The 134,442-nt window shown below is 26.9% G+C and overlaps 3 protein-coding genes and 1 long non-coding RNA gene across 8 annotated transcripts; 3 read left to right on the forward strand and 1 right to left on the reverse strand.

Annotated features, from left to right (window-relative positions):
- Positions 1 to 3,518: 3,518 nt before the first annotated feature.
- Positions 3,519 to 50,443, reverse strand: LOC135928574 (uncharacterized). The gene is made up of 6 exons (XM_065465030.1): positions 50,394 to 50,443; positions 27,623 to 27,792; positions 24,833 to 26,477; positions 8,298 to 8,467; positions 6,310 to 7,957; positions 3,519 to 3,992 (listed from the first exon to the last, which is right to left on the reverse strand). Exons 3-6 carry the CDS (start codon positions 26,456 to 26,458, stop codon positions 3,519 to 3,521), a joined length of 3,918 nt encoding a protein of 1,305 aa, XP_065321102.1. The 5' UTR covers positions 26,459 to 26,477; positions 27,623 to 27,792; positions 50,394 to 50,443.
- Positions 50,444 to 50,782: 339 nt separating this feature from the next.
- On the forward strand, positions 50,783 to 80,490 carry LOC135927988 (uncharacterized). 4 transcript variants are annotated; one of them, XR_010572217.1, is made up of 5 exons: positions 50,783 to 51,038; positions 51,230 to 51,343; positions 54,586 to 54,656; positions 78,534 to 78,633; positions 79,974 to 80,490. It is a non-coding gene; the product is annotated as an uncharacterized LOC135927988 (long non-coding RNA). The 4 variants fall into 4 exon arrangements; XR_010572218.1 differs by lacking the exon at positions 51,230 to 51,343; XR_010572219.1 differs by lacking the exons at positions 51,230 to 51,343; positions 54,586 to 54,656.
- A 7,846-nt stretch (positions 80,491 to 88,336) lies between these two features.
- Positions 88,337 to 102,329, forward strand: LOC135929041 (kinesin-II 95 kDa subunit-like). Its single transcript, XM_065465532.1, has 22 exons — positions 88,337 to 88,504; positions 88,544 to 88,645; positions 88,690 to 88,814; positions 88,913 to 89,238; positions 89,447 to 89,526; positions 91,428 to 91,497; positions 93,522 to 93,614; positions 93,710 to 93,842; positions 94,028 to 94,115; positions 94,578 to 94,673; positions 95,543 to 95,601; positions 96,858 to 97,003; positions 97,821 to 97,913; positions 98,091 to 98,198; positions 98,762 to 98,881; positions 99,581 to 99,699; positions 99,780 to 99,992; positions 100,165 to 100,318; positions 100,449 to 100,542; positions 100,989 to 101,102; positions 101,778 to 101,865; positions 101,943 to 102,329. Exons 1-22 carry the CDS (start codon positions 88,425 to 88,427, stop codon positions 102,001 to 102,003), a joined length of 2,562 nt encoding a protein of 853 aa, XP_065321604.1. The 5' UTR covers positions 88,337 to 88,424; the 3' UTR covers positions 102,004 to 102,329.
- Positions 102,330 to 107,302: 4,973 nt separating this feature from the next.
- On the forward strand, positions 107,303 to 112,105 carry LOC135928248 (ELMO domain-containing protein 1-like). Of its 2 annotated transcripts, none has more exons than XM_065464652.1 (6): positions 107,303 to 107,427; positions 107,476 to 107,738; positions 107,778 to 107,920; positions 108,070 to 108,141; positions 110,939 to 111,192; positions 111,607 to 112,105. In XM_065464652.1, the coding sequence occupies exons 1-6, from the start codon at positions 107,304 to 107,306 to the stop codon at positions 111,744 to 111,746; spliced, it is 996 nt and encodes a 331-aa protein (XP_065320724.1). In that variant the 5' UTR covers position 107,303; the 3' UTR covers positions 111,747 to 112,105. The 2 variants fall into 2 exon arrangements, with proteins under 2 accessions (XP_065320724.1, XP_065320725.1); XM_065464653.1 differs by lacking the exon at positions 107,303 to 107,427 and having other exon boundaries at positions 107,568 to 107,631; positions 107,670 to 107,738; positions 111,607 to 112,100.
- Positions 112,106 to 134,442: the final 22,337 nt, after the last annotated feature.

Genomic DNA, 134,442 nt, shown 5'->3' on the forward strand with positions numbered 1-134,442 from the left:
GAACATTTTGTGGCGTAGTGCCCACCAGATAAGTTTTTCGGGATTCTATCGAAGGCCTTTTCTAGATCGAGAAATTTTTTGCAGCTTTCTCAACTTATTTTGGCCAGATAAATTATTCTGTTTTACCCAAGCATCCATCCTTTAATCTGATTCACCGACCTGGATTTTATTTGATTTCAATGAATTAAGAACAAGAAATGTTGGCTATATTATTTCTACAATAAATCAATGTATAAAAATGTAATATAATGAATTAATCAAAACTTAGCTTTCACTCTACTCAAACGGAAGCGTTTTTATTTCATTTGAAAAAAAGCAAAGAAAAAAACGAGGTAATGATGTATAGCGTCAAGCCACGTTACTGGTATTTTATGCATTAAATTATAGTAAACGACATGACAATTGTCAAGGAATGTGATATTCAAATCATAGAGATATCATTAAAAATAAATAAATAGTAAATAATGTGAACATAATAATATATTTTTTTTCTAATCGGCCTCTTTTTTGATATTTTCCTCTGATCGGCCTCAAAAATCGACATTTAACGCGGCCTCATGGGCAAAATGCCCACCTGGTCTTATGGCCAGTCCGCCCCTGCGTTGATTCTTTACAAAACCATTTTCCAGTTGACCACTTCACGGTACTAATTATCGAATTCTTCGCGCGTTTAAAGAAACCATTGACAAGAGCGCATAGATCAATGATAGCGAGAGGATTATATATCATTACTCCGAATAAATTACCGAGGAGCCCCGAAATAAAAATAAGTATGCAGAAAATTTTAGTAAATGAGTTTATGTTAAAATTACTAAAATGTATTATAGAAAATTGGAACAAAGTTGCTCTTCTTCCATATATGAATTGATTAAAATAAGATTTAGCGAGCGTATAATTTAACTAATTATTTTGGCCCGCCCCTATGAATTTCTTTAAAAAAAATCCAATAAATAATTCAATACATTACTTCCGCGTATTTATATGTCTCAATTTATTTTATATTTTTAAGTTTTATAATATAATTATATATTATGATGATATATATCTCTCAATTATAGATAAATTTTATATTGTATTTTGTTTTAAAATATCGATAATATAAAGCTCCGTCTAGAATTAATAACAAATTACACAATTTTTTAATTGAAATGCACAGTCTTTTTTTTTTTGAAAAATTATTTGCACACTTATAATAAAATCCTTCTATATTTTTAAATAATAAAATCGTTCTCTATACATTTAAATAGTATAATAATAAATTATAATAATATTTTACTTGCCCAATTTGAAAAGTTAATATCCTGAGTGTTGTTAAACGGCCCCGATTTGGGGTCGATTTTAAAAACGGCCGATTAAGACTTTAGCCAATTAATATTATGTAAGCCGTGAGATTTGGTAAAATAAAGATCCAAGTCTTTCTGCCATCTAAGAACAAAATCTCTAAGATATAATAATATTTTGGTTTAAATCCTATTTTGGCCATTTTAAAAAATCGATCCAAATCGAATCATCTATAACCAAATTGAATATTAATAAATCAAAATAATATCATCCCTTGTGGGGTTGCCATATATATATAATAGGATTAAATCACTAAAATATATTAATTACATAAATTACAGTTAATAGGGCTTTCAAAAATTTGGTGGACTTTACAATTGATAAGTAAAATAATTGTCTCAATTTGGTTTATTTCGGTTTCTTTTTATGTGATAAGAATTAACAAATACGAATCAGGCAATTATCACACGATAATTATCTCAATATTTTTCTTTCTGATATGCTGACAATTTAAAAAAAATTTCTTTTTATGTTACTAAAACATACATAAAATATAAATGGGATAGTTGTTTCCTCTCCATTTAGGCAAATTTGCAAATTTTTGAAAATATCACTTAAAGATACAAGAATTTATATTTCTACACACCTTATACCCTTCTTTTCAAAAAATAAAGAATGCAATATATCAGTATTTAGCAATCAAATTTATTATAAAAAATATATAAGCTGACATAAAGACATCTAGTAAAAGTTCTGGAGGAACATATTAATCTCATCCTCTAAAATACTGTTTGGCGCTTGTGCGTCAGATATTACGTAACATAAATAATTCATCAAAAAGAAGGTTATAAGAACATAACTAACGAGTTTAATCTACTAAATAAATTAAGGAATTAAATTCGCTGTTTATGACAATCATAGAATAAATATAATTTTCGATCTATATTTGAATTTAATTAATATTTGATTAAACATAATACTCATTAATTATTCAAAAGACAATTAATGAGTTTTAAACTTAAGGTGATTTATAAAAATCAGCATCTACATGAGAGTGATAGGGTGGTAGGTACAGTTTGGTTCCAATTTTTTTAAGGGGGATATGGAGTAGACATTTAAAGGTGATAGGCTAGAGGTAGTATAAATTTATTGGGGGGGGGGGGGTATTTATTATATTTTTAGATAAAATAAGGCAAAATATATTACTGTAAAAAATTATTTACTATTTTTATTATAGACCAATTATAATAATACAACAATATTGCTAAACGTTGACCAGATTTGTATATTGCAAACGATCATAATCATTATTTTTCAAGTAAAACTTATTTCTGGATGATATCTTTTTGAATGTTAAGATTAGCCATTCTATCAGCAAACTTATATTCATGCAAAACAATATACTATAATAATGCATTACATTCATTGTAAATGAAGAATCTTTTAATTATTCATGTTCTAAATAAGAACTCTTTTACATTCATTTTTTTTTATAGTTGATTTGATAATAGAGTATTGATAATTTTAAAATATATGTAAGGAGTACCATTATAATTAAAAACGTGTAGTTCGTTATGTGGAAATATTGGCATACGGCTAATTTTTTTAGGGGGAGGTAAATATTTAAGGGTGGTTTGTTTCCAGTTAATATCCTGTCATGTAGACGGTGGTTTGCTTATAATTCACTTTTAGAAAATTTCCAGTATCTATTTAGTACATCCGGAAAGTCTCCTCTTTCCACATGCAAAACATAAGAGTTAAACTTACAAAAAATATTAGTTAATGAATCTGATATCATTCTATCATACAATTTTAAAATATATTATATATGAAAATATGATATGGTCGAGTTTTATAAAATGCACCGCCCGGCCCGGATTTATCTAAAAAAAATTTGCAGCGCCTGATCTTTGGTCTGGCCAGCAGGTCTCTAATTTTAATAAAGAAATAAGGAAATCTGACCACCAAAATTATCCCAACTTCCTACCCTCTCCTAAAATTTAAAATAATTACTCAATAAAATGGGAATAGTTTTATTAATTTTGGTATAATTTCTTTTTATAATAGGTATTATTCAATAAAAAATAAGTTACAATGGAATCAAAATATTTAATTTATTATGTAATTATTACTTATATTTATCCAAATATTATTTATACATATATCTAATTATTTTTATTTATTTAAAAAAAGTTTATTTAAACTTAAAATTTAATCATTATAGTTTTTCGAACCCTTTATGAGTGAATTTGAAAATTAGTAACAGGCGTTTGAACTTTTTCAAAAAGAGCAATTTTGATTTTTATAACACTTTGCAGTATCTCCGTTAACAAAAGTTGAAGGACAAGTGATAATAAATATAACAATACTCCCAACAGGGAATTTAAGCTAAAATACGCCATTAATCCAATTCCGAATATGCTCAGGTTTATGTATACGTTAATAATATTTGGGCGGTACATTTTGTATTCATCCTTAGGGAAACGTCTCAATTTTAATGTGAGCCAAAGAGATAGGGTAGCAGTAAAAACATGATAGAATATTTGAATGAAAAAAAAATGTAAATTGGCTGGGTAAATAGCACAACTGATTTCAACTATCCCATAATCATTGATATCCGAGCTTTTAATGGATTGGCTTATATTTGTCAAGATCTCTTTTTGATATGGTGTGAAGGCTCCGTATATTAGGAAGATTATATTCAATGTTATCTAATATATAATATAAAAATATAAGCTATTTTTAAAATATAAATTATTTATTAAATAAAAGTATTAACAATATACTCTAAAAATATTGTCATAATTTCGGAAATTCGCGCAATTATTTCTTTTTTAAGTAGGCTTATTCATGTTAACGTCAGTATACCAGTTTATTTTTTGAATTTAGAATCATTTTTTGGAGCCCGCTTTTAATTTTCACTGGAATTTATTCAAGTGTAAAATTTCTATCAAATTTCAAACAAAATTAAAAAATGTAATAAGAAAAACGAATATAGATTATAAGTAGTTAAAAATTTAATCCAAAAATTTACGCAGTAAGTATGCAACAGATGTTTAAATAGATTTCCTGTAAAATTGGAATTTTTTTTTAATTTAAAAAAAGCGTCGAAGAAAGAATTAAATTTTGCCAGAACACATTAGTGCTAACATATTATGTTATATATTTGGCGGTGATATAAAAATGTTAGTGTTTAAAAAACAATTAAATATAAAGAAAATGTCAGAATCCCAGTTCCGTTTCCGTTCTATATATCAAGTCGCGTTCCCGGAATGTCTGGAACATTCGGTTCCGTGCCCTTGGCTTAAATCCTATATTGGTTTTTAATTTTTTTACGAAGTGTTTAACCGTAATTATCTTGCAAAGCGTATAATATTTTAATTATTTGCCTTTAAATGCCAAGTAAAATACTAGTTTTAATTTTTAATAGTATATTTTAATTTCTGATTACTATTATTCATAAGAATTAAAAAAATATTTTCGAGTATATGTTCATTCTAATATTTCAAAATTCTTAGCATCATATAATTTTTTTTATAATGGTAATGAATGAGATAAAAGTAGAGTATCGAACCTTTTGATAAATATGTTCGGGTTCAGATTCCAGGAAGAATGAATGAGACAGATTAAGGAATTATTCAAAACCCTTTAATGAAGGCTCAGGTAAAATAACAAATTTTTATATCCCATATATAGGTCAATATATTTTTTATCTTATTTTATGATAAATATATAAAATAAAACTTCGTTTTAAGGACGTCTGCCGCATAATCAGGAAAAATTTTGGGAAGCCTCGTGAAGGCTTTTTCTTAGGTAGTGGATCGCAATAGCCATTCTTAAAGCGAATTTTGTTTGGGTTATTAAATCAAGTTATCCTGATGAATAAGGGGTTATTTTTGGAATAATGTATTACGGGTTTATATAATAAAACAATATTATATTCGCTCTTATTTTTCCATTATATTTTTATTTGTGTTCGAAATTGTCATTTTGTTTATATAATTGGTTCTAACCACTATTATATATTATATAACTCAAATATAATCAAGAACATGTTGAAAATAATAAAATATTTATTGTTTAAATTTGATTCAAGTTTTCAATTTTTATATAAAACTATGAGTATAATTAGAATATCACCGAATATATCTTTGTCCAATTTTGTTTTCTGTGATAATAGAATATATTTCAACCTTTAAGAATGATCCTTAGAAAGTTTTGTAGCTGGGATATGCATGGCTATTGAATCTTCTTCTTTCGCAATATTCAAGAACTTCTGTGTTTTACTATTTGATCTTGTTTTATATTGCGCGATATATTTCGACGTTTATTATTTTCTTTTATTAACAATAAGGATAAAAAATTGTCCTCGAGATTAGATTAATTATTTTACTAATAATTATGGCACGGAATTATTTAATTGCATTCCCCAATTACATATCAGGTTTGTTTAAGATGCTGGGGATTAAGCTATAGACATTCATATAAATCATTTTTATTTAATATCCCTTGATTTTATGGAAAAAAATTAGCAAAACGTCAAACTTTATATTAATTTTTTTAAATTACAATCGTGATTAGGAGATAAGGATAGTAATCACATATGTTTTATTTTAAAAATAAGTGCCCAAACCTCCTAGAAACCCGTCCATTTTGACTTTATTTCAATACTTATTTTATCATTTTTTAAAGATTTTTTGGCAAAAATATTTTTACAAATTAATGGTGATCATGGATCTTCCTTTAAAACAATTCTAATTGCCGTGTTACGAGGAAATTAAGGTTTTATATATTTTTTTAAAAAAAGGTTTAGTTTATATTCGATAAATATTAAGTTATATAGGTTCGATTTTAGAATTTTGGTTTGACACTCTAGATAAAAGTCTTTAAAATTATTCATTCAAATTAATATTCATTTGAACAAACGAATAATGAATGATTATTCAATTACAAATTATTTATTCGAATAATTCAAATTATACTTGTGATCTGACAACGTGTATATATTAGTATAATTTATTAAATTACTTGAATTGCTGCGAGAATGAGTGGTGTTTGGATATAAAAGCAATTGCTAGGAACTTTAATTTCTTCCGAAGTCTGTAATTTTATTATCCTTTTTCTTATCATAACTATTATAATGTGCATTTTGGTAGATAGTGAACAAAAATGCATGGTCAAAGATAGAAGCAACAAAAATTGTGCTGCCGCGCATAAATAATAGCTGGGTTTAATTAAAATGTATAAATATATAGACAAGAGGCCCATAATAATTCCTAGGCATTGAAAAGCAATAAGAGGCTTTATATCTGATTTGAAAGCACGGACATTTTTATGATAAATGTAAAACACAATATATAGTACAAAGTAAAGGAAAGAAATCGATATAAATACACTTAAGAGATCTCGCCATATTTTGAGATAGGAATATATATATCTGGCTGGTAAATTAATACATTTGAATCGGTTTTTAGGGTCGGGCCAGGTAAAGGCGGGACAATTGTAGCAGGGTATGCTTATGTTTTTGCTATAAACCTCCCTTTCTAAGCACTCCACGCACTTCCAACAACATATCACATCCGAAGGTATTTTAACTTGATTATCGGTGCAAGGCAAACTACAACTAGAGAGTGGGGCATTTTCCTCATTTTCAAAACTATAGTTTTTCCAAATTAAAGGAATGAATATTGTGAGTTGATTTTTGAAGGGATTGTAAGTGCCAACTGTTTTATATTCATAAGTACGGTAGAAAATTTCATCCGAATTGATAAAATTACTCTTAATATCTGTCCTTTGTATCATTTGAGCAATTTTTATTACCTTAATATTAGATTTAAATTTGTTGAACTTAATATTTCCCGTTCTCCCTACAAAAGAAACATTTTGAATATAAGGAATAAGTGATGCGTTATTAACACATTCTATTAAGCTATTATTAAACATTCTATCCTTTTTCTCAGAGCAAATTGTTTTTAACATATTTTTTATGGCATATCCCAATGTATCAACAGTGTCAAAAATGATGGAAAAACGTTTATCATATATCTTTTTTGTGGGAACACTTGAATTAAACTCCGAAAAGCTAGTTTTATTTCCGAGGTGAGAAAGTGAAGAAGTATTATAATTTGTGCCTAAAGCCATCATTTCTATCCACGCTAACTTGTTAACTGCTTTAAAGGCCTCCATCCACTTAGAAAAATCTTCAATTTCTCTGCTAAACTCGAATATCGTTATAGTTCCAAGGGCTGTTTTAGCCACACCTTCTTCAACTATTTCATGAATATCGGGCCAATTGTCGAGAGCCAGTAATATCAGGTCGTGGTTTGGAGCTAACTGTTTTATCAATTTTAACACCAAGATATATTGCTCCTTAGGGAGAAATAATAAAACTAGCCTTGATTTCTTTGAATTCTCTATCAACTGTATAAAGGATTGTCTGTATAAGTTCATAAAAGCCGATGAGTTACCAAAATCTTGTGGGGATAAACTCAATTGTAAATTAACGCAAGCTTTTAGCTTTTCCAAATTTTCCAAAATCATGTTTTTATAATGCGTAAAATATTTATTTTCATAATACACGATGGAAAAAAGATTCCAGTCCATGAGTTGCAACAATTTTACTATGGCCTGAATATAATATATTTGATCAGTTGCCATAGTAAAAAGTGATTTCAATCTTGATAATTATTTTAATGAATTTTAAATAAGAAAATATATATATTTTTTTTAAAAAATATTTAAATTACAAAGCCTTAATTCTTCTCGTTAAGATTACATTCTAACCCTGCTTCAAAAATATGTAAAGTTTTACAACTTTAAAAAAACCTACTAATATTTGTAATTTTCATGTATATTTTGTCCATATTTATATTTCTCAATTTCTAAAAAAGCTTATTTTCCAATTTTCAATAAAGTTTTGAAAGTTTTAAAATAGAATATTTTAACATTTTAGACACAGCCTGAAGAAAAATATTTTAAATTTGAAAAATAAAATAATAGTTAATTCATTTTTATACTTTTTATCAGCTCTCAAAGAGTCGGCATTAGCACCTGGACTGATTTGAGCTATTTCAAATTTTGACAAATAATTAGCGACTAAAGATGTTTCCGAACTGGAGAAAGGACCGAGTATGGCTACGATTGGGTGCAAAGTTTTACTCAGTTTTATTAATTTGATAGCTTGAATCTGTGGATAAAGATAAAATAAAAAAAACTTTTTGATAATTCAGAAGTTATGGATTATGGTACTATTTACAATTTGTTATTGATTTATCTTAAAGAATTTATCATTTCCTCCCCACTAAGGATACAAAAAATATAAATACAATATAGCCTATATAAAAGAACCAAGCTTGCAGCTTGCCCAACCGGCACCTCGAGAATCGTATTCGCCTTTTATTTATAGTGTAGTAGATTTGATTTCTGGATGAATAGAGACCGGGGGAGGGAATGTTTTAGGAATACCCGTCCCAATAATTTATTAGTAATAAATAGATTCATCAACATGGGGGAAAAAAAGTTGTTTACAATGAGTAGACGGATGCAAAGGTCCAGTACCAACTTAAACCGGTTCAACGCCATAATTATCGGTATAAAATTAGGCATTTAAATAACCTAGACGAGTTTAGCGTTTAGCATGTTACCGACATATTTAAAGAAAACGGGTACGGGAAATCTTTTATTTCTATTTCCATAGTCCTGGTTAACATGTCAGATGATAACAATCGTTGGCTCGGCTAGAAGTATGACTTTTTGGTCCGAACCATCAAATATCTCTAGATCAATTTAGCGCTTATTGATTCTTTTAAGACATAGCATCCAAAAAGTAAATTTATTATCACAACTCTTAATGTCAGTTAAGTGTTGCAAATATAAACTTAGTCTGTAGACATTATTCCTGTATCTTTCTTGAGTTATTTATCGAAAGAAAGAAACACCCATTGATATAAGCCCAATCAAATTGGAATTTGGTTTTTGTCCAGCCAAATTATTTGGTCGAGCCCGTTTCCAATTTTTTACTAAGGTTTCTCAGCCCTGCCCAGTTTTTTTACATGTCCTAACCTGAAAATATGTAGTTAAGCTATTTACATTATTTGGGAATAATTAACTTAAAAACACTACACTTTATGGATTATCACTTTTATAAATATCAGAAATCATTAATCCAACCCAATAATATTTATACTACCCGGCCTGTTTATTTATTTTTTGACCCGGCTTAAATAAAAATTTTTTAATGCGCTGGGCATTGCATAACTTTAATATCAATATCTGGTTTTGTATTTATAATCCTTTTAGGAATTTAGTTTTAACTTAAAATATTTATTACTCCCGGGTTCGGACTTTAAAGGCGTTTTTTCTCGCTTTCTGATGCAGCTGTAAGAATATCCGACACGAAGCCTGACCCCATAAATAAATATTAAGACCAAAAATATCCTCAATAATCATTTCATAAAAATGTCGATCAAAAAAACACGTCATTTTTCATCTAACAACTATATATTTTTTAAAGCTAACTAGGTTGTTCCTTCCTTGGGGGATGATATATAGTAGATTGGACTATACCATATGTTCCGTTTTATATTAAAAAATAAACGGGTCTTATATTTTGATAAATTTTGGTCGTTGTTTAGCAAGTGGACTAACGTCATATATCATATTACCCTAACTTTTTTTAAATTGAATAAAGTTTATATATATATATACAAAGTAAAAAAAAATGCAATTTTATATGAATATTGATTAAATTATGGGGTTTAAATTTTATTTATGGTGGTAATATATGAATAAATACACATGATTTTTGTTTCTTAGATATTTAAACTTAAATTGTAAAAAAAAAATTGATCAGGGTTAGGTCGGGTTGGGCCTAAAAATGCTCGGGTTTAAATTGGGGAAAAAAATTTTACATTCGGGCTCGGGTGTAAAATCACTTTTCTAGGCTCTATCTGGCTAACTTTTAACCTAACCTCACCCAAGAGGTGGTTTCAAAAAAACCGATCTTGCCAAGGGATGATAATATCCAATTTAACTCAAAATATTCTGGATATATTGAGCCTAAATATTTTATAAAAATACGTTTTTTATTCTATATTAGCCCTATCTGATAACTGGCTAAGCTTTTAGTCATAACTCTAATCTCGTCAATGAAGTTGATTTCAGGATATATATAAATATAATACTAAATAGGGATATAGAATTCCGGGGAAACTATAAGAAAAATATCTTATAAAATTTGGAATGATAACGGGAAACAACGGGAAATTTTATTTAAAAAATTATTTTACAGGTGTATACTGATTTTTTCAGTTTTATTAATAATGTACAGACCATTAATATATTATTTAAACAGGCAAGATATAATTTAAATATTTAATTTGTTATCTTCGTTTAAAGATGAAAACGATTCCAGATCTCTCACTTCCAATACCTATATTTGTGTAGAAATTACTTTATAAAATTGTATAGCTGTGCGAGATCATTTAAAAAACGTAATTATCAAGAAGATTAAGTCCTTATCTCTATAAAAATATTTTTTGGCAGACTAATTAATTATTATATACTGTCCAAATCCTATTTTTATTTTTAAGTAGTTGTTTTTCCATAAATTTGTAAAAGAATGTTGGATTATACATATTTTATAATACTTTGGGCTTTTGCTGCTAAAATTTAAATTGGCAATATTCTATTTGCTAGATCCTTTAAAGCAAATTAAGTCCATGAGATGCAGACATCTCACAAGTGTCCATACTTTCTTCATTACTAGCATTACCCTTTATTATGATGTTAATTTTTGTATTTCCTATTTCGTCAAATACTTTAATAAATTCAGTGGATAATATTTCCCGTAATTGGTCCCTGTTTCAATTAATTATTAGAAAATGGGACTTGAATTTTCTATAATAAAATATATCATACATTCCACTCTTATATTTGTATACCCATTATTAATAAGGAAATTTTTAATCTTATCTTTCAGTTACTATATTTTAATCCCTACATATTCATTGTTTAACATCGCCGGGATGGCGTAGTGGTGTATGATGTATGCTTGGAAATCGAAAGTCCAAGGTTAAATCCTGGTAAGGAACTAAAAATTTTCAGGTGGTGATGGACATAGGCATATGATAAGATAAATTTATGAGTTGAGAAATGCCACACCGGTCACCGACAGGCTTGAACAGCAGGGTGTTAGGATACTTGTCCAATAAACCAAATAAGATGGCTTGGCTGAACTTGAGGGTCATTCAAAAATGATAACGATCTCTTGGCCAGTGCTAGGTTAATGATGATCTCGGGGGCCGTTCTAGCACAATGTATACCAAGCCACATGGACTTGATAACGATACTCCGGTGATAAATCCATCGGGATTGATACTCCGATGGGAGATCAAGCTTATGGAATCGATAAGAACGGTGGGATATCTGTAATACTTCGGTAGGAATACTCGGTGGGATATCTGTCGATATTGATACTTAGGTGTAATCAAGATACAATGACCTCGATAGCGATACTCCGGTGGGAGAACCAAATGGAATCGATAAGAATACAGAAATATAGATAAAAATAGATAGCATGATTAATAAATTGAGATAGATATTGAAGGAGCTTACCACCAGAAAAGGTGAAAGCTAAACAAAAAAAAATATTCACAGTTTAACAAATTTTTATTTAAATATCTAATAACAATTTTATTTTCAAATCCAATATTAAAAAAGATTACATTAAGATAAAATTTTGATTATAAGTTTTAACTTACCATTTACCATATTTTAGTTAAAAAAATATATATCTTGAAAGTAATTTAAATGCTATTTTTAAAGATTGTCTTTCAAATACACGTTGTATTGTGGAAAATGGACAATTTTCCATAAAAATGGCTGTTGCATAATTATCAATATATTTCATTAAATTATTTTTTCAGATATTTATATTATTATTAGTTGAATTAAAATTAGAAGAGGAATTGAACTATCCAATGTTACTCCTTATCCTTATTTCAGTTGTTAGTAAAAAATTTAAATATATTGTCAAATAATTTCCTTCCGATGAAAATTACTAGATTTTGAGCTATTATTATATATCAAATATGGAAATACATACAAAAACAAACACAATTATGATATATGAACCAAGAAAAAAAATATTATAAAATATGATAAAAATCTGGATTATTTGATATAAATTACATAAAATAAAAATTAAGGAAATATAAGGGAAATTCTCTTATGTTACACTCCTATCCTAATCCCAACACCTTGGTTACGTGTTTAATTTTACTGATAGTCCGGTTATTTCACTTTTCTGGTGGTTTTCTTTCTGTTTTGGAAGATATAATGTTTTCAAAAATTGGTTAGTTTTTCCTATGTCTTCTTTGCTTTTTCCAGGAAGAGTTTTAATTTCGGTGATATTTTTTCCTATTCCTATTTTAGTTTTAGGGTATTTAACAATAGTTTCTTTTCAAGACTTTACATAATGTTAAAAAAATTTAAAGTTATAGAAAAATAAGATAACTTTTAAATGATCTGTATAATATGAATTGCAGTAAATTCATAAATAAATTCATAAACAATTGGGTTTGAAATGTTAAGTTTCAATATGTTATGGAGAAAATAGATACTTGAATGTAACATTAGTAGCAATAAAATTTGTGAAAATTTAAAAACTTTTAGAAAAAAAAAGATATACTTAGGATATAGCAAAAATTTAATAAATTTTTTACCAGTGCCAAAGAGGGATTGGTGCACGTAGGAAACATGTAATATCCTAAGGTAATATTGAAACCTTTTTTCAATCTTTCGTTTAACATTTCCATACTGAATTGGAAAGAAAAAGCCTTTTCGAGCAAATATTGATCTATCCGGGTTCCACAAATACCAGCATTTCCCAGTTCAGGTTCGTATATCTCGAATAAAGCACCCACGTAGATATCCCCTGGAGAATAAAAAAACATACCTGGAAGATTTTTGATAAAAGTTTTATTATCGTTCAAAGATTTAAATGTGAAACACAGTTGGAGGGACGTATTTACCAATGGTTGGCACTTGGTCAAGGAATCGGATAAATTATTAGCAAGAAGAAGATTTTTTCTTTTCTCCTGAAATTGATCGGGATTGTTGGAATATTTTCTAGGTGATAAATATTTTGATCAAGAAAATTTTTTAAAATAAATTTTTGAAGATTTAATTCTAATAATAAGGGAAATTGGAAAAAAAATGGATAAAGTGTGGTAGCAGTTAAAGGTCTAATCCGCCCTGGCCAGGTATTATATTAAATAATTATTTCCAGGCCGGGCAAAGTAACGACCCACCCACTTCTTGTTAGATATTGTATTTATAAAAAATTAAAAACCGGACCGGGCAGGGTAAAAATTAAATTCTCACCGACCGAATCCCATTTGTAGACTTCTAGTAGAAGTTACTAATTCTTTTTAAAAAAAGATTGTTTATTTTAAAGACCAATAGCATACTTTGAGATAGCCAATAAGATGAAGAGACAACTCAGCGATAAAAAGTAAATGATGTGCATGCTATTATAGACTATCCAGTTTTGAATAAAGTTTGATGGTTCCTTAGATGAGATAATTAAATTGTTGAATTTCTTTTAAAATTATATATTTTATCTGAAAGAAAAGGAAGAATTAAAAAAAAATGAGAAGAGGTGGAAAATATTTAGTAAGTAGTTGGTAAGTATCTTCAAATTTTATTAAATAATGATTATTATAATAATTATAAAACAGAATATGGCAAATTTAACAAATTAATTTTAAATTTATCTAAAATTTATATATTTTTTTTGAAAAAAATTTTAATTAAATAGATTATTATATAAATTATTTAGTGAAATGTATTGTAAAAAAAAAATTAATTATCCTAAAATATTTACCAATTCAATTTATTTTAAAGTTAACCACCAAATGTTATCCATAATTAAATATAGCAATAAAACATTTATTTTATCATAATTATAATAACATCCAATTTAAATTTATTAACAAATTATCAGTTTAAAAATATTTTCTTTATTTTATTCAAAATATAATTTTTTGTTTCATGGTTAATTAACTTCCTGGCATAAACCGAAACGAGTTGTTCTTGTTATAATAATTTATTTTTAATGGCCTAAATTAAAATATCGTGTAAGGCTCAGAATGTTTAGAATGTGAGCATCTTTTAGGATACGGCTTATTATTAGATTAATTGAGGTATAACGTTTGTGTGGCTTGACTATGTAAACAGTTAAGTCGATGCCTCCCCTTAAAAGTGATCTAAGTGTTGCGATCAGTACAATACTGTAATTGAATAATTGTCACATACTAGTTGTTAACCTAAGGTTACCCACAATTATTCATATAAGAGATAGGTTTTGATTGGGAAAGGCCTCCAATGACCCACTAGTATTTTGAAACATTTCGAGAACCCGATCTTATACCAATAAATATATATCTTTATTTAATTTAAAGGCATTAATAACTCTTAATACAAAGGTTCAAACAATTAGTGTGTTAGATAAGGAAAATAACAAAAAGTAGATATGGATGGAATAAAAAGGCATCATTTCAATGTAATACATAATAAACCATATAGTTAAAAATTAAGGCAAGCCATTAAGTCATACATTTAAAGGTTATAAAAGCTAAGCGGATATAAGAAGGAAGAAAAATAGCATGAATTTTACAATATTATGAGAAACAATATAATAAGAAAGGAGGGTTCAGGGGAGAATTTAAGCTGGTGGAGTAATATGTTGTTATAATAGGGAAAGATAGATTATTGAAAGAGTTTTCTTCTATGTATTGATGTAAAAATGGAAATGTTTGTAGGATGGTTTAAAAAATAAGAAAGATAAAATGTAGAAAGATTAGAGAATTGTCTGAATATTGATTTTAAAATAAAAAGTAAAACAATCTTAAAGAAAAAATAAATTTAAATCGAAAAGGATTAATAAGTGATATAGGAAGGATAAAAAGAAATGTTACGATGGTAATGAGAGAATCTAGATTTCTTAAGAGTTGACTATCTTTTTACTATTTGGTATAAAGTTTTAGTTACGGTTCAGAAAATTTTAGAAATTTGGTCCTGGGTCTAACAACATAAAACGACTGCTCTAAATGTTAATCGATATCAATTAATAAAATATTTATATTGAGGATGTTTCCTTTTGAATATTCCATGAATACTCCATCTTTATTCTAAGATTTTTCAGCAGTTATAAAGATATGGAAGTAAAGAAGAACACACCCTCCCCCGCCAAGAAATATTTTATTTTTAACTAAACAAATATCCATATTTAAAAAACATTATTCAATGTTTGACGCTACGTATTTAGTAATAGGCGCAATAGTGTAGTCAAAGGGGATTGGTTTGTAACTCTCTCTGGGAAAATGTAATAGGGATAAAGCATTAATAATTATAAATGGATAAAACCACATCTTTATTACTAACTGGCCTAATGGACACATTTACAATATCCAATTACTTAAAACACTTTCATTTTTATTTTCTTAAGCTGAAATTTTATTAATTTGGATAATTATTTTTTGACTCAACCCTCGGCTTTATAAAAAAATATCCATTGTAATCGTTTTTATTTTTACCATAACAAATCCATCTTATTTTGACTAAAGGTATAAATGGTTTACACCTAATATTGACAAAAATAATTTTTTATATATTACAAATTACAAAAATTATGATGAAAAATTGGTTTATATTGTATGTAAATTAGTATGATTATAAATAAATGAATTATCTCATATATTAATATAATTTGATATCTTTACTAATATTTGTCATTCTTATATATCTTGTCATACTCTTTAATTAAAATGATGTAACCTCAAAACTTAATAAAAACATGTAACTATTAATTTTGCCGTAGATGTTACTTAAAAGTAACGTTTTAAAAAAATTTTTCGTTACTATGCAAAAATAATAATTTCATTACGTTAACTTCTAAAGTTTTTAAAAAAGTTACCCCAAAACGGGTTATAAATAACGTTACTCGTTATTATGAAAAATAGATAATATTTATTCCATTTTATTTCAGCATTCGATATATTTATTAACAAACAAAAGACAATAACTAATATAATATAAATTTTTATATTTTAACCTTGAAAACACCTTCTAAAAATATGAAAGCATTAATATTTTAAGTTTGAACTATTACTCTTTGATGTTAAAGTCTATTTTCGTAGGTGTAAAGATTTGCTTTTCTTCTCTCTCTCTATTTTTTTAGAACCCGGAAATGCATGTCATATTCTGGAATTGACAAAATCAAGGGGGGGAGTAATACTCATCTCCTTAGCAAATTTAATAGTTTTCATAAGTGACATTTTAAGCTAAAAAATATGCCCTACTCTACCCACTTTTCTTTTAACCTCCCCCCCCCCCTCCTCCAATGGATATACATTTAAACTGTATAAATAATTTTTTTAAATCATGTTAATTATTATTTTTTTAAATGCAATCCGGCTAAAAGACTTCACAAAGTTAACCTAAAATATTGCAATAAAATTTAAGGTAAAAAAAACCTAGCAAAAATACGCCCCTCCTCTAGTGTTGTTAAACGGCTCGTTTTGAGCCGATTTCTAAAAACGGCTAACTAAATACTTCATTCAGAAAAATATTACCCTAACCCTAAAGATTTTGCTCATAGAAAAAGGTCTAGACATATATTATCGAAATCTCAAAACAAGCCGTTTAACAAGATTATCCTCCTCCCTCCCTTCCAAAAATCTTTGTTACGCTTATATACTCAGGCCTAAGTAATGATAATGGATATGCACACTTTAATGATTACTTTATATATTTTCAGAGTGGGTTAAATTTTTTTATAAAAAGGTATTTTTGACAAAAGTATCAAATGAAGGCAAATACCTTTTTTTCTATTTAATACAAAAATTAACATTTTATAACTTGGGTCTAGGTCAGGGGATAGGAGAAGGGGAGTTAAGAACTTTTTCTAAAAAATATCGACATGGACATCAAATGAAAGCGAATATAAAAAAAAATTGAATGTTATTTAGATAATTAATAATCATAGAACCTCGAGTCTAGGTCAAGGGGAGGGGGGTTAAAATCTATTTCTAATTATATTCCTATGGCTAATAAAAGATATATTGAATTCATTGTTCCCTTCACTCTAAGTCACACGGGTAATTATTGGTTGGCGGAGTGGGAATTGTGGGGGGTAGGGGGATATTTTTAACATAATATTTGGACATGTCAAATGAAGGCTAACAAAAGATCAGTTTAGAGTGTTACACATCTCTACGTTTTCAGATTATGTGGGAGAAGTATGATAAAATTCCAACATAATATCTCAACATGATTTTATGGGTTTTAAAATAAAAGGATCTGTTGACTGTTTTTGTCATCCGAATCACTGTAATAGCTTAGTGGGGAGGGGTGAGGGTCAGATTTAAAAAAATATTTTCAAACAAATGAGAAATTTTGATAATTATCAAAAATAACTCTAGAACTCGAAGCAGATCGGTCTGGGCATGGTAGCCAATGATGATCTTACCAGGAATTCTACCCTTCTCTCCTGAAATTTCTACCTCCTCTAAATTTACCCCAACACTATTAATTAAAAAATTAGCAAGAAGGACAAATAAAAACTACTCTTTTACCCCCCCCCCCCCAATATTTTATTCAATAACGTTAGCAACATAACTACCATCCTCAAATTTCAATGATGATCTTTCATCATAACCCACCCACTTCCCTTCTTGATAGAGGTTTCTAGATGAGGTACCAATATAATATCTTGACATGGAGTTTTGAATTGACGCTACTAATATATTTTTAAAATGTAGTTAAAAAAAATTGCCAATAAAAATAAACAAAAATTCTTGATTGAATTTATTTATCTTTTATATAAATGGGTTCATAATCATATAAATTGAAAAATTAATAACAAAATTGAAAAATAGGGGAAAGTTTTGTGGATTTAGTTTTATCATTTACATATTTTTTAAAGGTTGACACATTTTAAAAGATTTATATATTTCAAAAAATGTTTTTGGAGGAGCGCAATACCTCGAAAGTTTAAGTTGGTCCCAATTTCATCTAACTATTAACCATATTTATAAAAACAAAAATTCAGTTTTTAAAATAGTTCCTTATAACCAGTATTTTTTGCTTATGGGGAAACTGGAAGGTGCCAATAATATTTTTGAAAATTATAATAATATACATATTCATAAAATCAAGAATACTACTCATAAATACATATATCTATTTGAGCGACTTATTTTCCAATCTGAGCGTTTCAGATTTATATCTAAGCAATTTATAATTTTTTCCTTGAAAAAGCACTTCTTTTTTTTCTGACCATTAAGGAATAGTTCGTGCCCTGGTTAAGTAGTCTATTTATCTATCTATACAATTATTTCTAAACAGTTTAAAGAGGTTAGGTGTCTTTTAACTCTTTCAAACCAATATGTTTAATGTATAGAGAGGGAAATGGGGGTTTTCAGGCAATGTCTTATTTTTTTTAACTTTAAGTCAAATTTTGAGCCCGTTATTTAAATTTAAAAATCTGATTTTACCGGGAAGGTATTCCAACATGTTTAGAATGCCTATCTTATGAATTGTAGATAATTTTACCGCTAACTTTTGAGTCATTTATAATATATATATAAATAATCTATGGAAAAATAAATTATATTAAGTTCAAAAGTTTATGACATAATTATCTCAAATTCATAGGGTAGGTATTCCAAACATGATAAAATACATTTCCGGTAACGATTTTTAAATTTAAAGTAACGCGGTTCAAATTATGATTTAAAGTTGAAAAAAAAAATACACATTGCTGAAAAAAACACATTGCCACTAACAATTGTGGATTTCAAAAAAAACCAAAATAGGGTGCCCTAGTTTAAAATCTGTTTCCTGGACTAAACAGAAGCAAGTTTAAAAAATAAGGCGAACCAGGACATTGCTTCAGTATCCTTTATAAGGGTTAATTATTCATTCTGAGCGTTAGAAAATATTTTCTGATCATTTCAGGTTTAATTCTATTCATAGAAGCCATATTTTATTATCTTTATCAAATCGATTTTCTGTAAATAAAGATAAACCCATAATTTATCACTGAAAACATATTTACATATAATAATTTGGGTGAAGTCAAAAATGATAATAATATTACGAAATAAAATTTGATCACTTAACATTGGATTATTGAACATGTATTCTATAAAGATTCAAGAATTATTCAACAAAAAATTAGCTACCTTGTTCATTTATTATATGTTTGAATTATAGATAATAAATAATATTTATTCATAGAAACATCATATAAACGCAATCTATCTTCTAATTTAAAATGCTTAAATGTTGTTCATGCATGCCCGGATTCTATAATGTTTTAATTGACTAGCGATCTTTTTTAAACAAAACGATTTGGACATTATATAAACTTTGCAATATTATAGTTAACAAAAGTTGAAGGACGAGTGTTAACAAATATATAAATATTCCCAATAGAGAATTTAAAGTTAAATAAGCTATAAATCCAATTACGAATAAAGACAGGTTAATGTATACGTTAATAATATTATAGCGATAAACTTTGATTTTGTCCATAGAAAAACGTTTCAACCTTAAGGTGAACCAAAGGGATAAAATAGCAATAAAAATATGATAGAATATTTGAATTAAAAAAAAATATAAATAGGATGGGTATATGGCACAACTAATTTCAACTGTCCTGTAATCTTGGGTATCTGAGCATTTAGTGGATTTGCTTTTATCTGTCAAAATCTCTTTCCGAAACGGCTCGAAGCCTCCGTATGTTAGGAAAATGATATTCAATATTATCTCCGACGATATTTATCCTTATAAATACTCATTATAATGTGTTTAATATCATTATTGTTATTTTCTTGAATATATATTTCTGTAAAAATTTATTTTTCTCTTATATATTGCATCACCAAAAATTATGGTTATCACGCGGAATCAAGATCTCGCTGGGAGTGGTCAGCCCCCAGACAACCTCCTCACTCCCGATAACTCGTTATCTATCAACCCACCAGATAACACAGCTTCTCTCACGCAAGCTATATTGGCTATCTCGCAGCAAATGCAGAATATGTCAACGCGCATGCAAGCCATGGAACAGGCTCATCGTGAAAGATCGCCATCAAGGAGTAATATGACGTCAACACCGTACGTCCCTCCTAGGAGCAGACTTCCATCACCTGCACCAGCGCCACCTATCCTGCCGCCAAGACCACCGCCCATACCACTTACCATTGAAGAAAAAGTGGCTAAACTACAAAGAAATTGGGCTGGAGTTTGCACTGACCTCTTGGAGCCCCGCTGCAAGGCTAGCGAGCGAGATAGACACGAGCTTAAACATATTAAGGAAGTTGTTGACCAAATAACGATCAACACGGAGCCAGGAATTGTGGACTCAATGACAAAAAGAGTCAGGATTTTAGGCCTAGCCATCCATTGGGGCTGGGATACCGCCAGATTAAACGATATGTCATACCAAGAGAAATTTCTGGACTCAGAAGAAATCAAATTAGCCAGGGACCCCTTTCGAGCAAGGGCCCGTGCAGGGCCCTCAACCTCCTACCAACGGAGACCTGCCAGGAAAGAGACGACCGCCACCCGGGGTAAGAAAAGGAAATAAATACCCCTGCCATGATAAAAACACACTATTTCTCCCTTCTTCTTCTGCTACCCCCCCCCCCTAATACCAAAAGGCCCTTTTCAGGGCCACCCATTCATGATCTAACGGAAGTCACGAATCCGGACAACGGCCCTCCGGTCCGAAGAGCAGAAACAGTGCAATTCCCAGACTGGCTCAAAAGGGTAAATCTTTACCTAAGGGAATTGAGGCATCAACTGTTTTCTCCTGATGAAGGTATTAGTTCGGACGAAGAAAATAACAATAACAATAATAACATTCCGTCCATACCCGAACTAGTACCCGCCGGTCAACCAGCTGCAACGGAGTCCGACACTCCCTCCTTCCGTTCGGAAGACTCAGGTATTCCTGAGTGGTGGATTCCAAATGCATCTTCAGCATCCTGGAATTCTAGCAGCAGTGGAGCCTCCGAGGAAGCGTCCATCATTTCCGGCCTTGTCGATTCTATCTACAGTGACGGAGAAGATTCTGGTATGCCCCAGGTGGGGTCAACTACAGTGCCTAACCTTCCGGATATTCTCAATGGAATAGCCAACGTTGACACTCATGTGACTTTCACGGACGAACAACTCCGGGAGCGCCCACAACTCGATATCAGCACCGCCAGGCTCACACCCGGGCCGCTAATGTCGAATTTCACAAGACGTGTAGCAAACCGGGGTTTTAGACCTCGGTTGGACCCCCTCAAAATCGCCAATAACCTAGGACACTACTACACGCATAGACACAGCCATGCGATCTCCAGCCGATACAAAGACATCGTACAACAAATGCTGGCGGCTGACGTCATAACGGAAACCGATTCCACACAACTATGCTCACCTCTGTACGTAATACCTAAAGCTAATGGAAACCCCAGAGTAATCAGTGACTTTTCGGAGACATCCAAGAATTTCCTGCACTACCCGTTCAAACTAAAATCAATCCCTCTGATGTCTATTAACCTATACAAGGCCAAGTTCGCTTGCAAAATTGATATAAAATCAGCCTTCTTCTCGATTCCACTAGCTCATCAAGTTAGGAAATTTTTCGGTTTCAAAATTGATAACAAGTATTACGCATACAAAGTATTACCTATGGGAGCGTCCTTCAGCCCATACTGCCTACAGTCAATTATCCTCGACGCTTGTGCAAAGACTGTAAGGAGAGCATCTTACAATGTCTACCTAGATGACATCTTGATCTACGGGGAATCTGAATTCGTTGTCAAATGGTCCACGAGATCCCTCCGGTGCACTCTCGAAGGATGGGGCCTCGAAATATCAATGGAAAAATCAGTCCTAGACCCGACGCCGTATATCACCTATCTAGGAGTCCCCATTGATCTGCACAATAAAACCCTTAGCGCGGACAATACTAGACGCAGGCTAGAAAAATGCCTTAATATCTTTAGGCAACACGCCTACCAACACCTCGAAATAGGCAGACTTCTAGCAGCCAAAGTCCTCGGTGTGGTCAACCATTTCGCATATACCATCACGGGAATGTCAAGGCTCTTCTCACCCTTCTACACTACAATGATGAACAGCCAAATGACACCGCTAGTGGATACTTACCTAGCATTCAGGAAGGCTGAAATGATTATCGAAGCCCTGAAGCATCCTCTGCAGATCCGATACCCGGCATCCAACCCGGTCTACACAGATGCATCCGACAGCCACATCGGTATATCTTTCTGGGGATATCAGGATATGTCTATTTCCTACACCGAAGCAGCCTTACTACTCAACGTCCCCATGGACGCTATCCAGCATATTAATGGTAAGGAAATCCTTGCTGCCGGCGTAGGTGCCCTATTAGCACTAGACAAAGATGGTCAAATTCCCATTATCTTGACGGACTCCACGGTAACCTACTATACCCTTAGAAAAGGTGGGTCAAGATCGCCATCTCTCGAGATAGTAATAACTAGCATATTATCCAAACTTGGGCTGCCGCACTTTACTACCCTGTCTCAAAACATTCGCTGGATACCTACTGACGAAAACCCAGCGGACGAACCATCCAGATCGTGGGTCGGAAACAGAGACAGCCTCGCCCTCTTCGAAGGCGCCCCACTAACAGGACATATACTCCTCCAAGATGAGGAAATATCCTTATTCGGTGAAGAAACGGTCCCCTCAATCGGAACAACCCCCTCTTTGATATCCGGACTCTCTCTTCAATCCAGCACAATCACATACGAACTAGAACAAATCAGTATAACAAGCCACGACTTACTCTAAAGGCAAACAACAAAATCAAAATTTTTAAAACAATAATCAAACACTTAAGAACGATTCATCCGACGATATTTATCCTTATAAATACTCATTATAATGTGTTTAATATCATTATTGTTATTTTCTTGAATATATATTTCTGTAAAAATTTATTTTTCTCTTATATATTGCATCACCAAAAATTTGATTTTGTAAATAAAGCCTTAGGGATACTAAAGCCATAAAGGCCTAAGTATCCGACTATATCCACATTTTTCCTTAAAAAGGGAAAAATGTTAAAAGGATATAGTTGCGAAAGGGAGAAATAGTGTGTTTTTATCATGGCAGGGGTATTTATTTCCTTTTCTTACCCCGGGTGGCGGTCGTCTCTTTCCTGGCAGGTCTCCGTTGGTAGGAGGTTGAGGGCCCTGCACGGGCCCTTGCTCGAAAGGGGTCCCTGGCTAATTTGATTTCTTCTGAGTCCAGAAATTTCTCTTGGTATGACATATCGTTAAATCTGGCGGTATCCCAGCCCCAATGAATGGCTAGGCCTAAAATCCTGACTCTTTTTGTCATTGAGTCCACAATTCCTGGCTCCGTGTCGATCGTTATTTGGTCAACAACTTCCTTAATATGTTTAAGCTCGTGTCTATCTCGCTCGCTAGCCTTGCAGCGGGGCTCCAAGAGGTCAGTGCAAACTCCAGCCCAATTTCTTTGTAGTTTAGCCACTTTTTCTTCAATGGTAAGTGGTATGGGCGGTGGTCTTGGCGGCAGGATAGGTGGCGCTGGTGCAGGTGATGGAAGTCTGCTCCTAGGAGGGACGTACGGTGTTGACGTCATATTACTCCTTGATGGCGATCTTTCACGATGAGCCTGTTCCATGGCTTGCATGCGCGTTGACATATTCTGCATTTGCTGCGAGATAGCCAATATAGCTTGCGTGAGAGAAGCTGTGTTATCTGGTGGGTTGATAGATAACGAGTTATCGGGAGTGAGGAGGTTGTCTGGGGGCTGACCACTCCCAGCGAGATCTTGATTCCGCGTGATAACCATAATTTTTGGTGATGCAATATATAAGAGAAAAATAAATTTTTACAGAAATATATATTCAAGAAAATAACAATAACAATATATAAATATAGAAATTATAAAATATTTAAGAAATATTTATAACACTAATGATATTATAGTATTATTATTTTAATAATGCCCATATATTTTGTTTTATATATTTTCATATATTATGTTAAGTAATTAAGATATTGTATCTATATTATTTATTTAGCAAGGAAAGAGTAACTTTGTTATATACCAATTTACTTTCATATCAACAAGAAAACATATTAACTTTTTTATATTGATAATTGACTTTTTTATATCAATAATTGATTTACTTTTCAAATAAAAAGAAATCTTTTGATCCAAAATTATTTTACTTTCAATTTATTTTACTTAAATTTAAATAAAAGTTTGTTTATCGATATTAAATAGTTACATAATATTAGTGTGATACGGTAATTTATAGATTAATATTTTTAAGTTTGTAATATTTTATTAAGGATAATAAAATTTATCGTTATTGAAATATCTAAAAAATATATATTAGATGAATATCATATTTAACAATATGTAACATTTCAATTTAATGCATGAATTAAAATAATTTTAAAATAACTTGAATTGCAGTAAGGTTGAATGGCACTTGAGTAAAATGGAAATTGCTTGGAATTTTAATGTCTTCTGAAGTTTGCAGCTTTATTATTTCTTTTTCTATCACAACTCTTGCAATAAGCATTTTGGCTGACAGTAAGCAGAAGTTTATAGTTACAGATAGAAGCAACATAAATTGCGATGCCACACATAAATGATTGCTAGGTTTAATTAATATATACATATACGTAGAGAGGCCCAGAAGAATTCCTAGGCATTTAAGAGCTATTAAAGGTGTTATTTCTGATTTAAAAGTAGGAATATTGTGGTAAAACATGTGAAACACCATATCTAGTACAAAACAAAGGAGAACAAACGAGATTAATACACCCAAGAGATCTCGCATAAGTTTAAGCGAATAAAGATATTTTATTGGTAATCCAACACATTTAAATCGGTTAGAGTCGGGCCAGGTAAAAGTGGAACAATTAAAGCAGGGCATAGTAAGATTTAGACTATAAGCCTCCCTTTTGATGCACTTCGCGCACTTCCAACAGCATATTACATCCGAAGGTATTTTTATATGTTTACGAATGCAAGGCAAGCTGCAACTTGAGAGTGGGGCGGTTTCTCCATTTACGAAGCTATAATTTTTCCAAATTAAAGGATTGAATATCGTGAGTTGATTTTTGAAGGTATTGTAAGTTCCAACCATTTTATATATATAATTATGATAGAAGATTTCATCCGATTTAACATAATTACTCTTTATATCTATCCTACGTATCATTTGGGCTATTCTTAGTAACTTAACGATTGATTTAAATTTGTTAAACTTAATGTCTCCCGTTCTTCCTACAAAAGAAACGTCTTGGATATAAGGAATAATTGAATAGTTATTAACGCATTCTATTAAGTTTTTGTAAAACATTCTATGGTCACCTTCAGAACAAACAGTTTGTATCATATTTTCTATGGCATATCTCAATGTAGTAACGGTGTCAAGAATAACAGAAAAACGTTTATCATATAACTTTTTTACGGGAACACTTAAATTAGACCCCGGAAATTGAGTTTTATTTATAGGATGTGAGAGTAGTAACGAAGGAGGAAAATTATAATTTCTGCCTAAGACAATCATTTTCACCCAGGCCAACTTGTTGTCGACTTTGAAGGCTTCCATCCACTTGGAAAAATCAGTGACACTTCTACTAAATTCGGATATAGTAATGGTCCCAAGAGCTGTAGTGGCCAAACCTTCGTTAACTATTTCATCAAGATCGGGCCAATTGTCGATAGCTAATAATATTAAATTATGGTTTGGAGACAAAAGTTTTATTATTTTTAACACCATCATATTAAGTTTCTTGGGCAAAAACAACAAAACTAGCCTCGCTTTCTTTGAATTCTCTATCATCTCCACAAATGAGTGTTTATACAAATTCTCAAAAACCGTATCATTATAAATTGGTGGGGATAATCTTATTTGTAGATTTACGCAAGCTTTTAAACTTTTTAAATTTTCTAAAATCATGTTTTTGTAATGTGTAAAATATTTGTTTTCATAATAAACGATAGAGAAACGATTCCATTTCATAAGTTGCAACAGTTTTACTATGACGTGAACAAAGTATTTTTGATTGGTTGTCATGGTGAAAAGGGATTTAAATCTAAATGATTTTTTTTAAATGGATTTTATATAACAAAATATTTTTTAAATAAAATAATTTAAAATTTCAAGTTAGTATTAAGTTTGATTAAAACTTAAAGATGTTTGTTTGGCCATATAATATTAATTGCTATAAAGGGTTACATGAAGGGCACACCTGAATTTTAGTATTTTTGCAATTATGTCTGAAAGAACTTCTACTAGATAGTGGAGACAAGGTGGTCATTTGAATTGGAGGGGTCACTAGAACATACAGAAGAGTGATAGATGAATGTAAAGGGAGATTTTGATTTGATATGGCGATAGAGGAGGGTTAATATCTACATTAATATAGGAAGAGTTTAAAAGTGCCTGGGCGTCTGATATATTAATCTATAACCTTTATTATGTAAGATGACCTTTGCAATACATGCTTATACCCATTTACCAGCAACAATATGTGATGAAAACCAAAGGTCTATTCATTTTACTCTTTTATCATTTGAGTATATGCATATTTGAATAATTGATTTGACAAGCGTATGAATTTAGAAGACCCTCTAAATTTTTCTCTTTAAGGTATGTCACATACAGTAAGAAAAAAATATAAATATTATGTCAATTGCTCATATCTATTATTAACGAATTAAGGATATATAATAATGTTTTATTTCTTTTTCGATATGCATCCATATATTGAAATAGAAATAAATAAAGACACATTTGATCGGATTTGAATTTTGAATATTTAATTTTGTTATTTATTCGTCCTTTTTACCTTGATGAGAATTATTCAGATATCTATTTCAGGATTATCGCCCATTTTGATCCTTTTTACTTTATGAGATTCATTTATCAATATTGGATATTAAAGATATGCAATGCCTGGCCCGTTGCCCTGCTGGGCTGGGCAACATATGAAATTTTTAAATGGGCTGTAACGGCTAAAAAGTTTTCGTATTGGTTGAATTTTTTTAGAAAAAATATATTTAATGATATATATCATGAAATTTTCTATGTCCTGTCTTTGTTAACTCCATCAAAAATATTAAAAATATAGAGAGCCCTCCAATTTTACCGACGAATTATCTTTTATCAAATTATCATATATAAAAATCATAATAAAATAGGAATAATTTTAAAAAATCATTATTTCATTTTATCTACCTTTTGTTAGATCTCAGCCACACGGCATTGGCACCTGGACTGATTTGGGCTATATTGTATTTAGACAGATAATTAGCGACTAAATCTGTTTCAGGACTGGAGAATGGGCCGAGTATAGCTATTAATGGGTGTAAAGTTTTACTCACTTTTCGCAATATGATCGCTTGAATCTGTAAAATAAAAATAATTTTAAGACAATATATATAAGCTTTCTTGATAATTAACTGAACTGAATAGTGGTTTTGGGTTATATAGCAATCTCCTTATATGTTTTTATTAATAATAATATAATATTAAATTTTAAAAATAAAAAATTTATCCCCCCCCCCCCCCTTACACCTGCCTGACGAGCTCAGCCAAATATCACTTTTGGTGAAATGTATTGTTATAGTAAAAAAAAAATTATATAAAGATTTTCAATCATATGATTCGTCAATTTATCTTATTAAAAAAATATGTCAAAATAAAGATTTTAGCCAAAAAATGTTAACGTATTAAAGATTTTGCATATAGCTAGCAGAAAAATTTGACCCTTTTTGACCAAATCCGAGCTCAGCTATTTTTTAGCTAAAATCTTTATTTAACCTTTTTAAAAAAATTGATTAAATGATGGTATCATTGTGACCATCCACAATAGATAAAAGATAAAAAAAGAGTGAAGGTTTCTCTATAATCTCAAACTTAAATGTGAAAATGACTCAGACATTATTTGAGTTAAATGACGTGGCTAAATGCTTTCACATATTTGGACTGTCTTGTTAGAGATGACAAAGCTCCAGGTTTTTTCTTGACGATGTCTTAAAGAGGTTTTACCACCATGGAAAAACTAGGGCCTTCTAAATACAAAGTGCGCTTTATTGAAATCTCAAAGTTAGACTCTAGACTAGTGTTTGCAACTGGTCTCGTTCGGTACTTTTATCTAAAATGGGACCGATGGACTGTTAAGTCAAATGAGACCAGACCGTGGGACCATCGGTCCAGTTAGGTTCAGCCCCATCTAAAAAATGTTATTTTTTATTAAGCAAGTTTTATTCTGCATTAAATTTATTAAAAATGAAAAGTGTTAAATTATCAATATTTTAATTATATCATCAAATCATTTTTATTATATTATGCAATACAAATTACCCAACTAAATTAAATTACTTGACAAATGAATTGAATGAAACGGAATATAAAGTGTTAGGCATTAAATAATCAACATTTATGTGTTCATGTACATGTACATTAACTAAAAATCAATTCATAGTAAACTTTTATCTTTTTTAATATTTAAATAAATATATCCATTATTTAGTTATTAAAGATAATAGTAATCAGTGAGATAACTACGAGAAGAAAGGGCAGGGGAAGCCAGTAACATTTCAAATACCTAACCCCCCCCCCCCCTTTAAAAATATATTTTGTATTGCTCTAGTTTGAATTATTTTTTAGACTATTCTAAAATAGTATATATTTATACAACTGTAAAATGCAATTTAACACATATTTGGTTGTGTAATAGTAAATAAGTAATATAAATGAACTAAAAGCTAATTATTCAAATATTATTTTATGAAATTAATTATGAATTTTGTCTATAAATACTAAGTTTTTCGAGGGAGAGTAATTAAAACAAAATTTTCCTTTTTAAAATATTTTTGGATGAATATATTATATATATATTTTTATTTGAGTAATAAAAATTTATTTTAATTTTAAAAAAGGATATTCTCTAGTAGTGTTGTAGAAAGCCTAAATTTAGACAAACTGAAATAGGCTAAGCTTAGATTTTAGGCAAAAAAGGCCTGATTAGACTTTTCAATAAATCTCGCCTAAACATAATTAGCATTATCCAAAAAATATGCTTGTCCAATGGAGAGGGAAAATTATAAATTATAAGGATTTTGTAATTAAAGTGTTTTAAGCTTCTGTGAAAGGCGATCAATTTCCCGAAAGGTTAATGACAAATACCTGCTAAATCAACATATAGCAATTTCCTAAAAAGAGACATAATTTGCTAAACAACGACCAATTATATTTTAAAATGCAATAAAATCCATTTTTTAAAAAAATTATATTAAGAGTGATTGAATGTCGCTTTCGATCAACTATATATCATCCCCGATGTAACCACCAAGTTAGTTTCAGAAAAAGATATAGTTCTTACTTGATTCGAACCCAGAACTATCGGACTGGCAAGCCACTCTCTTATCGACTAAGCCACAGACGGCTTTACAAAAGGTACGATTTTTTAAATATATGATTATAACCAAATGTGGCAGTCATGATTCAAATAAAAAATAAATGAAATACCGATTGGTTCAATACTTCCTTTGACCTGACGAAATGGTGAATAAAAATTTTTTTTTTAAATTTATTAGATAGGAGTCAAATAAATAGATAGTAAAAAGTGCCCAAAGTTCTAAATGGTCATTTTTTTAAAGAATTTTTTTTTTGCGTATATAATGAAAATTTATAATTAATATTAATAAAAAATTTGTGTCCTAAATTTATGAAAAGAGTTGTTTCAGTTTTATAAATTTATTCTTATATCATAGAATAGATCTATATTAAAATAATATTATTATTTTTAATACCCTAAATTATATTTTATCTTTCTAGGAATAAATATTTTCAATATATTATAACCATCAAAAGAAACTAATTTTTCTTGCATTTTTATGTTAAAATCTTGAGCGTATACTCCAAATTTACGGCAAATTCTATTTCAGAATTTATGCATACTTTACATTGAGGCATCAAAATATTTGTAGATTTTTTATTGCTCGCTTATAGAATATTAAATTTTAACACAGCAAGCGTAAATATTTGCAAATAATTTTGCAAACTGTAAATGAGCTTTGGTCAGAAGGCCATCTAAATTCTTATTCCTAACATCTCCCATTAATCATAGAGTTTTGAGTTGATATCGAAATTATTAATTCGAATTCATGATATTTCACTGAGTATAACAAATTGTTTTCAACCTCAAGCCAAGAATTTACATAGAGAATTACATTTACCACTCTATGCGGAAAGGGAGGAGTGCTAAGTTATTGAATTAGGACCAAGGAATGAAAGAGCCTCTATGTTGCATTTTGCAGTTTTAAAAACCTAGGCTCATTGGATGAGAACCACCGGGTATGAGGATTTAAATTAAATATGATTTTTGGAACTCCGATATTCTTTCCAAGCATGTGAAATAAGTTTGCGAACTCGACCATCTCCCGTTTTGTCAAATAAAATAAAACTAATAATAAAATAATTAATAATCAAAATGTAATAAATAATTTTAGAGAAAAAAATGATCCAATTTTTAAATAAAATTCTTATTATAATATTTGTAAAACACAATAAGGATTCTCTTAGTTTTAAAACATATTTTATGACATTTTATTTTTCATTCCATATATATACTGATTTATTTATTTAAATTTTTTTATTGAACTGCTCCTTTTTTGCAACTTTTTAGGTCCCCCTTAGGTAATACATAACAAAGGTAAGTAAAGAAGAAAATGATTTTTGAAATTTTTAAGACAATAATTATACACATTGGATTTAAAATATAATTTAATAGAGTAGAAGACAAACCTTGGATCAAATATATTTTATAATATTCCCTTATTATTTCACAATATATTACGCCACATATTACCTGTTAGCTATAATAAATCTCGATTTTTTCAATTATTTTTTTTTGTTTTCTGTAGCTATAATTACGTGTAAAACATTAGACCAGTTTGACCATCTGCAGAGTCATAACCGACTGAATCCAATTGAACCCTAATTTCTAGCGCTAGAATATAATTTATGGCAAATAAATAAAGCGAATAAATATAAGGGTCAGAATTTATTTCTTTATTTGATATCATTTTCCCATTATTTATTTTTTTTTAAAAAAAACATTAAAAACAAAATAGAAATTATAGAAAGATGAATTAAATATAATTTGGTATTTGTGTGCGATTTGAATACAAAATATCAATAAATAAATAATATTGGGTACTACAAATTAAAATGAGAAAAAGAGAGATACATAAAAGTTGATGATATGATGGATTGTTTAGTGGTTAGGGTTAAGAAATGTATCAGATACAAAAAATCTATTAATACTAAAACTTATAAGTTGCATTGTTATATATATATGAAAAAGAATACTTTGAGGTTCTTATTATTTTTCAATTTTATTATTTTTTTATTCTGATAGTCCTTTCTGTTCTATTATCTTGAAAAGATTTTTTAGAATTTTTTAAGTTTCAAAAAAATCAGTTCTCCGCAAGATGACATAACCTTTTCACTATCCCCTATTTGACTGTCTTATATTAACTTTTCTACCCTATTTCTTTAAATTTTTCTTTTACAAAATTATAATCTAATCAAAACGACATACCCCTCAGCCTAACAATATTCACCTTTTCCAATCAGAGTTCTTTCAGGATGCTTTCTTTTCCTGTTTTTTTATTAAAAACAAAATTGTTATTAGTCCATAAATCAGTTATATTATCTTTCAATAGAATGATATATAAATAATTGTACAACGCATTTTCTATTCTATTTGTATATTATTTGTCTAACATCGAAGAGTCATCAAACCATGCAAAAATCTGAAAGATGACAAAATCAGGATAATCTTTGCATATAAAAAGCATCAAAACGATGTAAAAGGCATGAAACATGATTTAACAATCGATTTAGGCTTATAAATTTTTAAAATAAGCATCATTTTTAGTTTTATTAAAGATCTCATAAAATTTAAATTCTAATGACTTTTTTAAGTAATTTATTCAAATTTGGAACTACAATTCAGAGACCACATCCGAACACGTAAAAGGGTAATTGTGGTAAATAATCATAAATTAAATTCAAATATATACTTAAGATATTAGTGAGGAGTATTTAAGCATCTATTAAAAGTTGTGGAATTAGGTATCAAATAAAATTCGAGTTTAATATTAGTCTAAGTCATTCATTAAGTAAGAAAGATGTCAATATATTGTAATAAAAAGGTTTAAATTCCTCATTTCATAGCTGAACAAAAAGAATGAAATATTTATTTTTATGCCAGTTGGACGAGGTATGTTTGGGAACTCTTTTTTCAGGCAAGAAATTAATATACTAAAAAGAGTATTTATACTAATTCAATTTTATGTAATAAATTCTAAAAGAGCCGGCCAAAAGTTACAATAATCAACACCATTCAGCTTCAAATACAAAATTGACGGTAATACATTTGTTTTTTTCATATATATATATTAATATTATACCTAAGTAAATAGAAATATTTAAAAATTGCCTAATTTGTTTTGAATAATGGATGGTGAGGAAGTGTGATCATATTTTTATTTTGACTTACTTTGGCTTTCCTAAATAATTTGTATTTTAAATTTATATTACAAATTATTATTAGCATCCTTTGCCTTTGGTTCAATACCAAGTTGTTGGGAACCGTGTGTTCACAATTTATCCAAATACTTACTACATCCAGATGGATAAACAGACAATTGAGGGTATTTCATTATTATTTTAAATCTAATATATATTTAAATATAACATAGTAAATAGATATGTTGATGATATTATAGTGAGTATGAATTAATTTATATAGGGTAGGATCAGACATAGTTTAACAGCTTATAAGTTTTTAAAATCTTGTAATTGAAAATGGTTTTTCTTATTGATCTCAATATAATTTTTATTCGATAATAATAATATTCTAAGGATTTTGGATGATTTGTTAAATAGCATCGCATTCACTAAGAATTTGGTCAAATTAATTGAATTTTTATTGATTTAATTAAAATAAATAGCTTATTTATTGAGTGCTTCTTATTTTATATTTTTTAAGCAATTATTCATATTTGTATTATAATAGTTTAGTTTATATGTTATTTATATAAAATTATAATAATTATTTATAATTGTAATCAAAATAAATAAGTTATAATGAAAATACATTATAAATAAGTGATTAGATTAAATAATGTTATAAGTTAATATTAAAAAATTATGCTTCATCCCGAGTAGCCTGAATGATCTTGATCTTTTTCTATTTACCTACTTGTTTATATTTTTTTCTTTCTCAAATTAAGAATTATACGTACGTTTAAAAAAAAATTACTTTTCTCAAATACTAATTTCTGTATAAATCAAATTGTTTTCTCGTGAATTTTTTATTATTAACTTATAACATTATTTAATCTAATCACTTGTTTATAATGTATTTTTATTATAGCAACTTATTTATTTTGATTACAATTATAAATAATTATTATAATTTTATATAAATAAACATATAAACTAAACTATTATAATACAAATATAAATAATTGCTTAAAAAATATAAAATAGGAAGCACTCAATAAATAAGCTATTTATTTAAATCAATAAAAATTCAATTTATTTGACCAAATTCTTAGTGAACGCGATGCTATTTAACAAATCATCGAAAATCCTTAGATTAGAATATTATTATTATCGAAATTAAAAATAATATTAAGATCAATAAGAAAAACCATTTTCAATTACAAAATTTTATAAACTTATAAGCTGTTAAACTAAGTCTGATCCTACCCTATAATTCATACTCACTATAATATCATCAACATATCTATTTACTAGGTTATATTTAAATATATATATTAGATTTAAAATAATAATGAAATACTCTCAATGTCTGTTTATCCATCTGGATGTAGTAAGTATTTGGATAAATATGGAACACACGGTTCCCAACAACTTGGTATTGAACCAAAGGCAAAGGATGCTAATAATAATTTGTAATATAAATTTAAAATACAAATTATTTAGGAAAGCTAAAGTAAGTCAAAATAAAAATATGATCACACTTCCTCACCATCCACTATTCAAAACAAATTAGGCCCCTTTTAAATATTTCTATTTACTTAGGTATAATATTAATATATATGAAAAAAACAAATGTATTACCTTCAATTTTGTATTTGAAGCTGAATGGTGTTGATTATTGTAACTTTTGGCCGGTTCTTTTAGAATTTATTACATAAAATTGAATTAGTATAAATACTCTATATATATAAATGTCTTTTTAGTATATTTATTTCTTGCCTGAAAAAAGAGTTCCCAAGCATACCTCGTCCAACTGGCATAAAAATAAATATTTCATTCTTTTTGTTCAGCCATGAAATGAGGAATTTAAACCTTTTTATTACAATATATTGACATCTTTCTTATTTAATGAATGACTTATACTAATATTAAACGCGAATTTTATTTGATACCTAATTCCATAATTTTTAAAAGATGCTTAAATAACTCCTGACTAATATCTTAAGTGTATATTTGACTTTAATTTATGATTATTTACCACAATTACCTTTATCCGTGTTCGGATGTGGCCTCTGAACTGTAGTTCCTAATTTAAATAAATTACTTAAGAAAGTCATTGAAATTTAAATTTTATGAGATTTTAATAAAACTAAAAATGATGATTATTTTAAAATTTATAAGCCTAAATCGATTGTTAAATCATGTTTCATGCTTTTACGTCGTTTTGATGCTTTTTATATGCAAAGATTTTGTCATCTTTCAGATTTTTGCATGGTTTAATGACTCTCCTTCCTCTTTTACGGCCCATCACTTCCAAACTCTCAACCTTATTTCCTATGTAGTTTATGGGCCTTCTCATTGTGTGCCCATACCACCTAAGTCTGCTTACCATTAACTTAGTCTTAATGGGCACTATCTTTAAACTACTTAGTATTCTTGTACTGCGCACTTTATCCTTTCTTGTTACCCCAGCAATCATCCTCAGCATTCTCATCTCCATAGTTTGTAGACTTCTCTCGTCTGATTCTTTGGTTGGCCATGTTTCCGAACTATATAGAAGTTGGTTGTACTATGGAACTGTAAATTTTCCCTTTAATTTTTGTGGGATTCTTTTGTCAAATAGCACTCCAGATATCTTTACTTTAACCACCCGTGATTAATTTTACTCTTTATCTCTTTTTCTATTGTGCCATTTGTTTGTATAGTGGAGCCCAAATATTTGCAGCTTTCAATTGCCGATATCTGCCATTCATTTATATCAATACTATATTTCATCTCCTCTTATCACCATATACCGTCTTTTCTCTATATATTTGCTTTTCTAGGATATTTATCCAACTCACTTCTTTCATTTCATCCTTGGATTCGGCAAGTATCACAATATCATCAGCAAATATCATATTCCACGGGACTGTTTGAGGTATAGACTGTGCTAATACATCTATTACAGTAATGAAGAGAAGTGGGCTGAGAGCCGACCCTTGATGAACTCCTTCGGCTATTGTGAAGCCTGCTGAAGTACCTGTTGTGCTACGGACCATTGTTGTAGCTCATATACACAACCTGGATTATTCTTATATATTTTTCGGGACCTTTTTGTGGCGTAGCGCCCACCAGATATGTTTTCTTGGGATTCTATCGAAGGCCTTTTCTAGATCGAGAAAGACAATGTGTAGCATTTTGTTCTTTTCCTTGTATTTTTCACTCATTTCCCTAATTGTGTGGATAGCATCAGTTGTTGATCTTCCAGGCATAAAGCCAAACTGAGTCTCTCCTATTTCGATTATGTCTCTTAATCTTTTTTCTATTATTTTTTCGTATAGTTTTAGACTGTGTGACATTAGTTTTATGCCCCTGTAATTTTGACAATTGTGTGGATCCTCTTTATTTTTGAAGATAGGAACTAGATAGCTCTGCCTCCATTTTTGGGGAACCTCTTCATTTCCAAGTATTTTATTGTACAGATTTGTGAGGAGATATATTCCATCATCTCCTAGGGCTTTAAGGCTTTCTATTGGAATATCGTCTGGACCCCTAGCTTTGTTGTTTTTCATATGCTTGAGGCATGTGATTATTTTTTGTTCTGTTATAGGTTGTACAATGTTTTGACACGAGGAGTGTACGTCTAGATGTAGTATTTGAGGATTAAAGTTGAGAAGCTCCTGAGAAATATTCTTTCCATCTATTCATTACTTCTTTTTCTTTTATTATCAATTTCTTATCTTTATTTTTGATTATTTTCGGAGCTCCGTTTATATCCCTAGAGTTCTTTTCTCGCTGTTTGGCTAATCTGTATATTTTATTTTGCCCTTCTTTGGTATGTAGTTCTTCATACATGTCATCGTATGCCATAGATTTTGCCCTAGCCACCGCCTTTATAGCTATTCTCTTGTATTTTTTGTAATTTGTCTTGTCATCTGAGTTTTCGGATTTGAACCTTTTTTTTATAGGGCTTTTTTCTCCTTTATAGTGGTTTGTACCTCTTCATTCCATCACCATAGTTCTTTGTATGATTTGTTGTCTCCCCTTGTCAAGTCCAGTATCGATTTGGCAGTGTCTATTAATCTGGATGAAAGGTCTGTTCACATTTTTTCACTGACTTGTGAGGAATCTATTGTTTCAATGTTTACATTAATTGCAAAGGCATCTGTCATTGTTTTTAATGCCCCATTTGATGCATGGTTCCAGTTTAATCTTGTTTTGAGTGGATTTATTTGAGATGTGTAAATCCATGACTAGTAGCTTGTGTTGTGCGGCAATATCTTTTCCTAGGATGACTTTGCAGTCTATTACATCTTTTAATCTTCTGCGAGAGATTAGCATGTAATCTATCTGTGTTTTCCTTGTACCACTTTCGTATGTTATTAAATGACTTTCCTTTTTCCTATAGTAGGTGTAGGTTAAGGCAAGGTCGAAGGCTTGCGCAAATTTCAGTACGTGCTTTCCTTCATCATTTCTCCATATCCAAAACCACCATGATGCCTTTTGTAGCTATCTCTTGCTTTCCCCACATGCTCATTTAAGTCACCACCAATTATGACTAGGTCATCCTTAGGGATTTCCATTACAGCTTCATCAAGGATAGCTCTAAAGTCATCTTTCTCTTCTTCCTTGCAACCCATTTGAGGAGCATATACTGATAGGATGAGTAGTATTGATTGAACATGCTAAGTTTTATCTTCATTAGTCTATCAGAGATCCTGTTGACTTCTACTACTGAGGAGGTTAGATTTTGGCTGAGGATGATGCCGACACCGTTCCTATTGCTAACAATTCCATTATAGTACAATTTATACCCATCTCTAATAATTAAAGTCTTCTGACCTTTCAATTTCGTCTCTTGTATGCACGCTATAACAACTTTTCTCTTGTTCAACATTGATGCCAACTCTCTCGTTTTACCTTTAAGCGTCCCAATATTCAAACTTGCTAATCGTGTCTTCTTTGCTTTGACTTTTACTTTACTTTTCACAGGATGGAGGTCTCACCATGCGCGTCGCTTGATGGGAACGCCCTATCTTTCATATTCATATTTCTATTTGTTTCCTTCATTTTGTTTATTGGACAGGTATCCTTAACATCCGGCTGTCTAGGCCTGTCGGTGAGGGTCATCTCTAAGCTCCGAAATTTATCTTACCATATGTCTTTACACATTAGTCATCAAAGAAAAAGTCGAAAGTTTTTATGCTCCTTACCAGGATTTAATCTGCGTCCTTCTGTTTCCAAGCCTACATCTAACCCATTAGGCCACCCAGGCGTACAGATTAAATATTTAAAAAATATAACAGCATATATTTATAGATAGATGCTTTAGGTATCGATTACTATTTTATAAGATCTTATACGGTCATTATTATTGGAGCTATGATGATTTTGACAAAATTGCGCCGACTAGCCCTGTCTCCCCTAAATATAAAAATGTTATTTTCGTCAGACTGCATCTTGATATTGCAACTAATGTAATTTGTTTTTCGTGACAATGAATTCGCTTTTGGTAATAATGTATTAGCTTTTTGCGATTCTTCCGCTCTTCGTGATGTCTGCGCATTCGAGATGATATTACTTTTCGTGATAATGCCTTCGCTTTTGGTGATGATGCATTCGTAAATGCATTTGTTATAATTTATTCGTAGTAATATATTCGCGATAATACATCCACTCTATTGCATTCGCTAAAATATTTTCGATGTAATATATTCACGCAAATGCATAAGCTGTATTAATTTTGTGCTATTATATTTACGGTGATGCATTCGCTATAATAACTTTTCGCAGTATCGACATTTGTGAAATTCATTCGTGATATTATATTCTGCTCTAAAATTTTCGCACTATTTACATGTAACCATAAATAATATAATATATTAATCATGGGTTATTTTATTTCTATTATATTTGATACCTAATAATTAATAGGAATTTACAAGCAGGGCCATAGATTAAATATTTAATTAAATTTGTTCTTCGTTTTTAAATTTTTTTTTATGTCATAGTATAACAAAATTTAAATTATAATTTTTATTTCTATTTTTAATTTTTTAGAGAAAGTTGATGATGATTAGTTATTTGAAAAATTAAAAAAAATAACGGTAACAAAAAATAGATAATTATCATGGCTGTTGGTTTTTACCGACTCATGGCAGAGTGTCGGATCTACATTCTACTAGCAGTATTCTATTGAAAATAGCTATTTTTGCATTTTTATCTAATACCATTGATCCACTTTTTAAAAAATCTTTAGTATTTGCTGCCATTTTTAAAATGTACAGTTTCGCTATTTTTTAAGCTCCTTTATAAAAAAAATATTTGAATTACAAAGTTTTATATATAGTCATCAGGATTGTAGTTTTCAATATATATTTTTTCCCCAACATTTCAGGATATTAACATCTTTAATATTTTTATTAGTAAAAAAAGTAAAATTTATTTCTTGTTCTTAAGAAACTACTTTTATATTTTTTAAAAGTCAATGTGGAACAATAATGATATATTTATATACCAAAATTAATGAAGTTGTTCTATATCCTAACATCGAATCTAGAAAATAAATGTCCTGGAGATAAAGACACCGACAAAAACGGTTCAATATTAGTCAATGTTAAATATAACATGTGCGATATCGAACCAGCCAAAATTTGGTACTCATATTATATTAAAAATTAAAAAATAGTCATTTGTTTCGAATTCAATATAAACCATGTTTTATTTGAACCTAATAGGCGGTTCTATGCTGGGGTGTTGGGGGGGGGGGGGGTTATATTCAGAAGTAAAACGTATGATTCAGTCTCTTATATATATATAAAAAATAGATTTTATTGCATTTTATTCAAAAAAATAAGCACTATTTAGGTTAATAAGTTGCCCTATGTTGATTATGCGATATTTACTTAACCATAAAAAGACACCGGATAAAAATAGTCCTATTTTCGATAAAATTATAATTAAATAAACAGTGTATATGTATATATTAAATTTATTTGGTATGATAAAAAAAAATTACATTTGTTATTTGAATATATATGATAAGAATAATTGTTATAAAGATTTCAAAAAAAAAATAAAATTATTAATATCATTTTCCTAAACGTGGGGAAAATCGAATATATCTTCGAATGTTGATTCTATTAGCTAAATTTTTTGAGTATAAATTTTTTTCTATAGGAGCCTCCTTGTCTAATTCTGCATCAGTCTTCACTTATATATATAAATGTATAATGAGTTTAAATAATATCAACATCATAATAATATCTTAATCTTATTTGAGTCTTATATAAACATTATAATGTAATATGTTTTTCTGGAATAACGACCTACACAATTTTAAATCATATGGCTAAAAATTCCGAAATTTATAGGGTATTATTATACTCATGCTAAAATACATTTCCAATAAAATTAAAAATCCACATTTTCGAATTTTAAATATAATTCATTCCGAGAATTCATTAGTGTATTCCGAATATCGTTTCCAGAAAAACTTACAACTTACAAAAATCATGCTATTAAAATTATAATATTCATAAAATTAAATTTTCAACGCTATTTACTTTGGATGATGTAGGATAATAGAAAAAAAGACAAAAAAAATAGGTATTTTACGTATTTCATTTTTATATCTTATAATATGTTTAGCTTCTGTTCCTTATATAGCATTTATAATTTATTCTATATATAGAAAAAATAGTTAGTGGTAAACAATGTCTAATTTTTGTCCTTGGTATAATATAATCTATAGGTATTTTCAAGATAATGTTTAAAAAAAATTGGTTTGAGTAATGAATATTTAAAGGTATTCTATTAATAATATATTGTTCATAGCTTTAGGACATGTAAATTTGTTTTGCGTAAAATATATATATTAATTAATTTCTCTAATAATACAAAAAGAAAAATAATAAGTTAACCTCAAGTTAATCTATGCCACAGCGAATTAAATGGTGGTGTGAGGCTTTAAAAAAAGAATTCTGATCGATACTATTGAAACATTAAAAAATATCTAAGAATCTAAATTTATGAGTACCCTCAAACGAATTATTTTTTAATCATAATGAAAAATAATAGTAGGGGAGACTGAGATAATATTGTCCATAAAAAAATTGAAGAGCTATAAAAAAAATAGGAGAAGCGAATTTTCTTAAATGTTTAAAACTTAGTTTTATTCTTTATATATATTTACAGTAGAAATTAAATATTAAAAATCTTTTAGTTTTTAATTAATATAAAATTTAAGAATATTTTTAAAAAAAACAAGCAGGATACCTATTATTCTTTCGCGTTTTTTTATATAAAAATGTTAATTCTAAGTAAATAAATACGAAATAAATTGTCAAATATGTTAAATTTACTAGGTTAATTTATATTATATATATCTAGTAATGCGAAATCGTTCCATTTGAGTCTATTTTTAAAAACGGCTAATTCAATATTTTAGTTGGAAAAATTGCCAAAGCCTCGAGAATTAGCTAATAGCAAAGGCTTGCATAATATTTTTCTGGATATACTGAGTTAGCCGTTTTTAAAAATCGTCTCAAATGGAGCCATTTTGCATCACTATATATCACTCAAAAGAACTTGTTGTCACCTAAAACTGTCTACAATATACAAATAATCCGTCAATCTCATCATATTGTCATTCGGGGCTCTAGACAAACTATTGGCTTCAAATGTTCTTATAAATTTAGCTGGATTTTTTCAATTCAAATAGTCCCTACTTAAAAAGGTTAATAATACTTACCCCGTTAAAACCTGCCTTATGCCTTGACAATAAATTATCCAACAATTCGATGAATTTCATATTTTTTAATGTATCGAACCGAAAATCAATTTCATTGATTATATTATCTGTTATTTTAATTATCAAATTTTTATAAAATTCTTTTGTATTGGGCAATCCGGATCTATTATGTTTTTTTATCTAAATTGTCTTCAATATTTTCTTTTACATTTAAATTTCTCCTAAACACATCAAAGTTTTCTATGTTTGATTTAACCGAATTTCTGAAATCATTAATACTTTTAAGACAGTAAGATATATCGTTAATTTTAGTTTGAAGCATATAAAATAATAAATCAGATTCTGGAAAAATTTCTTGAAAAAAATATAATAAAATTAGAAAATTTTCATCATTTAATATATATAAATAGCCACGAGATGTTATTAGAACATTATTATCCCAAACAATATCAGATTCTCCTCTATGATACTTTCAAAAAAAAGTGGATCCTTCAAATAATTGAAAACTGTTTGAATCAGCCGACCATTGTATTCCTATCTGTGGTAACTTTTTGACATATTTATTAAATTCCGCTGTTGGCTTAGATGATGTACTAAAAAAATGTCTAAACCAGATAAAGTTGCAAAAAAACCTTACATTCTTTAATTTTGCTGCAAGATTTTGATAATATAAGATTAACTTATGGGCAAAGCAATGAATATAAAGTGCGGAAGGATTGACATCTCTGATTTTCGCTTGTAATTCATGTGAATCGCGTCCATGTGAATCGGCTGACATAACAGCTGTGCCATCGTAACTTTGATCTATTAATTTTTTTATCATTCAAGAATTAATGACAAATTTTGATAAAGAATTAACATCTCGATGCATAGAAACATCAAAGAATTCAATAAATCTTTCATACAATGTCCCGTTATTTAAAAAATATCGAAGAACTACACGAGTTGAGATTTATTATTGATATCTGTTGTTTCATCTAATATTATTGATATAAATTCCGTTTCTTCTAATTCATTTAATATTTTTTGGTGTAAGACATATGAAATGGAATTTAAATCATTTTGAATATCGCTTGATAGTCCAATAAAAATAACTATTTTCTAAATGATGTTTCAATAGTAAATTTTCTTCCACCAGCAAATAAATTAATTCTATATAATTTCCTCTATTTACTGAAAGATTCATGATCACTACGGAATGCGAGCTCCTGAATTCCAAAAAAACATATAGAGTTGATCAATATTTTCAATATTTATCTATTTGATTTGACTTTCTATGCTATTCAATTGATATTTTGCTATCGAATCTATCATATTTTCAATACGATTTTGGCCAAATGTTTTTAATTGAATCATAGACTTCAAATGAGCGGTTGATTCTTAATGCCGTTTAACTGCCTTTGAAAAATTATTCATATCCAAAATTCCTTTATCATTTAAAACATGTTTTTTCTATGGGAATAATAGGCATGACCAACAATATGGATAAGAAAATTCACATCGAGTGAGCCATTCATATTTTTCATATTTATCGATAGAAAAATTACGGATGCAAGATTTGATTTTTTTAAGTTTTGTAAAATTGGTTTTGGTCTTCCGTCTCCAATAATCAAGTATTTCGAACAAAATTTCTTGAGCTAAATGATAATGTTAATAAATTTCAATAATACAATTATAATTATTAAACATTAATTAAGGATTTTAAAAACGGAAAAGTTTTTTTTTAAAAAAAGTAAGAAAAAAAATAAAAAATTTCTTTTTCTTTTATTTATTAAAAAAAAATAGCATTTTTCCCTAATGCTTATTTTTTAATGGTAAAATTACACAATACCATAGCATGATTTTCTCTTTATTTATTAAAAAATAAGCAATATTTTCCCTCATGTATATTTTTTAACGTAGTAAAAATAATAGTAAATTTTTTAACTTAGTAAAAATAATAGTAAATTTTTTAACGTAGTAAGAATAATAGTAAATTTTTTAACGTCTCTCTCTTTCTTTAATATGCTTTTCTCCTAGAAGATGAATGGTTATGTATAGCATAATCACAAATCTACTTTATCATACATATGGTCCCACAATCGTGAGGTTTGTTTTGATAAGTTTCTTCCATCTTGATGGAGTAAGGGCCATGTCCGGATTTATCTTCTTAGTCATCATAACTTTGTCTACTTGACCTTTCCACGTAACACGAGGTCCTCTTCCTCCTTTCCCCGGCACCTCCATGTCCAATACTTTTCGATTTACATCATTCGTCTCCCTTCTTAATATATGACCATACCACCTTAACCGATTTTCGTTTATCAATTCCGCCATATATTGAATACCCATTTATGCTCTGAGATAGTCATTCGTCATATGGTCGAGTTTAGTATACCCCAAGCTCCACCGTATCATTCCCATCTCCGTGGTTTGTAATAACTTTTCTTCCGTAGCGTTTAATGCCCATGTTTCACTTCCATAGAGTAACACCGGTCTTATGATGGATTTGTAAGCTTTAATATTGGCATCTTCTTGTCGAACATTACACCGGATATACTTCCCCATTTAAGCCATCCTTTTTGAATCCGTGTATTGACTTCAAAAGAAGTCAATGCATGGATTCAATAGTATTACTTAATATAATATTAATTTTTAACGTTATAAATTATATTAATTTTTTTAACAAAGTCAGTTTAGCTTATTTAGCATAGTATAAAGATTATATTAAGTTTATTTAATTTTGTAAGAAAAATTTCATGGGAAGCAATGTTTCCCTTGCTTATTTTATTTAATATAGTATTTAAACAGAATGAATTAACTTGCGGATTAAATATTATATAAATATATTTTAAAATTATATTTAACATAATTATATTAAAAGATTTAAATCATCTATTAATTAATTAAATGAAATATAAATAATAATTTTGTTTTGATAGATGTGTAAGAAGAATATTGTTACAGACATACATCATAAGCAATATTTTATTAATAATATAATTATTTACAATAAACAAATTAAACTTTATAATACACTATAGGTGTTAAATAGTCTAGTTTATTCGACTCAGAATCGGTAGTCGTTAGTCGACAACTAACTTCATTCACAACTCAAACATTATCTTTAAAAATAATCATTAATTTTTATTTTCGAATTTGAAAATTAAAAAAATCAAAATTAAAAATGCGAGAAGCTGCCTAGCTAATATTTTTGTAAAACTCCTTATTATTGTAGTTTAATTCACCAATGAAATCGAATAAAAATATCTAGATAATTTAGCACCTTTATTTAACCAATCATCTTTGCTCAAATGTACAATTATTGTTTATTTTTACTATACTCTATATATATTGGAAGCAAACATATATATCCAAACTAATATAAAACGGCCAACTCACTATTTCAGCCAGAAAAATATTTCATAAGCCTCAAGATTTCTCTAATCATTATATTTTTCTGATTTTATGAGTCAGCTATTTGGCATTGATTCAACTGTCTAGCAACACTGAATTAATTATAAGTTATTATATTTAAAATAATTTCATTTTTATATGGAATAATAATTAATAACTCAAAATTACTTGTTTACGGCTTTTATCAGAAGAAACATTATAACTCTCTACTCATACTAATCATAATATATTACTATTATGGATTAAAATTATATATTATATTACATCTTAGACTTGCATAGTAATACGATTGAATATTAAGAATTGTTATATATAAAAATATTAATCGAATTCAACAAAAAAAAAATTTCTTAAATAGATAGCTCTTTTTTTTAGTTAGGTGTTAATCTTTTCTATAGAAAACGATTGGCTATAGAGAATTATAGTTCACGATAAGATTGGTTGGGGCTTACAAAATTTTTACCGGCTAATAATTTTCAGTAAAAAAGTTAGGATATAAGATTGACCGAAAAATTTAATGAAAATAAAAAAATAAGCCTTTTCTATAAAAAAAAATAAAGACATGTCAAAAAAAAAATTGTTTTAAATTAAAAAAATTATAATAAATTTATCAAAATTTTTGCCTAAATTTGTGAAAATTATTAAATTTTGTAAAATAAAAATTTGTTTATGGTTATAGGAAAGAGAAAATAGCTGCTATAAAATGTGCATGATAAGATTGTAGTTTTCAAAGATCACATCACTTTATCTAAAATTATTAAATTAAATTTATATTACAATTAAATAAAATTAATATATCCCTAGAAAAAAACAAATTTTATGGTTTTTTTTCTAAAAGTCCATCACGCTCAGACCACCGCTCGAAATTATAAATTCTTTTATTTTTCACGCATGACTCGTCATGACCCATCATCTTGTGGCGAGAATTTTCAAGGCCACGCCCACCTCTAAAAAAATATTATTAAGAAGCCAAACCAGAACTTTAAAATTATGAATTTAAACTATTAACCATAATAACAGGAACATAATTTCATTATAATTTAGCTAATATAAATGTGAAACATACATTGCTATTGATCGAATGTTAACGTTTTATTTTGATATTAAAGCGAGTACTTTTTAAAAAAAAGAATTTTAATGTTTATTTTAAATTTATTTGATATGATCAAAAAAAAAATATTTGTTATTTGAAAGAATAATTATTTTAAAGATTTTAAAATATTTATAATTTTTCCTAGACGTGGGGTAGGGGAGGGGATTACCCAAAGGGTTGATTCCATGATCTCCCTCTGAGTTTAGAATTATACCGAGAGGCCTCTTCTAGACATATTCAACAGCACTCTTAACTTATATTATATAATGAGTTATAATAATATCAGAACTAAAAATTTCCTTTTCTTACATTGTAATATCTCGTTTTTCTGGAATAACGATTTAATTTTCTCAATTTTAAATAATTTACTATGATATTTTAAACATCGAATTTTACTGGAATCAGCCTTGTAAATTCCAGTTAATTTTGCTGTGAACTTAAACTAATCTTAATTTATATATCCTATTTTTTCGTATAAATTTTAAAAAATATACAAAAATATATCGCGAGAAATTCTGAAATTCATATGGTATGCATTCTAATCGGCAAATAAATTTTTAAAAAATTAGAATTGACCATTAGAGATAATTCAAATTTAATAGATTCCTAAAGTTCACTTGAGTATTCAGGATATCATTAATCCAAAAAAACTTATGACATATACAAATGCTTTGAAAATCAAAACCATATATATTAAAATTATTATTCCTAAATTAATTTTTCAGCGCTAATTAAATTGAATAGAGTAATAGAATAAAGCGCATAAATATTAAAATTTTACTAATTCCATTTTAAATCCTATAAATTGCTTTAGCTTCAACTTTTAATTTATAATTTATTCTATACAAAAAAAATATCCTTTATTGTAAACAATTCATTTTTTATCCTTGAGACAATTTTAGTCTATAGATATTTTTAAGATGATCTTAGAATAAAATTCGCTTAAGTAATGATTATTTGGGATTTATGAAAAAATAGATTTATTAATATAATATTTAAGCATGGCTTTAAGATATGTAAATTATTTATGCATAAATTATATTATTTCATACATAATATAAACGGAATGAAATACATAGACTGCCAGGTGTATGAATTAGTGATGGCTTAAAAATTTTTAATCATTACTATTTATTGGCGTTTCATATGGGATGTATAATGTTGAACGTTTTTATCTGTTTTATTAAATATTAGATAGTATCCTTATATACAAGAAAATTTGTTTCTATTAGCGTCAATGAGTGTATGTGTAACTAAACTAATATTTTTGGGCTTGAATTAGGCAGGTATCAGAATTTTTTCATAAAGCCAACTAGGTATAAATCGGAGGCGATCACGTGATTCTGTTATAATATATTTAAAAATGGATCATATTTGCCTATTAGCAAAGTTTGGGTGTTATTTATCAAATTGCCATAAGGCAACTAAAGCTATATATCATTATCCTACATGATATATATTTATTCATAAATTTAAGACATAAAAATGAGAACATTAAATTTACTGAGTGTACCTAAAAAGAATTATTCATTGTTCATTTTTTTCGTATTATGAATAAAAAAAAATCTAAAGGTGAGTTCAGGGTCGGCTTAATTCTAACCAGCCCTATGTTAGCAGACTATTTAGTTTCATATAAACAACCTAATAAATAATAGGCTCTTTAAATTTTAATAATGCTGCTCGTTTAATTTGTACAATATCAATAGAGAAAACCTTGTATTTAATATATAAATATGATTAAAAATTTAAGAAATTGAGTTAGATAATAATTTTTATTAGAAAATTTATATATTCCTAAAAAAAAGACAATTTTTAAAAATAAATATTTATTGCAATATTTTTATTCATATCCAATCAAGCACGCTGATTTTTTGGAAAAGATTGTCATGTCAAATCACAGTTCAAAATTAGAAATTCTACATCTCACGTAGTGACTCATAAAGGCCCATTGGACTTTGTAATTAGATTTAAAACTTATGACCCTATAAACAGATTAGTTTAGGTTAAAATTTGCTGAATTGGTGTGGTTGTAGAATAACCCTTTATTGCTATATTTCAACATTAAAAAAAACCCTCTATCACCTATAAAAACTTAAATAAAATAATCACTGAGATTGTTTAAAATTTTATTTTTGATATTTATTGAAATTTTTAATAATATAAAATATTATAATTACAAAATAATTTATAACCGGGGGAGGGACATATTTTTAAATTATTTTTTGTTATGAAAAGAAAAAAACAATTTTATAAAGCAATAAAAAAATTTCGAAAACAAACTCCCTTTTTTGCTTAAAAATACAGGTAAAGCATTATAGGTAAACCGGAAGTTAAAGACTCAAATTGGCTCCAATTTTTATTTTATTTTGATAGTCCTTTAGAGAATTTTTTTTACCTACAATATGATATATTATATTATTTTTACTATAAATAGTTCTTGAGATATAAGCATTTTAAAAATTTTACAGATTCCAAATTGGCTCTTTTTTGTACCTATAAGCCCCTATATCTCAAGAACCAGGTGTGCTAGCGAGCTAAAATAAACGGCTTTCTCTTTTATTTCCTCTTCTAAATAATTCCAGAAATTTTTAGCAATTTTAAAAGGGGTCGGTCGAAAATGGGCCTTTTTTTGTTCGATTTGACATGGAATGACCCTTTAGCGTTAATACATAGCGAAACTGTACAAATAGAACATTGATCTCCTAATATATTTTCCCAAGTGATTCCGAATCACTAAAAAAAATTTTTATAGAAATATGATCCGATCTCCTTTTCCTTGTATCATCAGCGACATATTTTTTATGAAATTTTGACGGAGTCGATATTTTGGATTGCTTTGCAAGGTTGATGATTCACCTAAATCAAAAATCTTTTGAGAGATAAAAATTTTCGATAATTTTTAATCGAAATAGAGACCTCTTATATAATCACCAGAGCCGTAATCTGATATAAAACTAGGTAGGGGTATAGGTTTTGTAACTGCCCTCCAATTTAATTTAATTAGGTTGTCCTCGACTTCCTTTGAGTATATTTCAAAAGAAGAATCCGAATCAGTTGAACATATATATCAAACAAGAAAAATTTTTTTTTTAAATTTTATAAAGACATAATATCTTTAAAATATATATGTAAAATAAGCCTTATTGCACAGCGGGACATAAAATGACCGGATAATTATAATATTATTTTTTAAATGGGGAAAATTTACCATCTGTGTATTAAATTAAATAAAAAAAATCAAACTAGGTTATGTCCCACCGTGTATTAAAGGTACTTTTTTAGGTGGGACAAATTTCAAACGGCTGTGTAATAAAGGGATAATGTATTTAACACATTCTATTATTGTCATCAAGACATTAAAACTTTAAAACTAAAAAAAATACCATTGAAATAAAAAACTTAAAAAAATATATATATAACAAGTATATAATTTAGTTTAACTAATTTTAGCTTAGTGTATAATTGTAAAAGTTTTAAATTTTGATATAAACGAGAATATATAAAAAAAATTGATGATTAAAATCAAAAGTGTATAAATTTATAAATTTTAAATATATTTGGTATTTTAAAAAGAAATATAATTTTAATTTGAATATACATGATAAAGAATAAAAATGCTATAAAAATTTCAAAAAAAAATTATATTGTTAACATCATTTTCCAAGACGGGGTTTTCTTAGAGGGTTATTTGTATGATCTTGTGAGTTAAGCATTAGCTCTAAAAGTTTCTCCACATATAATTCAACATCGGTCTTCACTTATATAGAATATATATATAATGAGTTAAAATTATCTCAAAACTAAAAAATATTTTGTCTTAATTGAGTCTTATATAACATTAATATTTTTCTGGAATAACGATCTAATATTTCTCAATTTTAAATCATTTACATTTTTTTTTATCGAATTACCGGAAATGTACTTTAGTATGTGTATAATACAGATCTTGCAAATTCCAGCCAATTAAGATTAACACTAAATTTATATGCCCCATTTGTTTTATATAAATTAAAAAAGATCCACACACATATTTGGCAAAATTCCTAAATTTATAGTGTATAGTTAACTCATGTTACAATAAATTGCCAGTAAAGTAAAAAAAAAATTAATTAAAAATCGCCCTTGTAGACGATTTTTATTGTTTCCGAAAATTCATGCGAATATTCCAGTAATCGTTTCCAGAAAAACGTCAGATATTTACAAATATGCAAGTCATATATATTCTAAAATTTTAACATTCATAAAATTAAATTTTTAGTTACTTCGAATGTAGGATAAAAGAAAAAAACACCAAAAAATTAGGTATATTAAGAATCGCATTTTTATATATTATAATTTTTTTGGCTTCTGCTCCTTATTTATAATTTATTCTAAAAAAAAAAATACTTAATGGTAAACAATCTAATTTTATCCTTAAAACAGTTTTAATTTATAGGTATTTTCAAGATAATTTTAAGTTTGAGTAATGATAGAGTTGGCTAACGAAAAAGTAGTCTATTTATTGAATACTATGGCTAGGACAGGTAAATTTGTTTTGACTAAAATTTATTAAATAATTTCGTTAATAATACAAATTATCAAAATAATATGTTAACCTATGCATGGCGCATTAATTGATGATGTCTTTAAAAAATTATAATCTATACTATTAGAAACATTAACAAGAATCTTCATTTACTTAGTAACCTTTAAAAGAATTATTCTTTAATCAATTTTGAAATAACAAAATCATTTAATTCAAAATGCAAAAAAAAAAGATTTAATTTTTATTTAATATTTGGATTTAATCCCTACTACTGATCATTAAATATGATATTCTATTGATATATTTTAAAATAATGGTTTTTCTTCTGACGATCTGCAAAAATATGTAGTTCCATATTCTTGGATATCAGTGTCAACTGAATGTAATGATTTTCGAATTGGAATTTGTGTTCATAATTATTGATTTTCTTATAATTAAAAAATTTTTTTTTTAAATATAATTCACAAAATATAAATTTTTTATATAAAAAACACACTTATAATATATTTATTTATTCCTTCTTCAAATGCGATTGAACATTTGCACCAAACTTTTCTTATATTTTTCATTCAGTACATTAGGTAATTAAACATTTACAAATGGGATTGTAAGAAAAACGGGGAAGGAAAAAAAATCTTTCTCCTTCTGACGGCATTCAGTGAACCTGCCTTCACCATTTTAAGCCAAGTTTTATTACCATTTTTCATTTTTTACAATAACTAAAAATATTAACTATCAGGATTATCAATTTTATTAATTACTCTCAATTTAAATTACCATAATACCGATATCATGTATAAATGTTCTTACTTGAACATAATATAATTATAATTAATTTTTTTTTAAATTTATATAACCACATTATTATATTATTATGTAATAAATTAATGATCATTATCCCTAATTACGGTAACCCCATTTATTAGTAATATTTTTTCTAACTCGATTCCATACGAGTTAGTACTATGCTTTTAGCCCACTTATTCTCTTTGTTATCAAATAATCGTGCCCAAACTGTTTGACCCACAATAAATTTGACTTTTTGATTTACTAAAACTATATCAATATTTTTCCTTAATTTTAATAAATCAATTTGGTTCTCTGACCAAGAAACAACTTTGAACAAGTGATACCTTCTCTATTACGAGAATTGTGATAATACAATTGCGACATACAAACCTCATCTTTTCCTTTTCTAGCCTTTTGGAACCAATTTTTAACAATCGCCACAATCTTCTCAACTTGTCCATTAGAGTTAGGTTTATACGTAGGTGCTAAAATGTGTTTGGTCTGTGACTCTGCACAAAACTGTTCAAATCATCACTTATAATGGCTAGACCTCTATCGGGCAAAACAGTGTCAGTTAAACCCAACCTGACCCATAATTCCCTTAATTTTAATAACAATTTTTGTTGTATACCTGCTTTTTATATTCTATCCACTTTGAATACCAATTTACTACTAAAAAGTATGATCATTTATTTAAATCAAAGAAATCAACGTGGATACGCTCCCACGGTCTTTTTTATTTAAGCCAATTACTGACTACCTCTATATATGGGGCATAGCGGCCCACGAATTACATGTAAGACATTTCTTTGTAATTTTTTCAATATCATTACCCATACCAGGCCACCATACACAACAAGATTTTATTTTATCCCGCCTCTGATGCTCAGCATGTAATAAATTTACAATTTTACTGCTTAATTTAAAAGGAATTACGGCCTTATTTCCCCGCTTTATACAATCATCCACAACGGACAATTCATTTTCAATTGTTCAATAAATTTTACAATTATTTTTCCATGGGTTTATTCCCGTTAAAATATATTATTTGACTCAATTCCTTTTCTATTATAATATTGAATTTTAAATCCTCCCAGTTAGTAGGACCACCTTTTAACATATGAGAAAGAGAAAGAACCAATGCATTCTCACTATCAATGACTTTCTTCTTCCCGATCTCAACCTGGATAAAATATCTGGCAAGCAATTTCTTTACTTCGCCGATATCTCAATTCCACATTAAAACTTCCCACTTATAAAATAGTGTTGTTAAGTTTTGAGCCGATTTTTAAAAACGGCTAACTCAATATTTTAGCCAGGAATTTATTGCCTAAGCCTCGAGATTTCGCTAATAGATGTCCAAACCTTTATTCCTTCCGATAAACGTAATCTTCAGGCTTGCGTAATATTATTCTAGATAATTTAGCCATTTAAAAATCGCCTTAAAACAAGCCGTTTGACAACACTACAACCAACGTTGTAATCGTGGAAACAACATCAATTCTCGATTATCCTTTTGAATAAATGAATTAATGGTTTATGATCGGTATAAATTACAAATTTTTTCCTTATTCAATATTCCTGGAATTTGATTAAACTAAAAATTACCGCTAATGCTTCTTGTTTGATAACTGAATATCTTGTCTCCACTTATCGGAAAACTCTCGAAGAAAAAAAATAATTGGTCTTTCCAACCATTAATTGTAATAATGCACTTCCAACACCTTTGTTAGATGAATCAATAGCTAATATTATCTTTAAATCGTTGTTAAAACATACCTAAACTGGCTCTTCCCCAATTTTCTGTTTTAACATTCTAAATGAAATTTGTTTTTCACTGGCCCATTTAAAATGAACTCCTTTTTGGAATAATATATATAAAGGTACTGCAATCCTTGCAAAATCATCTAAAAATATATGATAATAAATTACCATGCCCAAAAACGATTGTCCGCTTTATTTATTGGCAACTTCATATTAGATATAATCTTCAAATTTTTATACAGATGTTTCATATTCATCCCATTAATTTGATGTTCAATAGATATTTGTTACCCCAGGAACACTTACTTCTTTTCTGGCCCTCAGACCTTTGTCACGAATACTTTTGAAAACTTCTAAACGTTGATTATGATGCTCCAGTATTATACCAGTTATCAACACATCATCCATATAATAGAAAACTCCTTCTAGACCTTGGACAACTGATACCATTTAACGCTGAAAAATGCTGGCAAATTAATCCAAAGGGTAACCTACAAAAGGCAAATAATCCTTTAGGAGTCTATCGTAAAAAATATATAAATCTCTTCTTTTAAAGGTAACTGTAAATATTCGCAGAAGGGAAATCAACTTTTGAAAAATATTTTATACTCTTTAAATTGACAAAAAAAATTTGAATTCTAGGTAATAGATATTTTACTTCCACACCCCCTGGATTTAAAGTAACAAGAAAATTAGATTTTTTAACTGGAACCAACAGTGTGGCCCATTCACTATATTCAATCAGAATAATAATTCCATAATTTACCCATTTGTCTAGTTCGTCTACTATTTCCTTTTTCCCTTCAAAAGGAACTCTTCAACATGCTAAAAAAATGGGTGAAAATTCTCTAAGTTTAATATCTGCTTGATAATCATTAAGATGTGTTAACGTTTCTTCAAAAATTATACCATATTTTTTAACTAAAAATATGTATAGTAGCATTATTAACTTTATTAAACTCATTCATTCAAAAATTTATAATTTGATCTTTATTAATTTCCATATTTATTCTAGATCTAAATGGCTCTATCACTATTTTTTTCGGATATACTAGAATATGATTATCAACGGAAGGAGTTTCCTTCGTTCAATAAATTGGCCATTTCTCTTTCTCGAATTCGGATGATATCCGCAATTATTTTTCTTTCGGTATTATCAGCGGCTAATTTGATATCTATGATAAAAAAATCCAAATAATTTTTATTAGAATTTTAGTAATCCAATCCCACCCCATAATTGTTTCTACATTTTTTTCCACCACCCATAAATTTTAACTTATGGGGTTGTATGGCATCAAATTGTTTAACACACATATTTTCTTCTTCAATAATACCATGTGGACAATATTTATAAAAATTTTCTTTAAACATTATAGAATTGCTAGCACCGATATCAAACAACATATCAATGTACATATGGTCATTCCTTAATTTAACCCGAGGACAAGTACACTGTTTATTCAATCATTCCGTCATTAACATTTTATTTATTTTAATCGGCTTTACATTTTTTATTCGAAATTTTAATATCATTAGAATCCAAATTCATACATGAATTCATCTCGGAATTTAGAGGCTTTTTAAAATCATTAATATGTTTTTTAACAATACCCATAGGATATTTTTCCCATTTAAAATAATTATAAAACGTTTTATTCGGACTGTAATGATATTTAACATTTATTTTATCACCATGATGATAAAAATTTCTACCAATCCCTCCTTTTATGAGAGTTAAATTTCTTTTTACAAATATCATAAATTTGACATTGGTTTCGTATATTTTTATTGTTATAATTCACAATTCACTGGTCTCTCGACCTTTATATGATTATAACCGCAATCATATAATCAGTTTACGTTATTCGAAATTTTGCACAATTCATAGTCACATGTTCGGATTTTATATTTAAAACATAAACCTGCAAATCAAATTATTCATGATAATACCTGAAATTTTTCTTATATTGGAATTTCCCTACTGACTTTCTTTAAGAAAAATCAGCATAAAAATTTTGTTCCTTTACTATGCAAGTTTCAGATTTATGCCTTTTATAACCACATCAAAATTTTTACCAAATCTTTTATCCTTTGAAAAACTATTTTTTTTGTTTTGCCACATATTTGACATTTAAATGAGTTATTATTCATATTAATCAATTTATACATCCTGATATATAACTTTAGTCAAATCTTTTAGCTCCTTTAATACTTTTAGGATAACAACCGATTTTTTTTTAAATTATGGTGATCTCAATATTTTTCTTTAACCACATTTGGTTCACCATTTTTGATTTCATTTAAAATTACCTAAAATTACTTTTCAAATCCATTATTTTATACAAATAATTATCCGATGCAACGGGTTCTTTGTCCAATTCTTTTGATATTTTTTCCAATACACATGTATTACTATTTTTCGCCTGTTCCTTCAGTTTATTAAACATCATAATCAAAACTAATATTGTTCTTTTAAACAACAGAAACAGTTTCAAATTTTTTTCTACATTTCTTTATCAAATGTTAAATATAATTAAATTTTTAGTTATATTGAATTCATTAAATTTCTTATAATAAAAATCTTAAGTAAAACTTTGTTATACACATTATGCCTATTAAAACCATCGCATAGTTTTCTTTTAAAATTACCTTTCCAAAAATTTTAGTTGCACTGTGTTGTGGTTTATTTTTATATTACCTTTAGGTTTCGGTAAATCACACTTACCTGGGAAGAATCCTGATCAGTTCGGTACCAACTGACTATCTTAATATCTAAATTAAACTACAAGAATGAATATCTCTTTTATTAATATAATTTTGAGTAAGTCAAAAATAATTTCAAGTATATTATAAGAAAAATCCAATAATTTAATAAAGATAAAAAAAAAATCTTCATTAGAGAGAAATTGTAATATTAATATCATAATAATACATATTATTTCTATTATTATTTATGATTGATAGTTACATTCTAATGATATATATATTAAAAATTACGTAAGGCTACAACAGTTTTGTGTATATTCAATTACTTGTCTGGTTATAATATTTTATTGTAAAATAAATTCTATTTACAAAAATATAATATAATGAAAAATCATAATCTTTCGTTTTACTTTATGAATTTGAATCGGAAAATATGAAAACTGTTATCGATATATCCTTATTTTATAAGTGATAAAAATGTTAGGATTAAAGGTATATAATTTTAATAATTAGATTTTCAAATAATGTTAAAAAGTAACAACTCAACAGATAAAAAGTTATTTATGTTATTTATATATATATATATGATAAAAATAATTGTTAAAGATTTAAATTGTAAATATCATTTTCCTAGACGGGGATTTCGTCGATCCCTTAGAAGGTTGATTCCATTATTCTCTGAGTAAACAACTGTCTCTATAGGCGTCCCTTTAGCTAATTCTGCAAAGGTCTTCACTTATATATAATGTGTGTATAATGAATTTAAACAAAAAAACTAAAATATCATAAAATTTATTCAGTCTTATAAAGACTTTATAATGTGGTATGTTTTTCTGAAATAATGACTTAATATTTCTCAATTTGAAATCATTTATAACCATAATTTTTTCAAATATCTATTTTAAAGGAAATTTATTTCAGCATGTGAATCTTGTGAATTCAAGCCAATTGTATGCGAACTTTTAAACTACTCTGAAATATCCGACATATTAATTTATATCTAATATATATAACCTCCATAATCATAACATGATTCTTTTCGTATCTCCCTAATGTATTTTAAATTTAAGGAGACTATATAGTGTAATTTTAATTTTATCTCCATAATCAAAACACGTTCGTTTTCTTATCTCCCTAATGTATTTTAAATTTAAGGAAACTATATAGTGTAATCTCTCTACGAGAATCGAACACAAGCCTCCCGTTTCAAATTCATATGCTTTAGGCATGCACCAATTTGAATATAAATAAATTTAAAATATTAATTATATATAAATTAATTAATAGCTGATATTTTTTAAATTCTGCCGTTTATTATTATTACCATACTAGCTGATGGGGTTGAAGAGTAATTATTTAGTTTGTGTGTATGGTATTAAATATACATTATTAAATAAATATTATATAAATATTAAAATTTAAGAGAAAAAGCGATAAAACTGTTGCAATGCAATGTATACCGTGAGCATGTATTAGAAATATCAAAATTTAAAAATGTGATGGAAATCTTATTGTATAAAATTTAAAATAGTGGTGCTTTAAGATTTTTGAATTTTAAATATGGGTTATATAGATTGGTCTAAAATTTAATTTGCAGACATAGCGAGGCCTGATCAAATAACCATGTCCCATGCAACTTTCATAAATTAATTGTTGACATTTTAAAAATTTTGCTTGTGCATTGAATGCATTGAATACACACCTAATATTATACACATATTCCTGAATATTTAGGGGCTAAATAGAACTTTAAATGCTTAACGGGTAAGTAAAGAATATAAAAAATGGAGAAATACAATATAAAATTATGAGGTGCAAAATGGGACGATTACAATAACAAGTTATAAAATTTAAATTACCAGATATATTTAATAATTATAATTCAATTGATCCATTAATATATGGTTTAAATCTTGTAATATAATTATTTTACTAATATTCAATCCGCAAGTTGGCGTTTTATTTTTTTATCACAATTTAAAATTATTTTTTGCTTTATATATTTCTAAAAATTATATTAATCTATAAAAAAAATTGATTGAAACAAAATGCAAATTGCTAGATTTCTAATATGGTTTTTTAATAAATGCAAATATTTAAGTTTATACTTACCTATGTTTATAAAAGCCACTAAAACAAAATGATATTTTTTTAAAATAATTTTGGAATACTTGGTATTGATATCAAATAATTTTTTATAAATTTAGCAGACTTGGGAAAATAAATGATATCACATAACGTTTTAAAAGAAAAAATATATTTTAACTGGGATATATTCCTTATACAAATTTTATATAAAATATAATGTTTGTCGGATCCGGCCGATACCTGTAAAAATCCCGATCCGATCCTATCCTTTTACTAAAAATGCAATTCTTAAAACTTTTGACTAATGAAACTTTGAATTATTATTACATCATATTTATTATTTTTTTAATAAAATTTTTTTTTTTAATATTTAAAATACATAAATAAATAATATATAAAAAAATAATAAATTTTTCCGAGTTTCAGTGAGTTTTTATTTTACATTAATAATATTTTCTAAATAATTTTTTTTAAACAATGCAAATGTTATTTATTTTTTAAAATAGATTTTAAAAGTTTTTTTATAAAAATTGAAAGGAACACTCAAAGTTTTATTAATTTTTAATTGTTTTTAAAAAATAACACTAATTTTATTATTTATACTATAAATAAAAGAATTATTTTTTTCTGAATTATGGAAATATTTTGATAAAGATAAAGAGAATTTTGCAAAATGCGTTATCTGCGGAATTCTAATTTCACGGGGAGGAATAATGAAAAATTCATTTAATATAACAAATATTCGAAAACATTTAAAGCGATTCCATCAAACGGAATTCGAAGAGCTAATACAAAAAGAACGAAAAATATTAGAAAAAACAAATCAAATTTAAAAAAAATAGCCCTGAAAGACAGCCAACAATATCAGCCATTCTTAATAAAACTAATATTTGGAAATATTCTGGCCTGAAAAACTAGAGGCTCTTACATTTATTTAAAAAAATCTATTATAATATAATTTTATATGATAAATATTACAATTTTACAAACCAATATAAAATGAAATGGATATATTATTATATTTATTTTATCTATTATAATATAATTTTTTTTAAATTATTGTTGAAATAAAAAAATTTTAAATATATATTTCTTATGCATAAAAAATATTGATTTCTTAATTACATTTGGTTCAAAGAGGGGTGGTGAAAAATCAATATAAATATCGGATCGGTTTTGAATCAATATCGGATCGGTTCGGTAAAAAATATGTGGATCGGCATAGCCCTACTGTAAATACACTCTGTTTTTACAAAATTCACCGAGGCATTATCAGATCAGAAAGCTGACATACAATTTATTGATAATCTCGAATCTGCTATACTTACAATTATATGGTTAGCTATGTCTTTAGATTTTTCACTATTTGAGGGGAAATTATTTAATAGTTTTATTGAAACGACCTTAATTTTGTTGAAATAGCGGAGGATCAAGGGAAATATTTTAATATTTCCCTTATTAGATGCATCTGTTAGAATTGCATATGTATGTCATCTTTCAAATCGTCAAGAATTGACCTCCATTTAGGTCCTAAAACATTGATGATAGCCTTGCTCATTTTTTTTCTACAAGTATAGTTTTCATTTATATTAGAGTCGTTAAATATTATGGGGGAAAGATTCTACCAACATTGTGATGATAAGTATCTCTGTGAATGTTGTACTACAAGATAAGTGATTACAATTGCCGAAACTGTAGTTGCATGTATTATTTCTTATTTTTGGAGTACCTTATTATGTTAAGCGCCTATCCCTATAATGTTATACACACACACGGTAGATTTCCGATGGCGGTAGTTTTGCGGGACATTCGCATAAAATATATTTTTAATTTTAAAATTAAAATCGTTTTTTTATAAAATTTTATCTTGTTTACATTCTTTTATATAAAAAAGATCGTTGGTTTATTATTTATATATTTATATATTTTAATAAATCAAGATGTTATTTTATTTTGAAAAATAGTTACCGACTTTGTATTTATATAAACTAATTATAAAAAATAATAGGCGAATAATTAAGTCAATTCAAAAGGCACGCAAATTTTTTTTTATAGCAATTTTCATATTTCTACCGCAATTTTCATATTTCTCACGCATAATACCAAATTTCTCCCGCAATTTAAAAATTTTGACCTGGCAACCCTGATCCGAGCTCGACCCAACCCCAATTAAAAATTTGTTTCAGCGACCCGAGCTCGATTATTAAATTGATATTTAGACACGTCATGAAGACCATTTCTGCATAATTTCTGCGCCCGCATGTTAAAGAAGAACTACTTATTAAAAAAAAATCAACCTTTTTGTTGAATTCGATCCCAAATACCTAACAATTCTTAATATTTAATCGTATTATAATGTAAGTTTAAAATGTAATATATAATTTTAATCCCTAATAGGATATTAAATGATTAGTTACATTTATTTAGTTAAGGCCTGTTGTAATGTAGAATTTAAGGTTAATTATTCGATGCATGTAGTAATGTTATATATATTAAATATTATCTGTTTGTATATTATTTTGCGGCATTAAATATTTAAAGTATCGATAATTGTAAAAGTTAATTTATTTTCTTGTTGAAGTAATATTCAAATTTCTTAAATACAATTAGTTACTTAAAGATATATATATATATATATACACTGATAAATTGTAATAAAAATCATTATTTTATTACCATTAAATAAATATCTTGAATTACTGTCTAACTCAATCTTAAACGTCCCCACATTTCTAATATTTAATTTCCACAGGCTTTGGGTTGGGCTGTAAGAAGCAGCTCGATCTAAGGGCAGCCTTACGAGAAAAAGTCTTCAATGTCTGACAGGACTCTAAACAACTAATATTAAAATATTGACATTCCTCTTTTTTAATGACAATTACCATTTATAGATATTAGTAGTGAATTATTAATTTCTATAAATTTTTTTAAGTTAATTTTATGGTCATTTATCGGAATAAAGAAAGACAGAATTTTAATAGTTATAAATAACTGAGAGGCAAAATAAAATATAATAACTTCAAAAAAGTGTAGAAGTATAAACAATACTCTAGAAAAATATAGAAGAATAAATGAAATGTAAATTTAAAACAGCCCTTAAATTTTTCATACGTGATGGGCTTGATCAAAGTTTAATTTTTTGAAAGCAATATTTGAGCATCGGTCGAAATGGCTGTAGACAATAGTGACAACGTGAGAGAAGATTATGCCTGTAGCCACTTAACATTTTTAATATTTATATAATTTTAAACTAGTTAATCTGTAGGTCTAATCTATCAAAAATGAAATAGTTTAAATGAATTTTTATTCTATAAAAACAGTAAAATTGTCAAATTTTAAAACTGGTTTAAAAAAATAAGCAGCTTAATAAAGATATCAATTTTTAGGGAAAGGTTAAATTGGAGAAGTGGTTGATAAATCCTAAAACCCACTTATAACGAAGACAATGATGTTTTTTATAAATGCTAATTAGCTGAATAACAAATTTAATTTAACAGAAATATTTTTATTGATTTTTTATTGTGAATATTTCCTATATTAAATCGTGTACAATATGGTTATACGACTATTTTTTCCTGACCAATCCTGATCTTATTTTGTACCCCCTCTCCTGGGCATCTCTTCCTTTTTCATATTAACAAACACGATATCTACTAAAAAGGGAAAAGTTCTATAAAAATCCAGTGTGCAAGTTTTTTTGGGGACCAATTTGCCTGAGCTACAATTCTTATATTCCTATTCGCCTGAGCCTTCTAGTTTGGAAAGCAACTTTATCAAATTATAAAAAAAGGGCTAAAACTTTGCTATAAAATTTAATTTATACTTAATAATAATTAAAATTCTGTTTAATATCTTTTTCCAAATATTTCTTTTTTAAGTATAAATTATAAAAAGTACCAATTTACCCAATTAATATAAAATTTAATAAACCTATTTCCTTTTTTAAAAGTGAAAGTATAAAATAAGTTCATTCGCCGGTAAAGCAAATTGTCAATATTACAAAATGTAATATTATTTTGTAATGTCATATGATTTTGATAATTAAATTATAATTTTTAATATTACTATTTGATCCTCATATAATTAATAGTATTATAATAAATTCTTTATACAATTAAAGAATTCGTTCATTCATTAGAATCATATTTATGTTTATTAAAATGTTAAATTTTAATATGTTTATAATGAGAATAATTAAGGAAATATAGTTCATCAGCCCCAAAATGATGTGTACCAAATCTTAATAGTTAACAGCCAAAATTCATACTCGATGTCAAACAAATTTATAATAACCAATTGCATAAAAATAATTCAGGTATTTCAAAGATATTCTGATTCTGACCAGATTAACGAATTATTAAAAAATATACTTAAAGATTTTATAATGAAAAAAGATAAAGTAGCATAATGTTGGATAACAGTAAATATATAGTATATTAAGGGCATCAAATCTTAATATTTTGTATGGTTTGGATAATAAAAATGAAAATTCAATTGATTTCCTAGTAATAAACGTCGCGCTTCGTTACTTATCTTCACCCATATATTGTCGATCTTACCAAATCACGCATCTATATACATGGGCAATTTTCTTTGTGAATAAAAAATATGGAAAGGATTGTTAAAATAAATAAATAATTATCATTTTGCCATTTATTTAGTGGTATATTTTAAGTAAAAGTTATTTAAATCGAGTGACAATATTTACCTATACGCATGAAAGAGGGGTAGAGGCGACCTCAATTTTTGGAGTAGGGCGTATGCATTCAAAGTTGGATAGGATAAAGTAAACAATAAGACTATTTGTTGATTAAAGATCAAAATAACTGATAAAAAAATTAATTAATAGGTATTTATTTATCATTCATTTACAGATAACATTTTTTTGTGTGGATTTTTTAAATATCATATAATCAATAAAGAAAGTTGTTGAAAAAAAGAATAATATATTATTTCCTTCAAAATAAATTGATTAATCCTCACGATTAATTACCTATTTGTTTTAGAATTTCAAATTTTTATATAAATATTTAAATGATATTATTATAATTGGAAGTTGAAGTCGGCTTAGAGCTATTTTTTAAGTTTTTAAAGATATCGAGAGTAAGATGATAGTATTTGCGTAAATATTTGGTTTAGCCCTTTTAGAGTTAGCCCCAACCTATTAAAAATGGAGCTATTTATCGCTAATACCTGGCTATGAACCTCACTCTATACTTTTAATAAGGCAGAAACGGCGGCGTTTATAAAATATTTTTACAAAAATAATAAAGATAAAAATATAAAAATTTTTCTTCTCTATCTAGTATTCTTCTATAAGGCTATAAAAAACGGATTCAAATTTAATACTTTTGAAAAAATATTAAAATCTTTTGACGGGGAGAGGGAGTTAAGCCACTCCTCAAGATTTGGAGGGGGCTACCAACCATCATTACAACTACAGTCTTAGAGAATCAAGATGTATAAATATTCACAGCATGCCTAATGCCCGATAATTTGCATGGTAACCCTGATTATAAATTTAATCCTCAGCAAAACATATACATATCATTTTATAGAATATAACGTAATTTATAACATTACATATATTGCAATAAAAATATAATAATATTGGTCAAGATTTTCCCTGCCCTTTATTGTCCTATGCATCTTAAATTTAAAGATATACCATCTTAGCCAATATTATCCGATCTTCTATTCATCAAAATTTAATTAAACAATTGACATTTTATATCAAAATAAATGTTGATTATTTCGCCTATAAATGGAATATCATGAGGTATTTTTATGCTAGATGTTAACATCCTTTTTAATCTTCTACAAACATTATATTTTATATAAAATTTGTATAAGAAATATATCCCAGTTAAATTATATTTTTTCTTTTAAAACGTTATGTGTTATCATTTATTTTCCCAAGTCTGATAAATTTATAAAGAATTATTTGATATCAATACCAAGTATTCCAAAATTATTTTAAAAAATATCATTTTGTTTTAGTTGCTTTTATAAATATAGATAAGTATAAAACTTAAACATTTGCATTTATTAAAAAACCATATTAGAAATCTAGCAATTTGAACCTCATTTTGTTTCAATCAATTTTTTTTTATAGATTAATATAATTTTTAGAAATATATAAAGCAAAAAATAATTTTATGTGTTAAAAAATAAAACGCCAACTTGCGGATTAAATATTAATAAAATAATTATATTACAAGATTTAAACCATATATTAATGGATCAATTGAAATATAATTTATAAATATATCTGGTAATTTAAATTTTATAACTTGTTATTGTAATCGTCCCATTTTGTACCTCATAATTTTATATGGTATTTCTCCATTTTCTATATCCTTTACTTACCCGTTACTAAAAAAAACAAATCCTTCTTCATGAAGTTATTTTTTATTTCCCTTTGTACATTTTCTTTTTGATTTTTTGGGTGTTAATTCAAATTCAGTGACGAAGCATCCTTAGAAGCAAGGGAAGCATTGATTCCCATTAAATTTTTCTTACAAAATTCTTAAATAAACTTAATATAAATTAAACTGACTTCGTTAAAAAAATTAATATAATTTTTATAACGTAGATTAATATTATATATTAAGAATTCTATTATTTTTACTACGTTAAAAAATTTATACTACGTTAAAAAATTTATACTACGTTAAAAAATTTATACTACGTTAAAAAATTTATACTAAGTTAAAAAATTTTCTATTATTTTTACTACGTTAAAAAAAATATACATGAGAGAAGCAAATATTATTGTTTATTTTTTTTAATAAATAGAGAAAATCATGCTATGGTATTGTGTAATTTTACCATTAAAAATAAGCATTGGAGAAGCAAATAAAAAAATCCTTATTTTTTTTTAATAAATAAATGAAAAAAAAATTTTTTTATATAATATTTTTTCCTTACTTTTTTAAAGAAAAATTTTTTTCGTTTTTAAAATCCTTAATTAATGTTTAATAATTGCAATTTTATAATAAATTTATTAACATTATCATTTAGCTCAAGAAATTTTGATGCGAAAAAATTGATTATTGGAAAAGGAAGACCAAAACCAATTTTACAAAACTTAAAAAAGAAATCAAAACTTGCATCCGTAATTTTTCTATCGATAAATTTGAAAAATATGAATGGCTCACTGGATGTGAATTTTCTAATTCTCTATATTGTTGGTCATGCCTATTATTTCCAAAGGAAAAATATGTTTGGAATAATAAAGGTTAACGGCATGAAGAATCAACCGCTCATTCGCAGTCGATGATAATTAAATACATTTGGCCAAAATCGTATTAAAAATATGATAAATTCGATGCGCATTGAACAGCATAATACGAAAGTCAAATCAAATAGAGAAATAATGAAAATATTGACCAACTTAATAGGTTTTTTTGAAATTCAGGAGCTCGCATTCCCTGGTGATAATGAATCTTCTAATTCAGTAAATAGAGGAAATTATATTGAATTAATTGATTTGCTGGTGGAAGAAAATTTACTATATAACATCATTTAGAAAATAGTATAGTTTTTATGGACTATCAAGCGATATTCAAGATGATTTAATAAATTCTATTTCATATATCTTACACCAAAAAATATTAAATGAATTAGAAAACGGAATTTATAACAATAATATTATATGAAACAACAGATATCAATAATAAATCTCAGGCTGTAGTTCTTCAATATTTTTTAAATAAAGGGACATTGTATGAAAGATTTATTGAAGTTATTATACATCGAGATGCTAATTTTTTCAAAATTTGTCATTAAAAAAATTAATAGGTCAAAGTTACGATGGCGCAGCTGTTATTTCAGGCGATTCATGGACTACAAGCGAAAATCAGAGACAGCAATCCTTCAGCACTTTATATTAATTGCTTTTCCCATAAGTTAAATCTTATATTATCAAAATCTTGCAGAAAAATAAAAGAATGTAAGGTTTTTTTGGAACTTTATCTGGTTTAGACATTTTTTTTAATACATCATTTAAGCCAACAGCAGAATTTGATAAATATGTCAAAAGGGTTACCACGAGTAGCCCCAAGGAGATAGGAATACAATGGTCGGCTGATTCAAACAGTTTTCAATTATTTGAAGGATCTAGTTTTTTTGAAAGTATCATTGAGGAGAATCTGATATTGTTTGGGATAATGATGTTCTAATAACATCTCGTGGCTATTTAAATATATTAAATGATGCAAATTTTCTAATTTTATTATTTTTCAAGAAATTTTTCCAGAATCTGATTTATTATTTTATATGCTTTAAACTAAAATTAACGATATATCTTACTGTCTTAAAAGTATCAACGATTCCAGAAATTCAGTTAAATCAAACATAGAAAACTTTGATGTGTTTTGGAGAAATTTAAATGTAAAAGAAAATATTGAAGACAATTTAGATAAAAAACGTAATAGATGATTGCCCAATACAAAAGAATTTTATATAAATTTGATAATTTAAATAACAGATAATATAATCAATGAAATTGATTTTCGGTTCGATACATTAAAATATATCAAATTCTTTAAATTGTTAGATATTAGTAAATTCCAAATATTTAATCAAAATTTCCCAAAATATTTATTAGATAATTTAAACAACACTTATTCTCAATTTTTCGACTTACACAAGCTGCTGGAAACCGAATTAAAGATAGTGTTTCGGTACGATAAATTTAGAAAGAAAAAGAATGTTGAAATACTTGAATTTTTAATATGCATCGATTTGATGAAAAGTTTTAATTAGTTTTTTAATTTATGCAAATTATTCTTAACTTTGGCTTCAACAACAGCAAGTGCAGAACGGAGTTTTTCATCTTTATATTGAATTAAATCTTATTGCAGAAACAAGATGAGCCAAAATTGATTATCGAATCTTATCTTTGATTTCGATTAAAAAAAAATTATTAAAAAATTTAACATCTAGCGATAACTTTCATAATGTAGTATAGAATCATTTTACTCAAAAAAGAAGAATACCAATTATTTATAAATCTTAATGTTTTTATGGTTTGAGTTTGACTAAAATAAAAATAAATTTTTTTTTTGATTGCTTCCCTAAGTATGAGATATCCTATATATTCCCAAGATCAAAGAGCCTTAGCAACAGGTTCAATAACAAATAAAATTATAATACATAAATTTTTTTAACACAAGCCATATAATACATATATGAACGACTTGCCATTGTCTGAAAATCTCTGCAATTTGGATATCACAAGATTTGTCAAATTGGTTATTCTCCTTAATAAAATTATTAATTTCACGAAGTTATAAAAATAGTTGCGTTTTAACCGAATAACTTCCCATTTTTTCCTTAAAGATAGCTACGTGGTTGATTTTTCACCAATTCTCAAAGAAGTCTTAATAATGTGAAAAATCAAGCATTGACAAATGGAAAATCGTAATGATTTAATGAAGTGTTTTAAATGTGGAACGGTTGGAAATATTGATATTATAGCGATAAAGCAAAATCTAGGAATTGTATAACCTGAATCCCGATAATAATATAAATATTCTGAATCCTATATTTGGGTTGATTGTAAGAAAAATAAAAGAGATAATTTTGTTGTGTCCTATATGGAAGGGTGGAAGAAACAATATTAACGAAATCAAAAATAAATTTTGAAAATGGAGGTAAACATTTCGGGAAAAGGGAAATCTCAATTTTAACGTTTTAGGTTTAGAAAAAACTGAGGAATATCCTGAAAAATATTAGTGAATTTGATAATAAAAAAATGTATAAAAGATAATATTGTAAATAATGATTCTGAAGAAGACTAGGAAAAAAAACAATTTTCCAGCAGAATTAAATACGGAATGCTAGAATATGGAAAATGAATCATGGTATAATGGCATAAAAAATTATAGAAAAATATGGTAGTTATTGAAAATTTTCTGAAAAATTGGAAATATGTAAAAATAAAATAAAAAATTGACCAAAATGGTCAGAATAAATTAGGAAACCTGATCATTTTGAAATGGAATATCGAAAGGGTTGATATTCTAAAGGATTAATATAATGAAATATTTATAGAAAAACGAATAAACATTTGTAATATATTAAGAAAAAAATATTTGAAAGAATAAATATTGTGATATATTAAAAAAAACAATTTTAAATGCCCAAGATGCTACTATTGGAGTTCAAATCTGGACAATGATTGCATATGAACTAATATGGGAGTCAATTATGTTGAAGAAAATGAAGAAGAAAGATAATTATTTTTATGAGATTTATTGTAAAATTTTTATCTTTTTAATAAAATCTACTTAATTTTTTTTTAAATATATTTTGATTTTTTTTATTTAATAAAAAGTTAAATTTGTTGTAAAAATTATGAAAATTGTAAAATAGATTATTTAGACAGATATATTATGTGTGGTTGTGTTTAGATCATATTCTAAACCAATTATCTAAGGATCTGGAGACTAAAATTACTAAGGACTAATTATGTATAATATTATGTACTTTTAAAAATAATTGCTTTGCAAATTTTCATTTCAAAAAGAGTTCAGTAAAATACTTTGGCTGATATTAAGAATGGATGAAATTAATCAAGATAAAGAAATAATAACAAAAATAAATAAAATAGTTATTGAAAAAGTTTTTATTTTAAATAAATAAAGAAACATTTAAGGATTTTTAGCAATTTTAAATCCTGTTATATGGTCCCCATTCGAAAAAGGAGTTGTTAAAGGACTCGATTTGAGCCTAAGGGCTAACTCAATGTTTTATTCAGAAAAATATTATGCAAGCCTAACGATTTTTCTCATAGTTGACACAGAGGTTTGGACATCTATTAAATCACGAGGCTTAGACAATATTTTTCTGGCTAAAATATTGAGTTAGCCGTTTTAAAAAAATTGGCTCAAATCAGCCGTTTAACAACACTAATTCTAAGGAATAATGAATTCTTTAAATTTTATAAATAATTTATTATAATACTTTTTAATATATTAGATCAAATAATAATATTAAGAGTCATAATTAAATGTTCACTTGGTACTTACAAAATAATATTATATTTATTTTGTAACTATATTCACAATTTGTTTACTGGCTATTAACTTATTTTATACTTTCACTTTTATAGATAGATATTACTTTATTTATAGTTAGATTTAAGAATCATATTTATAATAGGAATTTTATAAATTTAAATAAACTATTTATTATGATAAATTATTTTAGGTAACACGATATTTTAAATTATAGAATGATATTATGGAAATTTAGCTGATCCTATGAAACAATATTTTTTAATTAGTAATAAGTGATTCATATCACACATTTTATATTATTTTATTTAATATAATAGAAAAAGAAAAAGAATGATGAACGCCAACTTGCGGATTAATATTATAGAAATATATATTTAATTACTCTATAGCCCTTATCTTAATCTCATAACTAATAAATTTATATAACTTAATTTTGCTGAAAAGGTAGGCAGGGGTATATTAAAAATATAATTTTATTTAAATTTAAAATTTTACAATCGTCTCTAATAAATTTAAAACATCTTTATATACATTTTTAAATTAATTGAGTTAATTATTTAATGTGTTAATACAAAATAATTTAATCGAATATGAAACATAATAGATAAAATAAATGTATGAATGAAATAAATTACAATTTTTGCTATACAATACCTTAGTATAAATTAAATAATTTTATAACTAATTCCATTTTATTCATCGACTTTTCAATGTTCCTCGCAATTGTCCTAGAACTTGTATCCAAAACGTTTGTAGCTTTCTAACGATGTACTGTCACTTTCTATTCCTTTATTTTCAAATCGTTATCATTAATTTTTACATAGCTCGTCAATTATTATCATTATTAATTGTTATCTTATGTTATAATTGTAATTTAGCAAATAGAGTTAGAATAATTTATTGAATATTGAAATGAATTGTATCGAATATTAAATAAAATAGAATAATTAAAATAGAATGAATTAATCGAATATTGAATAGAATAATTGATATAGAATAAATTTATCGAATATTGAATTGGTTAAGAATAATTGAAATAAAATAAATTTATGGAATATTGAATTGATTAAGAATAATAGAATAAATTTCGCGTTTTATATGTTTGCTTTTTAAGTTTTGTTTATTTTATGACCAATATTGCGTTTTAATTAATCGCGTTTTATAGTGCGCATAAATTGAGCGTTTCAAACGCTGCGTTTCAAGCGCAAATAATGCATTTCAAATGACCTCGTGCAAATTGGTAAAATTACAGTTTGGCGTTAGCAACCATTTTAAAAAACGCAAGTAGGTTTCCTTTTTCACTACTTACTATTATTATTCGCTGTGTAATATTATATAAAATGTAATATAAATATCTTACTTATATCCTAAAAAGGAATATTTAGAAATTTAAGAAATAAGAACGCAGACGATAATATAATTTTCAAAAAACAAATCCTTTATTTTAAGAACTTATTTAAAATGTTGCGTTTGCAAGCAGCGTTTGAAACGCTCAATTTGTGAGCACTATTATATTTATGTTAATCGAGTTTTTTAAATAGATTTCATAATATATCATTTTATATTTATTTTAATTTCGCGTTTTTTTTAAAATAAATTTTATATTATATGTATTTTTTAATAAAAGATGATATGTACGTCTGTATATATATCTCTCTCTTTAGAGATTTAAACTTGTGCCCTTGTTTTATAATAATTCAAAATTATTGTTTTGTTTTATCTTCAATGAAAATAATATTTTATAGTAGTTGTCATTACTCCACTTTATCATTAATTATATAAGGTAAATGTTTATTTTTGTGTTTTGTCTATTCACTTGATACTTCTATTCATATAAGTGTCATCCTTTAAATGCAATTTGGATTCTACTTTTTTTTAAATTTTATGTATGGGAATTTCATCTACTTCATTTACATTATGTGTTATATATGTTTTAATCGAAGCTTAATATTTATTCTATCTAATATCAATTTCATTAGAATCTAAATTCTCGCATAAATTTAACTCAGAATTTAGAGGCTGTTCTTTAACAATATTAAAATGTTTTTTACAATATCACTAGGATATTTTTTCCATTTGAAATATCCATCCTTTTTATTTGGATATTTGACAATACCCATAGGATATTTTTCCCATTTAAAATCATTATAACCTTTTTATTCGGATTATAATAATAACAAACATTTTAAATTTTATCATCATGTTAAAAAATTTCTATTAAAATCATTCTTCATGAGAATTTATCTATATACTTTATTAAATTTATCCGTTTTTTAACTACTATATGATCACATCTGCAATTCTATAGTAAGTTTAAACTACTTGTCATCAATTCATGGCTACATGCCCTTTTTTACACTTAAAGCACAGTCGAGAATAATCATAATTATTTGTGTTGATGCCAGAGATTTTTCTCGCATTGTAATTTTTTAATACAGAATTTCTTAACGGAAAACCAACCCGAAATTCTGTCGAAATTCTGTCTTTTACCATACAGGTTTCTGCTATGTGTTCCTTATAACCACACCGGTTATCTATAATATTATTCCAATTATTCTTCTTAGCAACAATATTTTCACCAAATTTTTTGCACTTTGAAAACCATTTTATTCATTTGGACCATATTTGCCACTTATCTGGCTTTTATCACAATTCTATAAATTATTATGACCTTTGTTGCCATTTCGGTACATTTCCTTAACAGAAATTTCAATATAAATAATATTAAATATATTATTATTATTAAACATAACAATATTGTAATTAACTGATTACTTATATTATATCCAATTGGTTAAGCTTTTTATACAAAACTTTATAACCAAAATCCTTATAAACGAAAACTTTATCAAAAATATGAAGCCTATGATAATGATCAAAATGCAAGCCGATTTAATATTATAAAATTCTTTACCTTAAAATTGTGTTATTATAAAAATGTTTGTATAAAAATATTTTTTTTACCTTAAACCGAATTAATCAGAATTCAGATCGGCTAGTCACTAGCACCAATTTTACAAAAAACATATTATTTTAATTCATATAACATAATTTATATGAATCAACTTGAACTCAACTTAATATTTATTTAAACCTGAAAACCAGAATGAAATTTATTTTTTAAAGGGTTTTTATTACAAATCCAATATATCATATTAGTTTTTCGCAATCAATTCCAAAAATAATTAAAAAATTATTTTTAGCATAATTATATTAAAAGAATTAAACCTCTAATTATTTATGTTAATCTTTTTTCCTACTATACCAGAGACCTGCAGGCCCCGCAAATATACCCGGGCCGGGCCGGGCCTAAAAAAAATTTTTTTAAACATATCCGGGCCGGGTCGGGCCTAAAAAAATTTTTTTTAAATATATCCGGGCCGGGCCTAAGATTGTTAAACCCGGGCCGGGCCTTAATATTTTTTATAAAAATTTTTACATTATGAGTTAATGGTTATAAGATTATATTATATTATAGTTATGATTAATATAATATTGCGTGATGGTTAACACTACCTAACACCCACAGATCGATCTAATTATGAATTTCCTGCAAATTTATTCAAAGTATTAATATATTTTTTTATAATTCATATCTAAATTTTTACAACATATTTTACCAAAACAATCAAATAAAGGAATATCTTAAATAAGCCCCAATATTCAAGTAGTATTAATATATTTTTTTATAATTCATATCTAAATTTTTAGAATATATTTTACCAAAACAATCAAATAAAGGAATATCACTTCTTAAAGTTTGTAATACCTTTCAAGCGAAAAAGGAGAAAAAAAATTGATTTTACTTAATATAAAGCATTTTTTAATTGAAAAATTTGTTTTACACAAGTATCATTTTATTTCTCTTTTTCTCTGTCCCAAATTCAAGCAATTACGTATGTAGTCAGGGACAGATCGCAAAATGACGGAAAACTATATAAAAGATTATATTAAATTACAAGAGGGTCAGGAAGTAAATGAAATACCATCGACCAGTCAAATTACGACTGTTGTTAAACAAACTGAATCGTTTTATGACAAATGGGGCGATGGTAATTCTGGTAATATGTCAATACCCGATGATGAATATTATAATTACATAAATAATAGATAAAACATTTAAGGTGGATAATTTGTTAGAGTGATGGGCGGCTCATCAAAGCGAATTTCCAATTTTAGCAAAATTGGCAAAACGGGTATTGGCAATTCCTGCTTCAAGTGCAAACTGTGAGCCGAATTTTTCCACAACTGGGAGAATTCTTGAAGAAAGAAGAAGCAATCTTCAACCTGAAAAGGTAGTAGCTTCTCTTTCTTCATGATAATTTGTGAATTTATAATATCTTTCTTGAGTATAGGGTTTCGTCAATCATGCTTTTTTTACTTTGCAAACTGTCAAATATTTATTGCATTTATTAAATTTATTTACCTTGAGTCATGAAAGTTTTTAATCCACATTTTTCATTATTTTTTTTTACAATATTATATAATACAATTATCTTCTTTTGTTAAAAATTTATATTATAAAATAAATTATATTAATATTGTGCAATTAGATTATATTTTCGAAATACTATTTATTATACATGCATTTTTTTAAATAGCGATTTATTTTTATTTTATAAATTAAATAGTAAATTAATTACAATATATTATATTCTCAAAATATTTTCCATTTTTATAAATTAAATATTAGTTTTATTTTTTTTAAATGTAATATAAAATATAGTATATGACAAATATTATTACCATTTTTATGAATATTAGTTTTATTTTTATAAATGCAATATAAAATATAGTATATGCTCAAAATATCCATTTTTATAAATAACAGTTTTATAATTTTTATAAATTCATTATAATATTCTCAAAATATTAGCTTTTTACATGTATTTTTTAAATAATAAGCGATAATACTCGCTGAAAAATATGTTAAAATACCTCAAGGTGAATTTTGTATATACCAGGTCGAATATAATTTTAAAAAATTCCGAGCCGGGCCTGAAATTTTTTTTAAGAAAATATCCGGGCCGGGCCTTAAATTTTTAAATCCGGGCCGGGCCGTAGAAACCGTTTTAAAAAATATCCGGGCCGGGCCTTAAATTTTTAAATATGGCCGGGCCGGGCCGTAAAAAATTTTTTAAATATCCGGGCCGGGCCTAAAATTTAAAACCGGGCCGGGCCGTGCAAATGGTACCACTGCAGGTCTCTGCTATATACTCTTAATAAAATAATGATGTTTATTACAATTTATCAAGGTATAAGTTAATTGTTTATAAAAAACATTTGAATATTATTTCAACAAGAAAATAAATTAACTTTTACAATTATCGATACTTTAAATATTTGATTTACAGCCGTTAAATAATATAAAAACAGTTAATATAATATTATCAATAAAAAGTCCATTAATATATAAATATAACATTACTACATGCATAGAATAAAATTTTAAAAGAGAAAAAGTATGTTACATGGGGAAAAGGAGAAATAACAATAATTAATATGCTAACGCATAAAAAAAGAGGTGGGGGTGGGGGATCAATAGAGCTCTTCATACTAGTCTTTTGTGATTATAATTTTAATTTAACTATAACTTACACCATATGGGTCTAATTAACCTTATAGTTGCAATTTGTAGTCATAATTCCAATAATGGATTAACTTTAAATATTACATTACAGCAGGCCTTAATAAACTAAATAAATGTACTAATCATATATCCTATTATGGATTAAATTATATATTACTTACATAATAGTATTAAATATAAATAATTTTCAGAAAAAATAGTTGGGATAATAAATAGACAAGAAAAATTTAATGAAAATAAAAAAAATAATCCTTTTCTATAAAAAAAAAATGCATGTCAGAAAAAAAATTTTTGGAATTAAAAAATTTATGTTTATTAAAATTTTTGACTAAATTTGTGAATATTAAATTTTGCAAAAAAAAATTGGTTTTGGATATAGTTTTGAGGGAAAAAATAGCTGCCTATGATAAGATTGTAATTTTCACAGACCATATAACTTTACCTAAAATTATTAAATTTATATTACAATTATTAATTGAAATTAATATATCTCTAAGAACAGACAATTTTTAGGCTTAGTGATTTTTTTTCCAAAAAAACAGTCACGCTGAGGTCACCACTCAAAATTAGAGATTCTTTCATATTTCACGTAGTCGTCATGACCCATTATCGTGTGGTGAGAAAAGGCCATGCCTACCTCTAAAAAAATATTATCAAAAAGCCAATCCAGGACTTTAAAATTAGGAATTCAAAACTATTAATCATATAAACATTATAAACAAGCTGATAAAAATGTGAAACATTTGAAAAAATAATGGTTATAAAGATTTTAAAATATTTTTAATTGATAATATCATTTTCTAGACGTGGAACTGGGAGATTTCCTAAGGTGTTGTTTCTATGATCTCCCTCTGAGTTTAGATATTTATCAAGAGGCCTCTCCTCGACTAATTCAACAGCCCTCTTAAATTTATATAAGGATTTATAATAATATAGAATTAAAATTTTCTTTATCTTATCAAAAAAGAAATTTATATGGTATAAAGGCTAAAATACATTTCCGTCAAATTTAAATTATTTTAAAATTAAAAATGACCATAATAGATGATTCAAAATAGATTCTTAAAATTGATATTCAGGATATGTTATAGCAAATAAACTTGAGACAACGCTTTTTAATTTAAAACCATATAAATTAAAATTTTAATATTCATAATTACTTTAAATTAAGGGTAAATAGAATAAGGCATAGAAAAATTAAGCGTTTTATAAATTCGGTTTTAAAATCCTATAATTGGTTAGCTTCAACTTATTATATATAGCAATTATAATTTATTCTATGTAAAAAAAATCATTTGTTGTAAGCGATCTATTTTTTATCCATGAAACAATTTTAGTCTATAGATTAAAATGATGTTAGAAAAAAATTCGTTTAAGTAATGATTATTTGGGATTGACTTATGAAAAAATTGTCTATTTATTAATAATATATTTAAGTGGCTTTAAGACATGTAAATTGTTTATGCATAAATTATATAATTTTATTCATGTAAAAAAAAAAATATATATTAGACTGTCAGGTGTATGAATTGGTGTTAAAAAATTTTTTAATCAGTACTATTTATTGAAGTTTCTTATGGGTAATAATGCATAGTGTTGAAACGTTTTTATCTGCTTTATTAAAATATTAGATAGCATCACAATTATATCCTTAATATAAGAAAATTTGTTGAGTAGAGTCAGTGACTACGTGTATCACTAAACCAATATTTCTGGGTTTGAATTCAGCAGGTATCAAAATTTTTCCTAAAATTAAAGTTCAGTGTGACGGGGAATGATATACCGAACGGAGTCGACCACGTAATTCCATTAAAATATATTAAAAAATATATGGATTATATTGCATTTTAGCAAAGTTCGGGTGTTATTTAGCAAATTTCTTATGACAAATAACGCTATGTATCATTTATTCTAACCATATAACATACTCTAGCTATAGATATATATTTATTCATAAATTTAAGACATAAAAATATCAGAACATACATTTACTGAGTGCCTCTTTAAATTTTAAGAATTTTGCTTTAATTTCTAAATAAATGTTGTACATTATCAATAGACAAAACCTTTTACTTAACTTATAAATATGATTAAATAAGTGCGCTTTTGACGGTGATGTTTAAGAAATTGAGTTAGATAATAATTTTTTATTATTATTAAATAGAAAATTTATATATTCCTAAAATAAAAATTTAGTGCAAAATTTCTATTCACACCTAAGCACGCAGATTTTTTTGGAAAAAATTGAAATCACAGTTCAAAATTAGAAATTTTATACCTCACGTCAGTGACTCATAGTGACCTATAAGACGTAAATTTTCAAATGCCCAATTTTAAAAAAATTAAGAAGCCAAACAATTTGTAATTAGGAATTTAAAACTTATGACCCTATAGATTAGTGAACTGTTATATAAAGAGAGAATAGGTGTGGTCGTAGAATAATGTATTTAACACATTCTATAATCATCAAGATATTAAAACTTTAAAACTAAAATAAATATCATTAAAATAAAACTAAAACTTAAAATAAATATATATAACAAGTATATAATTTAGTTATATCGAATTTTAGCTTATTGTATAAATGTAAAAGTTTTAAATTTCGATATAAATGCGAATATATAAAAAAGTAATTGATGATTAAAAAAGTGTATTATATGAATTTTAAATTAATTTGATGATAAAAGGAAATATATTTATTATTCGAATGTACATGATAAGAATAATTGTGATAAAGAGTTCAAAAAACAATTAAATTGTTAATATCATTTTCCTAGACGAGGAACTAGACGATTTTCTAGATAGTTATCTGCATGATCTTTTCTCAGTGAGTTAAGATATTTCTATAAGCCTCTCCAGCTGTCATCACTTATATAATATATAAAATGAGTTAAAATTATCTCAAAACTAAATCCTTTGTCTTAATTGAGACTTATATAAACAATATAATGTATATGTTTTTCTGGAATAACGATCTAATATTTCTCAATTTTAAATCATTTACATTTTTTTTTATCGAATTACCGGAAATGTATTTTAGCATCTGTATATTACAGATCTTGCAAATTCTAGCCAATATTAAGATTAACGCTAAATTTATATGCCCCATTTGTTTTATATAAATTAAAATCCACACACATATTTGGCAAAATTCCTAAATTTATAGTGAATAGGTAACTCATGCTACAATAAATTTCCAGTAAAGTAAAAAAAAAATTTAATTAAAAATCGCCCTTGTATACGATTTTTATTGTTTCCGAAAATTCATGCGAATATTCCAGTAATCGTTTCCAGAAAAATGTCAGATATTTACAAATATTCAGACATATATTCTAAAATTTCAACATTTATCAATTTAAATTTCAGTTACTTCGAATTTAGGATAATAGAAAAAAACACCAAAAAATTAGGTCTATTACAAATCGCATTTTTTAATATTATAATTTTTTTGGCTTCAGCTCCTTATATAACATTTACAATTTATTCTATAAAAAAATATTTAATGGTAAACAATCTAATTTTATAACAGTTTTAATTTATAGGTATTTTCAAGATAATTTTAAGTTTGAGTAAGGCTAGAGTTGGCTAACAAAAAAGGTCTACTTATTGATTACTTTGGCTTAGGATATGTAAATTTGTTTTGCCTAAAATTTATTAAATAATTTCGTTAATAGTACAAATTATCAAAGTAATAAGTTAATCTAAGCATAGCGTATTAATTGGTGAGGGCTTATTGATTCTATTACATTAAAGAAATAATATTCTTTTACTGAGTATCTTTCAAAAGAATTACTCTTTATTCAATTTATGAATAAAAATAACAAAATAATTTGATATCAAATTATAAATCATGATGAAAAAGAATAGAAAATTTATATATAACTTTTTAATTTAATTTATTATATTCTCTTAGTTTAATCCCTACTGATCATTATCTTGATCAAGAAAGCGCCTTAGAAATTGTCAACCTGGGATTAGCAGACCCATATCCACCCTTGGAATAAAGGATAACAGTATGATTTATTAATTAATTTAATTTCAAATATTTGTATAAGGGCTGAGTTTATTTTTTTTAAACAATTTCAGTTATTACTGGGTCGATATTTATAAAAAAATTTAGGCCAGGATGGGCTTTAAAATTTTGAATATAATATCATTACATTTATGTCAAATAAATTGATATATTTTATAATTCATTCAAGAAACAAGGCGCTAATTTTTCTATATTTAAATAAATGCCAGCCAGGCCGGCAGGACAAATAATTTATTTTTGGTCCGCCTTTAGGGTACAAATAAAAAAAAATTATTCTGGATAAGGCCGGGCCCGACAAATTCTTTTTTAAAAATTTCGAACCAGGGCGCGCTTAAAAAATTAAGCCCGATGTAGATCACCCTTTACACCCTTATTTTTCAATTTAAATAATATCATATCAAACTTATTCTCCTTTACCAGGTTTCATAAATAAATTCATTTTGTGTTACCTCTCTCAAACATTTCGTTAATCTCAAACGTATTTTTTAATTTTATATATTTTATTTTGATTTTAGGAATATATCACCTTTTATCAATTTTTTATCAACTTTAATTTTCTATTTATTTTATCATCATTTATTTTCATAATCACTGAAATTTCTTAATAATTTATAGACGCTTAATTTCACTAATACTATACATATACACATATACTTTGGTTAATGTAATTTTAATATTTTCTATAATAATCTCTTTAAGTTCCTTAAACATTATAATTTAATGATATTCTTGATAATATTCATTTCTATTTCAATGAATAATTTCTACATTTTTATTTTTTTTATATGATCCCAATTTATTTTCACATATGATCCCATTTTTATTATATGAATTATGTTTCGTTCATACGTTGAAAATTTATATTCATTATTATAATAATTATTTCTCTTTATTTTTCAGTCTTGTTAAGGAGCGGCGCTCCGGAGCGCCGCTACATTTTTTAAAAAAAAGCTGGATCGCCCCTCCTTTTTAAAAATGAGGAGCGGGAGCGGGAGTAGCTCCTTTTAGGGCTGGATTTAAATTTAATATATAAATTATATTATTTTTTAAATATTAATAATATTTGTTAATTAAAATTTAATGAAAATAAAATTTTATTTTATTTAAATTTATTCATTATTAAATGTTGAGCCGAGTTTTATATTGATTTTTCATCTAATCATTTGAAACATTAAACATCAGTTTTTCCTTTTTATATTGAAAATTTTTTGAAAAATCTTGTAAGTCATATTAATATTCATTTTATAGATATATAAATTGGTAATGGATAAAAGATCCAAAAAATATGGAACTAAAAGCCAGATTAATTAATTTTTTAAGGACACAAATACCCAACGGAAAAATAGCTACAACTAGTTCACGGGAACCTTGTAATGATTTGGAAGATTTCTTTGGATTCCATGAAATCGATTATCATGAAAATAATATATTGGATAGATATTTTTTAAATAATGATAGCAATATTACTATTTTTGAACATTTCCATGAATTAAAAAATATTTATATTAAATACAATACCCCGCTTCCCTCTAGTGCTCCTGTGGAGCGCCTATTTAGTATCGCAAAACAGGTCTTAGGGGAGAAGCGTGGGTGTTTGTTAGATTCTAATTTAGAAAATTTATTACTTTTAAAAGCTAATAAAAGATTATAAATATTTTGATATATCATATAATATAAATAAAACGTTTTGATAAAAAAATATGATTTTGTTTCGTGTACCTTCTAAAAAAATGAAAATCAAAGGAGCGGTTATGGAGCGGCACTCCATTAGTTGGAGCGGGAGCGCTCCTTTTAATATGTAGTAGCGGGAGCGGGAGTTCGCTCCTTTTGAGAAGGTAGGAGCGGGAGCGGGAGTCGCTACTTTTAAAAAGGAGCGTTAACAAGACTGATATTTTTGGTTAAAATCATCATTATAATATTCTTCATTTTTATTATACTAATATTAATTTCTTATATGATATTTATCCATTTTAAATTTATTTTCAAAAAATTAAATTTTTATTTTACATTATATAATTTCTAAAAATTGGAATGAAATGGCTTCATCTTTAAATTATTTTAAAAAATTTGCATGGGCCAGGTCACATATTCATCTCTTTATAATCATTATAAATATAAATAATCTTTTACCTACAATTTAAGTGAAAAACCAATATATTTATTTTTTAGATTTTTTTATATTCAATCCGCAGCAGTGTAATAGTACGTCCATGGCCAAAATCCTGCTCCAGATGACCTGCAGAGCTTGAGGCGTAATTATTATTGACCTTTTTTATAAATTACTTAAGTTTAATTATTTTAATTTTATTATGTAATAATATTTTTGTTTATCACCAAAACAAGTGGAATTACCCGTACTGTAAAACCTCGTGTAATAGAGAGCCTATATTTTATTGTTTAGTGTATATTCAATTACATGTTTTTGAGTTGTATTTCTATTATGTTCTGCATTGTCCAAATCTACCGTTATTGTTATGGATATTTTATTTCTTTAGTTAAGTTGGTTAACATGATTTTTATTACAATACCCTCAAACTTAACATCATACAATATTTTCCATTGATCCACTGACCCTCCATGCCATCCCGCAGTTCTTTCGTTTTTTACCCAAGCCTTTTGCTTCTCTTCATATTTACGGTGCTCAAAGTTCCTATCTTTATAATATTTTTGTTTCCATAATGCTTTTTCAGTCCTTTAGCTCGTAGATAGTTCCCACTAATCTAACGTCGTCCTGAGCCTATCAAACGTCATTTCGGCAGGGGATTTACCGGTAGTTTGAAATATTGAGTAATTAAAACATTCGCTAAATTTAACTGGTCCAAAGTCCCACACATACTTCTAGCATAGAAACGTGCCTCTTTATAGTACGATAGCACTCAGTTAAACCATTCGATTTGGGGTTATAAGAGGCCGATCTAAAATGTTTCATGTTGTTTAAAAGTTTTGAATTCAGATCCAGTAAACTGAGTGCCGTTATATGAAACAATGTAGTGAGGTACCCAAATCTAGCGAAATAATTACGCAGATTATTTATTGCAATCACCAAATTAATATGTCTTAAAATTGCAACTTCAGCCCATTTGGTGAAGGCACCCCAAATTAACCGATAGTTTCCAGATACTCGACCTGTCAAATCAATGTGTATTTGTTCCCAAGGTCGGCTAGGAAAGTTCCTTTGTATAACGGCACTTCTCTGGTTCCCGGTCTTCTTTCCTGACAACTCTTGCAGTATTTAGCATTTAACAAAATCTTCAACATCTCAATCAAGATTTGTCTAAAAACATAGTATCTAAATAATGATTTTATCCCCTTATCCGGATGTCCTTGATGAATAACATTCAAAACCTCCTTATTTAATCATCAGGGATAATAATCCTATCATTATAAAAGAAAAAATTATTTTTTTTAAAATCTCCGAAGAATTATTTATAATATCAATATACCAGTGATTTTAATAATCTTTTTCAGATTGATATCATCGTTCGTTTTACATATGACTTAGCTACGAGTGAAAGATAAATCTTCTTTTAAATTAATTTTTATTTCCCTGTTTTCATCTTCGAATTTTTTTTGTAAACCTTATTAGTTTTTTCTCTCTCTACCCCCAAAGGGTCAGAGGGCACATTTGTTTCGATTACAAAGTCTATGATTTATCTCATAGTGGTAATTTAATAGCATCGTCGCCCACCGTATTTAAAGGTTATTTGTGATTTAATATATCGTTTAGATATATTTTAAAGGTTTGTGATCCTTAACCAAAATAAAATATCTTCCATAAATATAGTAATGGAACTTCTCGATAGCAAACACAGAAGGTGTCTTCGAAAGCTCGTAGCCTCCAGGCTTGTAAAAAATCGGTGTGCGATAACAGCTCCTAGACCATCTTCGGAAGTTTCACAATAAATCACGCCTGATTATTTATCTTTATCAGAAAATAATCTGGTATGTGTGTTGTTTTTTAAAGGAATTACTGCTTTGTCTTTGTCAATATATTTTTCTAAACTAGAAATAGGTTCAAGCTTTCTATCTTCGTTGACCTATAATTTTATCCAGGACGAATCTAATTTAAGTAGCGGGTGAATTATTGCTGATGATAGTAAATATTCAATTTTATAGACGTATTCGTTGAAAATAAATATAGTCAAAGTATAAATTATAAACAATATTTCTACTATATACCTTTCATCTATGTCTTTCGATATTGCATTGATAAATGGCTTACAAAACTTGAAATTATTTGAAGCTATATCGTGGGAGTTTGATTTCCCATATAGTCTAAAATCAAAAGAACCATAGCAACAGGTTACATAAAATATAAAATAATATTACATATATTTTTTCAACACTAACCATACAATATATATATATGAACGAATTGTCCTTATCTAAAAATGTCTGCAATTCGTTGGCACAAGATTATTCGAATTGGTATGCTCCTTAATAAGATTATTAATTTCATTGAGTTATAAAAAGAGTTCCATCTTGTTTTAGCAGGTTTAGTCAGATAACTTCCCATTTTTTTCTTAAAGATGGCTGCGTGGTTCGGGACTGCCCACGATTATTCCACAATTGAGGAAATATTTGAGTTGGGACACAATTTACCGAGTTTAGATTTTGTAACCTTAATTTTTTATTGGTTAAAGTAATGTTTCATATTGTGGCCAAGGCAGGGTAAATTATCTTTATCTAAAAAAATATGCACAATTGACTTAATATCATATATAAAGTAAATTATAATATGAAAGAATAAGAATATAAATTAATATATCTTGATTATTCAATATTAATTAGGTTAACATTCTTGAATGGAAATTTAACAACAAAAATTTTAAATAAAAATGAAAGAATTTAGTTGTTAATCTGACATAAAACCTAGGCTTAAATTATTTATAAAATTTAAAAATAAATAAAAATATGATTTAAAAAAGAAAATTAAAATCTAATTGTACGGGATATATATTCCAATACAAACCTTATGAATTTAAAGTATGCAGTGAACTTTCAAACTACTCTTAATTTATATATTATATTTTTAATATAAATTTAATATTTTTGAACGATAATAATCATTTAAAATAAGAAACGGCCCTTGTAGATGATGAATAGTTTTGAATCCCACATAGGGATTCATGATAGATCGTTATTCTAGAATATTACCACATATATATTTAATATAAATTTGCTATAACACTATATGTCTTAAAATTGTCATATTCAAAAATTATTTATTCTGGGCTTACTTTGAATAATGGATAATAGAAGAAGACACAAGAAAATTAAGTATTTTACGAATTTCATTTTTATATCATATAATTTCTATAAGTTAAGCTCCTTATGCTTAAGTTTTACTTTATTCTAAGTAAAAAAAAATATTTCTTAGTAAATAATATATTTTATATCCTTGAAATAATTTTAAGATGTAGTTATTTTCAAGATGATTTTAAAATAAAATTAGTTTGAATTATAGTATTTATAGCAGTCCAATGAAAAAGTAGTTCATTTATTAATAATATATTTAGTCATGGTTTTAGGACATGCAAATGTATTTAGCATAAATTATATAAATAATTTTCTTCTTAATGCAAAAGGAAAAATGCGCAATAAGTAAACTTATATCCTATTTGGTGGTTTGTTCAAAAAAAGACTTAATCGATACTAATTGTTGGTAAGCCAAATACTGCTTTGTTATGCTCAAGCTATAGATATATATTTATATATAAATTTAAAACATAAAAAAATATCGAATAATACACATTTAATGAGTATCTCTTAAACATTCGCTATTCAATTATATTCGTATTTATAATACAAATAACAAATTAGAAATCATGATGGAAGAAATCGATATATATTGATTTAAATCTGACTTCTGTGAATAAATCTGTTAAAACATAGTATGTCTAATTTACTATTAAATGTGGATGAGACACAATTTTTTAGAATAAAGCCAAAACAATTTAATCTGGGTTATTTAAAAAAATAGGAAAAAATGTAAGTATAAACTCTAAGATTTTAAGTATATTAAAATAGCCTCGTAATAGATCAAATTAAGCTATGCACCACCTAATAGCGATTCTATATCGTATTATTTATCAGATATAATACATAATAAAAATATGCATATGTTTTTTCGGCATGTCAATGCAGGATCATCATCATCCCCTATGCCAATGACAATATTACTATCCACCCACCTTCCTAAACAAAAATAAAGTTTAATACGAAATTAGAAACAACAAAAAAAGAAATTCATAATATATTCAATTTCATTGTCGATTTTTAAGCATAACTCATCCTCTTAGTGCTAGAAGCGTTAATGTTAATTATAGATCAAATGTTTAAAATGAGTCAATAATTTATCTGAAATTAAATATTTAAGCTGCCTAATATTTATGAAATCTAATTAAAAATATTTAAAAGGCCATTTCCAGACAGAACGTTTTTTCAAAGCAGTTTTTGGGTAATGTTACCAGCAATATTTTTTTTATTTCCAAAAAAAATGTTAAATTTTAGAATTATATATTGTTTATAACATAATATTTACTAATAAAACAATCCTGTCCCACATTTCAAAACAACATTTATTCGTTATTAAAATCAAACCCGTTTGTTTTTTATTTATGATTAAAAAAATGGGGATCTAGATATTTTTTTTTAAATATTATATTATATAAAAAAAAAAAATTCTAAAAGTTAACATTTTTTTTTGGAAATAAAAAATTAATTGCTGGCAACATTACCAAAAAACCGCTTATGGCCAAAGGTGTAGAAATTATTATAATAGTTATCGCACAGATTTATTACTAACAGCGCTACAAATATAAAAAGTATGAAGGAGTCACAAAATTATTTATGATCTAGATTGTCCTATTTTTAATTTTTTCTATTTATTTAGGAAACATTAATAATTTATTAGTACATATATATGTGTTGTAATTTTATTAACTCTTAATTTTATACTTTGTTTATTTTATCAAAGAAAAAAAGACAATTTTTTTATGAGAATTATTGTAAAAGATCTGAGAATATTTTTATTTAGTACAGGAAAAGGAAAAGGAACATTATTGTGGATTTTGAAAATTATTTTTTATTTAAATAAAAAGTTTGGAAAGTCTGTTGAAAAATTTACGAGGATTGCAAAAGTGATGTCATGATACAAAAAGAACTACATAAAGGGTTAAACAATATGAATCAACATAATAAAAAATATCTAAGAATTATATTTAAATTTATGCGAAAGGTCTAAGGATTATAAAATGTAAAAATATTTGAATATATTAATTCAATTTATGTATATTTGTATTTTATCATTTAGAACATGATTAATTGTTGGATAAATTTTGACAATAATAATGATTGAAGTTTTTTTAATTAAAATATTAATTGATTTCTCACAAATACGTTAGATATTAAAAGTGATAAAATATGATGATTTAATATATAAAAAAAATAGGATAGGGAATGATGAAAATATTAGAAATAATTGGGGAAATAATTTAAAAAATAAGCGTAGTTATACTATGAGGATTGGTTTCTATAGGGAAAATATTATTTTATTTGTCGTACATGAATAATAAACCAGGAATGAGCATTACAATATTCTGAGATGTTTGAATAGAAAATATGGGCACATTCCAAGGTTTGTGATAATAAAAATAAAAAAATACTTGTGCCAGATGTGAACTGGTTGGATGGATACAGTAGCGACAATTGCAGAGTGTCTATACCTGGTAATAATGGAGGTGGTTTCTAACCAAGACTCAAGTAAGAAGTTTTAATAATGCGAAAAATCACAAGCATTGACAAATGGAAAATCGTAAAGATTTAATAAAGTGATTTAAATACGGAACAATGCTATAAATCAAAATTTAAGGAATGCATAACCTGAATCCCGGTTTAAAAATAATAATATAAATAAATTTTTTGAATTTTATGCTTCGGTGGATTGTAGGGAAATAAAAAAAGAAATGATTTTGTTGTGTCCTATGGAAGGTTGGATGGTAAATGTGTTAATAACGAAATCCAAAATAAATTTAAAATTAATATTTGCATACCAAAAGGGTAGATTTCGCATGAACTGGAGATTATCCTGTAAAAAAAATGAAATGGATAATTTTGGAAATAAATTTCGGGAAAATGAATCTCAATTTTAGAATTAATAAAAAGCATATCAAAAGGTTTTAGGTTTCACTTAAACAGGGGAATATCCTAGAAAATATTAGTGAATATGATAATGAAAAAATGTTATAAAAGAATAAATAATGATTGGCAAAGAAGAATGGGGAAATAACAATTTTCCAGCAGAATTAAAATGGGAAGAATGGCGGAATATGAAAAATGGATCATGGATAATGGCATGAAAAATTATGGGAAAACTCGGTAGCTATGAAAAAATTTTCCTGAAATTGAATATATGTAAAAAGAAAAATATAACCTGAATGATCAGAATAGATTAAAATTTTGAAATGAAAAAATATCTAAAGGAGGTTGATATTCTATAGAATTAATATAGTGAAATATTTACAGAAAAACGAATAAATATTTGTAATCTATTAAGAAAAAAAATATTTGAAAGATTAAATATGGTTAAAAGAAAGAAAAAACATTGTGATATGATATATGGAAAAATCACAATTCTGAATGCTTAAGATTCTAATAATGGCATTCAAATCTGGACAATGATTGTATATTTCACATTACCTGGCAAATTGAAATGGGAGTCATTTATAGTTATGGACGAAATCTCAACAAGGATCGAACGCGGATAATGGTGAAGATGATAATGAATAGTAATAAGAATGATTGACTTTTCCGCCATTCCCTTTGATGTAAAAAATGATGTCTGATTTAAAAATTTCATCGATGGGTATAGTAAAACATTAAAAGAATTAAATTTAAAAAAAAAAAATCCCAACTCAAATTTTTAAAGGTAGTTGTCGGACCCCCCCCCCACCACTCTCCTGTGTATATGATGAGAGTTATATTTTCTCAATTTAAAATTAAAAATAGAATGTTATAGCAACAAATATTATTTTCTCATTAGAACCCTCTGGTCTTTCGCCCTGATAGTCAAACTAGACCCGATAGAATGGCCCTAGCTAATCCTTTGTATTGAGGTAAACCCCTTGCTTGTCTTTTACTAGTTAGATATTGCCGGATTCTTTTCCACATCCCGAGAGCATAATACTCCTAAACTAATAAATATATCCCTCTACACAACCTAATGTTTTATCTGGTGTTTTCACGCACTTTATATGGATTTCAAGCCCCAAACCTTTTCAAAATGATAGGGCAAAAACTAAGACAAAGAACATCCATCGAAATTTAATAATTCAACTGTAGTTCCATACATGGATCATTGCATTTTAATAGACTTATATATATATACATTTTTATTTTACTACAATAAATAAAATCAACAAAATTAAAATAATAAAATATAAATACTACTCTTGTATTGTAACACACATCTACGAGAGTAGTTAAATATAAACTTATTATATATATAGTGATTATCGATTTATTTATTATTTATATTCAATGATGATTCTAAAATATGTGACTATAGCTTTGAATTGCATATGCATTGTACAAAAATGCGAATATCCACCCCCTACAAACTTTATATTTTTTATAGTGGAATATTATATTATATATCTCATATGTTATTTTAAATTTTAAGAAAAATCGATTTTTCAAAAAATATTTGAAATTATGAATATATTTTTAGGAGTTTTAGTTAAAGGTGATAATCAAATGGTTTCATAAAGTATGGAAAAGTCGGAAAGAATAAAAGTGATTGTTAGGTGTCGACCTATGAATAAAAAAGAAATTGATAATGGATATAAAAAGTTTAATATAATGTTATTTATATACTAAAATTATTAAAGCATAGTAAAATTACATCCTGAGCGAGGGATGATTAAATTAAAAAGGAATAAATCAAATGAGCCTGATAAAATTTTTACATTTGATGCTGTTTATCCTCCTGAGTAATCATTTTTTTAATATATTTTATTTAAAGGTTTTATTATAGATCTAAGCAACAAGAAATATATGATGAAAGTTTTAGGCCATTAATAGATTCAGTACTTGATGGGTTTAATGGTACTATATTTGCTTATGGACAAACTGGCACTGGAAAAACATACACTATGGAAGGTTTTATAATTATGGATAATTTGAATAAAGTTATATAATTAATATCTAATGTATAGTCACTCATAACATATATTTATAATTTATTCTCTAAATATTAGGTGATCTTAATATACCTGAATTAAAAGGAGTCATTCCTTTGTCCTTTGAGCACATATTTACTCATATATTTTCTCAAAGTGAAAATGAAAATGATAGCAACAAAAAATATCTTGTCAAAGCATCATATTTGGAAATTTACAAAGAAGACTTGAGAGATCTCTTGATTAGCACATCTTTAAATGACAATAAAAGCAGCAACAATAACATTTATGCCTCTAATATATTAAAAGATAGCTCAATACTGGATACGTCAGCCAATAAAGTCAGGAAAAAGCTAGAAATTAGAGAAAAAGGAACAAATGAGAATCAGGGTGTCTATATCAAGGTTGAATTGAAAATTTGATACTTTGTAAAAAAAATATATAAGTGTTTATGGTAAATCATATAACCATTTAGCCTCTTGAAATTATATCTTAAACTCAGCTAGATTACATTAATTTTAATATTTATTACAATTATACTTATCAATATTAAATTTTCAGGCTTGAAAATATCCTAATAATTTTATATATATTTTTGCATGAATTTACTAGGGGTTACATTCAATTATTACCAAAAATATGGAAGAAATCCAAAATGTCATGATGTTGGGAAACAATAATAGGACAGTTGGGTAGTATATTTTAACATTTTACTATTATCTTGATGAAACCAATAATATCAAATATATTTAAATCAGTGTTTTTATTTGAATAAAAATCATGATTTAATTTCTTGTTTGTATTTTAAATTATGATTATTTTTTCTTTTAAATAAAATATTTTATTCTGAAATTATATATTTTGACATAATAAAATACCTATGAAATTTTAACATTTTTTTAATTTAAGGAGAAAGAAAGAAGTGTCTATTATTCCAGTTTGCCCTTATTAAATATTGATATTTAATTTTGGCTCTGAATATTTTTATCAGGAACCTGGAGAGAACCTTAATAAACTGTTAAGCCATTATAAACCCTTATTAATGTCTGAACTAGTGTTGTTAAATGGCTCATTTTAAGCCTATTTATAAAAACGGCTAACTCAGTATTTTATACAGAAAAATACTATGCAAGCCTGAAGATTTTGCTCATAGATGGTACAAAAGTCTAGACATCTATTCACGAAATCTGGAGACTTAAGCAATTTTTTTCTGCCTTAAATATAGTTAGCCATTTTTCTAAAGCGGTTCAAAACGAGCCATTTAACAACACTAGTCTGAACCAGTAATAATTTTTTCGTATGAATAAAATGTTATTTTAAAGAGGCAAAACCTATTTGAGCCAAAATAAAATAAATAATTTTACATTGTTTTTATTTGCATTCTTTTCCTTGTGGCATTACATAATATCCGCTTTGTTTTAAAGTGTCAATCCATATAAATATTAAATTATCAAAATATTTGATTAATATCTATGAAGTTTGTTATTAATTTTTTTTCACCATGACTTAAATTGACCCACAATCTAATAACTGCTTCTTATATTATTAGAGCCATACTCTTATACTCTCTATTTTAGTATACAAAATATCTAAATATTCAATTCATAAATCTTGGTAAATAGAAATGTTTATATGAAAAGAAAAAAAATATTTTTCTGTTAAGAAAAGATATTAATCTAAAAATGAAAAATGATTATCTGAAAATAAAAGATAAAAGATAAATTTTAATCTGAATTGAAAAATAGTTATCTGAAAATGAAATTTTTTTTAAAAAAAAAAGAAAAATACTTTGAAGCAAATAATAATTCTAATTTTAAATAGTTTCGAACCTTTATATATGACCGTTCAGTTCCATTCCTATTTTGTATTCCGTTATTCTCGTTTTGGTTTCCTTTTATACAAATATGATTTCGAAATTAATATCCGTTTGATTTTTTAATCGACCCATTCTGCTAATATGTTTTCTATCGAATCATGAATTTATCCCATTAATTAGTACTACTCTACGTAACTTTAAGGAGTTCTACATTAAAGTATAGAGGTCGAATGTTATAATATATATATAAAGATACATGGACGCAACCCATTAGATGATTTTTTTTTACATATGTCATATTTTTATTTATATTACTAATTCTACATTATATAAATTTTTTTTAATATTGATTTTTAAATTGAAGAAATAAAATTTGGGTTAAAAAAAACATTGAACACTTAATTTTAAAGAAAATTTAATATATTTTAAATATAAATTAATGTAATGTTAAAAACCGTTATTATAGTTATTTTAAACGGTTCTAACATATTTATAATGGTTCGGTTTATACTTTTAAAATTATATATATTATAGACATGCAGGCCCGTCCGGCCCGAGTACAGGGGCCGGACCTATTTTAATTTTATTAAATATACCAAGGTCAGACCTAAAAAACTTTTTATAAATACCCGCGCACATGTTTTATTTTAAAAAAACTCTTTCTTTTTCTCTTTTCTTTATTTATTTATTTCCTCTAAAAGAAAGAAAATGGTACTTCTGCAAGTATATGAATATATTTATTTATATTAAATATATGTTTAATAAATCTATTTTAAGGGCTACGAATATGAACGAACACAGCTCTAGATCTCATGCAATCTTCATTATCACAATCGAATGCAGCGAAGTATTATTCATTTAGTCCCATTCCTTAACTTAACACTCGTGAATTGTGATCATTAACAGTTTGGCCCTTTGCTCATGTTAAAAACAAATTTTTGACTAGTTGATAGAATTCGTTGGGGCCTGAGTTTTAATAATCACCTGGGTAGTGAAGATCAACGGTCCGACCCTATCGGTCATAGACCGGACTGGACAGATAGACGAACCGATATTTTTTAAAACCACAGTCCGGACCTGTTTTTTTATTTTTTGTGGTCCGGCCCGTGATCCGGAGCTTTTATTAATATTTTTCTTCATTATTTAATTAATATTTTTCTAGAAGAGTTATTTTAGTTTTTGTGAATTTTTAGTTCATTTTTATTTTTGCAATATGAAGACCATAAGTTTTTCAAAGAAGCATTTCACTTTTAGTCCCAATAAACAAAAATTAATTTTTATCATAAAATTGAAAATATTTTAAGAAAATAAAAAGGCAGGTCTGGACCATCATTCCGGTCCGAATGCATCGGTCTGGTCCGGACCAAAGACAGAACTGTGACCTTCACTACACCTAAGAGAGATTTACCTTATCTCATTGGTTAACATTTTTAAATCTAAAAATAAAATAGTTTATTTTTAAAAACATTATTTTATTTTATTTTTATTTACATAACAGAAAGTGATTAAAAATAAAAAAAATCTCCATATTCTCTACAATTTTTTTTAAAGCAAATTTAGTAAATACTTAGAATTGTTCTTTTAGAATGCAAATTTACATCACTGCTTTTTTTAAAAAATAATTTATTTCCTTTCATCAGGAATAGTAAGCCTAAAAATTTGCATATCAGATATTTAGACTTAATTCTAACAATCAGGAATTTGCATTTTTGTCACTTGATCATTGTTATAGAACCAGATTCAAGTGCAATAACCTATATTTTTAAATACATAACTCTCCAAAAAGGGTTTATTACAACAGAATCAAAATAATTATATGATTTCTTTGTTATCTGATTACCAATGGTGCTACACAACTATAGTTGCACTAATTATCAAATTGGATTTAAATTGATAATTATTTTTTTGAATAGAAATCGAGATTTAAATCAATTCACACATTTTTGTTTGTAATTTAAAATGTATTCGTTTATGTTTTCAATATTTTTGTTAATACTAAGATTTAATTCGGATACAGTTTATAAATATTAATTTAATTTTTTGTAAAATTCTTAATTATTAAAATAGTCTTGTTAACAATAATATTCAATTTTTTAATTATAAATAACAGGCTAGTATTGGCAAATTTTAAATATTGGACTGAACATTAAATAAAACGGTTTTAGTAAATTCAATATTGTTTATTTAACTTAGGATAATGCTCCATAAAATAGTTAATTATGTAAATGCATGTTTCATTAACAAAACTTTCCCTAAGGAGATATGATACTTTCCTCTAAAGAATAATATTTATTTTTTTCTAAATTCATCTTTATTTTATTATAACATTTGATTTTAATCAACCTAATCACCGTCGCATTGTATAAATATATACAAACGAGGAAGATAGACTAAAGCTTTTAAATATGACACTTTTTATATAGCATATGTAAATGAATGAATGAAGCAATTGCTCTACTATTGCGCTGTATTGAAAAATGAAGGGAAAATTCATAGTTTCTAAAATATAATTTGAAGTTTACAGCCAATGGCAAGGGTTACGATGATATGTGCCAATAATTCGGCATTCACTTTTTTGATTTATTTTCGTACTATCCTAAATTTTAAACACAATTCGACTATTTAATGTAATAGTAAAAGTTAATCAGTCCTTCTCTTTTTTTTGATTATACGGACATATCGCGTCAGTGGTACGCTTTACGAAGAGTAGAACTCATAACGTGGATAAAGTAACCGGAACGGACCGGTACCATATCAAAACTGCTAGGAAAACCGTTAACGATCACGACTCATTTACGATTCGAATAATAAATTAATGTCTTATATTAAAATATAACAAATTTTTTTTATCTATCATATATAAAAATGAAGAACGATGCGGATGGAAAAAATCATATAAGAGTTGGAAAATTGAATTTGGTTGATTTGGCTGGCAGCGAAAGACAATATAAAACTGGAACTAGCGTAAAAAAAACATTCTCTTTTTTTACTTTTCTTTATTTCTTTCAGTCATTTTCTAACTCTGCCTTTTCTCTCCCCCCAAAAAAACTTAATTTTAGGGAGAAAGGTTCAAAGAATCGACCAAAATAAATTTATCGCTCTGCGCTTTAGGAAATGTTATATCCGCTATTGTAGACGGTCGAAATTCCCACGTGCCTTACAGGGACAGCAAATTGACCAGAATTTTGCAAAGTATGTACGTATTTATAATATACACCATTTTCCTGGTGGATTTTATGGAAATAAAATAAAATGCGGTGAATCAGTGTGAAAACGAATAAATTAAATGGAATGGAATCATTAAATAAACTAGAGATAAATAATGAACGGAATTTATAAAATGAGGACCAGATAACAATTTTTTTTTTATGTCAAAGATTCTCTGGGTGGAAACTCAAAGACCATAATGGTAGCTAATATAGGACCAGCCGATTTCAATTACGAAGAGACCCTGATGACATTAAGGTTTTCAATGCTATAAATTTTTATCAGAGTTCTTCAAAAAAATTTGAGCAAAAAAGAAAATATCTTGAAAGATTTTTTATGTGATATATTTTACCATTCGTGGACCTCGCGCTCAGGGCCCAGAACACAACAGAGTTGACAAAAGTTAGGTTATATAACGACACTTCCCATAACCTACCTTATTACTGTTGAATTTTGATTAAGCACTTTCTTTTTATTTCTCCTGCTTTTATTTATTTAATAATGAGTGTGTCAATTATATAGATAAGAATCTTCACAACGTAATTCTCATTATTATCAGCCCCCCTGATCAATATTTTATTATTTCTGCGATTTAATATATTTTTACGTATTGTTGATTCCATTATTTTTGTGGGATAGTCAACCTTATATCTTTTTCATTGCCATAAAAAAATATATTATTAAAACATATCTAACCCCTCTGCCTCCTCTCAACAAAAGATATACTAACAGAGCCAAAAATATAAAGAACAAACCGGTAATAAACGAGGACCCAAAGGATGCCACGCTTAGAAAATATCAAGAAGAAATTGAGAGGTTATTTTTTTATTAATACCTATTCCTTATTACTTATCTTTTATTTTTTATAATATTTTTTTAATACCTTGGAGCGGATGGTTACTTCTCGAGATTCATAAAGATATAAATAGAATTTTCATATACCATTGGCGAGTGGGTTAAAAGCTTACCTATCGCTGACCACTAGGATTAGAATCTAGAAGATATATGCTTAGACACAAATATAAATTCTTATATTCTGTTTTATTTTGTTTTACCATGGGTGGTGAGTTTAAATACTACTCACTGCAGATCTTTAGAAAAAGCTTCAAGAAAGACATATAGGAAATTCATTTATAATTTTTTTGCAACTATGCATGGACGAGCGATCGGGTTAAGAACCTGCCCATTGCAGATTTTTAGGGGGAGCCTTTAGAGGCTTTAATGACTTTAATAAGAAGTTCATATAAATTTTTTTGAATTTTTTTTTAAAAAAAATAGCCGGGCTGAAGACCGGATTAAGAACCTACCCGTTGCTAATTTTTTACAAATAATAAATTATTCCTTTTTTAAAAAAAATCCATGGGTGATCGTATTAAAAATCTGCTCATTGCTGACCTTGAAGAGAGCTTTTAGAGGCTATGAACTCACGAATCCATTTGTATCTATTTTTTTTGAATTTTTTTTTTAAATCCATGGGTAAGCAGGTTAAATCTCTGACTATTGCAAGCCTCAGAGGATGCTTCAAGAGGCTATAAAGGCACAAATAGGAAATTCATTTATTTTTTTTAAAAAAAAATAAATACATTTTTCTTTTGTTTTATCTTCTCGTTTTTTTCTATATTTATTTTTTTTTTAAATTTTTTCTCACATTTTCTTCACGTATTTATAAACGATAATAAAAATAGGTTGAAAAAAATCTTAGCCGACAAAGTTCGAGATAGCTTCAAGAAGAAAAAGAAAAAAGGTTTTCTTTAAAATCTAAATTAAATTATATTTGTCACATGATTACGCTGCATCCGTCTAAACCAACGACATATTATATTTACATAGACTTACGATTCATTTATTAAAATACATTTTGAAACGTCTTAGAATAAAAATCACCTGGTGGCACACCATTTTTGTTTCTTATATATTTTTTTATACCGAGAACGAAAATGCCGTGCCACCAGCTGTTTGATATGAATCGTAAGGCTATATAAATATAATATGTCACTGGTTTATCACTATATTATCATACAGGTTGTCAATTAAGAATCTAAAAGATTTTATTTAATTTATTTCAAACGTGAAAAGTTAATAATTGATTATAATAATGTTACATATTCCATTTATACTAACTTTTTAACATTCAAATTTACATATAATATTAAAGTGAAAAGTTAACAATGAATAATTTAATTGATTCGTAGTTTTAATTATATGTGGCTATAATATAATATATTCTTTATAATTTGCAACAACCTTCTATTTTAACATTATCTATTAATTTTAACTAAATAAAATTTTGCATATTAAAACTTTTTAACGATACTCTCGACACCCTTTCCCTTACTCCTTCATCCTCGATCTTTTCCGTTTCTTCGTTATGTTCCTGCATTTCCTTTTCTTGTTTCTTCATGCCTTGTCCCTTTCGATTCTTTTGTTATTGCTAATGTCACTTCGGTATAATTTCTCATTAAATGTGCTCCTCCACAAGCCTAACATCTTCTCTGTCTCACCTGCCAGTATGGTGCCCTATCTCTTCGTTTATCTATTCCTCGTGCTCTTTCTTGTCTATCATGTCTCTTGATACATCCTATTACCCTCCTCTCGCTGAATTAGCCCAATTTTCTTGACTCTTTAGATCCATCAATTTCTTTCACTTCAATCTTTATTATTTTGTTTTCTATTCTCACGTATGAAGCCATCTATCATAAAAATTAATATTTATATCATGTATTATTATTTTTTCGATATTTTAATCCACATCACTTCATTTACCGATTGTCATTCTGAAAACTTTTTTTTTCCTCGATCACTTCATTCAAAACTCTTCTTTTTTCCTCTAAAACGTTTTTCAACTACTTTTTCCTTAAAGGCCATTTTATTTTTTATACTTAGTATATTCATAAGATTTCATAGTTTAGTAGATAGAGTAATCAGTGATGATGACGAGTTACTACCCCCCCCCCCTTTCCCCCTTTTTCTTTTATCAGTGATTATTCATTTTTTTTCAAGGTCACCAACTAGCGAATACGGAATTATTCTCCCCACCAATTAGCTCCTCTTCTGACCCCACCGACGAATCTCGAATGGCAGAGAGAATGAAAATGCTGGAACGAGAGAGAATGGACGTCATCAATGACCATAATATGATTAAGGAGGTTTTTTAAAAAATTTAATATCTTATTAGATTTTAAACTTCAACCCTTTATTCTTTCTACATAGCCACTCTTACCCAGAATAAAGGGATTTCTTATCAACATCTAAATGTTATCGTTACATATTTTACCAGAAATGCGTAGATACTTTTAATCGATATTCATGGTATTGGATACACCAATATCCAAAATGATAATTAACCATCATAAATTTAGGAATGAAAATTTTTTTTTTAACCTATATTAAGTCACGAATTTTATAAAAAACTTTATCTAACTATTATTTCCGAAAGGATAAAATTTAGTAATATTCATCATAATAAAAAATTTATTATATTAATAAATTTTATTTTTTGCCAATTAACACCAAATTATAATAATAATTATTTTTTGGTATTTGTATCGGTTTGGTATCAACAGTGAAAGTATTTGTATCGACTTATAAGGTACTATGATCGTGTCCTATCTCGATTTATACTTTGTTCATTCAGAAAAGAAGCTTGGACATCATTAAAAACAAACAAATATATATTTTGATAATAAGGCAATGGAAATATTTAAAATACGCTTAAATATGGTTATTCTAAAGATTACTATTCAGAACCAATTTTTGGGAAAAAAATAAATAAATAGGACACCTGCCTATCAGTTCATCTCTAAGATATATACAATATGCGCCTGATCTAATTTTGAAATTATAACCAATTTAAAATTTTATTAATTTAAAAGAACAGGATATGCATTTACTTAAATATCAAATTTAAAGAATGTATCAATTTTTATATAATGCTTATGATTACCAGAATTATTTTATATTTAGGAGAAGGAAAAATTATTAACTCGGCTGGAGGAAAGAGAGAATGCCTTGTACGAAGAGGAAATGGCTCAAGCTAAATTGATCGAAAGAATTAAAGTTTGTTTTTTATACAATTAAAAAAAATTAAATATTATAAGAAAGAAAGGAAAGAAAGAAGGAAGGAAGGAAAGAAAGAAGAAAAAAAAGAAAGAAAGAAGGGAGGAACGAGTTAAAGGCAGCGACGATTTTATCTGCTTGATATATATATTTTTTTTGAAAATTCATTATAAAAAGGAAATCGAAAGTAAATTACTCGGCGCAAACTTGGACATCATAAAAAATCCTCTTTCTCAGCAAGATAAGGATTTGGCCGAAAAACGCAAACAAATTGCCGAGGAAAAGGTATTAATTTTTTTTATATTCCATGTTATTGGTGAAAACCTTTTATAATCTCCTCTTGGGCACCTAATTTTCTTGACCGCTTTATGTAGTTTACACCTTTCCAAGAATGAAAGAAAGAATTCTATCTGAAAATTCTTTCAACAAAACTAATGTTTGAAACTAAAACTCTCAAAAACCGGGACAGATATTAAAAAAAATGAAATTAGAACTTCTAAGCCCTTCTTTAAATTTCCTAGAAATTGGAACTAGGAGCATTTTTTCTGAGATTCTAAACTAATCAACATAATTTTAGCTTTTGGCCGAATACTAAATAAGAAGTTAAAACTTTTCAGATCAAATTTTGGGATGAATCCATTTGTTGATCATGATATTCCTATTTGTAGAAGAGGTGACTTTTGGGAAATTTTATTACCTTCTAATAAATAAAATAACACCATATATTTTTAAATAAATTTTAAAACTAAAAATTAATAGAAAAAAACAAATTATTAGCTAAAGAAATATATAAAAAGAAAACCAAAATATATAATTTCCTCATTTTTTTTTACCTTTTAACAATTTAGAGGAGAGAAAGAGAGATTTTGCAACAACTCGAAGCGGCCGAAGAAAACACGCTCGAAACGAAAGAAACTTTTCAATCTCTCCAGCAAGAAATCGAGATAAAGACCAAAAAATTGAAAAAAGTTTTAAATTTTATTGTTATTATATTAATTTTACTTTTCCTTCTCCCTTTTTCTGAAAATGTTTTCCAAAAAAAAACAATCAAATTAGAACGGTTTTCTGAAGCCATTTTTTTTATTCTAAAAAAACATAACCTAATTTGTAAAAAATATTTAGCAAATTTATAAGAAAAATTTTGTATAATAAAGCTTGAAATACCATTAAATTAATTAATTTTTATATATGTATATGCACAGAGTTTTAGATCTTTCACGGTGATAATCGCAAATTTTTTTTTAAAAAAAAATAATTTTTGATCTAAAAGACTTTAATTTTGCGGTCTTCAAAGATTTTTTGCTCAAAATTTTAGGCAAAAACTTAAATTATTTTTCAAGGTGTTATTTATTTATTTTTTTAACATTAATTCTTTGCGCACGCCTCAAAATTTAAAAAATATATGATTTTTGCTGGAAATATATTCTAGCATTTGTAGAAAACCTACGTTGATATTTAGAAAAAATTTACTACGAACTTTTAAACTTAAATGTTCGTTTTTTTTTCATATTAAAAATAAAATTGTCTGAAGTTCATAGGGTAGGTATCCTAAACATACATTTTTTCAGTAAAAAAAATCAGGTTAAAGAATTTAAAAAGCGCCTAATGAATGATTTAAAATTGAAAAAATAACATTTGACACTTAACATAATCATCATTTTAAATAGTTATTCAACAAACTGCAAAGTTTGAATAGCGAAAGGAAAGACCTCAAAGAAATGAACGATAAAGAGATGCAAGACTTGATCCGACAACAAAAGGAAATCGTGAAGGAATCCAAATTTAGGTATATATTTATATTTTATATCTCTTCTTTTATTTGTCATATCCTCTCATTTCTAAATTTTCAATTTAATTTTTTTTAAGGTTGATGGTTATCGAAAATTTTGTTCCACCGCAGATCAAAGTTAGGTTCCTCAAATTTTCTATCTACGACGAAAACAGGGAGGAATGGCTTCTCGTTGACGATAAAAGCCTCGACCCTAAAAATCTCGAAAATAATTCTCTCTCTAAGAACAAAGAGTTTATGGACGATGTTATGAGCCTTTCCTTCTTTTCGGACATTAACAAGAGATTGTTGTAAATATCTATATTTTTTTTATCTTCTTCAAGTTATGATATTTCGCAGTTGTTTAATATTCAAAATTTTTAAATAAAATATGATAATAAATAGTTGACCTGACGTTTAATACTTTTATTTTCTACGAACTACAATTTACTTTGAAAATAAAAATAAATTCTTATTTCGCAGACGATACGACGATGAAGGCATCATTAAAAGACCACTTTCATCTCGCGGTTATCATTACAAATCAGTATTGCCCAATTCCATAGTCAGAAGAGAATTAGCCAGAGTGATAAGAGGCAAAGGCCAGATGTCGATCGAAAATCGTGAAAAATATTTGGTATATATTGTATTGTATACATTAAAATTACATATCATCTATATAGTAGTAGAATTGTAAAATTATTACGAAAGAAAGACAAGAGAGAATGAGATTTATAATTAGTATTCTATTATATAAATATATATAGCCCTTCAATACGTTCCCCATTTCTTCTCCTTTAAGCGGGCTTATCCGCCCCGACCCAGTTCGTTTAGAGAAGCCTGTCAACGACATCAATCACCGTAAGTTCTATATAGTATAATATAACTCCTTTTTTTTAAATTTAAATTATAACAGCTATTTAAAACTTAAAAGTTATATTTCCGAATTGTTGACTGATATATTTAACCCACTACAATATTTCCTTTTATAGCAGTGTTATAAATAACAATTAAAACTATTTCATTTAACCTCAAATATGATTAATAAAATTCAAGCATACCTAGCTCAAATTTAGCAATGACCACCATTTTGTATGAGTCAATCCTCAATCTCATAATTAATTTTTTATAGACCTAGGTTTGAATTTGACAAATTAAATATATGATTTCAGAAGAGCTATATTTACAGAACTTTGATACCATCGGGGAAGGGGGGTAATTATTTTCCTGCTTTATTTCGTTTTTTTTCTTTTGACAATGAAAAAACTTTTTTGCTCTAAAATATCATGATTCTTCTACACATTTAGCTAATCAAGAGGAGAACGGCGCAACGGAAAAACGCTCTATCGAAAACAAACCTAATAATACCCATATCGTGGACGTGAAATTACTCATGGCTATGTCTAATTCTATTGGAGATGGTATGTATATATCAATTACATGCACTTTATACGTAAAATATATTACATCTTTTAAAGGTATAAAATTTAAGAAAGTACCAGAGGATCTAAGCCTAGAATATCGGCTATTGTCTGCCATGCCAACTTATCAGCAATAAAAGCGGATATGTCTAATCATCCATTAAATAATAGAATTGAATAAAAATTGACATCCGTCGTGACTGAATACATCATTCTAAAACATTATGTTTGGTTTTTTTTTGAAATATAGATTTCTATTATCTTTTCATCTTAATTTGAATAATGTCCTTATATACTGGCATAAATTTCTGTTAGTTGAGTAATTGGTTCACCTTTATTTATCTCTGTTAGTATAATCACTAGTAATATGGTTAACATTTGGACTCACATTATATTAACATTCTCCTACATCGATTAGACTCAAAAATATGCCATTTGTTTTAAGAAAAGAATTTTTCTATATTATTACAAATCAAATCAATAAACTGTAAATAGATAGTAAAATCAACATATCTACCCCTTTCTAAAAGCTGGAATGGACCAAAGTTCTGGATTTTTCACATGAGTTATTGCGTATTTTGTTTTTCTGGATATTTGAAAATATTTTTTAAAACAATTATTTTAAAAACTTAATTATGATTTTCCAAAATATAAAATCAATATACCTTTTTAAAGAAAAAACCAGGAAAAATAATGATAAAAACAAAAATTTGCCCGCCGTTTTTAGATGCCAAGACACGGAAGAGGATAATGTTAATCCAAAGTGAGTATAAAATACTTTATTATTCGTTTTTTGCGTTCGATTTGATTAAAAAATATGTATTTTATGTTAAAAAAAAGAAACTTGCGACAGTCCAAGGATATTCACGGGAAAAAAATAAAATCCAAGAGAATACGGTAACTCTCAGCTATTTTTATCTCGCAATTTTAGCATTCCTTACATTATTACTCATCTATCCAGCTTTAACCGAAAATTTTACTTACCATATGTTCCTTTAAAAATAAAACTTAGTTACTTAGATTAAAAATTATTTTGAGATTTCTAACGTTAAAAATTTTTTCCCAACCATCATATTACCCTAATATCTTTTTCATTTCTTATATCTTTGGACTTTAAAATTGATCCCGAAATTGTATAATTTATTATATAATTATTTTATCTAGTCTCAATATTAAGTAATATTATGAATTATTTTTTTTAAAAAAACTTTTACGTATATTTAAGATGAATCTATATGTATTTATTATGCTTTTTTTTGCGAATCAATATGTCAATTGCTGCTCGCTTATTTATTATATATTTATTTCAAATGATTATTTATATGATTTATATTTATTTATACAAATGACCATTCTCTTAAGTTACCTTTAAAATACTCTAAATATTTGTAAAGTGCAATCTATACACATTCCCCCTTTTTAAAAAAAAAAATTGTAAATTAATGTATAAAAAATTATTAAATTTTATAATATTGGAATAAAAAAAATATATGATTTATTTTAGGGAAATGACACCCGTGCAAACCTGGAAAACTGCCATTAAATGGGGTTGAGGGATAAGAAGTAGATATATTCATAAAATCCATTCCTTCTCGAAAATTTATTTAAAAAAATATCTTAGACTCGTAAACTTTAGAAACATTAACAAAAAAGAAATAAGCTATTTTTAAAACACCATAGTTCCTAGGAAATTAGAATTTATAAGATTAGATCAATATTTAAAAACTTCTGAATTTTTATTTTTGCGAATTTTTAAACCAATTTTAGGACACATACTAGAGCAAATTTAAACAATAAAAATTCATCCAATTATATATATATTAATTACTCGCACTTTTGTTAGAACCGGTTCCTTGAAAATTTTTTTAAAAAAAAGGATTCCAAAATTTGGTATCAAGTTATTTTGGTCAAGGCAAAATATTTATTACCTTTTCAAACCTAATTTTATTTAACAATTTGGTTTTCAGCTAAAATATCACAAAATATTTTAGACCTAGACGAGGTTTTTATAAGAAAAATCATGTTAAAATAATTATTCCTATTTATAAAAAAAATAAATGCGAGTTTTCTCGCGATTTTATTGTATAATTAATCCCGTTTCTACAGAAATGTAGTGGGATATCTTCCTTCACCCATTTCCCGTGATATGTACCTACTCTCATGGAAATGGCGAATGACCGGGGTTTTCCTGTAGATACTAGGGTATGAAATATAAAAAAAATTGGTGGAGGGAGCTGATTATATTATTGAACGACGCTTTGAGATAAAGTACTGTATGTCATTGTAGTAGAAAGTTTAATCCATTCAATAAGAAAATAATCATATTTTTTAAAAGTAAAAAAACTAAGGACTTGCCTTGATAAACATTTTTTTATGTAAAATATTTTAAAGCCAGTTTTAAAAAAAATAGAGGTGCATTAAATAACTCAAAGTAAGATAAAATAAATTTATTATAGGGTAATAGGCGTTTTCATACCATAATAATGATAAAGATGACTTATAAATATTCTAAAAAAAATGGCTACCGAAATGATTAATGTAATTTTTAATGGAAATGATATAAAAAAAATTGATCAAAGTCTTTCTAAAGCTGTATAATGGCGAAGGTAAAAGTAATTCGGGTCGTCATGAAAGATGTTACTAATTTAATCAGAAATGCGCCTACACCAAATATCAGTATGTCTTATGTTTTATATTTTTATCAATAACAAATCAAACATCTAAAGTAATGTTGTTATTATGTAACTCTTGAAATTTTTCTCGTTGGGAGAAAGGTTTTGACCTCTGCCAAATCTCGAGGCTTACATAATATTGTTTTAGCTAAAATCTTAATAAAGCCGTTTTTAAAAATCGACCTGTTTAACAACAATAAGAAGGTTATTTTTAACTTCAATTCCTCTCATCTATATTTCATGATATCAAATAACCTTCCTTAAAATAAGTTTTTTTATTTTGTCATGATATAGTAATTTTAAATTTTTATTATAGCTGGAAATTAATTTTTAAATGGGAAATTATTCGGTTAAAAAACTTTCATTCTAAAAGCAATAAAATTTAATTTCAGAACATCTGATCTGTAATTATATCCATTTTCATTCAGTAAGCTGGATAAAAAAATAAAAATTAGTTTAAGAGTGCAATGTTAAGTTAATTTAGATAATTGAGGTTTAAAGATTATTTTACAAAACATGAATGTTATTTTAGCTCCTTAATTTATGAGTTTATGCTTGAAAAATAAATGCTTATAAATATAATTAATTTTTCACAATTTTGCATTTTGGATTATTTACCATTAATTACAGATTATTATGTTAGTTTTATTTTATGAATAAATATTTAAATTACTATGGTATTAAACTTAAAATATTGAACTTAAAGGGGGAGATAAATTTTAATAATAAGATTATCGGATACAAGAAAGATACATGTTCTACATTTAGATTTTTAAGGTAGATTTAGTATACATCAGCGAGGAAGCGTCCATAAAAATAGGGAAGCTTTATTTTCTTTAATTTTTATTTTAAAAATTATAATTATTACTGGAATATTATGTTAAATAAATTAATACTATAACTGCTTTTACTAAATTTAAAAAAATTAAACTATTTTTCACTGCGTTAAAAAATTATCGGGAAGCAAAGTTAACATTGCTTATTTTTTTTTTTTAAAAATAAAAGAAATATTTTAATTACAATAAATATTTATGATAGCTAATTTTGAAGTTTTTGATGATAGTTAATGAAATAAATATATTTGATGTTATGGAACACTAGTGTTCTTAAAAGCTCATTTGGATCAGTTTTTTTAAAAATGGCCCGTTAAGATTTAAGCCAAAATAATATTATTCAAGCCTTGAGATTTTGATCATAGTTGGCTGCAAGGTTCTATTCATCAAATATCGAGGCTTGCATAATTTTATTTTGGCTAAAATCTAATTTAGACAGTTTTTAAATATTTTCAAATCGGGCTGACACATCCTTAAAGTAAACATAGAGGAACCAAATGTTGTGTAATGGTACATTTGAAAATTAAGCGTTGGGGGAAGCTAAGAAAAATATTATTCTTAAAATTTTGTATTTTTTTTTAAAGAAACCTCCATCGATTTTTGTAAAGACAATAAAAATTTAGACGTTTAATTGCAAAATATTAGTAAAAACATCCTTTAATTCAAGAAATTTTGATAAGAAACAATTAATTATCGAAACTTTACAAAATTTGAATATGAAAGATATAAGTGGCTTACATAAGTCCAAACATTTCATCCAAATTTCCATAAATGTTTATTGGTTATTGCTAATTAAAATGAAACTTATTCTCATTTTTTTCCAATTGCACAACATGCAACCTGAATTAAAGATAGTATGTCAATTTTTATTTTTTTTCTCCCAGTCAATTGCAACATTATAGAAAAAATATTTAAAAAATATTATTCCTCCTATTTTTACCATCCATTCGAACAAATTCCTTTTAATCATTCATTTTAAAAATATAAAATTATTTATAACAAGTAAACATATCAATAAAATATGTTCCTTCCAAGTTCCAAATATGATATTTATGTTTTTAAAAAATATTTATGAACAAATTTTCCTTTATTATTTCAAAATGAGACAATAATGGTATTTTTAGAAAAGAGATTTACTTAAAGCCATTCTTTTAAACCTTTTTCATTAAATGAATTGGATTCTTAATTTCTTTCTAAACCCTATTAATCTAAATATCCACATAAAAAATTAAGATATTTGAATATTAATTTCTAAAAAAAAATCACAACTTTATTTATATTCAAAAACATGTTTAGAGATATTTTTTTTATTAAAAAAATATAGATTATATCGTATTATAATATATTTTGCAATACCATTAATGAACAAAATTATTTCAAGCATTTTTTAAGTAACTTTATAGATATTCATCTGATTTTTATTAAATAAAAAATTTTATTTTAATAAATACTCATTTTAATTTAAAATGAAAATTTGTCCAAAAGAATAATAAAAAGGGGAATGACATTTTTTTAATATTTTTTTATAATGTATGAATCAAATGAGAACAAAATATTTTAAAAAAATGTTTACGTATTTTGGGCTCTCATAGTAATAGTTTGTTTGAAAACAAAGTTAAACCGTGTAAATAGCTAGCGTTGAAATCATGTAAATAGCATACGCTCTATTTGTAAGCAATAAAAGCGAAATATTTATTTGCTAATTTTATTATCTACGACATCCTTGGGCCAAATTTTATTTCGGAAATATGTCAAAACCTGTGTTCCCATGCCAAGGAAATACCATTATTATAATGGATGAGGGTTAAACTTTCTTATTTAAACTAATAGGCTAGATAGCGCCTCATTTTAAAGCCTCGAATTTTGTAATATTTATGGGCCTGAGATCGCAGGCTTTGGTGTGCTTTTGAATTTTCATACAAGAAATATTATAAATAATAATCACTAAATTTCTTAATAACCCCCCCCCCCCCCGCCTTCTCAATAAATAAATACACTTTGGACATAATAGGCAAAGGAGGGAAAAAAATATTTTTAAAAAGTATAAAGCTAATTATTTCAAAATAAAAAAAAAGTAGAGCTAAATATTAGAATTCATGGGATAAAAACTACCTAAAGCCATTTCCCATTAAAGTTGAGTATGCGTCACCATTTTGATTTTACAAGATTGGGATAAGGTATAATAAATTTCCTATATATTTTAAAAAATTCGATACAAAAATATAATATATATAGTGTTTCATCACATCATAATATGATGATATATATATATAGTATTTTCTCTAAAGTGAAGTAATAAAATAAAACAAGAAATAAAAGTAATTGCCTTTAATAAAATGTAAATTCATTGATTAAAAGCAGTCATGAGAATAAACACATTCGTAATAAATAACACATTCGTAACACATTTAGGAACGAAAAAGTGATTTACTATGGATATTTATTAAGATCCTAAATTGTTCTATAGAAATAAAACTAAGAGTTTAAACGAAAGTCATCTGCCTAACCTTTAGCACTTGCTAACATGATTTTCAAATTTGATATTTATTTATACTTGGTAATTTCTATGCTTACTTATTCTAAAGTAAAATATCGACCAAATTTTTTTCTGATATAATGCCATCTATAAATAATACATTTTCGATACAAGCATATTTTTTTAAAAAAAAATTTTTTATGCTTGCCGTATCAACATTATGTTTAGAAGATTGTGGAAATGGATAATACATAAATTTACAGAATTAACAGAAGTTGAAAGGATATTTTTGCTCAATTCAAGACAGTCCTGTATTAAATCTTATGACACAATACATAACTTAGGTTAGCCATATTTACCTTGTATAATATATATACATATCCTTTATCTAGAATATAGTATGGAAATGTCAACTAATCATAAAGAAATTATTTCATATAACTCTAGCTCAGTTACCTCTATTAAAACTATAGAAAAATATTTGGCATCCAAAAATATTTCACTGCATATATACTCTCCAGATCTTTTTTACAGATATTGCATGATAAGTTTAGATAAAATTATGGCTTATAAAGATATTTGCAAGGAAATTGAAATGGTTAGAAGGATACCTTTTGCAGAAAATAATATAATACATCAAAATATGCTAAAACAAGTAATTTAATATATGAAGTTTGAAATTGTGAAATTTTAGTTATGGACAAATCTTATGTGTTCAAATGGTAGCAAAGATTACCCTGGGTTTAGAGGATCACATTGGATGGACATTGGATTTCAAGGTGAAAATCCTTCAACAGATTTTAGAGGAATGGGAATTTTAGGCTTAATGAATCTTTTGTAAAAAATAAGATAAATATTTGTTAACAAATGAAATTTTGTAAATAATTTCTCATATTTTTAAATGCTTATGATATTAATAACTCTGTAAATAAAGTGCATACTTTAATTTAAATTATGATATTTGATTATGAAAAAATAATTTAAAGATTTTTTTCTGAATTCCATGGTACTCAAGCTCAACAAATTGTTCAGTACTGTTTAAAACCTCAAAATTATAGGTATAAAGATATAAACCTAATACACAATAATACTATCAATATATTTGACTTTTTATTTTTAAAGAGTTTTATTTTTGATCTTAGGTTCAAAACAAATTAAATATTTGAATAGTTAAATATTTTTTACAAATCTAATTTTAAAGCAGTTTAAATGGTAAGAAGATATTGGTCTCAATGTTTATTTGTACACTTTGCTTAACTCAAATTACTCAACAAATACTTTATATGGATTCATCTTGTGAAAATATAAGAGAAAAATCCATCCTTTTATCATACATAGTATTTCTGATAAACCATTGAATTATTAAATCACTATACATATTTATATTAGGGATGTACAGGTATTTTATATTGGATTTGGCCAATATTTCACCCTTTTAAATCGGTTATTGGCCTATATTATAAATTTCCCAATATGATAAAATGGCATCTTAATTTTTTAAAAGATTTCCTCAAATTTCATAATATATTTGTTTATTTATTATTCAAATGGATTATTGTTATTATATAAATAAATGATTTATCAATAAAAATATTTTCTTTTAGTAGATTTATAAAAAACATAACTAAGCATTATTATGTTATGGTATAGTTAAATTATAGGTTTTATACTATTAAAAAAAGTATAAGATGATAGATGTATGTAGAGACTCAAAATAGCTCCACTTATGCCATTTTTAAAAATCAGCTCAAATGAAGTGATTTTGCCACACTTGATGTATTCATTAAAAATTAAAACGATTAGTATGTTTACAGAATACAAAATCACATATGATATCAGATCAGCCTCCAAAAAAGTCATATTGGTCACATAATTTATATTATATTTAAATTAGACTTCTAAAAATCCCAGCTTGTGGGCCAAGGCAATTTAAGAATGTTATATCTGCTCAGGCAATTTGTACATAATTTTTTTTAGGCTGGGCTGGACAATTTATACTTAAAAATCTTGAGTGCCTTGCAAATACTAATTTTTTCTAAAACTTGATGGCCAGCTTAGGCATTTAATTTTGTTATATTTTTTTTAATTTAAGTTAATACTCTGATTATATTAGTTATATGCTTATCTTTTGTATAAGAGATATCTAAATACTATAAATAATATCAGTAAATAAAAATTAAAAGTTATGATATTATCCCATTATAAATTCAAAATTTTTTGTAGCATCAATTATTTTCAGTCTTGTTAGCTGTCGTTGTGCTAACTTGTATTGTTTTTTTAATAATAAAATTTTTTATTTATTTATAATATATATAAACATATTCCAATCGGACTATAATATTATATTATAAAAACTCATACTATTAAAACGGATATGGGAGTGCAAGTTCCCAAAAAACATGAGTAGTTTTAAAATGGTTATTTGTATATTATGTTTTGTTCAACGATTCGATCTTTAAAAACGGCTACCCCTATATTTTAACCAAAAAAATATTATGCAAGCCTGGAGATTTTACTCGTAGATGGCAGGATGGCATGGACAACTATTCACGAAATCTCGACGCTTGCACAACATTATTTTGACTAAAATCTTAATTTACAATTGCATAAATCATGCCAACATCACCAATTTATATTTTTGTAATTTAAATCATTTTTGGATTATTTTTTAGTACAAAATATAAAATTTTTGAATAGCAAAATTTTTACGGGTTGGGCCAATGTATCGCTAAAATTAAAAACCATAGTATCTTTGCCTGTATGATATTATAAATATTTTAGTGGAAACACTCTAAGCTAGTGTTGTTTAAAACTCGATTTAAGCCTATTTTTAAAATATAGCTAACTTAATATTCTGTTGGGAAAAATATTTTTCAAACCTGAAGATTTTGCTCATAGATGGCACAAAGATTAAGGCATTTATTGGCGAAAACTCGAGGTTTAGGCTATATTTTTCTGACTAAAATAATGAGTTAGCCTTTTTTTAAAATCGGCTTTAAATCAAGGCATTTAATAAAACTAACTCGAAACTAAGGGTGTACCTATACCACTTTTTGGAGGCCGATTCCCGGTATTAAATTGATATCGGCCGATTACCGATCCTATAACATCTAATTTTGTATTCTGTAAAGATACCATTGGTTTTAATTTTTAATATACTTTTTATTAGTATAGCATCTATAATTTAACTATACCATAACTTATGTCATTTAAATATATTATAGATCAATTATAGTTTATATTCAATTCAATAACAATTCTAAGAGTATATAAAATATTTTCATTGTTAGATCACTTTTATATAATAAGTAATAACATTAATCTATATACATAATAAGTAATAAACAAATATATTATGAAATTTGAAAAAATATTTAAAATAATATTTAACATTAATATATCGAAGATTTTTATTTAGAAATACCAAAATTTCCATATCAGGTCAGCCTGCGACGATGGTAACTGTCAATATCACCAGCTTCACTAAAAACAGATTCTGAAGAGATTATCGCACACTTTTTATAAACAGAATGCCCAAAAAAAATTACAATATGGCAGAATGTTTATTAATTAATTATTATTATTAAAAAAACATACATAAAAATGGATTTCGATTTTATTTTTAAAAATAAATGATTTTAGATATAACTTTTTAAAAAAAAATTTATAACATTTTATTTTTGGTAAAGACGCCATTTATATAAGATTGGGTCGGAATATTTTATAATATTGACCAATAACCGATATTTTAAAATGGGTGAAATATCGTCCCGATCCGATAAAAATATCGTTGCATCCCTACTCTAAACAATTATTTATTTAACAAATTAACTTTTAAAAAAATAATGATAAAAGTTATCCATTAGCAATAGTCGGAATCAATTTGACATCCATGACTAGGGATTTGTTCATAGATGGCACTTTAAAATATTACTTTTACGATTGCCACTTCGAAGATTCTTTGGACCAACGATCCTTAACCTTTTATAACCATGATGTAGGTGAGGGTACTGAAATGATAAGCGAGGAAATCCAATGCCCTACTTATTTTGACAAGAAGCATAAAACCCTTTGCAACATAGATCTCATAGAATTTCACAAGATATATTGTAAAGATATCTCTCTCCTTTTCATTTTTCATAATTAGTATTTACGATAATTTAGTTAATGCACAATAAATAACTTAGTAAAAAAATGTTTTTAATCATATCTCACTCTTTCAGTATTATAGACATATCACCCATATCCCACATCAAGCCTTATATTTGTAAAAAAAAATCCCCATATGTTATAAATTTTTGATTTTCTAATGAATAGATTGCTAAGATTGCATTTATATTTATGGAATTTCTTGATGCTAATGTTATTCTTTAAATCTTTTTACAACTCTAAATCTAAAAAATAGTTATTTTCATATAATAAGCACATTTATTATTTTAAAAAAATGTTAAATCTAAATTATTGTTTAATTATCATTATTAGTGGGTGGTATTATAATTTAAAACTTTTTTTCTTATTTAAAGCGTATTTGTTACTCTCCTTTCACCACTTCTGGATTTCCCGCGAGCCCAGAGATATAATGGAATTTTCAAGAATCCGTGACGAATTTTACGATTACACTGTCTCCCAAATTATGTCACAACGAGTTACCGATATAAATTGAGGAAAAAAATATTATTCATTCCTTCAAACATACTCAGAATAATTTTTTTATATAAGTTCTATTACTTGATAAGATCAAAATTTATCATTTGTATCATTAAATTTGCTACTTTCTGATTATTATACAATAAGATTCTTATACAATATTTTTTTGCGATTTTATCTAATTATAAATGGTTAAATTTGCTAGTTCGCGCGACCCTACTTATATAGATGTGATATTGATTTTTAAGATTTTCACATCCGTCATATTATATTTATCAATTCCTATAGTTATAGTGCGTTCAAATTGCGCGATTTTGACGCTTACATTAATCGCAAATAATGAATTTCGAATTGGCGCAATTTTATCGTTATGTCGCGATTTTATTTATTCATTTTGAATCGCAAACGCTCAAAACTAATATTTATATCAGCTAATATTCAATCACCTTTGTTTGAATATTTAGTAGAATATTTTGAAATCAAAATTATTTATAATATCTATATTTAAATTTTATAATTATCTATTATATTCGTAGGCGAATAGATTGTTGGATCAATGCTAAATATATAATGAGAATTAAATATATGTAAGGCTTGAACGAGCTTTGGACCAGGTCTATTTTTTGAAAATTTGGGTCGTACTTAGTAATTTCTAAAAAAAATCGGGCCATGTTAGGTTAGGCTTATTTTTAAATATAAAATTTAATTTTGTGAATAAAATTTAATTTTGTGAATAAAATTTAATTTTGTGAATAAAATTGATATTTTTTAAAATTTTGCATGAGTCAAGGCATTAATATTTTTTATTTATAAAATATTATTTTTACAGTTAAAAATGTAAGTAAATTTTTATATTTTTTTGCATTTAAATCATTAATTGAAAGCGTATTTATGAAATATATTCTATTTATTTTTAATTTTTATAGATAATGTTGATTTAATTGTCTGGCTCTGGTAAAAACTATTTAAGCCGGGCCCGGCCTCTAATATAATTTAAAAGTATATAGTTAACAATGAATGATAAAAAAATATAACGTAAATTGTGAAATAAATGAGTGCTTCAAAAATAGTTTTTAAAAATAAAAAGTGGCACATTTTTTCAAAAAGCAACATGGAAACAAAATCCTTAAGAAAATTAATATATATAAATAACGTGTTTTCAAAAAAGAAAGATTCATTTATTTTACACAATCTTATAAATCGGTTGGGAATAAAGCCAGTATCAGAATTATTTATCAGCCTAGAAGCGATAAAAGTTTATTAGGATATTAGATCAAATGAAAGTTAATTAAGCCCAGAGATATGTCTAGAAATTTTGAAGAGTCCAGTTTAAATAATATTAGTATTTTCTAAAAGTTTTAAAATCTCATAAAATTTGATCACGGTAACAATAATAATGAAACTGAAAAATAAGTTAAAAGGAAGAAAATCATTCAAAAAAAATACATGTATACTATTTGTAATTTTTAATATTTTTGAAAATAGGTGTAAGCTAGCTTTATGTTAATAATTGCTTTTAGATTTTCTTCCCAAAAATAAAAGGATCTTCTGTTCAGAAACAAGTATGAAGAGTCCATTGTACTTTATAGCTTTATAGAGAATATTTTTCTATCAAATATACAAGAATTATATCATCGCCAATTTATCATGCAGTGAGGAATAATTTAAAGATAATCTTTATCTCATAAATTTGATGACAAATTTATATGTCAACAACTTTTATATAATTAGTTCTATATTCATATAGGAAAAAAAAACTTTGCTGGAGATGTGAAAGCATCTTTAATATAAACTCAGCCGAAAATTGCTATACATATTATCTTTATTTAATGACGACATTTTATTTAATTTTTTTCAAACTAAATTAAGGAGTTGGTCTAATACAAATATAGAGAATATCTTTATATTGTATATTATACAGATAACCAATTCATTAAATATGAAATCCATTCTTACTCTTTTATGGGAAAATTTTATTACTGATGATCATTATAATACATTTTGAAAGCAGTCTTAAAAACACACAAAACAATCAAACAATATATATTTTTTCTAATACAAAGCGTATTGATATTGTCATAATAGTAATTTTTAGTATTATTTTATAAAATAAAATTACTGATATGTGATCTATAGCTCTTATGCCCTCTATCCTTGAAGGTTCAACAGAGCTATGCTAGGTAATCCGAGAACTACAGTATAATTTATTTACTTTATTTTATGGATTGTAGGTGGCTGATTTAAGTTTAAATTCCTTAGTGTAAGTCTTAAAATATTACTATCGATATTGAGAGATTTAACGTTTATATCTAATGAATTTCGATTTATCCTAAAGAAACAAAATTTAATATATATTATTCAACTTCTGGTAAAATAAGATGTTCAATTTGTATATTCTAGTTCGAATAGTATTGTTTTCTTGATGTTCTATTATTATCATTTGTAGCATCCACTTACACCGGAAAAAACATTAGTTGAATTCTAAAGAGGTATTATGTTTTGAATAAACTGTTCCGTTATTTTTGTGAAGATTTACATTATTATTTTTGGTGTAATGAATTACAATAAAGGGAAGTAATTTCTAATACGTGTTTTAATTCAATTACTATTGCGATTTGATTCAATATCAGTAAGTAATTTCTAAATTCAAATTAATTACTAATTAATTTTCAGTTATAATATAACAATAAGTAACAAACATATCGTTGGAAAATCGATTTAAAAATATTAAGTATTACAGTTTGCATATTGATTTATTTCACATCATTAGTTCCTTGATTGATTGGACATTAGGAACTTTACCCAAATATATAAGGATTTAGTAATTATAGTGACTGCAGAGTTACATCTAATATATATGTATTAGAAGCTTATAAAGAAATAAAATTGTTAAACGACTATGAGGCCACAAGCTTTGCCAAAATTTATTTACAATCGAAAATAGAGAAAATCTGCTGGTTTTATTAATTGTACTAATGTTAATAGAAACCATGGCAAGCACTTAAAAATATTTAATTTACATTAATAAGAGCCAGTTAAAGTCAACTATAACCGATAAAAGATTGAAGCTCTTGTGGTGTTATATAATAATCAGAAAAAGAGTAAATTTATTTTTAATGGCTGTTAATTATCTTTAAAAATATATCCCTCTTTATTATATACTATAGAATTATAATATAACACAAATATAAACTATATGCAAAATTAAGGAATAATTAAACACCACAAGAGAACATTATAAATAATTAAAGTGTTTTTTTAAATATGGTCTAAAAATAAAAAGTGATAGAATGTTTTTTAATACAAAATTTTCACATAATATAGGTATGCTAGATTAAATGATATATTTAATTCCATGTTTATTACATTAAATTTAATTTTAACAACCTTTCTTTATCAATTGGAATTCATTTCAAAATGTTACAGCCTATATTATTCTTAATATTTGAGCGCAATTAACAATTTTTTCTATTTATCGGATAATGATATCCATAAGTTTTCTGAAAACATCGTTGATTATTATATAAATGTAGATAGTGAGGCAATGATTAGCCAAGTTCAGAATGCTGTTTAACATTAAATAATATCTAAAATTACAATTTAAATCTTTGATTGATTCGCACATAAAAATATTTGAAAATTAAATATATAATTGCCTTAGGAATTTCACAAATAATTAATTAAATGACTCTAGTTATTTGAATCAAGGTTGCCTTATCTTCCTGGGCACTCATCTTAAAGTTTGTACTGTGGCTTTTAGAAATGTAAATATTATTATTGCTGATATTTCTATTGTTTATAAAGATATTTTTATGCGTATGAAAAGCTTCTTTCATCTTTTTTCTTGTTCATAAAATGGGTTCTATGAGCAACGACAATAAAATAACTCAATACGGCTATGACCAGCATTGGAAATCCTACGATTAGTATCTCGCTTAAAATCTCAAATATATAAAAATAAAGAAATTTGGTTGAAATAACGAATTCCAATAGGTATCTAATCTAAACATTAATATATTGGCTAATGTACATATAGGATCGTAGAATTACTTTCACCTAAATTGGGCTGAATATTTGAATAATTAGAAACATTTTAAAGTAGCCATTGTTCGATATATTTATTTCATAATAAGTTGTAAAGTAATTTTTCATGATCATGAAATGGACATTAATTGTGCGGTACCAAAATGTCGCTCAACTTTCTATAACCAAAATAAGGGTTATGATTATCAAACATATCATGGCATTCTTTAATGCATATAGCGAATTCTAAATTAAACCCTATTATTCTAAATATATAGATAAACATTCATTAAAACTGTTTAACGAATTGAAATTTAATTGAACCACTACGTATAAAAGATAAATTCAAAGATTTGATATAGTATTTTGGTAGGAAAATACGGGGTAAGAAGTATTTGAATTCGTGGGCAGTCTTTATTGGTGGAGGGATATAATGGAGAGGATGATAGATTAGGTAGAGTGATGTGGTGATTGGTGCAGGAGATAATGAAAAGATGGGTGAATAATGATGATGTTGGGAGGATGAAAATGATAATGAAGGAGGGGTGGTCATTTATTGAGGGTGTCGAGAAGTATCGTGACCGTTTAGTATTGAAGTCAGAGGTGCAGAAATATAGTGTCGGGGGACACATTGCAGGTGAATTGCTGTTTATATATTTTGAATGCGGAAAAGGTTATATTACATCGTATTCTCCGGGTAAGATAGATTACAATGCGCAAGATGTATAAGATTTGGGCATGTGGAAAATGATTACGGAGTTGGAAGATAGATAAAAGGGGAGGATTTCCACAGAGAGGAGAATTTTCTGTTATCAATGTTATGAGTATGCGGGGGTAGCAGCGAAAGGAGAAATGGATATTTTAACACCCATGTTGAGGTATTTTGCCATAAAATTTTTAAACCTCCTCCCCTCTCCGCTTTAATATAATGAATGAATCGCCTTAACTTTCACTTAGTTTAAGGAATGAGAGATATCATCGGGGCGTTTTCTTTTGAGAGACCCACTGGTTCGAGGGTGGACGTATTAATTTTTTGAAGAGCAGCTAGAAGGATGTTGTTAATAGATTTATGACGCGGTTGTCGTCCATAGGAGAACTTGCAATGCAAGGGATGGTAAGCTTTCGATTCGATGGGATGGCCACAGTGGATGCAAATGGAGGGAACCACGGTATTACAGCCAAGGCGAAGGGCTATGGAAATTCGTAGCTGTTCCCCAGTCAAGAGGAAACCAAGATTGGAACTGGAGATGGCTTCCAGCCATTCGAAACCTGAGCTTGCATATAATACAAAATTATTGGGATTGTCCTCAAAGGGTTTATTCGAAATAAGGTATTCATCAAAATGGGCGATCAGAGGAGCATCCCAGTCTTTCCGAATGCTGGAAGCCGGACGACAAAGGGTGAGTGAGCAGTTGCTGTCCCAAAAGGTGAAGGCCTGCAAGAGGTCAGTATCTGAAGGAATAGATCCATTATCGATGATAGATTGTGGTGCAAGACGAGATGAGATAATGGCTGAGAGGGAAAGTTGTATCGAGGATCGGATACCAAACCAGACTTGCTGGGAAGGGTGGCCTGAAGCCAAGATGAATTGGAAAATTTAAGGTTTAAATGTTTTCAAGAAGACCCTTAATTTGGGTTTCATGAGAAACGAGCAAGTCGCGACATTTAAAAATCGGAGAGGATCTCAGGGCGTAAAGGATTAGATATGTTACAATAATTTTTTATTAAAAAAAAAGATTAATGGGTTGGGAGGTAATTAAATAATGTATTTAATTTGAATAAATTGTTAAGGGATTTGTTTAAAAATGTTTCGATGGCCTTTCCACCTCCTATAGTTGATCCGAGGTGTGCCATCTCATCTCTGTTTATGACGTGATATGCCATGTCTAAAGGTATAGAAGTGGATTTAGGAAGAAAATCTCACATTTGGGGAGGTTGAAAGATAGTCCTGTTATATGAGAGGGATTCTCAATGATGAGGGGGGGGGGGGGTAGACATGATTGAGGAGAGATTGCCCGAGACAATGCCGTCATCAAGATACCAAAAATTTAAGGTAAGGTTTGATTTAGATTGAATTTCCTGGATTATCTTGTGGATCCCGATGCAAAAGATGGCTGGGCCTAAGGGGTCACCTTGTTGAATTCCCTCTTGAGATTCGGTTATGTTATTAAATTTTAAGAAAGTATAGCTCGAATAGCTGTATTGCTGAAATCCAGTTTTAGGACCATGCCATAAGGTATACAGTTAGATATAGTTAAACGAGCAAGGTGAGCGGAAATTTTAGAGCCTCCAGGAACACCAAACCCAAGTTGAAGTGGCGATAAGAATGAAGAAAGGAATTCCTTTATTCGTGAATTAATCTTAGAGACAGTCCTTCGGAAGAACGACCCGACAGCAATTGGGCGAATACCTCCATCCTTTTTTTGAGGGCTATAAGGCGGGTACCAAAGAGAATAGGAATGATAGTTAATAAAAGGGGTCCACCTGGTAAGGTTCTGTAAAAGGATTCTACACGAAATGTTGGGTTTTAAAATGTCTTGTATAAGGATAGCACGAATGCCATCAAGACCTACGGAAGAGTCTTTTTTGAAAGATCTAACAGCTTTGATTGTCTCATCAGTGTTGATTTCGGGAGCTATATGATCGATTTGGCTTGAGAAAGCAAATTCTGAATCACATTTCGGGTGTTTTAGAAACAAAGTTTCTAAGGTGGACTCATTGTTGAAAGCTAAGGAGTAAAGGTCATAGCCCGAAAGGCTGTGTTTATATTTAGGCTGATTTTGTTTGAAATTATTTTAGCCCTATGAGCAATGGAGAGTGGATTGGATTGGTGGGTTTGGGGTGTAGGGGTTTGTATGGAATCCGGGTTGAATAAGGATATTGATGATTATATATGTTTGGATAAAATATTTATATTATCGAGGATTTTGAGTGTGAAATTGGTAAAACTTAGTAAGTTTTTTCAATTGGATAGGTTTCCCGGATTGTTTACTGTTAATAAGATTAACTTGTTGAAGGAGTCTGCAAAGGAATTACGAGCACCCCGTGGTATGCGTGATATAATGAGAAAGTTGGGTGTTGGGAGTTAGTTGACTGGGAGACATAACAGTGGCAACATTCGGAGAGGGAGGGCTGGCTAGATTTAATAGACTGAATAAAGGAGGATCTGTGGGAGTTATACTTTTTAGCCCTGAACCTCGACATCAGGAAGATTGGGGACCATGGATTTGAAACTTTCTAGCTTTGGTTATATTTGTAGATTTATTGCATAAGTGGCATATTTCATGCATTTAAATTTTTATTTGCCAACACTGTAATTAATACATAGAATTCAGGGTGAACAAAGTGATAGATAAAATTTGACATATATTTAAAATTTAGAATAATAACTTATGCGGGATGTGTATTGTAGGAAAGGTTTCAAAGGTAGACATATATATATATATATATAGATTAAGTAAGATGTGGACAGGGTAAATCATATTAAAAGTTGCTATAGGAATCTGTGAAATAGTAGAGTAATTAGGGTTTAGTTGTTTTAAAAGTATCATCGACATTAAGATTTATAAATCATTATCATATTTTTTTTATAAACAAAATAACTTAAAAAACCATATAAGAATGATGGTGCATGATCTGTAGGCATTATGTTGACCTATTATGGAATGCAGTTAATAGTATATATCTGTGTTTGAAATCCATTTACAATTGATGGAGGGCCATGAATTAGAATCCTTGCTTTGGTTATGTTTGAAGATTTATTGCATATGGGACACATATCATGCGTTTACAATTTTTATTTGACAACCCTCTTATCAATACATAGGAGGATTCAAAATAAGGCATAAGATTTGACATGTATTTAAATTTTAGAATGATAACATGCGGGATATATATTGAAGGTGAGTATGATTTAGGCAGAGTAAATCATTATAAAATGCTGCTTTAGGAGACATGAGAATGACGGCGCAAAATCTATAGGCATAATTATATTAATCATTTATGGAATGCATTTGAAATGTCTGTATAACAATCTATTAGATAAGTAATAACAATGGTTTGATATTTGAGATTTTTTAAAATTAATCCCATTTTCTCTCCATTTATTAATAATATTTTATAATTAAGTACTTATAATAATAATTTAAAAAATAGTATCTAAATATGCTTATACGAATTCTTTTTCGATTTTTATAGTACTACTGTCAATTTATTTTTACTTAAAGATATTTTAACTATTTTTGATAATTGTAATAATTTTTCAATAAAAACATTTATGTTGAGTGTTGTTAATGCCGATCTTGATTTTTAATGCAACTAAGGCCAGGGTTGTACATCTGACCGGTCAAATATGTTTCGGTCAATTGACGTTTGACATCAAATATGGTCAAATACGGTCAAATATGATCAAATTCAAATAAATGTTTTTTTAAGTAAATATTAACTTTATTTTGAATATATTAGTAAAATGATTCGATATTATTAATTTTTTAAATTCATTGTCATTCAATAACTAACGTTTAGCTCTCCGTAGCAGAGTTTTGTTATGATTCATATTCAATATTATCATTTACTTTAATATTTTTTAATCAATTTTCCTGATGGCGAGATCTTCAATTAATTTCTGTTTTCGTAAAGATATTAACCCAAATCAACTTATTTCTTTCTAAATAAAAAGTAACTAGGAATTGTTCCCTTAATGGGCATGGTTAACAAAGTTTATCCACTAACTTTAAGTCGGAATTCATTTTTTCTTATAGAAATTGCTACTTTCCCCATAAGTATTATTTTTTATAAAATATCCCTTGATAAAGACAAGACTATAACCAAACTCTTTTTTACATTTGATATTTTTGTTTGTTTTTGCAAAAAAATCATCCATTTTGATTATATTTTTTGAAGTTAGAAAGTACATTAGCGATATAAAAAATATATAAATATTTTTAAAAAAGGATTGAAAGTTCTAAGTGAAACTAAATTTATAATCTTTTTTGACAAATAACTAAATTAATGCTTTAAATAATATGAAAGAATGAAAGTGCAAACGTATTTATAAAATATTATCAATATCTTATTCTGTGAATAAGGTTTTTTATATAGATAAAATTATTAAACGGAAAAAGATTTTTCATTGTGCTTCAAAGTCAAGATTCAATTAGCTTGATTTTTCTCTTTACTCTTCTTCGTTAATATTATTTTGACTACACCATCAGAAGATATATGTAGGAAACCGGAGAGCATGTGAGTTCTAAAAGGCAATCGACAATAGAATTCTTGTTGATATTGAATAAATACTTAGAAACTTTAGCATATTTCCTAAAAATAATTTTTTGGGAAAGGATGAGCTACCGTAGGGTTTACCTATTAGGTTTCTTTCTTAGGTGCAAAATATTAATTTTAAATATATAAATGATCTATATATAGATTATTGCAAATATTTTATATAGAAATATGCCATAATGGAAAATATTTATAAAAAATTAGTGAAATTTATTATCAATTTAAACAATTAAAAAATGGATTAAACTTGCAACAGGATCCTTGTGCTCAAAAAGAGAATTTACATATGGCAGACTCATAAACATTTTTAGGTGTTTATAGATAATTGTTTAGTATTGTTACTGCTCTTTCTTGAATATTTGTCTTGTGTAAACAATTAAAATCTTGTTGTTTCATTAATCTTGATTTATATCTTTACTTTACATAACCTAAGTTTGTTTTCTTCGTAATGGTTAGCAAGGGCGGATTTTCATTAAATATAGTTAGTTGCTACTTTTTTCTAATATAATTACTTACCATATTCAAATTTCATGTTTTAGAAATAGCGCTAAAAAAGCTCATATTAACCTCTGAAAACAGCCTTACATCCTTAATTTTATAATGTAATTTTAAGGTGTTTATATTTTTATTCAAATAAAGAATAATTTTATGTAGAATAGGGTTTAATCTTTTATATAAAATAGATATTGGATAATTAAAATCTTTATTATCTTTTTTATTAATTGCAGTATTTAAAAAAGTTACTTTTGAGTAAATCAAGTTTTTTCATATATCACATAGTATAATTCACACGACATTCATTTATTTATACAAGAATGATCATTTATAAGGCAGAATATGAAATGTTATAATATCTTTCTACATTACAATAAATGTTAGGCAGTTAAAACATTATCATCTGATATTATATATACATATATAAACATTATAAAACATATAATTAACGAATATTCTAATTCTTAATATATAAATGATATACACTTTTTTAATATCCACTCTTCTCCCCATCAAAATTTTGATCTCTCAAAAGTGCATCAATATTAGCTTTCTTAGTATGATTGATTTCACCTGTAGCATCTATATTGTTTTTCTTGTTGATTGATATCCCAGCGGAGAATCAATATTGACGGATCTCACCCTCCCTCAGAGTACTCAAATAGATTCCCTTAATCGCCAACTGAAATATCAATATCGACACATATTCCACCAAAGTATTCTTATCCACCAGAGTACCATTATCAAGTTCATTGTAAATTGATATCCCATGTGACGATCAATATCAACAGATCACGTCATCGATTTTGTTGAATGATTTATCTCCCATCCGAGTATTAATCTCAACGGATCTCCCACCAGTTTATCGTTATCGAGTCAATTGTATGCTTGAACCCCATTGGAATATCTTCTCGATGGTTCACCAACAAGAGTAATGTTAACGTGCCCATTATAGTAGACATTATGGTTGATATAACCAGTCATTTTTATTTTAAAAATGGCCAAGTGCTGCCATCCTTGGATGGTCTATGAGGTAATTCCTATCCCTACATAGCGCAAGAAGTCAACATTAGTCCTTTAACCCGAATACGGTTACACCTTGCTAATGGAAACCCTATTAATTTTTGTATAGGTCACGCGAGAGAATATATTTATATCTAAATTAGCCAAGTTTCTTTATCATTATCTATTTACAAATGTCTATAAAACCATATTTCAATAATCATAATCTATAAACTCGATCTCCATGTAAATTCACTTTGTCATTAATAATCCATGTTTTCCCTTATTAAGTAAAATTTTGCATTCATATTTTTCTTTGTCAAAAAAGATTTATGTTAAATCAGATATAATTGTTTTATATTATAATTAACTCGATGACAGATTTCATAACGATAATTTTATCTTTATATATAATTAAATTTCATGAAATATCCAATACATTCATATTGCTCTATGTTGGTTCCTTTCCATCTCCTTGTCAATATTCAAATGAATAACGAGAACTGTTGTTTCCAAATCCATTCTTAATGTTAAATACGGATTTATATATATAATTATTATTTATACTAGTTGTTGTGTAGCCTTAATTGTTATTTGATTCATTCATTCATTAACATATTAAATATTTAACACAACAACCATTATATTAACATTTATTCTTTCACGTGACTTAATATTGATAATTTGATTCACTAAATTGAATTCGAAAAAGTATTTATAAAGATAAATTTTTAATTAGATAGTTGCATTATTATGAAATAAAATTATTAAAATTAGAAAATTTCCTGTGTTTCTTTTTGATATTGATGAATAATATTTCTTAAATGGTGATGGACAAAAGTACTTCAAACTTAGAAAACTCTCTGGCTTACTTCATTTATGTTGTAAAGTTTAATTCGGAACCAGTTAATCAATTTATTTCCTTTCTCACCTATGCATTGAATCTCAGGGATGGTAATCTCGTTGACCTCACAAATGCACTCCAGCTTTTTCAATAGATTTTCTATACAAATTACTTAACCTTTTATTTTTCTCTTTTTACGACATATAAATAAGTATATAATCTTCATATAACATTATTTAAAATTAATTTGTTGAAAATGAAAAATTTTGTGATAGAATCTTTATTAGGATATTGTAATAAAGACAAAGAGCAGGTTATCCACCCTATAAACGAAGGTAATATAAATATTATAATGTTTTATTTATATTTTATTAAGAAAAATAGAAAAAAAGATTCTCTAAGATATTTGGAAAAAAATCTACTGAAAAAAGGAAGGTAACATTTTTTGGGCCAGCGATATTACCTTTCTAGACATTGTTAGTTTATTTTGTGGTTGCCTCGTGGAAGATGAAGAATTCAGCTTCATATGATGGTAAAATAAATTATGTCATGATTTGATTTGATTAGTCGTAAAATAGGGAAAATAAATTCTTTAAGAAATTTTATAGAAAATATATTAAAGAGAAGGGAGTGGATTGTGCGATCAACAAGATTACCATCCCAGAGATTCAATGTAATGATACTAATTTATTTTTGGTTGCCAGTGGAAAATGAGGAATTTGTAACAATTCCAAGGTAAAATTTATTCTAGGAATGTTTACGATTTAATTTTATTAGTTAAAAAAGGTGTAAAATAAAATAAATTAGTTAATTGGATCAGAAATAAATTTATAACCGGAGAATAGATTTGGAAAAGACAGTTCGAGTTATTAATTTGGATATTGAAGGAGTAAAAGCAACCAACATCTATGATATAGTCCTTTGGTTTCTAAGTAAATTTGCTAGATTTAGTTAAATTAACTATGTGAGTAGAAGTTATAGGAAGATTAATACTTTTATTCAAACATCAGGTACAAGATTTTTTCAAGCTATATATGAAATATTATTTTATTAAAGAATATAAGGGAAAATATTGTAATTGAGTCAAATATTCAAGAAGAAAAAGTGTTTGATTGCCTTTATCATTTGTTAAGTCACTTCTGAAAGTCTTCCAGGATATATTCAGTTTGAAATCATGACTGGTATTAAGACCTAGTTCACTATATTCGAATATTATTTAAAATAATTATCATTTTCTAGAGCACTAAATATTATATCCTAAATTCCATATTGGCCTTCTCTAAGCATAATTGTTTTCATTTTTTTATTTTTCTCTTTTACTTTATCTTTCTGCCTCTTTCTAGCCCATAAACTGAAATTAATTTGACATTATGTCTGTAATATTTTAATTTTCAAAAATTTAACGAAGAAAGTTGTAGGTTTTTTTATTCGTTAGCAGATTATTTTATCGCTTTTTTCGTCATCATTAAGAACTACATACTTAGTTAATTTAACTAAATCTGCCAAATTTATTTAGAAGCTAAAGGACTATAACTTAGATGTTAATTGCATTCACTCTCCTTATCAATATCCAAATGAATAATGGGAACTGTTTTTTTCAAATCTATTCTCCAGTTATTAAGTTTACTTCTGAACCAGTAATTTGTTTCCTTTCACACCTTTTTTTAACCAATAAAATTTAATCGTAAACACTCCTATAATAATATTTTACACTCTTTTGGAATTGTTACAAATTCCTCATCTTCCACTGGAAACCATAAAATAAATTAGCATCATTACAATGAATGTCTGGAATGGTAATCTCGACCTCACAAATATCCACTCCATTCTTTTCAATAGATATTTTACCAAATTTTTTAAAGAACTTTTCGTATTCCCCATTTTTTTTACTAATAATAAAATAAACATATCTATAATATTTATATTACTTTCGTTTTTAGATTGGTTAATCTGCTCTTTGTCTTCATTACAATTTTCTATCAAAAGATTTTCCATTTTCAACAAATTAATTTTAAATAAATGTTACGTGGCGATTATATGCTTACTAGATATTGATCTTTGAAAGATAAGCTGATTGATAAAATGAAACTCAATATTGCTAAAAAAAATCTGTTTATTGAGAAAAATCTTATTAAAATCCGAAATTGTCAAAAACAATAATGATAATTTAAAATTTATGAATTTTTCTTTTATATAGTGTTGTTAATCGACTAAGTCGAATCGACAGCCGAAAACTGGAGCTAAGTTTTGAGTAGAAACCCAAAAAGGACTCGAGTTGTAAATTAAGTTCCTAAACTCAAGATAATAAACTCTAGTCGTGAACTGAATTATTCGTCCTATAGTCGACTCAAGTATATATTTCGTATTCACCTCAAGTTGAAAGTCTAAAGTTAAAAATAAAAAAAATAGAATAAATGTTTTATTAACTAATAACTAATTTGAAATCTTCGTCCTATATATAGTCGACTAAAGTTGACGACTCAAGTTCATAGAACTATTCGACCTCTAGTCGACACAAGTATATATTTAGTATTCACGACCTTAAGTTGGAAGTCTAAAGTTAAAAAAAATAGTGGACTCTAGTTTATAGAACTATTCCTCCTCTAGTCTATTCAAGTTCATAAAACTATTCGTCCTATAGTCGACTCAAGTTGGAAGTCTAAAGTTAAAATAAAAATGAAAAAAAACAGAACAAATATTTTAATTTAATAACTATAACTATTTGAAATATACGTCCTCTAGTCGACTCAAGTTCATAGAACTAGTCGTGCTCTAGTCAACTTAAGTTTAAGACTTGAGTTCACGATTTGAGTTAGTCGACTTATTCGACTAACGAGGCTCTGAGTTGTAGTCGGGTGAACTCGACTTTTTAACACCATTAGTTTGATATCTAAAAGATGATCAATTAATATGCTAGAAAGTTTTCAGGTGTATTTAAAGTATACATTGTTTTCGTCATCAACTGTAGAAATACTATTTAGCTTTAATGTTGCTAAATAATTATAATAGAATACCTATAATTAACGATCTCTTTGAAAATAAAAAATGATAATATATAGGAAAAATTATATGTTTTCTTTTAAATGTCCGTTAAAAGTATATTCAATAGTGTTTGTTGATTAGGGTAGAAAAACTGCATCAAAATTTTCGACATAAAGGATTTTCCATTTTGTAATACAATTTGATTGCGAATGTCTCATCATTTTGTATAGTATATTAAGGAGTAAAACCTTTATATTTTTCAAACATAAAAAACAAATTTTTATAAAGAATAAAATTATATTAAAATTATATTATATGAAAATTAATAAAGTTTCTCATTATTATTTACTATTTTTTTCAAATCTTATTTAAAATTTTTATTTTACGAATTGAGATGAAAACGAATTAGAATTCTCTATAAAATCACGATTACATGTTATTAGTAATTAATTTTAATGAATTTAAAGAAGGAATTACTAAAATTAATTATAAATGTTTTGCAATTAAAAATTATTTAAATCTTTTGAGTAATTATGTTGCCCATCCCTAGTATAAATAAATAATTTGAATTCAATTTATAATTTTTTTTAATTATATATTCAGTTTATTTTTTTATAGGGAAATGAACCCGAACCGAGCCTGCGTTTATAAAATTTTCACAACCCCGAACCGAACCAGAAATTTTTATTTGAACCCGGATTCAGCCGGGTTTAGTGTATTGTTTAAAATCATATATTAAGATATTTGTATAATTGTAAATACTAATATCGATAATTTAATTGAGATTTTTTAATATTTTCAACTTTTCTTATTAAGCAAAGTGTTAATAAATTTTAAGCAACTTAATTCATTTACGCCAAATTTATTCTCAAAGATTCCTATTTGAGTGTTAGTAAATTTTAAACAATTAAATTCATTTACAACATTTATTATTAATTTTTAATTAATTCTCAAAGATTATTAATTAGAAGAAAATAAAAGTGAATAAGTCAAAGTAAAAATCATTACATCGGATATTGTTAATTTAAAAAAATACCTATAAATAAAATTATTAAAATTGATACATGACTGCTTTGTATTTTTAACTATATTTTGCCTATAAATAAAATAAAAAATTTAATTTTTATATCAAATTTATGTCTAGTTTTTTAATTATGATACGGAACTCACCTATTTTTTTAACCTTAAACCGAACCCGGGCTAAAATTTTGTACATCCCTGCTCTTATCACATTAAATTTAATGTAGTAATATTTTATGCAACTGCGCCCCCGCTCTTTATTCTTGTCATAATGCTAAAATTTCTGTTGCAAAACGAATGTTCAAAGTATTTTTAGTCTTTACCTGCCCCACTTCTTAAAGCTATTGAAACGCTTTCAATGTTAAGATAGGAAACTGACTTTTGGGATAAAATTCTCAATGTTAATGAAATTACGCAGGAAACGTAAAAAATTGTATTTGCAATGTTTTTAAGGTTCATTTAAAAAAATTAATGTTGTTTTTAAATGAAAAATTATGGGTAATACTATATGTGATTTTTTAATGTATTTATTTAAATCTTTGTATACAAAAAACGTGGTGCTTTAGAGTATCGTCTGTGGCCTAGTCATCGGTTCAGTGCGTGGTTTTAATCCGATAGTTTTAGGGTTCGAATCCAGCAAGGATCATTTTTCCTAAAAAAACTAGGTGGTCCTTACCTTGGGAGGATGATATATTGTAGATATTTAACAATATAATTATTCCTTTAATAAATATTAAAAATTTAAATAGATTTTGATCGTTGTTTAGCAAAAAACATAGTTTTGGTTGTTTTTTAATAGATATATTGATTGCATCATTTTTAAATGTATGAACAGAGAGTTCCTATGTCCCAAAAAATGAAAATAATTTTAACATTTCATCCATTTTTTAAGCTTATGTGAAATGTGTATGTTATTTGATTGAAATAAATATAAATAAAATACATGGACCAATATTCTGCCCGTGTATTTAACTTTTACGCATATGAGAAATGTATATTTTAGATTGAAATAGATATTTTGTAACTTAATTTATAGACATATATTTTGTCCAAATTAGGTGGCTAACTTTTGCAAATCTAAAGACTAAACGATAAGCTATGAGCCATTATTTTTAATAATACTAAATTAACTCTTCTAACGACACTTTTAACCTTAACGTGATCTTGTCCAAGAGATAGGTTTTCATAAAATTATTTTTTTATCGAATCGAACAAAAGACAAAATAAATAATGGATCATTATCTACCCACTTGGAAAAAATTCGCCATTTACCTTACAACATTTTTTTCATGAGTAGAATTTAGTTTTAAATTGAGGAACCCTAGCCTATCATTTCAAAAATATAAAGAGGCAAATGGATAATGCCAACCTCTACCCCACCATTCTTGTTAACAATATTGATAGGTTAGGTTTATATACATAAAAGAAAATTTTCATGTGAATGTGCTATTTTTTAAATACCAATATCGACTAAATATTCTAACATTATTTTGACGCATATTTTTAATGAATATATTTTTTTCATTATCACAATCAGCACATTTTTATGTTTATTAAGATATAATAAAAATTAACTTTATTAATTTTTTTTGTATGAAAATTTATTTTATAAATTTATATTTTTTGCGAATTTTTCAAAATTCGTCAAAATTAGTGTAGTTAAACGGGCCCGATTCAAATTTTAACCAATATAATATTATGTATCTTAAAATTTTGCAAATAAAAATTCAACTTCTTAACTTTTGAACAAAATCTCTAGCTTACATAATGATATTTCGGCTGAAATCTTAATAGGGCCATTTTTAAAAATATTAGTCAAAATGATTTTGAACATATTATTCTATAATAAAAAAAACATGATCCTTGCTTGATTTATAAAAGTTTACCACATTAGGTTTCATAAAACCTATAAAAAAAAATCAACGAGAAAATAGCAATTTTTTTTCCACTATTTATTGATGATGGCAATAATAATAAATTAAATTTTCTTTTACATACGCTAAATAGGGCAAAGAATCGAAAAAATAGGTCAAAAATTCAAATTTTTTTTTTCGGTTTGAAGGGTGGGTATAATTGCTTGTTTAGGAGGTAAAAGGCAAAGAGAAAAATAATTTGAACAATTTTTGAATGTATGATAAACTTGTATAGTTATTTTTTAAAATTATAGAACACTTTTTTACCATATCCCAATGAATTGAAGCGAAAAAGGAATGGGAGATTATCTCGCTAAAACCAGTTTTCGGATTACTTCCTAATTAAACATAATAAAATTAATAATAATAATTCAAAAAATAAACTGATTATTTATGAAAAAAATTTAAGACACTTTAAAGGTGTAAAAAATGAACCTTTATAGTAGTGGTAGGTCGCTTTATCAGACCCTCGAAAAATTTTAGGGCCCACTAGAATTTCATAAAGAAGCACACCGAGCCAATACCAATCTATTAGGGAGGAGGATTCATTATATAATAATTCTTAAATTATAGCTAAACCTTATAAATTATTTTAAACTAATTATTAAAATCCTTAAAGTTTAATATTAAACTAATTATTTAAAATCCTTAAAGTTTAATTTTAAATATTTTGTATAAAAATAATAAATAATCTGTATTACGAGATCGGAAAATATAAAAATTTATTCCAAAAGGCTTACGATAGAATTCACCATGCCAAATTTCGGGCGCCATATATGGGATTGTCCCATAGAACGTGTTCACTCTCTTCAGCTGTTAATAAACAATATTAGCTCGTCCTAGCTCAACAAAATTAGCTTCGAATTTGAATTAAAGTATTAATGTTATTTTTACACAAAATTATCACTAATTTTTGTAATATTTCTTGGATACCTACTACATTTAATAAGAATTAACCTTTACTTGGCGAGAAATTTTATCAGTAATTAGAGTTATAAGAAAATTTCGTAAATGTAAATTTAAAAACGACAACATTTATTTCAATCTTTTTTCTTATAGGGTATAATTCCAATTTCAAACTCTTTTTTAGGAATGACAAAGTTTCTAATTATTTTAATGAGAATAATTTTCTGGAAATTTAAGGTTCAATATAGTGGTTCATATATTCATATTGGTTTCGTGGATTCAGGTATTTTGTAACAATTTCAAACTCTGATTAAAATAATTTTATCAAATACAGATCTGCCCCGACTGGGTTTCAATCAATCAAAAAGCTAAAACTATAAAAGATACCATAATTTTTATTTTTTTAAATAGATAATGTTTGTATTAAAAATTTTGATATAAAAACTCATTTTTCGAAAATTCTTTGGAATTCTTATATTTGAAACATTCTAACAAATAGAGTTGGTTAGAAAGGATGCTAGATTTTGTGGTGAATACAAACACCACTTATTAGACCATGGTTGACAAATCTAGTAACAGTTTATGGTATTTAAAAGAATAACTTTGGTTGAAAATTTTATCAAAAGAATAAAAGAAATAATAATTACTCTAAAATATAAAACGGCAGAGGTTGAAATATATGGATCAAAAATAGATGCTAGATCTTAATACCACTGATCTTTTGTTATTCGGTTTCAAATTGATAACTTAATAATTAAAAAATAAATATAGTTTTCTTTTCAATAAAGATCTTATAATTAGTTAATTTCAATAAATATACTAAAGAAAATTTACTGTTGTGTTTATTTGATTTCTATTTATATTTAACTTTTCTTAAAATAATTTTTAATATATTATAAAAATTCTAAGTCGGTGTACTTTACTCCACCTATAGAAAGTGGCACGCGGTCTACGATAGTTATATCGATGCTAAGTTATCTTTTCTTATTTTAAAATAATTTATTGCCTATACCTTACATGCTCCATAGTCGTAGGTATGGCATGGTTTACGATCTAAGAGTATATTTTCAGGGTGAAGATAGCGATGAATGATCTCTTAAAAGATAGAAATATACGATTATATTTGAAAAACTATCATTTTGTTTAATTAAAAGTTGTGTTATTAAAAGTTAACTTTGATAATATAATAATATTGTTAAAACCGTTGTCGTGTAAATAATTTAACGCAATCGCGATTTCCTCTGCATAGAATATGGCGTGATCTTCCGCCAGTGGCCCATATCTTTTCATAATAGATCTAAGATTTTCCCCTGAAATGAAATGCATTACCAATATATTGCAAAAAAATTTAATATGCAACTGAGATTTTTAAAAAATTTTCCTGGGTCATCATTTTAAGGTAGCATATTAAAAACGCTGTTATTATTAAAAGATAGAATATAAACTTATAACATTGCAAGCATCTTAAAATCACCGTTTAAGAAGCGGCTCTAGCAAGAGGCATAATTAATTGAAATGAAGAATTCTTAATATTAAAATTTTATTATTTATCTATAACTGATGAGGAATTTATAATTTAGTTAATTTTAATACATATACTAAAGAAAATTTATATCTGTTGTGTTTATTTTATTTTATTTCTATTTATATTTAGCTTTACTTAAAATAATTTTTAATAAATTATAAAAATTCTAAGTCGGTGTACTTTACGCCACCTATAATGACAACGATAGAAAGCGGCACCCGGTCTACGATAGTTATATCGATGCTAAGTTATTTTTTCTTATCTTTTTTTAAATGATTTATTGCATATACCTTACATGCTCCATAGTCGCAGATATGGCATGGCCCTTACGATCTAAGAGTATATTTTAAGGTTTAAGATTGCGATGAATGATCCCTTAAAAGATATAAATATACGATTATATTTGAAAATAACTATACATTTTGTTTAATTAAAGGTTGTGTTATTAAAAGTTAACTTTAATAATACAATAACTTTGTTAAAACCGTTGTCGTGTAAATAATTTAAGGCAATCGCGATTTCCTCTGCATAGAATATAGCGTGATTTTCCCCAGTCGCCATATCTTTTCGTAATAGATTTAAGATTTTCCCCTGAAATGAAATGCATTACCAGATGCCAATTTGAAATTTAGAATATAATATTTAGTGCTACGAAAAATAATAATTATTTTAAATAACATTCAAAATATAGTGAAATAGATCCTAATAGCAATCTTGAGTCCACAGTTAACTTACCTTGGAAGCCATTCAGAAGTGACTTAACAAATGATAAAGGTAAACAAATATTATTTTGCCTCTCGAATATTTGACTCAATTATAGTAATTTTTCCCTTCTATTCTTTCATAAAAATAATATTTCATATATAGCTAGAATAAATTTTCTATCAGAAGTTTAAAAAAAGTATTAATCTTCCTATAACTTTTTTTAACCGATTTAGATTGTAAATTATCATTGAGAATTTATCAACTTCAGACTATTAAAATTATTAAAATTTCTGGATAAAAAAACTATACTTTCATAAAAAATTATTTCCATATATATATAGTTCGAATAATTTTTCTACTTGAAATTAATGAATTTAATTTCTAAAATCTTAATTTGTCAGTAAACTTTTACCCTATTTACTTTTTGTGGAAATTATTATAGCGAATTTCTACAAAGCCCAAATTTATGATCTATAAAAATTATTGAAATTTCTGCACAAATAAAATATTTGCTTTTTGAAGTTGAAGAATTTAATTTATAATCTTAATTTCGCTATTTTACACTAGGGTTTTTAACAAATGAATGTTGCGAATTTTATCAATATTTCATTTATAATATATAAAAATTATTAAATTTTCCACCTATAAATTATCTTCATTTTATTTTATATATATAGAGTCATCTAACAATATTCTCCTACATGTGAATTTAGCGGCTATCACGGGAATTCGAAAAAAGTTTAAATTTATATAACATTTTATTTCTCATTTTCCACGAGACAAGCACAAAATATATTAGCATTACGAATGCCTGGAATGGTAATCTCGTTGATCTCATAAATGTCCACTCCCGACAATAGATCATTTATCAAATCTTTTAAACCTTTTTATTTTCCCTTTTTTATGACTAATAAAATGAAATCATGAACATTTTTATAATAATTATTTTACTCACTTGTGGAGCTGTTACAAATTCTCCATCTACTACATCACTAAATAAATTAGCATCATTTCAATGAATGTCTGGAATGGTAATCTCGTTCATTGCACAAATGTCCATTCCCTTCTTTTCATTAGATTTTTTTATCAAATTTCATAAAGAACCTTTTTATTTTCCCTATATTTTTGACTAATAAAATCAAATCATGAACAGTTTATATAATAATTATTCTACCCTCGTTTGGAGCTGTTACAAATTCCTCATCAGTTATAGATAAATAATAAAATTTGAATATTAAGAATTCTTCATTTCAATTAATTATGCCGCTTGCTAGAGCCGCTTCTTAAACGGCGCTTTTAAGATGCTTGCAATGTTATAAGTTTATCTTCTATCTTTTAAGAATAATAGCATTTTTAATACGCTACCTTAAAATGGTGACCCAAGAAAATCTTTTAAAAATCTCAGTCGCATATTAAATTTTTTCGCAATATATTATGCATTTCATTTCAGGGGAAAATCTTAGATCTATTATGAAAAGATATGGGTGACTGGCGGAAGATCACGCCATATTCTATGCAGGGGAAATCGCAATTGCTTTAAATTATTTACACGACAACGGTTTTAACAAAATTATCATATTATTAAAGTTAACTTTTAATAACACAACCTTTAATTAAACAAAATGTATAGTTTTTAAAATATAATCGTATATTTCTATCTTTTAAGGGATCATTCATCGCTATCTTCACCGTGAAAATATACTATTAGATCGTAAGGGCCTTGCCATACCTACGACTATGGAGCATGCAAGGTATATGCAATAAATCATTTTAAAAAAGATAAGAAATAAGAACTTAGCATCGATAAAACTATCATAGACCGGGTGCCGCTTTCTATCGTTGTCATTATATATGGCGTAAAGTACACCGAATAAGAATTTTATAATATATTAAAAATTATTTTAAGAAAAGCAATATAAATAGAAATCAAATAAACACAACAGATATAAATATTCTTTAGTATATGTATTAAAATTAACTAAATTATAAGATCTTTATTGAAAAGAAAACTATATTT

This window comes from Gordionus sp. m RMFG-2023, chromosome 4 (genome assembly GCF_954871325.1).
Source record: "Gordionus sp. m RMFG-2023 chromosome 4, tfGorSpeb1-WG-v2, whole genome shotgun sequence".
NCBI classification, from domain to species: Eukaryota; Metazoa; Nematomorpha; class Gordioida; order Chordodea; family Parachordodidae; genus Gordionus; species Gordionus sp. m RMFG-2023.

Coding starts and splice junctions, on each gene's coding strand:
- LOC135928574 (XM_065465030.1), bottom strand. CDS start 26,458: ATGACAACCAATCAAAAATACTTTGTTCACGTCATAGTAAAACTGTTG. Junction 8,468..24,832: donor TCAACCTTACTGCAATTCAA/GTTATTTTAAAA, acceptor CTTTATCCACAG/ATTCAAGCTATCAAATTAAT. Junction 3,993..6,309: donor TCATTCTCGCAGCAATTCAA/GTAATTTAATAA, acceptor ATTATATATTAG/ATAACATTGAATATAATCTT.
- LOC135929041 (XM_065465532.1), top strand. CDS start 88,425: ATGGAAAAGTCGGAAAGAATAAAAGTGATTGTTAGGTGTCGACCTATG. Junction 89,239..89,446: donor ATCAGGGTGTCTATATCAAG/GTTGAATTGAAA, acceptor TGAATTTACTAG/GGGTTACATTCAATTATTAC. Junction 101,866..101,942: donor GAGGATAATGTTAATCCAAA/GTGAGTATAAAA, acceptor GTTAAAAAAAAG/AAACTTGCGACAGTCCAAGG.
- LOC135928248 (XM_065464652.1), top strand. CDS start 107,304: ATGTTTAGAAGATTGTGGAAATGGATAATACATAAATTTACAGAATTA. Junction 107,739..107,777: donor ATCAAAATATGCTAAAACAA/GTAATTTAATAT, acceptor GTGAAATTTTAG/TTATGGACAAATCTTATGTG. Junction 111,193..111,606: donor AGAATTTCACAAGATATATT/GTAAAGATATCT, acceptor TCTTATTTAAAG/CGTATTTGTTACTCTCCTTT.